This window comes from Micrasema longulum, unplaced genomic scaffold (assembly GCF_059751315.1).
Source record: "Micrasema longulum isolate JH-2025_06_02 unplaced genomic scaffold, ASM5975131v1 h1tg000129l, whole genome shotgun sequence".
In the NCBI taxonomy this organism is placed as follows: Eukaryota; Metazoa; Arthropoda; class Insecta; order Trichoptera; family Brachycentridae; genus Micrasema; species Micrasema longulum.
Window position 1 is genome coordinate 61064 of NW_028277335.1, and position 124165 is coordinate 185228.

Here is a 124165-nt window from a genome sequence, read left to right on the forward strand (position 1 = left end):
TGTGCTTTTAATTCATTTTAACTGTACTTAAAAATTTACAACATAATGTATTGAATTTTAAACTAAGTCCGTACGATTTTTTAATTATTTATAAATGTGCGTTTGGTTTTCGATGATACAAAATATATTTTTTTATTGCAGAAAGTAATTGCAAATAAGGATTGAAATGTCAAAAAGATTTTAGTAAGCTTTTAACGAGGCACGCAGTCTTTGCATATTAAAACCGAGTTTGTGATAAAATTTAAATGATCCAACGCAAACATAAATGGACTCAATTAAAATTAGCCAGGAGAACCCCATGTACAAAAGGTGTTTTTTTTTGTCACGATAGAACTTTCGATTGGTAATAGTCTCTTGTCAAAGTAATGATGACACTGTATATTTAGAATGCTTTTTTTTATACTAAAATGATGTTTTTTTTGTTAATGTTTGTATTGGGTTGTGGTCCCGTGGCTAGTGTAACGGACTCACAGATCAGAGGTCCGAGATTCGAACTCCACTCTACCCCAACTTGATTCCAATTTTCTAAATGTGAGTTCTATTGTGTTTTCTAAATTTACAACTCGTGGAAAATGGCCCCAAAAATCGAAATATTTGGGTAAATAATAAAAACGCAATTATATATTTATTAAAAAAAACAAAATGTTTTTACTAAAGGTCAGTAAATTTCATGAATTTTTTTAAATTCTAAAAAGACTTTTTGAAAAAAACAAAACAAATAGGTTTTATGTGTTACTAACCTTCTTTGTTTTTACATTTCGTAGATAATCATGTTTTTCCAACACTGAAATTACAACTCTGCTCACATCGTCACTCACGGATGAATTCTACATTTTAACGTGTACGTAAATACATGCATTAGGACTAGAAACAACTATTGACAGCATGATTATTGTCACAAGACAACTCAATATGACGGATAAAATGCCAACACATTTTAGAGTTCCATAATATGGAACTCTTGTCCTGAATGGGTTAAGAATGTAAAAAAAAATAAGTGTTCAAAATTAAACTGAGCGCGTGGAAAATTATTGGTTTTTCGGAGATTTCTCCCTATTTAAGAAGTGTTTTTGTTTTCGTAAAAAAAAAAACAAAAAAATAGATCTAAATGCGTATTAAATAATATTATATTACTAAGTGGTTAATACAGGTTTTGCCTTCAGTACGAAATAATTATGGGTTTTGAATTTATTGTCCTTTATAAAAGTTATGAAAAATATCTTATAAAATGCGATGAGCACGAACAAAATGAAAATTTGATTACTGAAAATATATTTTTGTATTTGTTTTTTGCTTTATTTTGTTATTGTTTTGAAATAATAAACACTTAAGTATACTGCAATTGTGATGTATTTTAAAATTATGAAAATTAAAAATAATAATTAAAGGTGGTATAATTTTGAAAACATATCTTCTTTGTTTTATGGATCAATAAATTTTTACAACAATATTTTAAATTATTTGATTTGGGAAAAAACATTTTTACTCCGAAATTAAATTTTTTAATTAAAATTATTATATTTAATTAGGAACACATAAAAGGATTTTTGTATAAACGTCTTGATCATTTTATGAATACAATTTTTATTTATTAAAAATAAAATAAAAATAATGTTACGCAATTGAAACAGCTGTTTTCGCCTTATACAAAAAAAAACACATGAATTGTTTTTTACGTTATTTAGTTGAAGATAAATTCTCTCCAGCGATTACGAAGATACACCACCGACCCCTCGCCTTTAAATTTTGGTAGGTACATCGATATGTAACAAGGGGAAGTGTACGTCACGGTACACATATCTACGCACTAAAGTGACACAGCTTCATTATGACGTCATAGTTGAAGATAAATTCTTCAGAGCGATTACGAAGATAAACTACCGACCTTGAAATTTTGATGTAAGTACATCGGTTTGTACCGACCTTCTCGATATGCATATCTACGCATCAAAAGTGACTTCAATAACGATTTATTCAAATTTTTAATCGTTCCGAGGTTGGCATTTTTTTTCTTAAAAGCCTAATTAAAACATGAGAGATAAATAAGAAAATTTTGAAATCGAATTAAATTCTGACATAACTGTCAGTTTTGAAAACGAACTCCTAGATGCACAGATAATGTGGCTGGATTCTGTCCTATTGACATATAAGAGCATCTAGGCGTAAAAATATTGCCGCTATAAAAATAAATTTTGTTACTTTATTTTTTCTCTAAGCTGGCTTTGTAATTGCTCGGTAGATAAATACAAAAGACCGTTAAGCATACCGGCTTGGTAATTGTCAAAAGTCATACAAAAATCTTGTTCAAGCTAGCATTTTTGATTGAATTGGGATGCATTGTAGTTTATAATAAATTAAGAACGCGGATAAAATTTTCAGGGTCATTCATTGGTTGGATTCGATCATATGATGTCGAAATAACAAGACCTCGTGGTATATAGACAAAGTTCAGAAGTAAAGTATATCGACTCGGTATTTATCGATGAAGATAGCCTTTATAATCGCGGCCCAGGGCTAAAAGGGATGAATTTACGAAGGCTTTTCACAATTGATCTACACAGATCGCAGTGACGTCAGGTAGTTTTTTTTGCTTATTTACCTTTGACCCTCGTAAACAAGAGTAATAATGTGAGATACGGTGAAATCGGAGTACCAATAGTGCACCCTTTGCATCATTGGGTCCCGCGGGTAAGGAAATGATAAGTATTTATTATTTATTCTTCTTTATTTTATGTTTTCCACATACGTTCTTAAGTGGAGCATGTAGACATCGTCGGACGCCTCCAGGGTTTCCATTCTTCACTACCCCCTTAGAGAATGAATAATTGTAGGATTTTAATTTTTTGCATGCATTTACACTTTGCTTCATATTGGGCCAACCTGATGGTTAAACGTAGAATAAATATGAACACGTCAAATCAATCGTGATGATTTTCATTTAGAATATTATTGCGACCTTAAACATTACCCAAAACTCTTACTTAACCATTTTATACATAATTTGATGTTTAATCTTCGGTGTGGCCAAAACAAAAATCCCCAAATAAACCACTCAATAGCGGGTAGAGATGATTCAGAATATCAACCCAGAAGACCCTTTCTCTAGCCAGCACTCTCCCACGTCAATCCTGCGTCCCTTAGTTCCGCCGAATAAAGCCGAAAAATTGTCATCGACGGCCTTCCGGGACGGCCGCAGTTGGCAGGTGTGAAGAGGAGGCGACTTGGGTTAAGGCTTTCCCGTGGCATCCGCTGCTCATGTCCAAACAGGTCCACTGCCGCACCCCCAAAACTCTAGTTATAGGAGGCTACTTTGTCCCCTCTTTGGCTTCAATGTTAGTTATGAAAAGTGTTGAATAATTATTTATTTTAATATAAAGTTTATATTTGAAGCACTAACTAAGTCTTCTCCTGGCTTACTTCGAAAATAGTGATATCAAATTACCACCCGTGTAAGGAGAAAAAAAACCACTTGATTCATTGGGTCCACGTGTAGTATTTAGTGAACATGATAGAAATAAAATAAAAAAGAATCAATTCATTAGTTACGTAAACCTTGACAAAGAAGCTTGTTTCCTTTGAAACCGGTCGGTGAAAAATAAAAATTAGTGGTTTTAAAACAAAGTTGTTTTATTTATTTTATTTTAATTATGTTTTTATTTAGGAAAAACAGCTGTCGCAATTAAGTATTTTTTAAAAGGGTATTTATTTATGTTTCCGTATTAATTCATGTTGTTATTCGTGGATTTCCTAAGATTGTCATCTTAATTATTACATTTTTAAAACAAAAATTTACGAAATATGTTTTCATGCAAAATTTACAATAATGAATGCTATGTCTAATACAAAATATCGTTGCTATGTTATTGGCACATCAATTAGTATATAATATAAGTATGGTACAATTACAATAGTTTTATGAGAAATATCTAAGGTATTGGTTCCTAGGACAGGTAAGAAATAAGTTTAACATGTTGATGCAACTGGACTTAATAAAAATAAGTAATTTTTAATATATCGTCATCCTTACTTGTAAAACTCGCCAGTCCACAAATGGTCAAAAATGATGTTTTGGCGTTTTCTGTTAGAACTTCAAATAATCAATATGTTTGTAAAACTTCGCTACAATTCACTACTGAAGTGAAAACTGTATTTATTCTCCCCTGAACAAAATTTAGTTAGGAACATTCGAGTTTTAAAAGTTAGGCAGACGATACGTAAGGCATGTTAAGGATTTTAACGGGGGCTGGTTTTAAAACATTAAAATTATGTAATAAAGTTCATCGTAATTAATAAAATAACAGTGATAAATGACAGAATTTTGAGTATCACACAAAGACTGGATTTCACTCCCTAGAGAGTTAAAAAAATTAACATATTACAACAGAGATAAGGAGCATTTTAAAGAAGAAAAACTGGAAGTCTAGAGCTTTTCATTCGACATTTTTCCTATGTGTGAACACCCGTGTTTTTTCAATTTTTCCGTCTGTTAATTTTTGTGAAGTTGAAGAGCTGAAACCTGCATTCACGTGGGTGAGATTCATCTGACCGAACTATTTCATTTACTAGGCCAGGTCTGAAAATGTTTTTCAATTTTTATACTATTTTTCAACCAGTTCTGTCCTCATAAGCAAAAAAAAAACTATTTGCAGAAGTCACATTTCGAGATATGACATTCTTTTTAATTATTTAACTATTTATCAACAAAATTTTTGAAAACTCTAAATAATCATAAGTAAAAGTACAGTATGTAATTTTTTTCTAAGCATAAAACCCGTATGTGTCATATTTATTATTTATTTATGACGAAATACTAGGTTTATTACATTTTACCTATTACATTACATTACATATTTTATTTGTACGAAATTTTCCCAATCAGCAAAAGTGCTGGTATGAGGGGATATTATATATAATAACACAATAGCTTTAATAAAAAGTCGATAAAAAAAACATCACATATCACTCGTCACACGGGCTGTAAGAACTGTTTTATTTAGGTGTTAAGTATATTTTTAAGGTCTAATGAAAGTGAATTGTAAAAATATATTGCTATATACACAAAATTGTTTTTTTTCTGTTAGTCGTAGGTTGTTCGCAAGTTAAATTATTTAACACTTGAGTTTTTGTTTATGAATCTCTAGATACTTTGTTATTGCTTAAAAACGTATCAAAAAAATATCATGCATGGTCAATATAGTGCAGGCAGTTGGTAAAACAAACCAAAGTAGGGAACAAAATGCCGAACACTCCTCTAGTGGAACGGAAGGCCTGTTGACTGCTGCCAACAGGCCGGCTTCTCCTGAAGAGTTTTAAGTGGTTTCCGCTCCACATAAACAAATGCTGAGAAGTTCCTGATTGGCCCACATTAGTATATTCCTCCTGATCCCAAAAGTTTAGATAAATTTAAAGAACTTAGAATTTGAAAAATAAACCTTGTATATTATAAGCAAGGTAAATAATAAAGCAACTGCCATATAAAAAATATTTTAAAAAACATTTATAAGTTCTGTAAATTTCTAAACAACCATACTCCATTCTCGACAATGTTCTCCATCTCTGTTGTTTTATCCAGTTTTTAAATAAATAGATTAAAAATACGTTTTGTATAAAAATATTACCCCGCCCACGTCCTGTTGATTTAAATTTTCGCTGAGTTTTCTTATTTTTACTTTTTAAGTCCAAATGCATTTTTCCTAAAGAACTCTATACAAAAGTAGACATTTAGCAGGCTATGAATTTCATTATTGCTTGAAGACATTTCTTGTACAGTAAAGACAATTCTTGAATTTGTGACATTCAAAACAGTACAAACACAAATGTCGTTAGTATGAATATTAAATATTTTCTACAATTACATCAATTCCACGTGATTACTTTGATATTCTATAAATCTATAAGAGTACATCTCAGTTCGCTAATCTAATGATTCAGACGGTTTACAAACAATTAAATAATTTAAATAAGTTTTTCATTCCCAGTTTATTATTAAAAGTAGTTTATTGATTGCGAATCAGTGAGCGGATACCGCATTTGTTTGAAAATTTAAAAAAGCTTTGGTACAATGACGTATAATTAATAGACACGTTACAAGTGTGAAGAAAATGGTATTTCAATTAGTGGGTATCCCTTTCCGTGCCTTTAGTATTTAACAGCCTCTTACTATGATCAGACGTGATGCTACACAGAAATATGACGTAGTATGAAATGATAAATCGTTTTAATTGCATTGCATTAACTGTGAAAAACAGGACACATATTAAATCGTTTTATTTTATTCCAATTTAATGGATCCAATCGATAAAAAAGTTAATGATACGGCATAGAATTAAGAAAAGTCCAGAAACCGCGTACGCACATTAAACAGAAGGCAACTCAACGACTCATAAATGAGTAGGTTTACGTTTTGACCCATTAGTTTATTTGTAGACGTCGCTCAGTACGCAACTCCTGGTTTAAATTCAACTATGCCGTGTTGTGTCCTTTTAAAGCTTAGAAATACTGCTAGGATCTTTAAGAAACAGGATACAATCACATTTCATCTGAAATTTGCAAATGAATGTGTATATAACAAATGCATTACTTAAAAATTTAATAATTTTTCCATCTGTCAGATTTTCAAAGAAAAAAAACGGAAATTTCGTTAGTGTTGCCAGGGTAGTAAATTTTTTTACCCTACTTTGCTCACCTCATGAAAGAATTAATGAAAATTAGACCTCAGATCTTTATTTCGGGTTGTTGAGATTTAATTACTTTGTGAATAATGTGTCTATTCAATATACGCCAGTGATAAAAAAAACTCGTTTATGCGTGCAATCAATAAAACGTTTATAATAAAATATCGTTCGAAAGGTTAAGTTCGAATTATTTTTTTCGTATTTAGAATTTCGTATTTATTGCTTACTGTTTTAGAAAATATGGTTCAAAATTTGAAGCGTAAAAAATATTTAGACATTTTTAGAGAGGAGATTAGATCGCCTCGTGGTGCAGTGTTTGACGCATTTGCCTACCTATATTTGAAGCCTTAGATTGGATGCCTACAAGATCGATATGAAGTATTTATCAAAATAATGATTTTACTCTTCATATTCAACTGGCACCTGAAGCATAAAACTGATCATTTTTAAGTTAAAAATGATAAAGATACGCTTAACTTGCTGTTTCGATGAAGAATGCACTATCGGCAACAGATAGGCGAATGAAAATATGACATAAATGGTTTCATTTTCGGTTCTGTGTTCTTTTTTATTGTGTTAACAGCAAAGGAAAGCACATTTGTCTAATTAGATTTTGTTATATTTCTGAAAATCGTTGAGATCAAAGGGAAATTAATATGTTTTATTATAAAAACATATAAAAAACGGTAAAACATGAGGATGTCATTCTTTGCAGTATGTTACTGATTGATTTTTACGACAAAAAAAATACGTTTACTGAAAAATTCGTCATTAAAATGTTCGAAATCATTTTTTGATGATGTGCTGACCATAGATAAATGCTTTTGTAGACTAAATCTCGATTTTTTTAGTGCGTAGCATCTGTGATTTTGAGAATTATTTTTATGATGAACAATAAAACCAGCATTTAGGTATCCATAGTTATCCATTTCAAGGAATCCCTAATGAGTTAACAAAATATAAAATAATGACACATGTAATGAAATATGATACAATTATTTTTAATTTTAATATCTAAAGGTGTATATGTAGGTACAACACATATTAAATCTATTAGGTTATCATAATATAATATGTCCCTTAAGGTAATACCCGTAATACATATTTTGCTTACATAATAAATTAAAGAAAATTATTTACCAACTTGAATTACTTATAAAATACTACCTACATATGATTACAATTTATTTTTTCTGGTTAAGCTCCATTATTCATACTTTTACAGGGAAAATATTAAAAAGAATTTATCGATTTTTTAATGGTTACCTCTTCAATAAAAATACTTTATTTAATAAAGAGTTGCAATACGTAAATAAATAAATAAAAATCTGTATTTAAGGTTAGTCTTGCCAAAAAGAGTCAGACCCTTGTGTTTGGCAAGTGATTCTTTAGCACGAACAAATAAATACGTTATATTCGTAGACTCAGAAATAATGAAATTATGTTCCTTGGTCATCATAAGACTAATTACGGTTTCCATGCGCCTCTAGCCAGAATGATTAGATTTGTAAATGAAAATCAAGATTATTTTGTTTTGATCTTAATTATTTTAATTGTAAATTTAGTTTTTTTACAAATAGACTGAAAAAATATTCCCAGTAAATTTACTGTGTATTTGTAGAATCAACCTGAATTCCATAATGCCTGTCTAATGTATTTAACTGTCTTTGATTTTCTTATTGGTTACTGTATTAGTATTGTTTTTCGTTATATGATTTGTTTAAATTGGACATTGTCCGTAAATTTGTTAAATAAATAAATAAATAGTTTAAGTTGTGTAACCAAAACTATAGTCAAGTGACTGCGAAAGTTAGCAAGCAACAAAAATAGTTAATAAATAGATAATGTAGATGCGATATATTCAAGAGAAAAAATAAAGATAAAACTTTAAAAAAAGATACGAAGCATGATAAAATGTAACTTGAAAAAATAAAGTACACGTATAAAATTATTTTTGTTTCCAAAACCAGCAAAAACTTTCATTATTAAGAGGAAGCATTTCTTTTATTCAATTTAAAATCTTGGGTACGTACTCGTACGTTTTTTTCTTCCCTTCATTTTTTTGATAAATGGCATTTAAAAGCGTGTGTATTTTTTTCAGTAAAAGTCGTACAGCCGTGCGACATTTTAAAATGGTACACCAATCGAAGCGTATTTTGATCATTTTTTTGTTACATGTAGATAACATGAACAGTCTTACGCTTCAGGTACCAGTCCAGCGACTATGTAATATTCTGGTGTGAAAATACACTTTTAAATCAATATTTTACATCAACCATGTCGGGAATCGAACCCGAGTTTATGCTCATAAACTAAAGATAAAAAAAGGAAAGATTAGCAATAAGGGGATAATGGAGTCTCAAAAATTATTGTACGAGAGTTTAAAACTGGAAAATCAGTTACCTAAAGAAATGGGAAGCCATTCAAATCAATTTGATCAATTTTCACATAAATTGTAATGTTATTAAAAGTTAATATTAGTTCTTACAATGGTATGAACTAACTTAATAAAGCATTAGTAAATAAATCCTTTTAATTCGCTTTCAATGGAAATATTTTATAAACAATTCAGAATGTATGGGATTTTTTTCGTTGCTAAATAAAAAAGTACAATTTTAAAATTATTTTTTTGGTCACTTGAGTGACCACGTTCAAAACCTACTAGAAAATCTCGATTCATATTATCTCATACAACTATTGCTTTGTAAAGATACATTATTTAGAAATTGTTAAAATATTTTTGTACAAAATATTACGCCTGCTTAACCCAAAGACAAATAAAAAAAGTTTCGTCTATTTTGGACATTAAAATGAAAAAGAAACGTTTTATAAAATACATACATTGATAAAATTACTTTCGTAAGAAAATTTTAAAACCATTATTAGAATAATATTTTTTCAATGCTCTTTTTGTGCATATTAAATTTATAATATATTTTTAAAAATATGACCACTCATATGTTTATCTGCGTTAGTTTGATCATATAAAACTTTTGGGATTCTTTTTCATAAATCTGTAAAAAAATATTAATATTTGGTGATCTAATAATCAAGCGGTTATTAGTTTTTTCAATAATGATTTTTCAATGGAAAGCGCGCATTCTTCTAATATAACATGAAAAGAGGAAACCACTTTGATTTTATCTCTGTATATTTTCCACTGTAAAATTAAATTTCCAAACTTCAAAAATTATTTAAACATAATACATTTGTTACAAAATCTCAGTATGGAAAGCATACAACAAGATACATAATAAAATGTTTTAAAATTCGTGAAACCAGACAATAAGCATATATATGACATAATTTGTCAATTCTGAAAACAATTTGGTTTACTAAACAACTCAATAAGCAATGAGAATATTCAAGAAGTATGTAGTACGCTACACAAAAAAATCGCGTAGTGGTTTATTGTAATGATTACATGAACAAATGGATAAAAATTAACTCAATAAATAAAAATTATTATTAACATTTAGTTTCAAAATACAAAAAATCTTATACAATCAGTCATAATATTACAAATATTTACATTACAAAATAGTTTAAAACGTGTATTTTTGTTCAGGGTTCATTTTATTACAATAATACGAGTGTTGATGAGACGTTTTCGGCATTTTGTGATTTTAAAAAGTTTTTTGTGTCGGGTATTTGTTGCTGGGATGCTACACACGAGTAGTAGAGGTGTAATACAGGTCAGGTGAGGTGTACGACATTTATTGAGCGCTTAAAGCCCCGGGTTTACTAACTAGTTACATTTATAAAAAAATCTAAATTACACACCGATATCGAAAATACATAAGAGTTTTGTATAAATATTAATTATGTAAAAACACACATATTTGAAATTTATCCTACGATTACGTAAATAAGTAAGCTTTGTGACAAAACACCCGAAATATTTTGCTGGGCATATTCAAAATTAGATATATGTACTTGAGCAAAGTAAAACTAAATTTACTTTAGAAACATCGAGTATTGGTATTATCAATTTCTTTAAAAAATATAATTCAAAAGATTCATTTATATCTATGTGCATAAAATATCGATAAGTCTGATTTTTTAATCTATCTATAATGTATGATTTACTTTGTTACACTCATGCGATTTTTGGTTTAGAAACAATTTTTTTTTATCAAAAGGTTGGTAATGGGTATAAAATGGTGGATGATAAATGAAAGCACCTTTCGTTCTTTCGTTAAAACGAAACGAATACATTACCGTAAATGATCCACCCTCAAAATGCGCTATCAAAAATTCCCAGTTCGTTCCGAGCAAGTGATAAATCGGCATCCGAGACATTTAAAAATTCCATCATATAAAGCTTTCTCAAACAGGGGACCTTGCGACGTTGCGGAGACCTTCTTAAGACGTTCTGTAGACATTCTGAAGACGTTCTTAAGAAGTTCTGAAAACGTTCGGAGGACATTCTGCTGGCACAGAACCCCCCGCTCTTACAGCACCGAGACCCTCAAAAGGGCCTGAGAGTATTTCATAATAATGCTCGCGTTTGGCCTCAATTATAAACCCCCCTTGTCATAGCTTCTCTGTTTCTATTGTGCCATTTGCATGTCAGGATCCGAACGTAGGTCCTCCTGAAGGAAGCGTTACAGAGGGCGTAGCACATTGGGTTGATCGTAGAGTTGATGTAACACAGGGCGTAAAAAAAGTCCCACAATTCTTCTGGGATGCATCCCGTACAGGCTGTCAACGGCTTGAGCAGAACTAAGATGTTGTAAGGAGTCCACGTGATAATGAACGAAAGCAAAATGGCGGAAAGAGTTTTAGCGGCTTTGGTTTCTTGTTTCTTCTCTTGCGTTTTCTTCTTCTTTTTGGCTTGCTGTTTCGTGTGGGTGACTAGAAGCGTCGGTTTCCCGGCGAGCTGCTTCGGTATTATCTTCGCGTTGAGGGGTATTCTCACGTCTGGGATGTGTGAGGCCCGTCTGTTGAGATTGTTGTGATTGAGTCCTCCGGATGGGTTGAGAGAGATGTTGAACTCGCTGTCTCCTCTATGGGGAGGCTGCGGAGTGCGGACCTGCCTGCTGTTGGGACTGGGGCTCGGGACGTCTTCGGGGATCATCTTTATGCTGGGCGCGCGCTCCGGGCCGGCGCTCGCCGAACTGTCCGGGGGCAGCCTGATGAGGATGGTATAGATGGAATCCGTAGACATGGACCTAGTCGCCGGAAGGCTCCGGCAGTCTCGGGGAGCCGAGGCGGGTGCTGTGGTGGGCGCGGGGCGTAGGGGCGACGCGCCTCCCTCACTGATACCCCCTACACCCGTCTGTCCGCCCCGTGACGCGTAAGGGTCGCGTATCACGTTGAGCGACGTACACCTGAAACGATTTAATTATCGTTTTATCAAAAGGTCAGCACAAACGAAAGATACATATTACAAGGTAAAAAAATACACCTTTGTAGCGAAATTAAGGAGTGTTAGAAAATAATAATGAAAAAAAATAATTTTCAATTTAAATAATTTTAGCAAAAAAGAAATAGTGTTGTCGCAATACTCATGAACAACTCAGGGCCCGTATTACAGTGGAACGTTAACATTTATCTTTAATTTTATCTACAAAGAGCAATTTAGTTTTTTGTATGAAAAATATAATATGCGTGCATTATTTTTCTTTCAATTACAGGTTACCGACGAAGATATTTTTAATTTTCATACAAATATACATATTTTCATCCATAAATATTGATCTTACTTTGTAGACGGTCGAAGATAACTCTTCTTTTTATTTTTTGAAAAAAATTTTTGACATCATTATTCCATGTCCGCTACCTAGTTGGAGCATATGGTATCCACAAAGAACCTCCATGCGTCTCTATTGGCTGCCAATTCTTTTACGTCCTCCCAATTATGACTTGTAAAGTAGGCAAGCGTGGTTAAGGCCTCTCAGGAGGCATCCGCAGTATATGGCCTAACCAACCGTGTCGCCTCCGCCTGACGACAGTTGTCACCGAAATTTGCTACGTCCGTTCTCTTATTACGTTTTTCCTTACAAAGTCAAACCACAGCACACCCAAGATTCTTCTGAGACTCCTATTCTCAAAACTTTTGGTATACTATTTATTTATTCATATTTTTTGTCAAAATATAATTAATAATAAAAATAATGTGACCTCACTGGGGTTACCCGTGCCGAGGACACTTAACAATATACTCTTCCTTAAATATTTTTACATTTGAGAATAAAGAAAGAAGACCAACTAAAAATTATTATTTACAAACGACGCCGACGTAACTTCGTGATATATTATATTGTGTAGCTATACTATCTATTAATTTACACATACTTTTTATTAAAGTTTATTAAATAGTACAATGAATTCAGTTAGTGTTAGGTACTACGATTGAAATGTCAACTGGCCGATTTGTTCTAGAAATGAATAATGCCAAAAACGGCCGCGTCGAGCGCCACATGTGTTGCGAGTCATATGTCAAAAGTATCATCTCAAAGAAAAATAGTCCTTAAGAAACAATGTTTGAAATACTGATTTCCAAATCAAGAATCTTCAAAGAATTTGTGTAATCTGCAAGTTTACTCTAGGGGGAAAATCCCACCACTGGGTTTATTGTGTTTAAAATATAGTACACTTATTTGTATGAAGAAATAAGCTGGAGTAATCGGCTAGTTCTTTGGCTCATCGCTGGCGTTGGGCGCGCTTTATTAATATTTTTATTTATATTTGGAGAAAAATACAAATAGTGGCAATGATTTTTAAGAAATATTTTTTTTTTGTTTTTCTGTGAATAATGTCACCGTAAAATATTATTATGGATAGTCAAAAATAATGGTGAGCTGCCCATAATCGCTTCTTTACACGATTCGCCCCTGGTATACTCTATTCAGTTATTCTTATTTTTTACCTATATTTGAATTGCTTCCCTAATCAAAAACTTCACCGAAAGCCCCTGCTGATAGGATATGTTACGGAAAATGACAGCTTTCAAAAAGAGCTGGGAGTGCGAGTAGGAATAGCAGGTGCCGTATTTTACTATATGAAGGCTGTCTGGAGATCGGATACCTACTCAGTGAAAACCGAATGCCGCCTATATGTGATTAAAAAACTTCAAGTCGTTCTTTTTCCGCTCCTATTAGTTCATACTTGCATGAACATCAAAATTTTACGTGAAGGTAAAATGATCAGATACTAATATAATATTTATTTCCAAGTGTTTTCTTTACAAACTATTTCTTTTGTGCTCCATCTTTATTCAATTCTAACACACTGTTTTTCTCGTTTAATTGTAATGTCTACGTCAGGAGTCACTCCCCTGCACGTCACAATGTCAGGGGTGTTGTGTAACGAGAGGGGATGAAATGTTTATCCACCCTTACATTATTATCACAGGAAACCTGACAAATCGGAAAGGTTTTCTAAGAAAAATGTCTGTATCACAAGTAATATGAGAATTGTGTTTGTGCCTGAAATCTCAACCTGAGAACCAGGAATGTACGAAGCTGTACTGTGAGGTGAAGTACAATTAATGTAAAAAATTACCGATGGGGTTGTAAATGTTTGTTATTATCATGTCTCTATCCTTAACATTTGGTGCATAATGCACTGCGTTGGTACATCAAATACAGCCAGTGATCAAGTATATGAATAATATGTTACTTTTATTTTATTTATTTATATATACGCCGAATGGGCATTTTTATGGACACATTTATACAAAATTATTATTATTAATTATTATAAAAAAAGTAGAAAGACACAGTGGTATATAGTAGACTTGGTGGGAGTGGAAGCGGGAGAGAGGTGATTATAATTGAATTTGATTCAGTGATCGTTTGAAAGAAGACAACTTGTTATCAAAGAAATCAAGACTGGTATGTTTGTTGGCAGACCTAAGAATTCTGGGCATAGGGGAATGAAAACCATAGTTAGTTCTATAGTTACGGTATGAAAGAGTAAGTTTTGTCTGAGGTTTCTAGTTGGGATATTTCATTTTATTGCGCTCAGTAGTTCAGGCGCATCAAAGAGTGAGTTGAGAATTTTAAACAGGACTATTAGGTCGGATTTATTTCGACGGTCTCAAAGAGAAGATATACATTAAAATAAGGTGATCACGTGATAAGTCTTATGCTTCATGTTCCAGTCAAAGAAAATAAAACATTTATTTTATTGTGTACACGGACTAAGCCAGTTACAACAGTTATATAAAGAAACACACGTACAAGAAACTAAAAAAAAGTGCATTAAACTATGTAGCAAAGATAAAGTAGAATCGGGTTGTGGTCCCGTGGCTAGTGTTGCGGACTCACGGATCAGAGGTCCGAGGTTTAAACCCCACTCTACTCCAACTTGATTCTCATTTTTTAATAGTGAGTTATGTACAATTCGTTGAAAATGGCCACCAAAATTGAAGTATTTGGGTAAATTATAAAAACGTTAATATTTCTTTTAATAAAATAATTTTAAAAAGAAGGGTATTAAATAATGGTATACAGTATATATGTACAAGATAAACACATAAGACTTCAAGCTAAACCATGCCAATCCATATTCATTCCACTCTGTTTTAGTGGCGAAGAGATCTACGAAAAGCCAAAAGAAACTTTTTTGTACAATTTAATGCACTAAATTTTACTGCGCGCAACAAAACATTTTTTGTATCCAATTTCCCGTAGGGCTGAAGTTCCTCATTGACTTATTACATTTTGGACATTGGGATATAAAAACATAAGTTGCTCTTAGGAGATTTGTTAATTTATTTTTTTTTAATTTTGTTTATTCAGAAAAACAACAGCAATACAAAAAAATATACACAACATTATAAAAAAAACATAAAATAAAGCCAAATCAGTTTTCCACATAAATACAATTATAAAAATCCAGTTCAGTTAGATATAATTCATAGAAGTGCATGTGTGCGAGTTTTTTTTGTGTGAGGGTGCGCGTGTAAAAAAGTGGAGTGTGGTTTTGGTAGGTATGTGAATATGTGTGTGATTGTATATGGGTGTGATTGTAAATGGGTGTGATTGTATATGGGTGTGAGGGTAGGTTTAGGGACAGGGTGAATGTGTGTTTGATATGAGTGAATAGAAACATCTTAAATTTATAAAGTAAAAATATTTATTTTTTATAAAGAAACATAATTTTTTTAAGTGAGTAGTGAGTGAGTTTACATAAGTGAGTTTACTGCAGTTAAATATGTCTATGTTATTGAAAAATAAATTATAATTACGTTCTGTGCATAGTTGGTGCGAACTGTAGGTACATGGAAAAGAGATAGATTCGTGTGACGGGTGCGGTAGCCAGGTACATTAAGGGCCAACTCAGAAACCAGAACAGGACTATCAAGACGTCCATTAAGAATATCATGTAAAATCCCCATATCTAATACCAAACGACGATCCTCAAGACTAAGTATATTATGTTTATGACAAGAAGTTTTCCAGTTGAGGTCCGTAAATCTGGATCTCCAATTGAGATGTCTCAAAAATGTTTTCTGAATATTTTCAAGCCTTATCTTGTGTATGGAATACTGAGGAGACCACACAGAGGAGGCATATTCAAGGAGACTGCGAACGTAAGCGAAATAAATCAATTTGATACTACCAATATCATTAAAAACTTGGCAAGTGCGGATAACAAAACCTAAGTTTCTGTGTGCCCGGTTCACTATATTTTCGATGTGGTTTTCATACGTAAGTTTTTTATTTAGAATCACACCAAGATCACGAACACTTTAAACTCGTTGTATGGTTTTTAAATAACAGATTTTGACTTCTGGTGACATTTGGGAACATGAAAAGAAAAAGGTTTTTTTTTAAACATTCTAATTTAGAGGCTTTTTAGCAGGCAGAAAATAGGATATTGAAGGAAGTTTTGGAAAATACACCACCCAGACCAATCGAAAAAAAATCTTTCTTGCAACTGGCGGCAATAGAACCCGCGACGCCAGTTGCCCAGTTAACTGTCTCTAATCAACTGCACCGCGGCGTCGCTAGTGCAAACCCCCCTTTCAAATTAATATTTCATGTCCATCATTCCAAGAAATGAACCCTGGACCTTAAGTATATCTACTAAATTTCCTTTTTCAGAATTCTTACCTGAGACCAACCATCGAGTCAAAAACGTTCGTCCAGGAATCTGGTTCTATTTCACAAGCAGAATTGTATTTTCCATCCGTCCGGACACGGAGAAAAATATTTATTATATCTAGTGTAAACTGCTTTTCGAAGGGTGGTTTGAACTCCTAAAACCCTCGCTTTTATATTTTATTATTTTATTTAGTCTTTACCTGGAAACGGAGCTCTGGAGCGGAGTTTCTATGGAGACAGGAGTAGCGTATCCCATGTCGGACTGCTCCTCCAGATCCTCGTCATAGTCATCCCTCCCGGAGTGCCACCATGCTACGCACCAGGCGCGGACACCTGCCCAGCCCTTCAGTTTCTGTAGACAGAAAAATAATGGATTAAAATATCGTCCAGAAACCAGCCAGGGAGCTAGTCAGAATCGTGCAATTTCATTTTATTGAAGGATTTGTACAAAAAAGCCCTTACGGATTATTATGACATTGTACAATTGAAAGTAGTTTTGCAGAAAGGAGCTCACAATATTTAAAAAAAATGACATATTGATGTTTTCGGATGCCGTAAAGTATTTATGTGTTCTGTTTAAAACAGCCAGGCCGCTTTCATACAAAAACCGTAATAACCACCTTCTGAAAACAGTGTTGATCACAAAAATTGCATTTCTCAATTTGCAGAAAACACCCACAGCGCTAGAAAAATCTTTCGATATAGATGCTGACGGTAAGATTAATGCCTCCAAAATCTAGTTCTCTCAAATAAATAAAGATGGATAAATACATGGGTATTTAAATGTCATAAATTTACTAATCTAAATGTCATAAATTTACTAATGAAAAAACATGTTTTTAATACAGAATGTCACCTCATACATTCAAAGATCTGGCGGTTTTCTGCAAAATTCATATTTTAGGTTGTGTGGTTAGCCGGACTTTAAAAATCACCAAAATTCCTTTAACATATAATTAAATTATTTTTCAAATTATCATTACAAATTAATTAAGTGGTTCTTTAAAATCAAGTACGTATTTATATAAAAAAATTCAAAATACATTTTGATATTTATAAATAAAACTCATTTTATGTTCAAAATACACTGACTTTTTTATATCTTTTGTATGCTGACATATATACATGTATAAATTATATTTTTCTTGTTATTTTTATTTTTATACCCATGTTTTAATGTTGTTTTTTTATGTTTGTATATCTAACTGAACTCATTGCATTCTTATATTTTATATTGTAAAAGGAACTTGTGCCACATAATAAATACATAAAATAACGTATTTTTAATATTTGAAGCACTACCTTTGTGGAACATTATAATCCAATATATTACAATGAAATAACTTTATTTTTGCATATACCACTTTTTTTATAATTTAATAACCAGAAAGGCTGGACACAACAATTTAAATATTCATTATAATCAAATAAATTTAAGTAATAGTCGTATTTTGAATATGTTCCCTCTCCCTAAATTCACACATAAACCCCCAGTTTCTACCCCCTCTCTTCTCCCTTAGCCACACCCACCCTCACTTTGTAAATTTTATATCATGTTTGTTTGTAATTTACCCTGAAGAAGGCATCATATTTGGCCGAAACTAGTTGGTTATTGATTTAAAAATTAATTGATACAAAACAACAAAGTTATTTAATTTTAATATATTGGATTAAATAATGTGTTAAATTCATAATGACACAACATGCATCAGAGATTTACTAGGGCTGGCTGTTTTCTGAAAAATGCACATCTTGGGTTGTGTGGTCAGCCAGACTTTAAAAATCGTCCAAACTGGTCGATCTGACATTCTAATTGTTGTGTAGATTTGATTATTCACTTTTCTCACAAAAGCGCTATTATCTCATTTTCACATTTATATAGCTGGCTGCTTTCTGCATAACTACGTTTAATTGCAGACAGTTTTTTCAAAACTCGACATTCGCTTGAAACGAATTTTTTTTCAGGAGAGGGCTTTTAGTGATTCAAATCAAATCGCGTGAACAATCCATGTTTAAAAAAATTACACCTTACAACTAACCCTGAAGGTAATCTAATTTATATGTATTTCAAATACAGTATATAATATCATTTTATATTTCATTGGCTCTCAATATAAATTATTGAAATAAGGGATGGAAATTAGTAATTAATACATACGATAAAATATCATGTTTCGAAAAAACGGTAAGACTTTGATTTTTTTAAAGCCTTTTTTAGCATGTTTTTTTAAAAGTAATTAATGTGTCTCGATACTTATCAATTTGTTGTACGTACATGTTTTTAAGATCTATTTCACAGTAATTTCTTTGACATATCAAAGTCTGATTAGCTCCGAGGGGAAAAGCTGAATTTTTCTAATATTTTATTTCGTCGAGTAAAGCGTTGTATAGTAGTTAGTAGCTTAGGTACTTAAATGCCTGATTTAAGAATATTGTTTGCCGTTGCCTAGTTTTTTTAAACTTTTACTAGTATTTTTTTTTTAAATTCAGAATGAGATTTGGAAATTTACCATACTTTTTAAAAATACAAATACAATTATATTAATTAACTAAAATATTTACAGAAATGTTTCGAAGTAGATAGATATAAACAACATTTTTTAATCATCAAACCTCTAACCAAGCTCTATCCTATTCAATATACATACAAGGTTTAAATTATTATTTGTTATACTTCACACCCACACACACGTTCTCTCACCTTTACAACACCAGGGCTGGTATTCTGAACGGAAGTGCCCGCGAAGAGATTGCTCTGTTGGCGTGGATTTGATACGTAAATACGCGTTAAAAGTGCTATTTCTACGTAGGCTTTTTTATTTTTTTTTATTTATAAATCATAAAACACAAAGTATTTTACAAGTATAATTACGTTGAATTACATTCCAGGAATTACAACAACTCAATTCGGGACATAAATAATTTTACCATTTAAAAAATAACACATATTGAGAACAACAAAGCAACTTTATAAGTAAATATAATATATTAATAAATTTAACTTTGTTTTTTTTTAAACGTATTTTTGTTTATTTCTTTATATTTAAATTATATATTTGTGGATTTATTGCCAAATTCCAACTTATTCCAACCAACTGATAATAAAAAGGTGTTATTAAGATTATTTAAGCTTTCACATTGATCCAAAAAACGTATTATTTATAAAATCTTATTGTAGCATTATTTTTCTTTTTTTATTATAACCTAGCTAAATAATAGTGACTTTATGTTTATGTTATTATTCTCAATTTTAATTTTCTATATTTATATTTAGAACATAAGAATTTCTCACTTCAATTTGTTATCTTTTATTTGTAATCTTATATTTGTATGTTTCTTTTTTACTTTTTTGCAGTTTTAAAAAAACATTTTTTTTACTCATTTGTTTAGTTTTAATTATTTAGTTGAATTATATAGTTATATTTCATATTATATATGACATAATGAATTGTTCACTGCTGCGATTTATTCTGTCAAACTTTTTATTGTAAAAGGTTCTTTGAACCGTTGATATATAAATAAATAAATAAAGCACAACAATGTATACGCCTAAAACCTTTTCTTACACAAGCAGAATAAATATATTAAAAAAACGCTTTTCAGAATAAAAAAAGTAGTGAATCTACTAAGGGAAATAAGGTCATTAACATCACATGCCATGCAGATGATGCTGCCATAGTGATGATGGGAACATATCCATCTCAGTTAGTAAACATCTCTTTGCCTAAGAAATGTCGTATAGTACAATGAACACATGATTATTGGAAACATAATTCGGATACACAAAACTTTTGCGTTCAGAATACCACCCCAGGTTTACTAGTGTGACAATACTAAGGCTAGCTGCTTCTAAACATTGTAATAAATATGGCAAAAGGGCACTGCGATACAGTATACCTCTAATATAGTGTTGATGTTACCAAAAAAAAAAAGAAAAATAGTGATTTAAATACAGAAGTGAGACGTATGCTTAAATTATGGCTAATGGAAAAAAGGTTTTGTATTAATGATACTTTAAATTTGTAATAATATAACAAGATATAAAATATGATATAATATGTTATGCTTTCCAAATAACAACAACAACAACAACAACAAACCATCACGCCGTTTCCCCGTAGGGGTAGGCAGAGAGGATAGAACGCCATAACACTCTATCTTGGCATACAGACCTCGCTTCCTCTACATTCATACATCTTCTCATGCACGAACGTCGATTATTCCTATTTTTGACATGTCCATCGTCAAGTATTTGATGGACTTGATCGTGCCATGTCTTTCTCGGTCTTCCTCGTTTTCTGCATCCATCAACATTTGCATCGTAGATCCTTTTAGCCGTTCTTTCGCTGTCCATTCGCTCTACATGTCCAAACCAACGCAGCACCCCTTTCTTGATTCTGTCAATAAAGCATGTCTCAGCCTTACACACTTCACGGATCTCGACATTTGTGCACCTATCATACATCGTTTTACCACACATTCGCCTGAGGGATCGCATTTCGACAGCATTTAACCTACTTTCATCATTATTTTTCCAATTCCATACTTCGCTCCCATACATTAGAGTTGGAACTAGAACTCCGTTGTCAACTGCTAGTTTAGCCTCCTGCGATAAACATTTGTTTGCCAAAGTAGATTTTAGTGCACCGTTCACCCTGTTCCCGGCTCTCACCCTCTTTTCAATATCTTTCTCGGCCTTTCCGTCCCTGGTAAACATACTTCCCAGGTACACAAATTCTTCTACCTGATTCAGAATATCTCCGTTCACGCTGATCTCACATTTAGTTATATTTTCATCCCTTTCAAAAACCATCACTTTCGATTTATCAACATTCATAAGCAAATCGCTTTTCTTGCATGCATCGTAGACTTTCCAAATAAAATTATTATTAATGTAGATTAAGTATGGAAAAACCGAACCAATATTACATTTATCTGTAAAGAAAACTTCATTTTATCTACTAAGTGAAATTAAGTTTTCTGTATAAAAAGCAGAATATACATACATTTATTTCTTTCAAACATGTTCAATTATAGGATACCGATGAAGATACTTTAATTGTTCGTGCAAATATCTCATTTTCGTACACTACTATAGATTTTTCTGGACAGTCGAAGATAACTCTGTTAACTTCCCATTGTAATCGAGCCCTGCTGACGAGTTGAATGCTTTAAAGCGTCAAAGGACTTTAATTTTAAGATTATTTTGTAATTTTTTTAGAAAAAAAAAACTACGAATTAAAAATGTGCGTAGAAAATGCTCGACTCATTCCATTTGTACCTGCTTTATGCAAATACTCATAATGATATTACATTTATTTTGTTAATAAATTCTAAGAGTCGGTCGCGTCGGCGTCGGACGGTGTCATTACGACGCAAAATAGCGCCGCCAGCGCGATCTAGCGGGAAGAGAATAAATTAAATTTGTAGTGGAAAAAGCTACCAACAGATGGTGCTATATTTAAAAGTTTTCCCAACTTCAGGCGGCCGAGTAGGAGTTCTGAAAGTAATTTATTAGATTAAAAATTTGTAGGTAAATCCAGAATTAAACTAAATGAGACGATTATAAAAGTACTTATCAAAGTACCTACTCCTGTCAATTATTTATTTATTTTACAAAAATAACTTTAAGGGTTTACGTAAAGGTAATGTAGAGAAGAATAACATAACGAATAAGAAGATATTGAATAGAAAAGAGATAGCTGCTAAATATGTAATATGTATTCATATTTGAACGTAGTTATGCAGAAAGCAGCTGGCTGCTGCTGGACTGGTCCACAATTTTGGAAAAATTAGATATTGACGTTTTTGGGTGCAGTAAGGTCGATTCTATGTTCTGCTAAAACAGCCTGACCGCTTTCATACAAAAAACTGTATTAATCACCTTCGGAAAAAGATGTCGATCACAAAAACGGCATTTGTCAATTCGCAGAAAACACCCACAAAACTAGAAAAATCTTATGGTACTTTAAAAATCTTTTAAACTGGTCGAATACCTACATAATAAGATTCTTGTTTGTAATATTTAAAAAAACTTATGTATTTATTGCTTATCATTTGTTAGTGTCAAAAACATTCTAACTATTGTGTAGATTTATTTTATAATTCACTCTTTTCACAAAATGGCTATTATCTCAGTTTTACTTTTCTATGGCTGGCTGTTTTCTGTATAACTACGTTCATTTCATCTTATCATTTATGCAAAATACATCACATATTAAATTACATTACGTTACATATTTTACTTCTACAAAACATTCTCAATCAGCAAAAGTGCTGGTATGAGGGGATAATATTATAATACTCGTATATTATGAAACCAAAAATTAAGAATAGTCCAGAAACCGCATACGCGCATCAAACAGAAGGCGACTTAACTACTCTTAAATGAGTAGTTTTACGTTTTGACCCATTAGTTTATTTGTCGACGTCGCTCAGAACGCAACTCAAGATTTGAATTCAAATATGCCGTGTTGTGTCGTGTCAAAGTGTAAATATACTTCTTGGATTGTAAAGAAACAGGATGGGATCACATTTCATGTGTAAGTAGCAAATGCACGTGTAAGTAGCAAATGCATCACTTATAAATTGAATTATTTTTCCATCCGTCATATTATAAAAGAAAATAAAATGGACATTTTGTTTGTGTTGTCAGGGTAGTCATTTTTTTACCCTAAAATAAATTTTGTTTTATATTTTAAGTTCAAAGTTCTTTAATTAAACTACTCTTATTAAATGACCCTTTACTTATCTACTCTGTTGTTTCATTGAATGTTTCCGAGTGCACAATAAAATGTTAGAAAAATCAACAATTTGTTTTTTTAACCTTACATTTGTGTTATGGTTATATTTGTGGCATCACTATAGACGTCACACGTGACGTCGCGCGCCAGGTCCGAGCGACAGACACCGAGAGAAGCGTTTTGGCTGTGTTCGGTGACAAACGTTCTTTAGACAAAAACTTGATTTAATTTTAATTGTTACGATTTCATACTTTTTCTTAACTGCTTTATTTTAAGTTTCACAAATTAGATTCCTTGAGTTATTTTTAAGTATTTCCAGTTTCTTTTATATTAAGTTTAGTTAAGTTTATATATTGTATCTTTTGTATTAATAAAAGATAGTAAAACTGTAAGTACAATCTTTTACTCTATCTATGCATTACACATACCATGTTAGTCTGAAGATTTATCCAAAACGAGCGTGAAGTAAAAAACGTTCTCACGCGACGATTTTTACGAAACGATATCAACGCGGATGAAGCAATTTATGCGCAATTTAAGCAATTTATGTGGAACTTACTAGGCAGGCGACATAACCCGACGTTTAGTAGGTAACAGACAATACCATATATTCTTCGCGATCTGGCAATATTACGCGGTGACTTCAAGTATGCGCGCGGCGAAAGTGTGCCTAAGTGGGGGAATTATTGGACACAGTCCGATGTATTTAAATATGATTCTACGCGCTCCTTCTGGACTATTCTTAATGAGGAATTCCACTGTTTTCTAAATTATTTTTTTTAATAGCGTACTATTTAACTAAGCAAAAATATAAATATATATATATTTTTTTGTGCGTTATTTACAAAGATATGATTTTTTAAAGTTACATTTATCAAATACCGCGCCAAATGACTGTAATCATGAGTCACTTTTCAGTAGTGACGTCATGAAACGGTTGGCGTTCTTACTTTCACTGACCTGACAAGAATCTATGGAATATTGCTTTGATTACTTCATTTAGTTGATCGTAATTTGCTCATTTCTATGTTATGGTTGTTTTTTACGAACATTTCGATTTAGAGAAACCTAGAAAGTTTACATAATCTCTGGTTGAAATGTCAAATTATACAAATTATACTCTTTTTTTCTATGGTCAAAACGTTCCTTACAAGGTGCGGGGGCTTTAAAGCGGAAACCGGAAATAATACACGTAAACATAAGGAGTGACGTCTTTATTTACGATTTTTAAATGAATACTATTTTCAACATTTTTTATTTATTTTTGCGTGCGTTTTTGAGATTTTTCATCCTACTCCGAAATTTTTAAATATCGCGTGTACACGAATACATTTTTAAAATTTAATTCTGGGTTGGGCTAGAATTCCTCATTCTATGGTTATACATTATTATCTTATATACTTACTGTAAATTAACTTTTATTATTTATTTTTACTATTAATTTGTTTAAACTTTTTACAAGTTATTTACTATTTGCTTTTTAATCCTAAAGTTTTTCTTATCCGTTTTTTTTCACTTTTGATTTTGCATTGCAGCATGCTTTTTCAGTTTCTACATGTATATAAATAAATCAAATAAAAAACCTTTCGTATATTTTTTAAATTATTACTTACTATGTTTGTACGTATGCTCCTTAGGCGTATTGTAAAATTAAAAAAATATAAATAAAATAAATTTAAAAAAAGACGTATGAAAATTGGATAATTGTTTTCAGGCGTTGCCTAGTAGGAAAATTGGTTCAGCTGAATGAATCTCACCCACACGGTAAAGGCTTCAGCTATAAAAAATAAAAAATGAAGGACGCTATTTACTGATAAATAAAAATGCACGTATATTTCCAATGCAGTACCCTATGCACTACCAGGTGCGCATAAGGGTTTGATGGTAATGATGATGATGCTCTATCATTTTTTTACTCTCGTTTCTTTTGTGATATAAATCTTGAAAAATGAACTAAAACCCAGGAAGAATAGGTTCAATTGCAAAGTTTATCCCGTAAAAACACGAGGATTTTTGAAGATTTCGCCCTCGGGAAGACGAGTGGACTAGAGTAAAATGAGCATCATTAAAGGGAGAAAATAGAGGAGAGCGAAGAAAGTAAAGTTGAGAGAAGCACTACTCAGGTGCCATCTCGCGGCGAGAGAACAAAGCTGAAACCTTAAAAATTGCATTGTACTAAAAGTGTAGGGAGGTGTTCTGACTGGTCCATTCAACTGCATTGTTGGGGGATATTTAAAGATTAATATTTTAAAACTGTAAACCCACGTCTTTTTACGCTCCCAATTTTTTTACTACCCTAGACTATAAAAATATAAATGTTACAACAGAGATCAGAAGGTAAAATGAGAATGATGATTTTATTCAAAAGGTGGGTTATTTTTATTAGTAGAGAAATATCATACTCGTATTTTTCTTTACAATTTTAAATCAACAAAGGTCTATAAAATACTGTCGAGTAAAATATATTATTTAATTTGTAATTTTTAAATCCCGCAAAAACGGTTTATTGCATTGGCCGGGCCCCTGACACGTCACGTTTGGGTTAAATTTTCAATTTTATTTGTGACCGTTTAAACTTTAGGAGAACATAGTCACGAATCTTGACGTCACAATTGTCAAGGTCAAACATTTCGCGTTTTCGAGACATATTTTTCAACAATTTTATTTCAAAAATTATGTACGAAAACATTTTTCCATAATATCCATATTGATTTTAAAAATACATTTAATTTTTCTAAATCCATTTCACATGTTTTTATTGGTATTTGTAGCATGTGATACATTACAAAAACACCTGAAAATTACAAAAACAACAATTTTAAGTCTGGAAAACAAGATCATTACTGTTAACAATTAAAACCTCGAAATAGTAGATGAATACATATATCTTGGACATAAGATAAAACTGGGCAAGGAAAATCAAACGGCGGAACTGCCAGGAAGAATAGGAACGAGTTGGGCAGCTTTTAGAAAACTTTGACACATACTAGACAATAAAGATATTCCGATTTGTCTGAAAAGGAAAACAGATGAATCATGTATACTGCCAGTGACTACATACGCATTAGAGACCATAGCCCTTACAAAAAGAAATGTAGAATAGCTCAAATGCACACAGCGATCCATGGAAAAAGCCATACTTGGTATAAGCCTAAGAGACAGAATAAGAAATTAGGAACAGAACCAGAATAGCGGATATCATGGATCGCGTAGCAAGACTAAAGCGGCAATGGGCAGGACATGTTGCGAGACAAGACCCACAAGATGGACTCCTAAAATTTTAAGAAGAAAAGATGGTCCGACTACATAGCCGCTGTGGGGGGTAAAAATTGGCAGCAAGCAGCAATCGACCCAAAGAAAGAAAAAAAAAGAAGAATATGTAAGAGGCCTATATCCAGCAGTGGAGAACAGGAGGCTGAAGAAGAAGTATGAGATATTTCCCTTGGCTTTTTTTTCTTTACGCAGGTTGTCCTTTAATAAACATAGCATAAAAAAAACAGACTAAATAATTAAATAAAAAATACCACATGGGCGTAGCCTAAAAAAGTGTAAAAAAACCTAGGAAACATCGGGAGTCGAACCCAAGTCTCTTGCATGGTAGGACAACGCACTGACCACTACACCGTACACACAAATTTAAATTGTATGTTATTTATAATATCTGTAGGAAGAATCTATTGAATGTAAAAAATCGCGATGGCAAGCCCAGAGAATAAAACTTCTTTTCAAACATCAACCGTAAGATGGCGCTAGTATCGTTTGCATCGCGCTCGTGAAAACGCAGTTCCAGTTGATATGTAGCTCGGGAATTCCAGCTTAAAGCATACTTACCTGGCGTAGGGGATACCGTGATCAACAAGGCGGTTCCCCCAGGTCGAGGCTCTTCCATTGCACTTCGGTTGGGCTGACCCTTGCGATTATCCCTAATGCGGATAACTCGGGCGCGTAATTTTTGATAGTCGGGACTGCGTACGCGCTGCTCCCGCATTAATTATATCATCTTCGACAGCACATGTTGTAGTGGTGAGAGCACGGCTAATGGGTGACAGTAGATCATTCGCAATAGGTGTTGGTTAATACCACCCTCTGCCACATTAGTTACCTTTACATCAGAACTGAAAGACACGCTGCGATACTTCGGTCATTACATTAAGGATGAGACTTTTTAAAAAAAGTTTTGTTTTAACGTGGATGGAATGTTTGATGTACAAGATACAAGTACACTATTTTAGTTTACGGTGTAGTTGCTTAAGTTAAAGAAGACCCCTTTTTTTTATGCAAATAAAAAGTTGTAAGTCAATTCCAATTTTGTGGATAACCAAAAGTGATGACTCTAAATAGACATTGTGATTTTTACCTTCAAAGCCTGATAGAATTGAGAATTTATATAAAGCACAGTATGTCCAACAAACATGACCATGTATGACCCTTTCGCTCCGAACTCAAGTGGCTTCGTTTTTTCAGCGCATAATTTCAATCTCTCTCACTTCTTTATTTACAGCCCTTTTGCTCCAAAATATCTTGCTGAGAATTTCATTTACCTTTCTGATCATGGTTTTTCGCTTCGTAGTTTTCAGGAGAGAACACTTTCCATCCCTCGAAATAGCATATCATTTTTCAGCTATTACTTTTCCGTTTAAGGTGCTAGACTTAGGAATGAGCTACCTCTTTTAAAAAAATGCACATTCTAGCCACCTTCAAGACACGGCAGAAACATTCACATTCGTCGTCCTTTAATGTATAACATAATGTTCTTTTTGAAGTTAATATATGCAAACCTTATCTCCCATTTGAAAAACAGCTTATTTTTAATTAAGTGGGTTTTTTACGTTTACATTTTCGTTTTTTAGTAAAAAATTTTGATCAGCTTTTCTTTTGACCAGTCTGTTTTTTGATTGGCTGGAAGATATTGCTTTTTAACAATAAGTCCGCCAAAGTACTTATTCGTAGAACATGAAGTTTTAAATAAACAAATAAATATTTTATTATTTAAACTAACACCATTTAGTGTATACTAGTACAATCCGCTTTAACCTTAAGGTTGATCCACTGTGAACCCATTAAAAAAAATGTTTCTTATAAAATAGGCTATAAAATGGCAAACTGAAACCATTACTACAAAGACTATGAATGCTTCTTTCGGTGTTATCAAAGAGACCAGAATTTAGGAATAAACTTCAGCGCTACGGAGGTTTAAAAAAAAGTGATCCACTGTACCATGGGGCTTTCCTACTTTTGTGAGACCTTATTTTCGGCGTTGAATAATGTTAAAACAAATGAAAAAACCGACTTAACTGATAAAGTTTGTAATGCTTGCTTGTTTTTAAAATGTCAAAAATACCAACCGTCATTTAAAAAACTAGCAACTAAAAAAGTCACCTATGGAATTAGTTATTTGATTTAGCTTTTTAATAATAATTAATAAATAGTTAAAAAACAAAACCACCTCATTTATTCGGCCCGCAAAAATTATTTGTATTCCCTAGATGTTACACGGACGGCACCCGGTTAAGTCTGTTTTTTCAGTATTTTGACACCCCTAGCCAAAAAGGCTACCACTCACTGCACTGGTATAATCTGGTTGCTGGTGCTAGTTGAAATGGGGAGATTAGTGGTTTTAAACTAAGTTTTAAAAAAATATATATCATTTTATGTATCGTATTATAAGCGCTATGGTTTTTTTTAATTTTGTAATTTTGAAATGACTCCGCGTGTGACGTTATAAGTTCTCTCCGGTGAGTTCTGCTGATTTGCGAATTGGCTTTCCGTAAACCAGAATCAATCGCAACACTATTATCGGTTGATTCGGAAGAACTAATGACGTCGTTTTAAAGTAGTTCGTTTTATTAAAAATATTTTTATTAACTTTTTCATACATTTTCGAGAAACTTCGCCGAACAATTCAACGCTCTAATTTTTACAGCGCAGAAGAAACGTTTTTTTATATACAATTTCCATAGCACTGAACTTACTTATTCTAATATACGATAGCAGCCACCCAAATCAGCCAATGTAAATGTCTAGACGTCGATATTCCTTCTGAAAAATGTTTTCGCACAGTTTTAAATTAAATTTTGGTATTTTTAGTTACTCTTTGGATTACACTGGAAGCTAGTGTTTGCTTTCAATCGTGTTTTAAAAAAAAATTGTTTTAGACAAAATGTTTTCGAAAAATAAATAAAAATAACAGCGTTTTATGCTGTTGTGGTAGATTTCCGGATTCGAGGTAGCGATTTTTTAACGTTTATCGTGTTTTGACGTTGAGCCGGTAAAAATAATTTGTTTTTAGAATTGCGCGGGTTGTACTTTGGGGTCGGCCTCGCGCAGTAATAATCAGCGCGTTTGCCTACCATGCAAGCGGTTTCGGGTTCGATTCCCGACATGATTGATTTGAAATATTTATTTAAATCTAAAGAAATTTTTTGAACACGTGTAAAAACTGCATTAAATGATAATTAGTACGAATGTATTATTATTTCATGTTTTTTTCTCATGCACTCGGGTATTCAAAATTATGTAAACTCTTATAAATAAACAACTACAACAGTCTAAGTCGCTTACCAAGCACAAGAGTTAGTCTCTTTTTTTGGGAGTTAAAAGTGAAAATATTTTTTTGATGTATAAAAAGTAGATATGTATAGAATTTTTAAAAAACCATGTATGTTTTATGAAATTTAGTTTAAAAAAATTTAAAAAGGTGTTTTTACACTAAAAATATTTCGTAGTCCCTGGACTGGTACCTTCATGCAAAAATGGTCAAGATACGCTGCAATTGGTGGGCCAATCCAGTGCCCTATGCACCATTAGGTGCGGAAAGGTAGTGATGATGCTGATGTACTTTGAAATGTCAAAAAACTCACCGACTTGAACTCGTGACGTCACGGGCGCGGGCGGCACAATTTCGATGTTTCGGTGGGGATTTTCAAAATTACAAAACTTTAGAAAATCATGGAATGCGAGAAATTTAAATAAAATAAAAACTGGGCTCAGTTTGACAGTCAATTAACGAATAAATTAAAAATCACGGGGCTGCCTCATCCCCAGGTGAGAACTCGGGCAGTCCCGCGGCGAAGGCCAGCCCCCACCCTCGCCGATACTCCCCCAGCGCCGCGCTGTATTCTCACCTGCAGCAGCTAAATGCACAACAATAAGGTGCTAGAATGGAAGGTAAATATCCCGACAAGGGAAGAAAAATACTACAAAGGGAAAGCTCAGTAAATAGTGAAAAATGCACAACGGAACCGACGATTCTCTTCGAGTACGGCAGTTACTAATACAACTCTGTCTTTTAATAAATTTGATAAAAGGCCTTACTCATTAGATTTTCTTATACCAAGGTTTTACCAGGGAATAATTATGTATTTTTGTATTATTAAATTGAGTACCTACCCCTATTCGGCTTTTTATTTATTACTCCTATTTCTTATATTTCTTACTATAGTATTGAGTGAGTTTCTAGAAAACATATCTCAATTATCATTTCAATTATGTTTTTATACATGGTGTTTTTTTAACACTGTCACATCCGAAACCACGATGATCAGTATGAGCCAGAAGACATATTGGCACATTAAAATATTTTTTTAGAACAAATAAAATTTACAAAAATAAATATAGGGGAGAAAAGAGAAGGGGGGTGGGGTCTGATACACTGTCAAGCGCGTGGCCACGCTTCCCTCGCTTCTCCCCTGCAGAAGTCGGCAACCATTTGTTTATTTAAATATTTGATTTTTAAAAATTTTCTTCATTCGAAAAAAATACATATGGAATGACCTTGAACGTCCCATACTTATAATAAATCTCGACAACTACTCAATGGATCTAAACCTGGTTTTCGCAGACATGTAAGGTGTCCTAAAACAAAGCTATTCGTATTTGTAATATCTTTAAAAAAAAAATATTAGTACGTCTAATTCGTTTCTTACGGAAAATTACCGTAAAATACCGTAAATTACGGTATTTTACCGCGACTTTTGGTAAAATTACGTAATTTTGCATCCCTAAGTATCACGCGGATGGTTTGTTTATTTCGAAATTCTTGTAATAATGAACAGACAATAAATAAATAAAATAAACTTGTCGCTATATTTATATTTTGAAATGGTATAGAGCCATTTTATTTCAACTCTACTTCATTTTCTGTATTCTTGTACCGATAACCGTCAATATTTGCATAATTTATAAGACTTGAGAGTTTGTTTACTCAAGACTCAACGTTATAACATTATCTATTAATATATGTACATAATACTTTGTTAAGTTTTCTCTGACCTTATTCTGTCAAAGCCAAGGAAAGATTAACACAATGAAGATGCAACTAGAAAATAAACTAATTTTATCCCTTGGTAATCATTAAAGAATAAGATTTTTTTAGGAACCGAGATTTGTAAGTAAAGACAAAGTGACATGACGTAAATAAAAAAAATGGCTGATTTAAATAGCGCCATTTTCGTAAAAATTCACCTCAGGGGCGCTTTACAATTGTATACTTAAACATACATTCTAACTAAGCTAAAGTGACATATTATATTTTCTGATTTAAAATTAAGGGTATGATAACCTAAAGATGTGAAATTTTAGTTGGGATCTGAACTGACTGGAACTGTCGATGATTCGTAATATTTAAGAAAATTGGTTCCAGGCCGAGGGGCCGGCAACGGCAAAAGCACGATCTCCGAATCTAGTGTTTGGGGAGCGCCGGATTTCGACAAGTTTTCCTCTGCCTGAATCAAATGCTGACTTAATAGTAGATTTTCTTTGACATGTATTTTCCCTAATACAAAGGTCTGATAGGTATTTTGAAACCATTTCAAGAAGGGATTTGAATACTGTCCAGCAAAGCTTGTATTTTATTCTAACCAGTGCAAATCTAGAAGATGTTGTGAGATGTGAGGATATTTTTTACTCCCGTAATAAGCCTTGCTGCTGCATTGAAAACAGATTGAAGTTTATCAGTTTGGAATTTCGGGAGATTTGTGTATATTTCATCACAGTAATCTAGACGCGAAACGACATAAGCATTCACAAGAGCTTTAGTTGCGTTTATAGGAATATTTCTCCGTACGGATTTGATTTGTCGGAGATGGAAGAAACCAGCACTTACCGTTTTATTGACCTGAGAATGAAGAGAAAGATCTGAATCTAAATGAACACGTTGTATCTTCTCTACCTACCCTTACGGGAAAGTGGCAGGATGGTTTGGTTTTTTTGTTTTGCTTGGTTAATTTCCCCCCCCCCCTTTTTCCCATCGATATTGTTTCAATTCATGAAGGTACTGGACATTAGACAATTAAAAAAATATATGTTTTTAACACATTTCTGGTCAGCGGTTACAAGAAGAAATCCCAGCAGAATGTTCGCACGCGGTTTTCCTGTAATTTTAATTATGTAATACCAAAGCACGTACAACTTTTGCTCAGAAGAATTTATCTTTTGTGGCCCTAAGAGTGTTCAATGTCCTGGATGAACATATTAAGGTCTCCAAAACGAAAGCCATTTTCAGAAAGCGTGAACAAGTTTGGATTTTGTCTAGGAGGAGAGACCACTGCAGGAGACTGCTGCGAGATATAGCATATATTTATATACTATTAAGCGTGGTGTCCAGATGTTTATTGAAATATATACTTATGTAGTGATTTTTTTATTTTTTTATTCTTGCTATTATTTGATAATGCACATGCCTTCACTTTCTATTATGTTGTCTCCAACTCAACACAGGGTTCTTGGTCTTATAGAGTTTAGGAGGGGTTATTTTTTTTTTTGTAATACATATGTATTTTTATGAATAAATAATTTTTAAAAAATGTTTTTATTTTTTGTTTTACGTATTTTTTTCATATTTTAATGATGATGCAGTTCTGTTGCATGCATTAAGGATGATTTGCAACAAATAGTCTCTAGAATGTATGATGTATACCTGGAGAGCAAATTGATGATGAACGAAAGTAAGTCAAAAGTGATGGTATTTGAAAGGAGAAGTCAGGTTACCAACTGCATAATAAATGTAAACAACGAATGTCTAGAATAAGTAGAAGAGTTTGTGTATCTGAGAAGCATGTTTTTAAGAGATGGAAGAGTAGAAAAAGATGTTAAAAGAAGAATAAATGCGGGCAACAAAATGGACGGGGCACTAAGCACAGTAATTGCTAATAAAAATGTATGTCGATTGAAGCTAAACTGGCAGTGCACAACGGAGTTTTTGTCATAACACTTATGATGGAAGTGAAAAATGGAACTGGCTGAGGTAAAATGAAAGCCTGCGGTTGAAATGCGATATCTTCGACCAATGTGTGTGAAATGAATGTATGACAGCGTTACGAATGATGAAATCATGCTAGAGTGTAAATCTGAGTCAGGTATAATTGATAAGATAAGGAAGGGTCTCCGAGATGGTTTGGTCATATAGAACGAATGGACGATGTAAGAATGGTAAAAGAAGCAGGTATACATGGCGAAAATGAACGGTAACTTGAGACGAGGACGACCAAGGAAGACGTGGCATGATTAATTAAACCAAAATCGTAAGTCTGGTCATTTCAAAAGCAGAAAGAACCGAAGGGCATGTATGACCAGATGTATGAATGTGGAAGAAGCTAGAAATGTATACCGGATAGGTGTTTGATGGTCAATTCTCTCTGCCTACCCCTACGGGGAAATGGCGTGATGGTAGTAGTAGAAGTAATAGATTTTATTTCCCATCAAATGTACGAGAACGCATTGTTTTTTTATTTATGTTATTTTGTTGTGACTATTATTGCTATAATTTATTGATAAACATTAAAAAAACTTATTACTAATACCAGGCTTTATTAATAATCTAGTAAAATTATATTCGATTGTATAAATTGCATCTATCTTAAATTAAATTTTATTAAAATTATTCTTATTTAAATTCTAATAAACTGCTTTAATAACATAAAATGAAAACTAAATTTTGGTTTATATACAATTTTTAATTTTTCTTTTGTGACTATTGGTGTTCACATATAATTGGTGAAAAATGTTTGGTGTTATTATTTTTTATTTTATGAATTGTATTTATATTGCGATATCTTTTACTGTTTGTGAACTGAAAATAAATAAATAAATGCCTTTTTTAATAATAGGGTCTTTTCATGTTTTTTCATTATATTTATTCTTTTAAATAAGCACAACAGCAAAGTGAAATCGATTAATTTCTTTCAATAACTACGGAAAGTGCTTTCAAATCACATTACATACAAAAAAACATACTCTTTGTGCTAGTAGGGAACACTAGAATGATTTACTTGACATATTTTTACTATTCAAACATAAAGCAGAGGGCGTTAACAATTTGAATGAACTGTATACCAAATCACTTTATTCATTTTAATCATGACTTTAATCAAAATACTGTTAAAATCTAACCAACAAATAATCATCATCGTTCCCTTTCCGCACCTAATGGTGCATAGGGCACTGCGTTGGTACACCAATCGCAGCGTATCTTGATCATTTTTGTTACATGAAGGTAAGATGATCAGGCTTACGCTTCAGGTACCAGTCCAGGGACTATGAAAATATTCTAGTGTGAATACACCCATTCAAATAAATATTTCACATCAACCCCTGTCGGGAATCGAACCCGAGACCTCTTGCATGGCAGGCTAACGCGCTGACCATTACACCACGAGGCTGACAAATAATAAAGGGTTAAAAGTAAATAATATGGAAATATTTCACATTAGGAAAGCTTTAAAAAATAATGTTTGAACTTTTAGATGTAAGAAAAATATATTGTTTTCGATGTTTAAAATATATATTTAAGAACCGAAATGTATTTACAAGTAATTCAAATGGATCAAGTCAAAGAAGGAATCGTGTGTTAGAAATACTACATTGTAAAACGAGGCTAGCACAGAGCCATGCATATTTTATAGGATCAAAAACTTTCAATTAGTTTTTTACTGATAATATTTCATTGATCCCAAACTTACAAAATTTTCTTTCTTTCAAAAAACACGCTCTATCCTGGATTCAAACTAAAGGAATTAACTCTTTTTTTCCATGATATATTTTGTTGTCCTTTAATAATAAGGAATATTTTAATGTTTTTTTTAATATTTTCTATTTCCTTTTTTTATTACTATAAAATAAAAAAGTACCTTATAATCTTTTACAGATTTTTTTTTCTCTTTCTTAAAATAAATCTTGGCGGCCTTCGTGGTGTAGTGGTCAAGACTCTTGACTCGCGCACGGTAGGTTCCGGGTTCGATTCCCGGTGAGAACACAAAAAAATAAATGTGATTTTTCTCAATCCTGGGTGTTCTGTGATGTAATTCACCACTGTAATTGGTCCTTCTGGCCTGTTGTGGGGCAAAAAAAAAAAAAAAACAATAAAAAATATTATACCGGTCTATTTATAATAGGAGAAAAAATTCATAAACAATTCTTGTATACCCACAAACAGGCCATGCCTTAGTGGGATTTTTTGTTTACTATTTTTACTGTTTTACCTCTTATGTTTATTGTAAAAAAACTAAATTTTTTAAATAAACATAAAAAAATAAAAATAATCAAAAAACCTTTCAATATAGCCCGTTATACGATGTTCCGTTGTAAAAGTCATTCTAAACCTATTAAACTCAAGCCCTTCCATTCCATCTATCCCCTTCCCCTTTTTTTCAACTGTTTCTCAAACAGCATAAAATTTATTCATAATTTAATCAGTGCATGTTTGTCCTTATCAGTGCATGTGCTTATTAAAATGCATGTCTTGTTGGTTTTATATATTTGTGCAACAACTATGGTGTACAACTACGCTCTCGCGGCCCTAGATAACACTTTTATTTTATTTTATTTATTAATACATACGCCGAATAGGCATTTTTGAGGACATATGTATTCATAGAAAATTATTGTAAAAGAAAGTATAATGGTTTATAGTAGACTTGGTGGGAGTGTAAGCGGGAGAGAGGTGTTTATAACTGAATTTGATTCAGTGATCGTATTAAAGAAGACAACTTGTCATCAAAGAAATCAAGACTGGTTTGTTTGTTGGCAGACCTAAGAATTCTTGACATAAGGGAAAAAAAACCATAGTTAATTCTATGGTTATCGGTATGAAAGAGTTAGTTTTGTCTCAGGTTTCAAGTTGGGATATTTAATTTTATTGGGCTCAGTAGTTCAGGCGCATCAAAAAGTGAGTTAATAATTTTAAAAAGGATAAGAAGGTCGGATTTATTTTGACGGTCTTGAAGAAAATATATATTTAAGGTAGTTTCTAACTCATTATACGTATATTGGTACCTGGATAAGCCCAACCTCCATCATCTTTCTTAAAAATCGATTTCAATCAAAAATCAAATCAAAATCAAAAATCGATCGGTCTCTTGTATTTTGTATGTAAATACACGCGATCAATCGATTTTTAATTTTTACTTTGATTTTTGGTGATTTTGATTTGATAAAAGTATTTTCTACGGCCGCGATAGCGTTTGGAATCCCCAGGCAAACATATTTACGTTCATCGTGTAAATAATAAGGCCAATTATTAATGGATTTATGTAAATTTATATAATGGAACTCAGTCTTATTGTTAAATCAAGATCCGAATAATTTAGTACACGGAAAAAACCACTTTCATAACACCAGCAATAAAAGTAAATTAAAAATTTCACCGACGAAACAATCATATGCATGACAGTCAAAATACATCAAAATGCATATGCATGACAGTCAAAATACATCAAAATGCATATGCATGACAGTCAAAATACATCAAAATGCATATGCATGACAGTCAAAATACATCAAAATGCATATGCATGACAGTCAAAATACATCAAAATGCATATGCATGACAGTCAAAATACATCAAAATGCATATGCATGACAGTCAAAATACATCAAAATGCATATGCATGACAGTCAAAATACATCAAAATGCATATGCATGACAGTCAAAATACATCAAAATGCATATGCATGGCAGTCAAAATTTATAATAAGTATTAAAATTTTTTCAAGAGTGTTAAAAGTGTTTATAATAAATAAATTAATCTAAAATATAAATAAATATTTGGAAGATGCAACTGAATGAAAGAAAATGTATAAAATGTTAATAACGGAAGCAACAGATACCGCATTTTTTTGAAAATTGTTTTTTTAAACTTTTTTTCATTACTGTATTTTTTGTTTGTTTTTTGGTCAGACAGTGAGAAATTGCTAGTAATAATAATAAGTCCGCTATTTAACCTTTGTTTTATTTTAAAATAAATACTGATTAATTTTTGTATTTATAACATTGTAAATATTATGATTAATAAAGATTTTTATAATTTTCATAATTATTGATTCAATGTTTCAAAAGTGTGTGCGATTTCATCACTACGTCCAATACTATTGATATCTGTTCTTTCTGCAGATTTTGTGTTTTATTTTGCAGGAAATATACGGCCGTTTTCATTCTCAAGAGCTTAATTTCAATAAGAACTACGAATAATTGAACTTATAAACCCAATCGATTTTACACCTAATAATTCCACAATTCAATCAATTTCAAGCGCAAAGCATCTCGAGGATCGGTTTCAATACGGGGAGGAATTATTATTCTTCTTTTCTGTCAAGACGTAATTATTTCCAGAATTAATCGAAATCGCGTGTTATTATAAGAAGATCCTATCTCCGATAAGATTCCCTTAACAACAGGATTGAGATGAAGGGCGGTATTGGTAGGCTATCGCGGGCTTTTAACATCCCCTAAGCGATAAGGGGTGTGAAAAAAGTTTATCTTAATCTCTCTGCGAAACACGATATAAATTTCCATTACATGAAAAACATTGATAATTCGATATTTCTCTCTAATCAAAAATTTATAAAACAACAGAAATTCAGCCGATTTAAGAACGGCAAAGATTCATGTTAATTGCATAATCTCTTATATTTTTTCCAGTATTGTAAAAACGATTTATGAAAAATGTGATGTCATTCGTATTTAGAATTTTTTTCAAAACGTAGGGTATTTTACCAAATACTGAAAACAACTGCTAGTGTATTAAATTTGAACTCTTGTTTTCTCCACAATGTTTTGAGCGTGTCCAAATATTTTTAGATAGGTTGAATTTCCACCCAAGGGTGTTATTTAGATCTAAATTTAATGATTTTGAAACATAGGCAGATTAGTATTATTACACAGTGTATAAAATGGACACTTGAACGATGACAGGCCACAAGCCCTGTAAATGCTTAGACTTCCATATTCCCTTTTTTAAAATGTTTACTTTCTCTGTTGCAGCAAATTTAGGTTTTGTTGTCTATTTGATTAAATATTAGACCAATTAACGTTTTTACCTTCTAATGGGCATCTTCCGACGGAACATAACTTGTAAGAAAATTTAAACACAATCCCCGAATTAAAGTGCAGTTTCACAAATAATAAAATCAAAAACTAATGTTTTAACAAAAACATTGAAGGAAATAAACATTTCTCACTAACCGAGTTTAGCAACTGGTATTCTCGGGGAACTGCATTTTAATCATATAATAATAATACGTTTACGATTTTATTCCACTTTTATTTACAATTTATACCAGTGACCGGGTCTCGTCGTAACCGACATCGTCAGATTGGTAAAATAATATTTAACGATCAGGTAACGCACGTTCATTCCCCATTATTGTATTCATTGAAATAAAAACAATGACATCATTGGATACGAATTAACAGCCAGGAATTTGCTTTCAGAGAATCATTAAATTACCTCTACCCCCGGGACATGGCTTTTGAAGGAACTACTAACCAGCCTGCGACCCCTGTTATAGTTATCATAAAATTTAAATGAATATAATACAAACACATTTTTAAAAATTACGTATTTTACATCTGTTTTTATTATATACATTCAAACAATACTTAAAATTATTACTGAATGCTTTAATTATTTCAATTTAAACTTGTTTTTTCCTATAATTATTTAAAAAAAACTTATTTTCAACCCCTGCTTGCACTTGTGTAAGACAAAAAAATGTTTAGCCTCCCTCCAGTCAGAAACCCGGTCGCTGGTAATAATCATAAAAAAACGTGAAGAAAAAATATACGTATTTTTCTCAGAGTAATAATGCGTGAACCTATAGAGAAGCCCTATTACTATGTTTCAAAGAACGCAGGCGATGTTGGTTTGTTGGTTAGAAACCAATTGAAGGCCTTTTTTTTGACAACATAAACATAACGGTTCGACCGAATGCTTTTGTCGATGTGCTTGGCTTTGTTTGTAAATAACTTGGCTGACTGATTGATGACTTTAAATGCTCTTCTTAATACTTGGCAATCGCGATGGGAATCTTCCTCTTCAGGGAGGGTTACCTTTCTTTTTTTTCCTTCAATCCGTGAGCGCTTAGAATCTTCTTGGGTTATCCCGATCACTCGACTACGCAGTTTTTATCAGGTCATGGTAAATTTAATCAAAAATTATTTGTTTTTAATATTGTTGACTCCCCTTCGTGCTGCTGCGGATACCCTAACCAATCTTCTGAACACATCCTGTGGTCTTGTCCCTTTCCCCTTCTCTATGTTTAACGAATGGAACTTCTCGCTACTATCCGTGGCCCTGTTATAGGTCCTGTTGGATTTACAGATCTGGTGGCTTCTAAAAAGAATTTCAAGGCTTTTAAAAAGTTTTGTAATCATTTCGGCGAATTGATCATGTCCAATCAATTTAATCCCAGTCAGTGAAGAATTCACTTCCCTCTCTTCTCAATCCAATAAAGTACATATTATGTACTTCTGGATTACTTTCTTTCAGCACAAAGATGCTAAGGCTACCAGATTTCAGAGAGCTCCTTCGGGCAGCTTTTCTCGTTTGACAACGAGCAAATTTTCCGTGTATGTGGGCACCGCCAAGGAGACTTATGTCCTCAGATGCGGTGTGCGGTATGTGGTGGGTAAGCTGTAAATAACTTGGCTATTTACGTTATAATAAATAAAAATCGACTATGGTGAATTGCAGTATGTTTGGTTGCAGCAGTAGGACCGTCAAAGCTGTTGAAGGAGACAGATTTCATAGGTAATTGATTTAGAATATTTTCCCATGATTTACATTGATTTTTGGCATTTATTTTCCCGACGCGTTTATTATGTTTCTTAAAAACTTTCCCTATATCAACATATTTACTTCAGATACTATTTTTCCTCAATTTAGGAGATAAATTTGTGATTTAAAGTATGTTTACTGTTGATAATGACAGTTGATTACGGGCAATATGTCGGGGCCGCACTAGGCATCCATATAAAGTTTGAGTTTTTATCGAGTAGAGGTAGATTCAAATTTTACTCGAAAATAGCAATTTTAACCTTGAAATCGCATCTTAAATAATGTGTCCGAATTTCAGGCTGCTACGACTCGCCGTTTCGGAGATGTGACGGACAACCAAACAAACTCATCACAGGACTTCGGTTCCATGGAGTTGGGGTTTATGTTTCAATAAATGTAACATAAGTATATTCTGAATAAAATGAATTAATAAATAAAAAAAATAAACAAATATGTAATGAAAATAAATATATGCGAATTGTGGTAAAATAAATTGGAATAACCCTGCAATAATAAATACACAGGTACATATTAAAAAAATATTTACAACGCAAATGAATATCCATTTGGCAATTCTCGACCTGATTACGGCCCATTGTTTTGCTGTGAACTGTAGCTAACTTAATACCCAACAGTCATGGAATGGTTTTCCTACGTTTGGGCTCCTCTATAGCTTGGCGCTTTATTACTCAGAGGTATTTTTACTATAATATTTAAGATTTCACTAACTTTTTAAAATTTTGGATAACGTTCGTATTTTCTTTTCAAAATCATTTTGAGTGTGATTTGATTAATCAACTTTTACTTAATCTAACATACGTGATTCTAATGTTGCGCAAAACAAAATTACTGAATTTCTCCAAGATGATTTAATGACTGAAGTGTGTAAATTGATATCGCATAAAGTTTTATTGAAAAATGAGTAACCGCCAGCCCTGACCCCCTTACCACCGTTTAACCCCTCCCTCACAGCAACCCCCGTATCGGGTTACGGTTAGAGGTAATATTCATAACTCTCCAACTCCTTCCTAAGAACTAGAATCTTTCATTTTTTTTCATCAACTCAGAACTGGTAATATTTTTATGGGAAATATTGAAGGGAATATATACGAGTACATTACTTTTTTAGAAAATGTACTATGTATATAGGGTCAAAGCACCAGTAAATAACTACCCCCCAGTAAATGACAATTGGTTAATAAAACACAAGATAAAAAGAATTGCCACATGTGTCCAGTCAAAAAACTTTGAACACTAGAAACTATGACAAAAGTAGGCGGACACATCTTTTGGTAAGAAACAAATCTATCAGTTTTGAACTGTGAGTTGTCAAAAGGTAATAGTGCGTCTTCCCGTTATTGTTCTGAGATTGATAGTGTTTTTATAAGGAAAGGTCTGGTAAGTGTTTTATTTGATGCTATTTCTTGTGCAATTATTTGAATGTATCCATATTCTAATGTGTTAGGGTGTTCTATAATGTTTTGATGTGGCTAAATCTGAGTATTATGTTTACTGGGGTATTAGTGGTCATTCACTGGTGATTCTGCTATTTTTTTAGAGTAATATTAATTATAATTATAATACTCATATTTTAATAAAAAAGTAAAAGTACTTAAAAAAATTCATGTGTTTTTTATTGTTTTATTTTATTTTGTACGCTTAAACGTTTTCAAATACTGTCCAATAACTTATTTTTCGACAAACTTCACATTCCATACAAAATGACTGATAATGGGTATGCATTGTTTCGCTTATACAAGTATCTTATGCCAATTATTTCATTTTTAATAAAACATTAATATTTTAGTGAGTTTTAATTTTCTCATTTTTTTCAGTTTTAGGAGACGCAATAGGCTAGCGATGTACAGAAAAATGTATTTCGTTAGTTGACGTACCAACAATACCTCGAGCGACGCGACGTCCGTCCGGCTCCAACGTTTATTTTAAACTATTTTTGAAAATAGTATGTTTGTGTTCAACAGTAAATAATTATTCACTCGGTTCATTCCATACAAATTTATATGCAAATCGCTCATGCCAAAATCAATGAACATTTATGTATTTCTTTTCACAATAAATTTTAATTTATTATTATTAAAAGCGTCAAGTACAAAAGTAAATGCGCTTTGGCGGGCTTATTGCTAAAAACAATATCTTCCAGACAAACAAAAACCAGACTGATCCGAAGAAAAAATTGACAAAATTTGTATTTTAATTACAACAGCTTTTTTAGTGAGCCGATAGAGCTTGCACATATAAACTTAATTTTTAAAATGCTTAAGTTACACACAATATGTGATGAAAAATTTTAGATTAGAGTGCAAGTCAGAATTCAATCATCAATTGAACGATTCGCTTGCTGAATACGGCGTCTGCAGGTAATATAGACCTATTTTATTATACATTGCAACAGTTTGTTCGTGAAGGATCGATTAATAAGCTTTTAATTGAAGATTGATCGCGTTTATCCGAAAATGCATGCTCAAATCAGGTTGTGGTCCTGTGGCTAGTGTCTCGGACTCACGGACCAAAGGTCTGTGGTTCGAATCCAACTCTACCCCAACTTGATTCCATTTTCTAATAGTGAGTTATTTACAACTCGTTGAAAATTGCCCTCAAAATGAAATATTTGGGTAAATCATAAGAACGCAGATATTTCTTTTAAAAAATAAATAAAAAAAGATTTAAAAAAAAAAAACCGCGATCCTCCATTTGCAAAACCAATCGCCACCGGCTAGGCTACAAGGCAAGAGCATGACAGGAATCACAAGTCTCGAAGTTTACTACATAAAATACAGAATATAAGAGACCCAAATATTTTGAACGAAAACTTTTTTTTTCAGCATGCAAGTTTATTATCCTACAATTTATAAATTCATTTATTTCATTTTTGTTTACTTCCTGATTCTAGAATCACTTAAAACGCTTATTGTATTAATTTTGGTTGAAATATTTTATGTTGCCAATTGAATAAATTTATAATGCTAATTGAGTTATTCAAATTAAAAATATTCTACAACTGTTGATTTGACGGAAATCTTGCAAATAAGAAGTATGGCGAAGAGTGGACTTTGTCATCATGAAAATGATAGTCTTAGCCGGTTTTCAATAGTCTGGGGTGTTCTATTTGAAGTTCTGGTCATTTTTGATTGGGTTTGTCATAAGATTTAGTGATGAGGGCTTCCATTCTCAGCCATGACCTCATCGACAGAAAGTTCTCGAAAGACACCCACGTGACAGTTTCATGATTCGTTTGATGGGCTATGTATAGCGTGTGAGCTCGCCAATATATGACAGTAAAAATTTTATTGTCTTTGAATTTCCTAGAGATTTAACCATCGAAAACAAAAGAAGATTGCAAATCAAATCAACAGACAATGGAAATTTGATGTGTATTATTTTAATAGATTGTTTATAACAGAAGAATACATAGAGAAATATGCATTTTTATTTTTTGTAATAAAAACAGTCTAGTAAATTCGAAAAATAAAAATACGCTTTATATTAACAATATTAATTAAAATGCAAAAATAACATTGAATACTTGAAAAATAAATATTATTGAGTGTTACAAACATAATTTAAAAAACGGATAGCGATTAAAAGTAAAAACTATTTTTAGTTTAATTCTTATAGCGATAAATACATAAACATTATAAAACAGGAATTATACAAATACAAAAATAATATTGTAACTAGGCGGCTACCTACACGGTTAAATTTCGAAACACCACGCAATTTCTTATCTCGGCTACGCTATGTAAAATGAAAAAAAATATTTAAATTAATAATTTCATCACGTCATGAAGTCGCCCCTGGGTAGCGCCTGCTAACGTCAATCAACAAAAACATCCTCGTTTTAATTACAATATTTCGGCTACGCCATGAATCTCTTTTTTTTAAAATAATTTCTCATGTCACAAAGTCGCCCCTGGGTAGCGCCTGCTAACGTCAATCAACAAAAACATCCTCGTTTTAATTACAATATTTCGGCTACGCCATGAATCTCCTTTTTTAAATAATTTCTCACGTCACAAAGTCGCCCCTGGGTAGCGCCTGCTAACGTCAATCAACAAAACATCCTCGTTTTTATAACAGTATTTCGGCTACGCCATGACTTTCTTATAAAAAATGTCAAAACGTCACAAAGCCACTCTCTGAGTGTCGCTACTGACATCATTTACAAAAACATAATTATTTGTGCTTTTTTCAGGTACGCAACATTTTTTTTTAAATACACCTACCTAACCGATAAAATACTATTAGTAATTAAACCAAGGTGTGCTTTAAAGTTCCGTATGGTCAAATAATATTATTTATTATTAGAATATTGACATGTAGTTCAAGCATTGCTGCATTCACGTTGCTTTACTTCTGAGAGCTCAACTGGTATGTTTTTCTATGGTTATGTTTAATGTCATCTGTCATCTATTGGCGAGCTCACAGGCTATACTTACGCCCGTTTAATTGTTCATTCGACAAAGTCCATTAGTTGCCCTTTTTTATACTATGTGCAATTATACATTTATGGATTAGATTGTAATCTTAATTCCTGAACTATTATATCTGAATCAATCTGATTATCGAAAACGTAGCGCTGGCTGTGTGATATTTTCATATAAAAAATAGGTTATTAAATAAATATAAATAGTTTGTTTTAATATACAAAAAAGGTAATTTAGAATTTCGACCAAAGATTAATGGGATATCTAGAGATACTGGATCTGAATGAATAAAAATATTTCAAAGCACTTACACTCAAAGTAGCCCCTTTTTTAATCACACCCGCTTGGATCACATTATGTCAAAGAAGAAAGCTTAGAAAAAAACCGCATTGGTAGATGCGTTCGCCACAGACAAAATCACAAAGATTGGTTGTAATATTATCTGTGGCGATAAGTAAATATAACCCGTTACAACATATCAGCAATTACGCAGTTTTCTGATCATTTCAACCTTATTTTTACAATCTACATTATGTAATGGGTTAAACCCGGTTTCAAAACCAGGTTGCGGTCTCGTGGCCACTCTACCGCAATTTGATTCCCATGTTCTAATAGTGAGTTATTAACAACTCGTTCAAAATGCCCCCCAAAATTCAAGTTTTTAGATAATTTATAAGAACGCAAAATAATATTTTTTACATAAAAAAATAAACAACCCATAAAGTAATTAAGACTACATTTATTGCCAAATAAATATATTACGAACCCGAGGCTTCACACAAATTAGCCAAAGTAGACAAAAACTGACAAACGAAAAACTTCCGCAAGTTTCTGATAAAGATTAAATTTTGTGAAACGGAAAAATTGAATTATTTTATGGGAATCTATGGCGTGGGCGTTTGTAAGGAAGGGAAAATATAAACAAATATGTATGAAGGTTAATATCATAGACGCCCACCCCTTTTCAATTTTCTAAAGGTCGCTATACTAACGCAGCGGACCGAACAAGGTGAAGTTAAAACACTTGAGTGGGACTTATTTCAGGAAACTTTGATAGTAAATAATTTTATTCACTAATATTTTGAATTTCTAAGTTCAGGCGGCGGGAGAAGAATATTTCTCTGGGTGTAAAACGGAACAAGATCCCTGTACTAGTGTTTTTGGCTCAAATAAACAAACAAACTTTTACGATAGTTGTTGCACAAAAATATAAAACCAACACGACATGCATTTTAATAGGCACTTGCACTGATTAGGACAAACATGAACTGATTAAATTATGAAAATATTATCTTGTTTGAGAATTAATTAAAAAAGTAGAGGGGATGGAGAGAGGGGATAAGCTTAATAGGTTTTATAGGGAGACCATTACAGTGGAACATCGTATAAAGGACTATATTGGAAGTTTGTTTGTTTATTGATCAAAGGAACAATATTTTTTAAAGCTTTCCTAATGTGAAATATTTCCATATTATTTACTTTCAACCCTTTATTATTTGTATATAAGATTTTGACTCCAGTATTTTTATTAAAGTCATGATTTAAATTGATTAGGTGATTTGCGAATTCAGAGAAACTATTTTTGTGAAGACACCTCATATGTTCTTTAACACGAATATCAAAATTTCTTAATGTTAATCCAATGTAAACTGAAGGACAAGAATTGCATTTTAATTTGTAAACACCTGAATTATTTAATAAACTATAGCAATAATTTACCAATATTGTTATTTGTATAAAAAGCAGGTTTGATATTATTTGGTAAAAATTTAGATATATTTGTGGAAATAGTATTTACATAAAGAATTCTTCACCATTTATTATTATTCTTATAATTACTGTTGACAGGATTTTTTTTTTGTTGTGGTTTTGTGGTTTTGGTTTTGCATGTTGGTTTGCATGTTGGTTTAATTGGTGTCCTGACGAAGAGACGGGTACGTCTCGAAACCGGTAGACATAGAAAAGTCGGTAAGTGGTTATATACAAATATTTAATAACATTTAGTTAAATGTTTGACCACAAAGTGAATGTTTTAAATATTAATAATAATACTCGGCAATAGTTATTCCCACGTATCTGATATATTTAGTGTAGGGTATTGTTCCTATAGAACAAACCTTTTGAATTTTTTCAAAGATGGTGAATGGTAATTATATTTATTTATTCATGCATTTCATAATATATATACAGTTTTTTGTTCACTTTGCCTAGCTGTGTGAAACAGTACTTATGGTTTTCTTGTTGTTTTACTGTAGAATGTTTTATTATTTAAACTTTCTACTGAATATGCTGTTTAATTTTATGGTTAATTTTTTAAATATAAATCTTGTTTAATTTTTGGTTTAATTTTATTTTTATATAAATCTTGGGTATAAGGAAATTCATGTTTTAAAAATATATATATATATATATATATTAAGCCAGATATGTTAATATTATAAATGTTTGTAAGAGTCAGATTTGCCGTTTATGTTTATAAAATAAAATAAAATAAAATAAAATAAAATAAAATAAAATAAAATAAAATAAAATAAAATAAAATAAAATAAAATAAAATAAAATAAAATAAAATAAAATAAAATAAAATAAAATAAAATAAAATAAAATAAAATAAAATAAAATAAAATAAAATAAAATAAAATAAAATAAAATAAAATAAAATAAAATAAAATAAAATAAAATAAAATAAAATAAAATAAAATAAAATAAAATAAAATAAACAATTTTTTTATTGAACGCCACGCCACTCTGTCTTTGTTTACATCCCTCGCTTATTCCTCTTCTTGACATGTCCATCTTCAAGTATTTGATGGACTTGATTGTGCCATGTCCGTCTCGGTCTTCTTCGTATTCTGCATCCACCAACATTCGCATCGTAGATCCGTATAGCCGTTCTTCGCTGTTCATTCGCTTCACTTGTCCAAACCAACGCAGCACCCCTTTCTTGATTCTGTCGGTAATGTTTGTCTCAGCCTTACATAGTTCACGGATCTCGACATTTGTGCACCTATCATACATCGCTTTAACACTCATTCGCCTGGCTACATTCCGGTAGAAATCCTGAACAAGGATTTCGGTAACAGGCAAAGGGGCTCAATTAAACGTAGTTATGCAGAAAGCAGCCATTCCACAATATATAAAAAATGATATATTGGTGCAATCGGGTGCAGTAAGGCCAATTCTATGTTCTGCTAAAAACAGCCAAACTGCTTTCATACAAAAAAATGTAAAAGTCACTTCAATAGTGTCGATCACAAAAACGGCAATTCGAAATATACTTTAAAAATTATTAAAACTGGTCAAATATATTATTAGATTCTTGTTGGTTATATTTTTAAAAAACTAATGTATTCCGTGTTTAAAAACATGGCATTCTTTTGTGTAGATTTGATTATTCACTATCATCAAAAAAGTACTATTATCTCAGTTTTACTTTTCTATGGCTGGCTGCTTTCTGCATAACTACGTTCAATCGCAGTGGTGAACTACAGCACAGAACACCCAGGCATGAGAAAATCACATTATTATTTTGTTTTCTCGCCGGGAATCGAACCCGTGTGACTCTTCCGTGTGTGAGTCAAGCGTCTTGACCACTGCACCACAGAGATCGCCACTTTCTTACTCTATAAAACATATCTCAATTATCATTTCAATGACGTTTTTCTGTTATTTTATATTGATTGCAATGATATTATTATTTTGTACATTTTATTATGTATGTAACTAAATTTGCAAAATGTATATATTAATATGTCGGCCTCGTGGTGGATCCGCCGACGAAAGGATTTTTAAGTCTGAGTAAACAAAAAACTTTTTCTTTTATATTTTTTATTATTTTAATAGTTTATTACTTTTACGTGTGGAGTGATGCGGAGTGGCTATTTCAATGTACGCTATTTTTCTTCTTTTTTTGACATTGTATTTAGTAATGTATAGTAAACTATAATTGGCCTATAATTTTGGTTTATTTGTAAATATTTTTTTTTGTTGTAATGGCTGTTGTTTTTTTTAATAAATAAATTAATTCATAAATATGTAAACGAGTGTAATTTCAAATAAATAAATAAATCAATAAATGGTACCACCAATGAACAAACAAAATGCTTCTGATTTAGAATGCTAGCGAAATGTTTCTCATAACATCATATTTGCTTATTTTGACATACAATCACATGTGTTGTAATTTCTGAATGCATTTTGTCACTCCCTGCAACAGCAAAATTACTTTTGGAATAAGCCTCCTATTTTCCCTCCCCATTTATAAGGCTTTTAGCAAATTACTTGGACAGGGTTACCAAATTTCTGGTCACCCAATTAAACCGGGAAACAGCAAAAAATACGGATTTTTTATTAACTTCTATAAAGAAAGACAATATTTAAATTTGTGAACTGGATTGTAGTCCTGTGGTAGTGTTGTAGACTCGCGGATTGATCAGTACCTTCGAAGGTTCGAGGTTCAAATCTCACTCTCTCGATTCTCTTACCATCGTTATTCTAATACTATAATAAGGATGGTATTCCCATCGTTATTCTACCTTTATGACTAGACGTAACTTTATACCAGGTTCATAATTAAGGCCCATTGGGTCTTACTCATAAACTTGTTATAAAGTTACGCTTAGGCATAGTGGTAGAATAAAGATCGAAATACCATCCTTATTATAGTAGTAGAATAACGATGGTATTTCCGTCCATATTCTACCACTACGCCTAGGCGTAACTTCATACCAGATTAATAAGTAAGTTATTTATACTATTCATGGCTTATATAACATATTTAGGTATATTAGTTTTGTGTGTCATTCTCCAAATCAAGACCATAATTTTTTATTGGATTTCTTTGGAATATTGGTGAGATGTAATGTAATGTAATGAGGTAGTTTAGATAGTTGAAAAAAAAACTTACATTAGTTGTAACTAACGTTATACCCAATGTGTACAAAAATAACATGTAATAAAAGAGGTAAAAACAAAATTACAACAAACAAGACAAGCGCCGTGGCGCAGTTAGTAAGACAGCCAACTGTGAAACTGGCGTCGCGGATTCGATTCCCGCCAGTTGCAAGAACAACATCCAAGAAAGATTTTGTTTCTCAATTGTTCTGGGTATTGTGGTGTATTTTTCATTACCTCCTTCCAAATCTCCTCTATCCCAACTGCTGACGAGCCTCTAAATAGAGGCTTAGCGGGTTATTCCTTTTAAAAAAATATGTAATAATCACCGAAACGAAAAATTGAATTATGAAACATCTATTCGTGAAGTAAATGATAGAATTTTCGAAAGTAATTGACAACATCATAACCACAAAAAAAAAGTAGATTTAAGAAAACTAACTAATAATGGTATACAACGACCCTTGTGTGAACTTCATCATGATCAATCAGATAAAGAACGAGAAATACAAAAAAATTAGGAAACGTAATTCCTCTGAATTTAAAAACTTGTAATATAGTAACTGATATTATTTTCGTACATATTGAGTAAAATAGAAGTTTTTTTTACAACTATCTAAATTACTACATTACATTACAATTTAAAGTTTATTTTTACAGTCACAAAAAAATGATTTTCGGTGGGAACCAGAAAATAAATATTGTAGTTCAATGCCGGGTTGTGGTCCAGTGACAGCATCGCAGACTCGCAAATTTAATATTTTTTGCGCGACGCGACTTTTAAGTCCATTTCTAAAAGCCCGCTTTCTTATAACTTTATTCCCATTTTTCTAGCACTGTTATTTATAACATTTAGAAAATGGCCTTTAAATCGGAATATTTTAGTAAATAGTAAAAACAAATGTTACTAAAAAAATACTCTTTTTAGTTGAAAGACTCTAAATGTTGGTAACCCTAGCTTTTAAATGAGTGCAACCTTATGTAAGAGTATAGAGAAACACCAGACAATATATTATCCCTGTGAAAAGGACCCATGTTACGATCTCCTTTAAAAAAAGAGGTTGAAGTTAATTGCTTATTTTTCTTTTATTTTTTATGTTTTTGAATAATAAAATATACAATAATGTCAGAGACAAAAAAAATGTTAAAACTATATCTTATTTTGCTGATTTGGTTGATTTTGCTCTAGTGAGGTGCCACGACTCGCAACCGTAGAGAAGAATAGAAGAAATGTCTACAGAGAAGAATAGAGAAATGAAAAAAAGAAGAGATGTCTGTTTATCCCGGAATCTCAATGTATAAACGGAAAGTTATTAAAGAAATCACTTGTACTGGTTTAAACGGAATTTAGCCATACAAAGGTGGTTCAAATCCTATGTTATTTTATAAAAGTAGAGAGGTTAAAGATAATTAAATATAGTAACACATAATTTTATTACTAGATACCAGTCTCGAAGATGAAGAGAAATCGATAAAACCGGTCCTTGTTATTTCCAAATTTGTGGATGTAAAACCTTTTTATCGTCTTTTATTTATAAAATAAATACAACTAACATTCACCAAGATTTTCCACTTACAAACACGAATAAATATTTGTACCTTAAAGGTCACGGGAGTCGCATTTAATGCAGTGTTCAGGAAACAAGATTGATTGTGACGATCTCAAAAACATCTTAACTTTTGAACCAAATGAGATAATTTCAATCTATAAATAACTTTCAACGTAGGTATAAAAAATATTTTTGATAATTAAATATCATATCTGGGAGTACTGGTGTTTTTTTTGCATTAAAACAAAATAAACTTAAAAAATATTTTTTTGGATGAAAGCGGACTTTGGTGTTATATTCACGTATAAAATAGCTTATTGCGATAATCGACTTAGGAGATTAAGTCGACTCCCGTGTTTTATCCTTTAATATAAATGTAAAGTTATTTTTTCCTATGGATAATAAAATCTCGAAATGGCAGTGATTTGATTAATAAAACTGTTTTGACCATCTTCAATCTTCTCAAATCACCTCAGCATCCAAGACAAACAGATTACTCGTCTGTTGTCTGCCATTTATAAAGCCATGTATGTGCGGTGTTCCCTTACTGCTCTGGTAAAGAGCCGGATTGGGCAGCATTTTTCTTCCGTATTTGTTATTTTTAACTCTTGTGTGGCTGTGATGTCACACTAGTCGACATAGGACACAAGACTTGATATATCTCTCTTATTTTTTAAAACCATGAATTCGTATTTTTTGCAATCTTCAAATTGACATTTTCACACCCGATTTAGAAAGTAAAATTTGTATAACTATGCTAAATGTTCATACACAAAATATTTATCCTTGCTACGCGAAGAATGAATGTCCGCTAATTCAGCAACATATTTATACCGATACCTTATACAAGAGAGAGCACGAAGATAAAAGTCATAACAAAAAAAACAGAGACGCTGTTCTGCGGCGGGTGTTATCTAAAACAGATTCAGTCTTCAGTCGGTTGATGACAGTGATGGGGGACGCACGCGCGTAATATGAGCAGCGTTTTTGTGATTTTCAATTTATTTTGCTATAACAGGGCTAAATTATATGTTTATTCGCATAAATCATCGAAAATTAATTTTTAAACAGTGTTTCTCCATGTTTTTCATTCAAATGACTGAACTTAAGAATATTCCGTTTTTTGCTTGTGGTAACACAATGTTACATCACCGCGCGCAAAGGGATTATTTACCACAGTCTTTTATGAGTTATGGCCGTACCCTGGTAAAAGCTCAGAACAATACTGCCCTGCTAAGGCAAGGCTTAAATTCGTATCTGCTAAATTACGAGTACCACAAGATATTACTGTTGCTTTGCCAATCTATATTTTTTTCAAGAGATCTCATTTTTGAGAAGCAGAAACGACTTGTTGGTTTAATAAATATGCGAGGCTGTCTAATACTTATTACTAAAAAAAAACGCAAAACATTTGTTTTTCGTTACGACTTTCAGGCTTGCAGGGCAGAATACTGCACTACCGTACACTCACGTAGACTGGACCGCTGTGCGCGTGCAAACCACGAGCCCACTGCGTGATATCGCATGATTGGCCCATTCTACACCACGGCAAAAATCTACACGGCATGGTAAAATACAATACGGTAGATCGATATTTTTGAATTGTTTTACAATTATTTACTTATTTAATGCCTGGCTAACCCAATAACCAGTATATCATCAGACCGACCAATCTCCAGTCGACTTTATTATGCAGGATTTTTACCTGAGAGTACTCGTAAAATTTAAATACTGAATTTGATAAAATTATCATTAAAATCTCTTTTGCTGAGTTTTACTATATTATTTTAATCGGGATCTGGTCCCGTGGCTAGAATTGCGGACTAACGGATCAGAGGTCCAAGGTTCGAACCCCTACTTTATTTACATTTTCTAGTGGTGAGTTATTTACAACTCGTTGTAAATGTTCAGCAAAATTGAAATATTTGGGAGAATTATAAGAACGCTAGTATTTCTATTGAACAAGAAAAATGCTATGATTTTTGAATTTCTAAAATTACTCCGCGTGTGACGTCTCAAGTTCTTTTCTGCTTCTTATCTGTCAGTTCTGCCGATTGGTCCGATGGCTGTAAATAAACCGGAAATCTTCCACAACTCTCTTATCCCTATATTCCTCTTATCTTATAGGGATAAGAGAGTTGTGGAAGATTTCCAGTTGACTGGTAATATAATATTATTTATGGTTGTTCAGTATAAAACAGCGTTTGTCGATATTATACCTTTATTTACCATCTTTCCCTTGACCCACCCTTATGGTACCTACCTTACATCAAGATAGAAGATTTTAAACATTGAAAATTTGGATTTGGGACAAAACAAACAAAATTTTGACATTGCTTGAGAATTTTTGGAATCTTCACACGTTGTTGTGAAAGTTTTTATCATAAATCGTTAAATAACATCATTCATAGTGAACTTTCGTCCAGTGCACCAATATTGAAGAACATTCCCATCGCATCAAAGGTAAGTCCATTCCCGTGTTCCTTTCCTTTATTCAAATACTCCAACTTTTACAATATCGAATGATATTCGTTGTTACATTATACAGTACGCTTTTCGTTAACAATAGTTAGTTTTCATTTATTTAACTTTTGAACTATGAAATAGCCAGGTAATAATACCGAAATAGTTAAATAATGTATAATTAAGAAAAATACGCCTATTAAATAATACAGGGTGGGACCATCCATTTTAGCCCTACCTAGTTCGCTCCCGCCCCGGTGGTGGGGGCACCCGTAATGTGACTGTTTGCAGTATTAATATATCGATATCTACTGTGGCGCCAAATGTAGGGTGGACAAGAGTGGGAGGGGGTAGTGGAGTGGGTGCTCGTAGGAGGGGATAGAAGGTGAAAGAGGGGGGCGCAAAGGTATTAGTCTGAAGCGCATTTGGCAATACTACACCTGAGTTGACTAATATTCAGACATTATGGGCTACTATATTACAAGAAAGATGGAGAACATTTTAAAGAACGAAATATCTAAGTCCAGGCATATAAAGGACCTATGACCTGTCATTAACTTGTTTAAGTGGCCACTTTACACATTGTGTGACATTAACCATTATGCTTTCATTTCACCTAATTATTTTAATTATTTCTATATATATATTAAGATATTTCATTTTGTAATGTACATATATAGGAATAAATAAAATTGAAATGAATAAAAATGAAAATGCTTTTCTTTGAACATCCACATTTTTTCAATTCTTCCATCAGTTTATTTATTTTATTTTATTTTATTTTAATAACATAAACGGCATATCTGCCTTTTACAAAAAAAATAATATTAACATACTTGGCTAAATATATTTAAAAAAAAACCATAAATGACCCTTTACCCAAGATTTATAAAAAAAAAAAAATCTAAAAATTATGCAATATATTCAGTAGAAAGTTAAACAATTGAAGAATAAATGTAAAAATCATTAAATAATAAAATATTTTAAAGTAATATAACAAGAAAATCGTAAAATTCTTTTTTATACAGATTTGTCGAAGTTAAAGAGCTGAAACTTTTATTATTGTGGGTGAGATTCGTCTGACTGGATTATATTACCTACTAGGCAACGCCTAAATTTTTTTTCAATATTTTTGTTATTCTTCTTCGAACAGTTGGTTTAATCAATAATATTTTGGGTTTGTCCAGATGTTAGTAGACAAAAACAGGATTTTACCCCCTAAGGAGTTATTAAAAGTACATGTTGCAACAGAGATGGAGAACCTTCAAAAAACATATTTATGTATATAATATGTATTAATTTTCACGGTTTAAGAAGATGAAAAATACAGAATAAAAATATTTGTACTTTGGCGGACTTTTTGGTTAAAGCAATATTTTCCAGCCTACAATAAAACACATTAGTCAAAAGAAGAATAATTACTCATAATTTGTACTCAATAAATAATATAAATACGCAAAATTAATATCAAATAACGGCTGTTTTTTAGTGGGAAGATATAACTGGCACACATAAACTTAAAAAATTATAACTTATCATGTTATACTCATTAAATGATGAGGAATATAGACTCTGGTAATGATTTTGGATAGACACAGAAAGAGGATTTAGGAAAGAGAAGATCTTCGGACCAACGCTCAACCTAATCTATACCTACCTACCCGTCCTTCCCATTTCCTAGCGCACTCCATGTAACAATAATTTTACGTGTGTGTGCCGGAAAAATCGTTATTTTAACAGTACGCAAATAACATTCTACGAGTGAAGTGCTTTTCTTTCATCAAAATCTTCCGTCCATTTAGACCGCCAGCTCTATACAAACTGTGCCAGCGTATCACGACCACCAGCTTCACCACCCAGATTACAGCACTCATCACGCCACATCATCAGCAGGTTAGTGGAGTTGCGCAACCTTCCTTTCTAACAATACAGTCCACTTACTAAATTTTTCTCCTCCTAGGACGATGTATTCTTCACCAGAAGAAAAAAAAAACGTTAAGACAAAAAAATCAAAATGAAAGGAGGTTAGGTGTACACGTGTACATGTGTACAGTTATGTGTGTGAAATGGAACCAGAATCTTGAACGAGTGGTTTTTACTCGATGGTTACATAAAAATCTTTCCTAGATGGTTCTATGCTGCAATATTTCATTATTCTTGGACTGGCACCTGAAGCCTTAGACACATTACCCTCATAAAATAGATCATCGGGATATGCTGTATTTGATGTACTAATGCAGTGCCGTATGCAAGAAATTCCTTAAATATGTTCCGCGGGACCCTGGGATTCCCTTTGCCATAAATTCCTTAAAGATGTTCCGCGGGACCCTGGGTTTCCCTATGCCATAAATTCCTGAAAGATGTTCGGCGGGACCCTAGGGTTCCGTGGAAGGGTCTCAGGGGTTTCGAGAGTTAGGGTGTATTATCGTAGAAAACAGGCAGTTGACGCCGCGACGCCGGCGTTTTTTTTGGTAAATAGATTCACCTTTGAAAAATGCCTCTTTCTGGTCTTTGTTTTCAAGTCGAATATTGCACTATGCAAACAAAAATGTGTCATGGGTCTTAATAATAACATTTTTGAAAATTTACTTTATATTGTCGAAATAGGGTTCCGCCAAAAAAGTTAGATCAATTAGAGTTTCATTTTTAGCATTTTTAATTTATTGCCGAAAGAACTTAAATTTAACTCGCATTGTAACGAGAGCAAAATAAGAGAGTGGCTACTTGATCAAAAGTTTATACATGAATAGTAGCTTATGTGTAAATATTTTAATTTGTCATGTATTTTCTTGTATTTAAAAAATAAATTTATATGTTATTATTTGTATACACATGTATATTCTGATTAACTTTAAAAATAAAACACGAATATTAAGCGTTTACCACATCCTAATTAAAAAATGGACAAAACGCATTTGATTAAAAATAGTGTTTTACGGTTGGGTCGAGTGTGTCCCACCATAGCTATAATTGTGAATTTTTGACCCATGGATATACCGCACTTTGGAAATTATAAAGGAAAAATATGGTCATTATTTCCCACATCTGTTATAGTGTAGAACAGCGGTATCCAACCTTCATGTTACAAAGCCTCCCTGGAAAAAAAAATGCGCCTTGTAAAAAATTCATTCACGTCGCCTCCACGTTTAATTGTTTTTTAAGATACAATAACATAGTCTAGAGATGGTCATTTCAGTTGTTTAAAAGAAGTGACAGTTAAAGTTATCATTCAACAAATTAAACTGTTTCTAAATAAAGGTTTAGAGCAGCGTGGGTAAAAAGTCTGGTACGTGCAACTGCCGGTACAGCTTTAAGAATTTAAGCAACAGTTTTAGATTTTTCCGTTTTCATGAGGGGGAAGCAGTAGCCATGGTTTTTTCTCACTTCTCTAAAAAAATATGAAAACTGTTTTTTTAAAACAGTTTTGTATATTCTGACCAATTTTTCGTTTTTCATAAAAGGAGGTAGCTATGATTTTGCCCACGCACTTTTAAACTGCTATTTTTAAAAACAGTTTCATTTGATAACCTAACTAATTTTTATATTGTAAACGAAATTTTGTGAAACTTTTAATAAATAATAAAATATCTGTTAAATATAGCAGCTTTAAATTTTTTTACCACCTCGAACTGGTAAAATATAATTTATTTGTATGGTGTGAAAATTGATGTTTAATTAAATGTTTTGGCGCCTTCTCGGGCAATAGTCCGCACCCTCCAGGTTGGAAACCGCTGATGTGGGGTAAGTTGAGGAATTACATATGACACATAGGATGGTGAGGCATTAATGACTACACTTTTCGTTCCATATTGGTGTTGTCTCAAAACGGGATAAAATAATTAATGATTGGGTGACATGGCATAAAGTAAGACAAATTATTTTACCATTTTCTGCTCAAATTTCCATACAAAATATACAATATTAACCAAGGACGAACATCGTACAAAAATACTAGGTATGTTGTGTCCGTTTTTATCCAAATTTAAAAACCACCAAACAAAATGGTAAACGTTGTAACCATAGAATTAAGAATAGTCCAGAAACCGCATACGCACATTAAATAGAAGGCAACTGAACTACTCATAGATGAGTAGGTTTACGCTTTGACCCATTAGTTTCTTTGTAAACGTCGCTCAGTACGCAACTCCTGATTTGAATTCAACTATGCCGTGTTGTGTTCTTTTAAGATGTAGAAATACTGCTAGGATCTTAAAGAAACAGGATGCAATCACATTTCATGTGTAGTTAGCAAATGAATGTGGATGTAACAAATGCATTACTTAAAATTGAATTATTTTTCCATCTGTCAGTTTGTCGAAGAAACAAAATGAACATTTCGTTAGTGTTGCCAGGGTAGTAAATTTGTTTACCCTACTTTGCTCATCTAATGAGAGATGAAAATTGGATCTCGGATTAAACAACTATATCGTGGACATTTGACTGACATTATCTTTAAAACATCAAATATTATCTAACATGATATAAAAATATCGGTTTAATGTAAAATGAAATTTGTTTTATATTTTAAGTTTAAAGTTCATTAATTCCATTACTCTTATTAAATGACCCTTTACTTATCTACTCTGTTGTGTCAATCCATATTTCCGCGTGCTCAATAAAATTTTAGAGAAATTAACAAATTGCTTTTTTTTAACCTTACGTTTGTGTTATAATTATATTTTTTTCCATCGTACAACATTACGCGGCGGCATCCCAAATGCGCGCGGCGAAAGTGAGGCATAGTGGGGGAATTATTGGACACAGTCCGATGTATTCAAATGATTCTACGCTCCTTCTGGACTATTCTTAATTCTATGGTTGTAACTATATAGATCTAGGCATTACTTTAGATACTAAATTCTCCTATCGTGAACGCATTTGTAATATTGTAAACGAATCTCTCAAACTTCTTGGTTTTATCAATAGAATGACGACGGACTTCAACAATACATTTTTTTTTTTATTCATACAAATACATGCATATTACAAAAATTATTATAATAACGTATCCCAAACTCTATAAGGCCAAGGGCCCTGTCTTTAGCTGGGATACAACATAATGGAAAGTGGAAGCACGTACATAATTAAATAATAACAAAAATAAAAATTTAATATTATCACATAAACATACGTATATTTCAATGGGCATCTGGACAACATGCTTAATAGTATATCTAAATCTATGCAATATCTCGCAGCAGTCTCCTACAGTGGTCTCTTTCCTTAAACAAAATCCAGACTTTACACTCTTTCTGAAATTGGCTTTCGTTTTGGAGAACTTAATATGTTCATCCAGGATATTGAACACTCTTGGGGCCACAAAAGATAAATCCCTCTGAGCAAACGTCGTACGTGTTTTTGGAATGAATTAATTTAACTTACAGGAAAACCTCGGATCTACTTTTGTAGCCGCATGACGAGAATGTATCATTAAAAAAAATTGTCTAATGTCCAGTACCTTCATAAATTTGAACAATTTTACCATCCAAACTCTTCACTGCTCACTAGTTTGACCCCATCTAGAACAACCTTCTCCAACTTGTTCTTCATTCTAAAGGACTCATATTGACCATATCGAGTCTGCCCAACACCGTTTTCTATGAAAAGTGGCATGCTTGCTTGGATTGCAAAGGGGTAATTATTCCTATTTTGAAATAGGGCAATCTCCTTACCTGTTTTCGTTGGAGTAACGTAGATCTGAGATGGACCTTATATGCATTTCCAAAATACTGAATGCTATATGTGATATTCCATCTCTGTTGCAATAAATTTATTTTCATTTTTCCAACCGTTTCACCAGAAGCCAAAATCTGCTATTTATCAAATCTTCTAAGAGCTTCTATTTTTGTTTTTATGCCCCAATGTCCAGAATATGTAGATTATTCAAATCGTCACTCAATTTAAAATTCTTTAAGATAGATCTTCCGGCTTTTCTTAGATCTCTTCTTCTCTAAAACAGTGAAGGATTAAGATAGATTGGCATGGGTTAGCTCGAAGTCTTATATGTTAGTCGTATTTTTTAATATATTGTAAACCATTATTTTATTGCCATTGTTTGTCTTTGTTTCATACTTTTATATTATTTTTGTTCAGTTTCTTGTACATATGTTTTTTAATTTAATTTAATTTTCTTTTATTCAGGAAACATACAGTACAGTTACAAAGTTTAATATTTTACACAATTAGACTTAATTCTAATGGACCAGTGAAGTTTCCATATTATGAAGCAATTATATGTAAGGTTAATTATGAAAGTATAAAAAAGAGAAGGAAAAAGAAAAACATAAATGAACGTTGTTTAAAAATTAAAATTTAAGTGAAAAAAAGATATTTTAAAGTTCGTAGTTTGTAGTGAGTATTTACAAATGGAAATAATATTAAAAATGAAGAAAATTTGTAAGAGTAATTAAAAATTGAGAATTGAAATAAAGAATGAAAAACATGCTCAGATGTAAAAATAAAATAAAATAGAAATAACATTTAAAAAAAAAATGTTATTACATGTTTCTTCATATAACCGTTGTAATTGGTTTAGGTCGTAAATACAATAAATAGATATAGATTATAGGTTCGAGCTTGCATTGATATTGGCGGCCTCCGTGGTGTAGTGGTCAAGACCCTTGACTCACACACGAAAGGTTCCGGGTTCGATTCCCGGTGAGAACACAAAAATTAAAATGTGTATTTTCTCAAGCCTGGGTGTTCTGTGATGTAATTCACCACTGTAATTGGGCCTTCTGGCCTGTTGTGGTGCAAAAATAAATAAAATAAAATAAAATAAAATAAAATAAAATAAAATAAAATAAAATAAAATAAAATAAAATAAAATAAAATAAAATAAAATAAAATAAAATAAAATAAAATAAATAAAATAAAATAAAATAAAATAAATAAAATAAAGATCCTCGTAGTAATAGTAGTAGTTAAGAAGCTTGACTCATGCACTGTCGGTTCCAGGTTCGATTTTTAGTTAGAAGTAAAAAAAAAAATGTTATTTTTCGGGTGTTCTCTGTAACATCTGGCCTGTTTTGGTGCAAAAAAACATTTGAAAGTTTTCGAGTCTTCATGGTTTTTTGAACATAAATGTTTTTCTGGCTTATAAATGCTGCAACTTTTACTTCTTTCCTACTTATACTTTTTAAACTAGAATTAATAAGTGAGGATATGAAAATATTAAAGGAATGAAAATAATAAAGAAAAAATAATTGCTAAAGTATGTTGATTAATTTGAAAGTAAATATTTTTAAAATTTCGTTAATTTAAATACATATTTTGCTTATTACTTTACAACTCTCTAAGACCTAGGTGGTAAAATCCAGTCCCTGTCTACAATCATTTAGACAAACTTAAAACCCTGTTGATAAATAAAATTGCCTCGATAATATTTCAAAAATACTGCCCACCAAATCCATAGAGTGCAATAATAATTGGTAAATTAAAATGATAAAAATTCTTGTTCTTCAACAGAACGTTTCTAAAATGAATTTTCAGGAGATGCAGTTTGTGAAATAAATTAAATCATCCCCGCCTTGTGAAAGATAAGTGCTCGTTAGAAGAAATATAATTGATTCACCGAGGTAAGGGAAGAATTGGGGTTAAACGGAGCTTACAGCAGGGCATGCAAAACTGTCGAAAAACGGTATTACCGGTAAATCATAAATAATATGAAATAATTCATTTATTGAAAATTTCCATTTTTATTCTGAACGATGGGGTTAGTAAAACGAACATTTTAGTATGTTTTGAGCAAAACAATTTTATTTTCATGACGTTTTAATTTTTTTTTAACGTTTTTCTTTATTTTTTCAGAACATTTTTCTTTATTTTAATACGATTTTAAAAATAAATGAACGAAAGAAAGATTTAAATAAGTTATATTATGGATACAATCCTCTTCGGATCACAAAATTAAAATTAAGAGGACTCTTATTTATTCAAGGTGGCGCAAAAGTTGCCACCCGATGTTCTCTGACTGTAATTTTTTTTGTTAATGAAAAATTTTGATTCTGCTTTTGGATTGAGTTAATTCATTTAGTAATTTCATTCACCTTAAGTATTTTTAATTAGGTCGAGAAAATTAATGATATCGGCCAAGAGGCCGCCGCCAGAATTGATGACCATACGGGCCCCATTTATGGCATTTTCCTTCACTCTTTCCAGAACTACCGGCGCTAGGTTCTCTCATTCTTGGCGGATATTAGTTGTAAGGGCTTTAAGAGTCTGAGGCTTATTAACATAGACTCTTGACTTCAAGAAACTCCACAAAAAAGTCAGGAACGGTTAAATCGTGTGATCTTGCCGGCCATTGAAAAATCCCTAAAACGAGAGATTAAGCGACCCGGAAATACACTCCTCAGAATATTGGTTGTGGCTCGTGCAGTATGCGTGGCACGTCGTCTGGTCGATACTCCGGGATTATCTGCGACATCTTCACCCACAGCCGGGGTATTCTCAGCAGAACGGCTGCTCCGGGGCCGGCCAGACCTGGCAGCATCTCATGTTGTCCCAAACACTTCTAGGCGAGCGGCTAAACGCCGTAGTGTATGCCCAGTTGGTGTTGGACTACCGGGAAATCTGCGCCTAAATTCTCGCTGCGCAAACACTACCGACGAACCATTCCGCAAAAAAATCAAAACAATTTTCTCGCGTTCCGCGTTTCACAAATGTCAAAGCAGAACTAATATTTGCCGCCATTTGCAAAAGTTATGGCATCTTTTGATAAGGTGATAACTTTTGCAAGTAATTAAAAAATAAACGGAAAACTAAAGTCACACCAAATACTTTAAATATTTTTTATACTTTAAGATGCGATTTATTTGTGCTTATTTGTTTGTAAAATCCGTCAATTGAAATGATTTAAAATTAATAAAATAAATATAAAACAACTTTTTAACCACTATTTATTTTTCTATCTACTGGTTTTAAAGCTATACAAGCTTCTTTACCATGTAATAATTAGGTAACCGGTCGGTTGAAAGAAAAAAAGTAGTTCAAAAGAAAGGTGATAAATATTTAATTTACTATAATAGGTAACTACAAAGTGAGTGCTCCAAATATAAATTAAATTATTTAACATCAAATCAATACCCATATAAATAGTTTAACAATATAACACGATAATATTGAATTTATTTTAAATAAAACACTTTGTAATTTTCACCACTGAATCACCATCAATTCATATTTACACCTGATGATGGGTAATTCAAAATACCTGAAACTAGTTGTGTTATTATATATTAAACTCTTGTGTGTAAAATTTTCAAAGTGTTTTATTTTTAATTAATTCAAAGTGTTTTTTCCACAAATTAAATGTTCAAACAATAAATAATATTTATTATGATAATATTAATTGAAACATTCATTTTTTAAACTATATTTTAAATACTTGAATACTTACAAACATACCAGTCTTGATTTCTTTGATAACAAGTTGTCTTCTTTCAAACTATCACTGAATCAAATTCAATTATAAACACCTATCTCCCGCTTCCCACCAAGTCTACCATATACTATTGAGTCTTTCTACTTTCTTTTATAATAATTTTCTATCTAAAAATATGTCCTTAAAAATGCCCACTGGGCGTATATATAAATAAATAAATGCCTAAAGTCCATTAAAATGTTTAATATTTTTTTTCTCTTGTGTGCGTGACAGAGTGTACATACTAACATCAAAGAATTTTACGTGTTTATTTGGTTCACAGACAAGCACTAAGCATCAACACAGGCGTATTAAACATTCGAATGCACTGTACTCCATGTAAAATGAGAATATCTTAGTCAATTGAGATTATTGTACACAATTTTAAAAACGCTTCCGGTAAATCTAAATATTTTCTTATATTTACCGGCAGGCGGTTTACTACAGTCTGCTAAAGCACATCCCTGTTTGAGGGATGTGAAGGTATTGTAGACTAAGTCCTTTCTTCCGGGTGTCGGAGATCAAATCAGGGGACGTTTTCACCCCTAGAAGGTAAAAGAATTAACAAAAGGTTTGGAGTGCCCTCGGAAAAATATTAAATATTTTATAACTCATTTATTGTATTGTTAAAGGGCTGGAAAAATTAATAAAAGCGACTTTAACGGCTTGAAATGGTGATATAAAATTTTCCTTTTCTGTATAGAAATGTATTTTTTATTTTTATATCAAAAATAAAAGTATTTGTGAGTACAAAAATGCCACCTACCGTGAGGTCACGGGTTCAATAAACAATTTTGTTACTAAACAAATCTTCTAAGAGCGACTTTGGTTTTTATTCCCGAGTATCTATTCGCACTTGGAGTTATTAGGTGTCCTTCCTGTTTTTAGTAGATTTCTTCATTAATAACGCAGTTTCGGATATAGGAGGACTGGCATGGCTTAATTCGAAGCCTCATTATGTAGATCATATTCTTCGAATAAAGATTTTATATCAATATTTTACTGCCCATGTTTTGTCATTGCTAAATGTATTTATGTTTTTTTTAAATTAAATTTTTCATTGATAAACCCTTATGGGTTACATATGTACATTTAACAAAATATTTTTACTTTAAAAAAAATTTTGTTCTAATCGCGAGTTGTTTATTCATTTTTATGTGTCGTATATTTGTATGGTACTTTTCACAACGCACCCCGGAAAAGTTGCAAGAGAAATGCAGAAAAGTAGCTCAAAATATAAACTTAAATAAACATCTCATACACCGGAACCTCCCCAAATCTAAACATATGTTTTTTTCTAGAATTTTCTATTTTTTTTTCTAGAATTTTCTATTTTTTCTATTGACAAGCTTTTCCCATTTCATTTTCAAAAAAAATTGTTTTGTTCTTATAGCATTTCAAAATTCAGTCTACGATACGAGTCAAATTTAAATAAGTTACGTTGACAATGCTATTAATTCTAGAGCACTTTGGCAGACATGCTTTTAGGTACAAAATTACATATAATAATATAAAACTCTTTTAATTAAATAGAGTACCTACCCTTCCAATTGAATTAAATCACCTGAAAAGGTTTCATGCTACCCTACCTCTGCCTGGGGTTATTTTTTAATGAAACTATCCATACATGTGTACTTTGTAAATTCACTTATTTAAAACATTTGTCTTTTGACACACAGGGTTTATTGACACATAGCTATTTTTGTCAACCAACCAAATAATAATGAATTTAAAAAAAAAACAGTTAGTCAACAATAACATATTTCGCATGAATAATTATAAATTCCATGTATAGGAGAAATAAAAAATACAGTTTGACTTGTAGAATAAAACTGGAAACTTCGACAAGCGTTTTTAATTTATTATGGAAATAAAAGAGCAGTGAAACTGAACTCCACAAATTTGGAATAACCAGTGACTGGTGACATCAATTTCTCTACGTCTTTTTTATTATAAAATTGAATGTATTTATACAAAAACAGTTAGGATAAAGAATTAAAAATTATATAATAGAAATTGAATTAAATCGTTCTGTCTGAGGAATCTTTGAACAAAGTGTTGCGAAGTAAATACGATTTGTAGGAATCACCAGGAAATCAATTCTCAATATCAGCTGACCAACAATCGTATTTAGGACAGTGCAGAAACAAAATCACAAATTTCCTAAACGTAAACCATTAATTATCAAATGATTCAATCGACTATTAGAAACTGCTGATGCGAGCGGATTTAAAATCGCTGAGAAACACAGATTTAGTACACGACCTCAAAATCTCATCAGAAAGTAAAATAAGCACTGTATAAATATAAGTGATAGCATTCTAAGTTTAAATATGCAGTTCATACAATATGTCGTTCGGACAACTCAGATAGTTCCAACATGTCCAGTTCAGTGTTCAGTTACTCAAGTAAAACGTTTACGCAGTAACCTTTTCGTTGACTCTGTTTATACGACATGTAATAAACACGCATCAAGCATAACATCGTTTTTTTCTGTCACCTCCTGCTGGATAGGAGCTCTCATACTTTTGACAAGCATAACTCCTACATTGGTGACCCCGATGTGACATACTTTATTTTTGTAGCGCGTAGTATTCTAGCTCTACAGTACAATATTAAAAATAACATAATGTAAAATCTTGTATTTACTACTTTTTATATTATCATTCTGAATTCTCTATCGTTACTGCATACGTAAAATACGATTAATTTTACAATTAACTAGCGGACCCGACAGACGTTGTACTAAGTAAGTGGGTACCTAGATATTTGTTTGTGATGAAATTCCAAAACTAAAAATTGACTATATTAAAAAAAATATAATTAATTAAAGTAGGTACTTGTTTACGGTTGAATTCCTAGATATAAAATATTTTTTTTTTCAAATATGGCATTCTTTTTGCAAACGTCAAACTCCGGTCGTCTCACCAACAAAGGGGTGTACTTATGTAGAAATACGATTTTTAAAAATGCATTAAATTTAATATTATTTTAGTGTCACCAAAAATTCAATAAAAAGATATATATGGGTAGAAATTATAAGGAAATGAAGGAAAAAATCTGACTGAAATCCACAAAAAACAAACACTGTTTGTAAGCATTCAAAAAAAAAACTTTTTTTATATCCAAAAAACCCTATCTTTAAATTTTTTTGCAAACGCATTCTCCTCGAATGCAACCCTGGTAGATCGATGAATAAAACATTTATGCTCTTAACTTCCTTTTACACATTCGATTTTAATATCTACGAACACGTACAGCGCAAAGATCTATACTTTTCTTAAAACCGCACGTAAATCGGTTAAGCCGTTTAGGAGGAGAACGGTGACATCACACGTACAGAGGAATTATATATATGAAGATATATATGTCGGGAAAACGATGAAACCGGTCCCCGGTTGTTCCAAATTTGGGGATAAAAGTATCACTCTTGAATGATTTCATCGTATCTTAAGATACATGCACATCTGAAAATCTAGAAATACTTCCAGAGCACGCTAACCCAAAAAATAAAATATTCCACAGAAATGAGCCTTATTCCATTAAACATGAACGCTATCAATCTACGAGCCATATACTTCAACACTCCTAAATAACAGTATTTTTTCCTGAAAATCGTCTTAATATTTACTCCCACTCGGCCGAAGTGTATAATAATGTTATTTGCATATATTTTCAATGCCGACTTTCATATTTAGGAAATCTTTGAGCGTTTTGAGAAATTTTGTGTAAAAAATGAAACGTTATATTCAAGTATAAAATGTTTTCATATATAAATATTTTTTCTTTTTTTACTGTACCACATCAAGGTAATAGAGCCAATTACAGTAGTGAATTTCAGCAGATAATACCAAATAAACGTTTGTAAGTATTTATATATAACCATTTACTAACTCAAATTCAATGTCTAGCGGTTTCGTCAGGACACTAATAATTACACTGAAATGTAAATCTCACCATACACCTTCACCATAGTAGTTATATAAAAATATAAAACAAACGTGCTATAGGATACGCGATACTACAAGCTAACACTAGAGTACATTTATTGTTATTTTTAAAAATATTTAGTAAGAGCGCATAACTCTTTGTATCTCAGAGTGTTTACACGAAACACGTTATTATATTATAAATATCCGTTGTGTCCCGGTCCCGTGTTTTCACGTGGTTTACCAGCTGTCTAAAATAACTCATTTTATTGATATCTAGTGACTTTTATTAGTACTTTTTCGCTGCTGGTAAACCACGTGAAAACACGGGACCGGGACACAACGATGGTTATTATAATCACGTGTTACACGGCTCCGGGATACAAAGCACAAAAAAAGGAGTGAGGCCCTGTATATGTGTGAACATTGCAATGCGCAATGTGGCTCTCCATAAGGGCCAATGTCGGCAAAACTATCATACAAAAATGACTTATTTAATTATTTCAAATAAATCCGAGAGGTTTAAATTGATTTAACCTAGTATTTTCATAATTATGATACTTTTAAGAAACCCTTCACAAAGCATGAAATTTCACAAAAATGGGCCAGGCACAGGGTAAATTTTATGTGTATTCGGCTGGTACTCAAAATGTTAAGAGAGGAGTTAAAGAATGGATTTTCCTTAGTGGGGGGGGATTTGAGTAAGAAACTCCTTGATGATTTTCCGAATGTTTGAGTTTACTGTTTACCATATTGATTTGCCATATTTATGTTTCTTTAAATTATTTTTTGTGTTTTTGATTCTATATTTGTGGTGATACGAGTATACTTATGTATCTGTCAACTAATTGCTCGTCTCATCTCAACACAGGACTTTTAGTCCCATGGAGTTGGGACTTATGTCTTAAATAATGTGCAATAAGCTAATGTAAGTAAATAAATCATTTAATAAATGTTTCATCTTACGGGATAGTTGAAAAATTGGAGAGAAGAGGAAGGAAGGAGTGTAAATTTACTAGGCATAGGATAAGCACTACTGTAATATTGAAAGGTTATACGATGACTACACATGGGTACCTACCGTCTTCCAGGGATAAACAAGCAGCCTGTTAGCCACATGTGCGGTAGTAACTACCTACAATCTCTATATTTTTCTTTATTTTGTTATCCATAGTGTTGAAATGGTACTTTATTTGTTTGGATTTTCATTGTTTACTTTTTAGCATGAACACTTGGCAAATGTACTATTATTATATAATATTTTTTATAGGATTCATTGAATCTCTTATAAACGTCAAAAAATTTATAACCATAAAATATAATTTTACAATTAGTAAATTAAACTTAACAAATCAATAAAATAAAATCGATAAACATGAATCTAATGCCAACCTGTCTTGCCCTGCAAATATTCTTCGACTATAGTAGCTCTTTCCAAACAGTCTGTGCTGAATCTTTAAAAAAAATTGTTGGCAAAGCCTGAATTTCAAGAGGTACCTTGTAGAATCGTATGCAGTTTGGGGCAAAATAATAAAAAAAAATTGCACTCTAGTAGTGGGTAAATTGCAGCGTAGTTAAATATTTTTTACAGTATGCATTGAAGGTAATGTAATCTGTCTTACGCTTTAGGTGGCGGTCTAGATACTACCAAATATTGCAGTTTAGAACCACCTTTAAAACAAATATTTCACGTTTACCCCACCAGAAATCAAACTCACGACCTCAAGAATGGTAGGCGGACGCGCCAACCACTACACAACGAGGTGGACAAACTCAATAACCAGTACACCATGACACTGACGGATCACCACTCCATTTCAGAGCAGTTAGTAACTTTTCTAAAATTGAGAAGATGTACGATTTAGACATCTTTAACGACTCAGCTCTCTGCTACAAACGGAAGCTGAGTCTTATAGATTTTAATGTTTAGTATTACTAATGTTATTATTGTTATTATTGGAGCACATAGGGGAATTTGCTCATGTGTGCCCTACTTCAAAGTTTAAAGTTATTGTAATATTAGTATCATTTAGCCTCTTTGAAAATAAACAGAAACAATTAATACTAAACTAGGTACTACCAGAATACACACTACATAAACACCACATCTTATACACATCACTCCATACACCTCACTCCACGCACTACATTTCATACTCACAACAATAAAAACACAATCACTAGTAAATTCACACAAAGCACAAATTCTTCTTACATCTTGTTGTACTGTTAGATAGTTGTTTCATATATTGTATTGTGTACGTAATTGGTGCTGTGTTAGGTTTATTTTTTGATCGTAATATTGTCTAGATTTATATTAACATAGCACTGTGTCCACAACATTAAATTTAAACAAATAAAATAAACAAAAAATTTCATTTTGCTGGATTTTTACCCGAGAATATTTTTTGAAAAATCTTTCGACGCCTGTAGTTAGTAGCTTTACATTATCATGTACAAGACTAAGGTACTCTTGAAAAATCGCAATTTACTATCTTGGAAATGGAAGGATCGATCGTTGGTTTTGGTTGATTACTTTGATGAGTCCAATAACCATTTAGCAAAGCCGTACAATGAGACATGGTAACTACTTTGAATGACAATGTGAACATATCTTAGAGATACTCCGTCTTCCCTGCATTCTGCTCCAAGATTATGGCGCTATTACTCTAAATATCTACATTTTTTTTAAAAATCATAATTATCAATAAAATATGTTTTCAAAACAGTCATATGTGTTTTAAATATACTCAAAAGAAGTATCCATCAATTTTCTAAAAAAATCTACTAAAACCTTATAGTAAAGACTATTAAACTCTAAGACTAAAACTCAGTAAACCAAAATCACTCGCAAACGAGTAGAGGCGTATATAATAAAAAAAATATAGTGAAAAAAACTCAGTAAACTTTATAAAATACTGGATATTAGGCTGTAATAATTACTAAAAATAACAAAGTAGTTTTTTTGCAGTTACAAGTATTAATACTGCATTTTAACTAGTTTTGGGCAACTTTTTGTCTGCAGTTAACTAATGCAAATTTGATACAGTTTTTTTCTTTTCTTTCAAATGACTTTTATGGCACTTTTTTTTCGCAATCAATCATCATAGCCTCATGGTGAAATAATAAAAAAAAAAAAGTTTTTTATCAATATCATTGCAATTTGCGTGTTTGAAAAGTTTTTTGCGTTTTTCTCGAAAGTGGATATTTTGAGTTACGGCGGTTTACGGACTTCGCGGCAGTGCTGTGACGTGCCCGAATTTCACGTCGCTACAACTCGTTTGGGAGTTTTTCTGGCGGACAAAAAAACAAACATAAACGCGTATTTTTTGTGTCATAATATATGTGGATATTTTACGCAATCTTTCAACATACATTCTTTGGTATGCAATTTCTTCAAAGCTTCTATTAGCAAGTTTAGTAGGGGAGTAATTTGTGAGGGCGTGGAGTTGATTACACGGCTTAGGCTTCATCTTTGAGTCATCCTAAATAATTACTCACCAGAAAGTGGCTTGTAGCAAAGCATTACCTGAAACCTTTCCAATGCTAGGTGTATGCTTTGTGTCTTTCAGCTGAAAACTCCTTAGAGGTCGGATCCTAATATCATAGTTAATTACTTCCTTCAGGTTTAACATACATAATTTATTTCAAAGGGGGATTGAGTGGGAAAGAAAATTAAAGCAAAGTTGTGGTTTGGATGAATGAGTAACAGGCTGGGGATTCGGCGCGGCGTAGCGGAGTTATAATGAAAAATCATTTCCTTACTAATATTTATGTAGGCACCTTTGTTGAAAATATTTGAGTTTCTAGACTCTGGAATTTATATTAGTTTTAACATATTACAACAGAGATGAAGAACATTTCTAGGATCTAGCATCTACAGGGCTTATGACCCGTCAATGGCTGGTTTAAGTGGCCACTTTACACACTGTGTAACATTCACCATTCTGCCCACATTTAAACATCTTTATTCCTTCAATTCTTTCATCTGTTGATTTTTGTGAAGTTAAAAGAGCTGAAACCTTTATTTATGCGGGTGAGATTCATCTTATTGAATTATTTCACCTACATACTCTAAGCAACGCCTTAAAATGTTTTTTTTTTTAATTTCTATACTTCTTCGTGAACCAGGTGGATTTATCAACAATATTTTGAGTTTGTCCAAATTTTTGTAGACAAGCACTGGATTCAATTCCCTGGGGAGCTGTTTAAATTAACATATTACAACAGAGATTCTCCATCCAGTCTGAATCCAGTCCTTGTCTACAAAAATTTGGACAAATTCAAAATATTGTTTATGTTAGTTTTGTTTTATTTTGTTTACATTTTTAAATACTTACAATACATTAAAAAACATACATTTATTATATTACTTATTGAGTTTTATTTTGTATTTTCTTTGTTTATCATATCGTCTGAGTTTATTTTTTACAATTCCGTATTTAAATCTTAATCTTTATACATATAATTCCTCTGTACGTGTGATATCACTGAACTCCTTCTAAACGGCTTAACCGATTTACATGCGGTTTTCAGAGAAACATAGATCTTTACGCTCTGCATGTTTGTAGATATTAAAATCTGTGTAAAATTTGTGTAAAGTGGCCACTTAAACCAGCCAATAACAGGTCATAAGCTCTGTAAATGCTTAGAATTCCATATTCCCTTCTCAAAAATGTTTTTCCCTCTCTGTTGAAATAAATTTAAATATGAAATTGAAATGTTCAAATTGAAATTAGGTGCAGAAAGGGAATGATGATGATAATGGTGGTAAGTGATAATGTATAAAGTATCAATGATGTGTATAAACTTAATATATATGTATATGTATGTATAAAATAGAATATAAATATGTATGTGCGAATATATATGTATATATGTGTGTGAATGTATGGTTATGAATGCATTACAAGTGCCCCGACTCAACACGGATTTAGCGAGTCGTAGCAAGTTCACAGACATGGGTCGTTCCTTAATGTGTCGCTATAAACTGTGTCTCTGTCCTTAACAGATGTATGTATAATGTAATTAATAAATAAATAATAAATACATATAAAGATTGTAAAATAAATTATTAAATATTAATGAACACATTATTCAGTTATTTTAAACACACACCTATGGTTAAATTCATGGGATCTCTTTCGCTCCTGTTTTCACAAAATTAAACTAAGGCATATTAGAGAGCTAATGATAGGTAGCGTAAAATGAACAAACATCATTTCGGGCTTTTGAAGGAGCCGGCACTTTATTTGATGGCAATTTTCCAATTCAATGGTTTTGAAAGCATTTTCCATTGTGATAGACCTGGCACTGAATCTAACCCCCGCTCGCATATCCGAGGGAATTCTACATTGGGGTAAATCAATGAAAATAATATCGAATAAGGTAATAAAGACTAATTTTTCTGGTCCAGCGTCGAACCGATGAATATTCCAGTCCTGTTTGTGAAATATGAAAGGCAAAGAATATTTTACAATACGATTATATTTGTGTATAAAATTATTCATTTTAAAAAAACAAGGAATTTTCCAAAATAAATTATCAAAGTTTAGTTTAGTTTGGTATATTATTTACATAGGATTCGAAATCAATTCTAAATTAACCTTGAAATCAACAATGTTTGATTATGTCCAAATGCTTGCAGACTGGCTGGATTTCCTCCCTAGGGAGTTGTTCATATTTAAATTTATTTCAACAGAGAGGGAAAAAGTTTTCGAGAAGGGAATATGGAAGTCTAGGCATTTACAGGGCTTATGACCTGTCATTGGCTGGTTTAAGTGGCCACTTTACACACTGTGTAACATTCACCATTCTATAAAAATTGGAAAATTGTTTCCAGGCGTTGCCTAGTAGGTGATTTGGTTCAGCCGGATGAATCTCACCCACGTGATAAAGGTTTCAGCTCTTTCACTTCACAAAAGTCAACAGATGGAAGAGTTGAGGAAATGTGGATGTTCAAACATGGGCAGAATGGTGAATGTTACACAGTGTGTAAAGTGGCCACTTAAACCAGCCAATGACAGGTCATAAGCCCTGTAAATGCCTAGACTTCCATATTCCCTTCTCGAAAACTTTTTCCCTCTCTGTTGAAATAAATTTAAATAACCTTGAAATGCCTACGGGCGCTTAATTGTGTCGGTGAGTGTAACAGTGGGACGTTACTTTGGGTACCTGGACAGTCTGGACACTCAAATATCGACGGTAACGAGGCAGCTGATGAATTAACGGGGCTGGAAGCTGAGACAGCCCCGGGTTGCCCAAAGGCGCTCTTCGTAACGAACTTAGATCATGGACCAGAAAGCAGAGCGTAATGCTTTGGCAAAAAGAACTTGGTCAGCACCATGCGAAGTAACTGATTAAAGGATACTCGCAAAGATTTGCATTCGACCTGATAAAGCTCAGTCGAAATCAAGAGAGGGTTATCACTAGAGCCCGCCCAGGGCACTGCAGATTGAACAAACACCTCGCTAGAATGAACCTTTCCGAAACATATATATGTAGGTTCTGCTGTGCAGATGAGGAAACACCGATACTCATTCTATTGAATATGCTGCTTTACATCATAAAATAAGCCTCATCCTAGGGGGACCACTGATTAAACATGAGGACGTTAAGAGCTCGCCCCCTACCTAATAGCCTGATACTTTTAAAAAATTATAACAGTTTTAGTAAAAAAAATCAGTAAACAATATGTTTTATTTAAGTGAAGGTAAGTAAAACACAAAATGTCAATTATTTAAACAGCATTCGAATAATGAAAATTATTTCAATTTCGCCGAAATATTTTTAATTATAATTTGAAAACGAAACTTGTCAATTTCTCCATACTCGTTTTCGAGCCGGTGTAGTCTGACGATTGGAGAATTTACTAAATAATCTTGTATATCTATTTGGTACTTTGAGATTCCAGATTTTAATAAGGGATTAAAAAATATATTTGGATATTTTCAAAAGTACATCATAAAAAATGTTCCTTTCAAATTTCGCGGTACACAGAACTGTACGATACAGAAAAAAACAAATTTTAAAAATTCAATGCCAATTATTTTCATTTGCAAAGCTTACCCATTAGAAACATTCAAAGGTCATAAAAAACAACTTTCCATTTTCAAACGAGGCCGTATTTTAGCGCGCAAAATGTAAGCGGAGGCGGTTCTACTTATAAACAGAAAGTATTAAAATTAATCGTCTTCTTTTTCAATTACAAAGGAAGTAATTGGGAGAATATTAGGTTTTATGGGTTTATTTAAGCTCCTCGCTTATTAGGGATTATGCGCTACGGGTCTGAATAACTTTTATACGGGTTTTTAATCATATCGGAAATACAAAACCGATTGAACACTTATCATGGCAACCAATGAAATAATGGTATAGTATTATTTAAATCTCCCATTTTCTGATCAATTAATCTTACAGTGCGTATCAAAAGAGTTTTTTTATTTTTTATATGTTTTTATAAAAAGAGTTTTTCTTGGTGAAGGAGTTGGACCAAGTGGATTGCTGCGCAGGACTACAAAAATATTATGATATACTAGAAACTATGCAGTGAAGACAACATAAGTTTCTTCTTCAATCAGACATTAACTCTTTTAACCAATGGTGTAAAGTCAATAAATTAGAACAAAATATTAAAAAATGCAAAATTATGTCATTTCATAGAACAAAACAACCTATTTCCTTTGAGTACCTATTAGAAAACTTCAAAATTGATGTAGTTAAGTCCATCAGAGATTTTGGAGTTGTTTTGTACTATAAATTAACATACAACGAGCATATAGATAATACAGTAAATAAATCACTGAAATTTCTCGGCTTCATTAACGGAATATCCTCTGATTTTACTAATGTCCGTACAATCAAAACTCTTTACTGCTCAACTGTTCGACCTCTTCTAGAATATGCCTCCGTGGTCTGGTCTCCATTCTATGTCAATCGCATAAATCACATTGAATCAGTCCAACATCGCTTGCTTCGAAAAATAGCGTGGATGCTTGGACTAGAGAGAGCTAATTATTCTTATGCTGAAATAGAGTCAGTGTTTAATATTTCTAGTCTAAAAAAACGTAGAACTAATATTCACTCCATATATATGTTCGGCATACCAAATGGTATAATCGGTGTTCCATCATTACTGGGACAAGTAAAATTCAATATTCCGTCTCGTAGATTGAGAAACAATGAAGTACTGTTCATCGATCAGCATAGAACAAACTAAGGCCTTAATTCTCCAATGACCCGTCTTTGTCGTATTCTTAACTCAAGACAAGATCTTGACTTTTTTGGTTTAAGTTTACAACGATTTAAACGAGCACTAAATAAATAGTCCAGATCTTGCCTCGATGTCCCTTATGTTTGTCAATGCTTCATTTTTTTTTTAATGTTTTAAACTATTTTTTTATTGTAATATTTAAACCTTATAAATCGTATACATGGACAATGTCAGTTAATAAATAAATAAATAAATAAATAAATAAATAAATAAATAAATAAATAAATAAATAAATAAATAAATAAATAAATAAATAAATAAATAAATAAATAAATAAATAAATAAATAAATAAATAAATAAATAAATAAATAAATAAATAAATAAATAAATAAATAAATAAATAAATAAATAAATAAATAAATAAATAAATAAATAAATAAATAAATAAATAAATAAATAAATAAATAAATAAATAAATAAATAAATAAATAAATAAATAAATAAATAAATAAATAAATAAATAAATAAATAAATAAATAAATAAATAAATAAATAAATAAATAAATAAATAAATAAATAAATAAATAAATAAATAAATAAATAAATAAATAAATTCCTAATTTCTCCTTGATGCTTAGTGCAATTTTTCTTTCGTATACCCTTATTATTTATATGTTCCATTGCGAACCAGTAAATTTACCATTTGTTTGCCTTAAAACAGAGTATTGTCTAGTTGGGCGACAAATTGGAATGTACACTATTGGAAAATGTCACTAGTGTAAAATATTTGGGTTTAAAAATAGATAAATTTATGAGATGGAACCTACAAAATGAAGAAATGTCTACTAAAATAAAACGTTTGATTAATTTTTTCATACCTTTAAGAAATATAGTAAGGATTAAAGAACTAAAACAATTGTATTATGGATTGGTAAATTCAATACTGACGTATGGTCTGATTGGCTGGGGAAGCTGCACTAAAACGACTATGGCTGCAGCTTTATCTCAAAAATCAGTGTTAAGAGTTATATCAAAAAAACCATACCGATACCCGAGTGATTCGCTCTTCAAAGAATTTCAAGTGCTGGATATTCGTCAACAGTATATATTGACAATATATTGAGTTTGTCCAAATTTTTGTAGACAAAGACTGGATTCAACTCCCTGGGGAGCTGTTTATATTAACATATAACAACAGAGATGAGGAACATTTAAGACCAGCCATTGACAGGTCATAAGCCCTGTAGATGCCTAGACTTCTATATTACCTTCTCTTAAATGTTCCTCATCTCTGTTGTAATATGTTAGTATATATTGAGGTCAGTAGCGGTCACACATCTCAACAGGGAAAAATACGCAAGGGTTTGTCATGTTCATAATACTAGACACTCCAATAAGGATCTGATTCTACAGAGAGGAGTCAATACTTTTTTGGCTCAAAGGCAGCAATATTATATAGGCCCGAGGGTATATAACCTTATCCCAGTTTCGTGGAAATGGGGTGGGATTGCCAGGCTGAGGAAGGTGTTGACTGCATTCTTAATCCATATTGGTCGGAGGGAGTCAGAGAATTTGTTGTCCGATGTAGAAGGACGTAAGCTGGTTGCTTGTTTTACTAGTAATGACTTGGGACTTAGGATATAGAGATTTTGGTATTATTTATGTTTTCTCTGGATATTCATTGTTTACCTTTAAGACTGAAAAAGCACACATTATGATAAAACTGTAAATACTTTTAAATATCATTATAAAATACATAATTTACTGCCTTAGAACGGGGAAGCTATCCCTAGTTAGGCAGTTTAGATGAACCAACAGCAAAAATAAAAAATATGTATGTTAATTAATTTGTTGTATAAATAATTACTTGTATATTGCTGTAATAAATATGTAAAATAATAAAAATAAAAAATAAAAAAAATTGTTAACTGCAAATGTAAAAAATGAATGTATCTATATATAAGTGAGTAGGGAAATATCAGGTTTTTTTACAGTTTCAAATTAATAAAGGTCTAAAAAATACTTAAATTTCCTTCAACAGAGAGAAAAAACAATTTTGAGAAGGGAATATGGAAGTCTAGGCATTTACAGGGCTTATGACCTGTCATTGGCTGGTTTAAGTGGCCACTTTACACACTGTGTAACCATAACCATACAGTACCGTTAAATAGTTTTATATTTTACGCAGTTAGACTTAACTCTAATGGACTAGTGAAGTTTTCATATTATAAAGTAATTATATGTGAGGTTATTAATTAAAGTACAAAAAAGAGAGAAAAAAAAAAACAAATGGAAGTTGTTTAAAAATTAAAATTTAATTTAATTCAAATGGAAATAATATTAAAATGAAGAAAATTTGTAAAAGTCATTAAAAGATATAATCACAGTCGTTTTGAAAACGCGGTATTTTGAAAGAAGTTGCTGTGTTGCAATAAACCCGCCAAGTTTTTTGCACAAAAGTTTTAAATATTTGAAAACCGGAGGCGAATTATCAAATTATTTAAATTGCAAAAATGCTTCCGTTAGGTAAGTGCTATTTTATGGTCGTGTTATTTTATGTCGCTCCATTTTATACTACGCGGTTTACGACGTTTTGAGGGTAGCGCATACGTCTTTATGTCGTTATTGAAGTTCAGTGTATGCATAATTTTATTTTATGTGTTTGAATACGGTACACCGTAACTCCATATTTACCTTTTTACTGTAATACCAGAAAATTTCGTTCACAGATGGGGGGTGAAATTTGATTACTATCCTTTTTCCCCCTAAAAAGGTGTACATAGGGCACTGCTAATCAGATCGAGAATCACATTAATAAACGATGATTTCATCATTAAAAAAATATCATTATTACCATAATCATATACCTACCTGGACCAGTGCACGGCACCTAACCGACTTTTTACTGGGAATGCTAGGCTATCAGTCACTATGGAGGAGGAGGGACGTTCATTTGGGTGTTCACTTTTTCCAGGTGATCGGTGGTCGCATACATAACTCAGAAATTCTGATGGATGTAGGTCTGTTCGTACCTGATAACCATCTTCGACAAAGACCGCGATGCAGAACCAACCGGCCAATGGTTATCCCGGTTGGTAGAAAAATCTTGCTACTTAATCGCATCGCCTCGGATGTCGACATATTTCACGACAGTGGCCTTTCCTTAGGAAAGCACTTTCTAATTTTTAATTTTTACATTTTGTTATATTATTTTAATAACATAACTATCTACTGTAATTTGTGATCTATTATTGGATTTAGAATGAATTGAGTCTTTTTTCTCTTAATGTTCTTAATATCTGAATAAATAAATGAAAATAAATCTCAACATTACGGCCAGGTGATCAGGCGAGTAAAGTAATTATATATTTGATCATTCACAAATAATTTGACTATTAACATTTTTCAAGACAAAAGTTCAACTCCATAGAACAAAAGTCATTTGTTGAGCTAGGACGAATATTTTTTATTTTTTTTTATTTAAATCTTAAAGTAGGGCACACATATCATACATATTGTTATGTGTGTTCTAATAATAACATTGCAAATATATTTAATTTATAAATTGTTTATCACATATGTCTTGACCATTATTTTAAATTTTGATATGTTTTTTCTTCATATTTTTATATTTTTTTCCATTTCGTAATACTTTTTAATTGCTTTAAATAAAATTGAATTTTGTGACTTTGCCTTTTTCCTAAATGGAAGTCTAATTTTGTTCTTTTCTCTAGTATTGTGATCGTGTTCATGCTGGTCCCGATTGATTTTTTTCCAAAATTCTGTTTTTTTATTAGAGTTTATAATTTTATGAATAAATATCATTGTATTGTAAAATATTCTTTGTTTATGTGTTTATAATTTCATTTCATTTACCATCGACTTAACCCTCATGTATCTATTTTTTTTCAAAATGATTCTAAAGGCTTTATTTTGTAATACAGTTAGTTTATCTATGTTTTCTTTGTTTGATAAAAATAAAATGCTACTACAGTAGTTAACGTGTGGTTCAATAATTGCTTTGTAAATAGTTTTACAAGAGTCCTTATCAATAAATCTTCTGATCCTTCCCAAAATTGATATTTTTTTTGCAATTTTATGTATTACCATCTTAGCGTTTTGGTGAAATGTAAGTTTTGAATCCAAAATTACACATAAATATTTAATTTCAGTGACTTCATTAAGTTTTTCATTTTCTATTACAATTGATGGTGTAATTTCTATTCTTTTGTTTCCTATATTCATATATTTAGTTTTGTTAGCGTTTAATTTTAATTTATTAATTTTTAGCTACAGTGATACATTATTAAGATCATGATTTAGTCTGTCCATAATTGTTTTATAATTTTCTCCCGATATATATATTAAGGCATCGTCTGCAAAGAGTCTCATATTTGAATATTTTAATGTTTCGACAATATCATTTATGTATATAATAAATAAAACCGGTCCGAGAACCGATCCTTATTCTACAGTAAAATCCCATAATAATAAATAATGCTCTTTTGTTTAGTTTATTAGTGTTTATTTTTTGTGCCGATATGTACAATAGCCAAACTTAATACTATTTATCAATGTATCAATTTTCTTATTTATAGTAAAATTGATAAAATCATTTTTAGTCGGTAGAATTTTATGTGTTTTGTTCCTCTAAGATGTTTGTTAATACTAGCTTTTATATTATATAAATTAACTAACAAAATCTATTAAAAAACATTTAATAATACAATGAGGAATTTCAGTTCAATCCGGAATTAAATTTTAAAAATATTTTCGTGTACACGTGAATATTTAAAAATTTTGGAGTAGGATGAAATATCTCAAAAACGCACGCAAAAATAAATAAAAAATGTTAAAAATAGTATTCATTTTAAAATCGTCAATAATGACGTCACTCCTTATATCTCCGTGTAGAATTTCCGGTTTCCGCTTTAAAGCCCCCGCACCTTGTAAGGAACGTTTTGACCATATAAAAAAAAGAGTATAATTCGAATAATTCGATTACGATCCACGACCTGAAATCCGGCAAATAATACTTTGTTGACATTTCAACCAGAGATTATGTCAACTTATCTGATTCCGAATTTCTCATCAATCATTAATATGTATAATATTGTTCTTTTAAATAGTAAACTCGACAACATCGAACATGTCAGGCATAATATAACAAGTAATGCATTCAAAATGTTAGGTTTCGTCCCCAGTCACTTTATTTTACCCTTATCTAACATCAACTAAAGAACTTTTTTTTTTTTAAATAAACAATTAAATGTTAAGGACCTTTTTAAGTCAGCCATTAATATCATTCTAGACAAATAACTATAACTTGAAAAAAATTGTAATAAACATGGACATAATACAAGAACATCAAAACAATATCACATACAAAATTTTTAAAACGAGACAAGAACAATCAGGGACTAAAATATACAACAAACTACTAGACAAAACAAAACAAAAGACGCAGACAAACTTTTCAAAAAGCCTAAAAAATATTTATAATTTTTGTAAAATTAATTTTATAATCCTTAGGGGTTAAAAAAAAACAAAAAAAGAATTAAACTTTAGAAAACTATTAAAATGTATAAATACCATGAAAATTTTGTACCACACATTTGTTAGAAAAATCCTTGAACATGCCATTTTAATCTAGCCCCCATACTAATACTAATGAAGGTCACAAAAATAAAATAGAAAAAATCAAAAATAAATTAATGAAATGTATGTAATTTATCAATTCAATCATTACAATGAATCAAGATTACATTTTAAGATAGACTCCTTGGATAATAGACGACAGATAGCTGACTTCATTTTTTTATTAAGGCTTTTAAATTGCAGTACTGACTGCCCAAATTTACTAAGTATAATTAATTTTCGTGTATCCTTTAAACGTACCTGTCACACCAAATTGTTTGACTATGCTGACGTAAACACTAATACAAAAAAAAAACTTGCATCTATAGAATTTGCAATTCGTGTAAAAATATTATTGAAACCAATGTGGGCGATATATTCAACTTTCATATTTAAATTCAGAAAGGAAATTGGTTTTATTTTACTTTTTATACATGATCTTATTTGTACATTAGCGGGCTTATTGCCAAGTGGCAATTTCTTCCAACCAACCGATAAAATAATAGTTTTATTTTTACAGTTCAAGTTACAAAACATATTCAGTAGAAAATAAAGATTAAAAAGCTAAAGATTTATAAAAATATAAAAAAACGTATTTGTTTATAAATTACCTTAAATTAAAACTATTACTCAATGGGAAAAGGGAAAAAAGAGAAAAGAGGAAGAAGGAAAGGAGGAGAGATTAAGGAAGAGAAAGGAGATGTTTCTTCAGACGTGATTTAAACAGAGATACTGTAGTAACATCTTTGATAGTGGATGGGAGATGATTCCACAGTTGAGCCGCATGGACACTGTATGAGTTAGAGAAGAATGAGGAATTGTGGATGGGTATTATGAGAGTTTTTTAAGAGTAAGAAGAAAGAAGTAAACCATGAACTGATAAGCGTTGAAATTTTTCACGCAGGTATACAGGAGCGTTAGGACTATGAAGTACATTGAACAGAAGTGAGAGAAATTAGCGACAGCGTACAGACATTATCGTTGTAGGTAAGTTATGATAGGTAAATGCAATACCATTTTTTTTCATTTACAAATACATATACATACATTTATTTATTATTATTTCTATCATATTACAACCGTATAGTTGTGTACGAGTATATGACTGTAGATTTCAATAAATAATAATAAAAAATAAAAAAACATAATATGCTATATTTAAGTTTATATGTGCAAGCTTTATCTCCCCATTAAAAAACAGCTGTTATTTTTAATTATTTTGTTTTTTCATGTATGTGTCTTTTGAAATATATTTGGTTTTTAGTACAAATTTTTGACCAACTATTCTTTTGACCAGTCTGTTTTTAGGTTGACTGGAAGATATTGCTTTAGTTATTAGTCTGCCAAATCACGTCTTTTTTGTATTAGACATTTTAAATATAATAAATAAATATTATGCTATAACAAGAAAATCATTTTAAAATAACACATTTCTCCCCGAAAAACGAATACAATTTTTAGTCACCGTGTAGACGATGACATGTACTTATGATGTTCCATGAATTTTAAAATAGGAAAATAAATCGGTTCGTAATATTATGGAAAGTATTCGTCGTTTCCTGTAGGTAAAGTAAATACTATTTTTATGCTAACACAAAACATGTTAAATCGGTTATGGCTAATTTAACATTCTCTGCATTTCAATAGGTAAAGTGACATGCATAATTTGATAACAAAATACACGTAAAAGTATTTTTTTTAAAACATAAATAACTGTTTTAATTTGTAGTGATGCTTATGTGGCGGGTCGACAACGACGGCACGAGCCGAACATTGCCGAACGCCGACGTAGAGCGTACGAACGGGCCAAACCGACCTAGAGAAAACTACCGGATTCCGACCTCACCGCACGCGTCTTCGAGGCACAAAATTACCGCCAATTTAGATTTACCAACTTCATTTTATTTTGCCTAATATAGTTATTAGAATCCTTCTTTCAATGTGTTAGCTTCAGTAGTTTAGTTTCGTGAATAAATCTTTGTGTAAAACGTAAGTACCCTGTTTTACTTGCTCTCATTCTGTGCACCCACATAACTTTGTACATCACAAAATTAGGCCACCAACTAGGTGCCTACATAAAGGTGGTAACAACTACACTAAAGTGGTATACCAAAAGTGGTATACCCCGACGTTTGAACACGAAAACACAACATTAAACAATCAATCACGGTGACCCCATTCAAATTCCATAAAAATTGCGCAAAATTTCAGACAGAAATATCTTCGCTTGACAAAATTGTACAACAATTACTTTTTTTCGGTCGGTACATGAAAAATTTAAAATTTCATTTTTAATTTGATTGCACTTTTAATTTATTTTGTAATTAATCAAGGTTAATCTATTTCAAGGTTAACTTATTGTAAGGTTAATTAATTTAGTATAATAGAATTATATTATAATAATTATAATATATAATAGAATTAGATTTTTCAAAGACCGAGCGAATCGAGTGAATTTTTCTGTCGGTAACAATCTTCAATGTAAACGTAACTAATGTAAATGTAATTAATGTAACTAGTGAATTGATTAAACTGTGATTAATTTCTTAACAATATTACTCGGCCGGGATTAATTCAAACAGGTGATTCATAATTTAACTAAAATTATTATAAACAAACATAATATAATACGTTCGAGCGACTCGCTCACCAAAAATCGCACGCCGAGTAATACATTCCTACAACACATATAAATTTTATTTTTTTTTATTTTTCTTGAGTCGAACACACAAACAATTCACACGAACATTTACATAGGGTGCCAGATTGAGTAGAGGTACTTACAGGGTACCGGAACATAATTATTTTTGACAAATATTATATGGCGAGACAAGCGTGACGTAGGCATCCGAAAGTTTTCTCCTTGTGAACGCACTGCGGGAGTAAGTTTTTTTTTTACCAGCGAAATCTATCGGAAATATTTTTCAGCTGGCGCAGTCGTGCACAATACTTGCAATTTGTAAAATTTTATTTTTGTAAACAACTTGAAACTATCAAACAAACAGATATTCGGGCGGCTAAGCCGACGAATGTTTAACTTAGTACGTGGACATTAGTATCCATACTTTTTTTCTATATACATTATATCGTGTGACTGTACTATATATGTTTATATTTTTAACCTAGGCTATGCATGTTATTATGTGTTACAGATTTGAAGTTTTACCATAAACATTTTTAAACTTGATATATTGTACAACGGACAATCAAAAGGAATATTAATATTGAGGGGACCACTCAGGCTTGGAGAATACAAATACCTAATAGTTGGAAAATGTGTTCCGCCGTATGGTAAAATAATTATTTAAATTTTCTGTTTTTAATTTTCTTTTCTATAACTTGCACAGTACATACATAACAAATAGTGACTCTGACATTTAAAAAATAAATATTTTTGTTTGAAATTTAAATAAAAATTTAAATTTAAATCTAATAATTTAAACTTAACTTTTTAATACAACTACACTCATTATTGAATACTTTTATTTCAATATTTTAACTTATACTGTAATCATTATTACATACATTTTTCTGAATTTTTTTTTAAAAACGAATATTTTTAAACTGTAAACAATGGCTAACAAGGACAACACTGACTTGACAAATATCAACACAGCAAACAACATGTTCCACACGGATAGGATTAGCGTTAAACTACCACAGCTATGGGTGAACAACATCGAACTTTGGTTTAAACAGATAGAAGCACAATTCGAGTTGGCAAACATAGTTTCAGAAGACGCACGTTATAGTCACTTAGTGTCAAAACTTGAACAAGCGCACATAGAACAAGTTTCAGATATTTTACTCATGGAACCGAACCGAACAAAATATACGAGGCTGAAGGAAGCTATAATCCAACGCATGGGCTGTCCACAGGACAGAAGGAGAGAAAAACTGTTTTCTTCCTTACAGCTTGGGGATCGAAACCCATCCAGCCTACTTAGAGAGATGCGGACGCTAGCAATAGGTTTACAAATAGACGAAACGACGTTGCAATACTTGTGGATACAACAACTGCCCAAGACGATCCAAGCGCATTTAGCCATAAGCGAAGATGACTGGGATAGGCAAGCGACGATAGCAGATCGCCTAATACAGGTGTACACACAGGATAATGTAGCGGTAGTAGGTACCAACAATAAAAATAACATTTGTAGTTTAGAACAGTCCGTACAAGCTCTAACCCATAAGGTAGAGAGTTTATTTCACACAATCAACAAACAGCATAGTCACAACAACAATAACAATAGATTCAAACACACAACAAGTAACAGCAGTAACAATTTCAATAACAACAAATACAACAACAATTTCAACAAAACAAGCTATAGGGCCAACGGAAATAACAAGAAAACTATTCTTTGTTACTTCCACACAAAATTTGGCGATCAAGCTAAGAAATGCGTCACACCATGTGAATTTAAACCGCATCTAGCTTCAAAAAACTAGATGGTCGAATCATAGCGGAGGCGGCTGATTCAACCAACACAACACGTCTCTTTGTTAAAGATCGTGATACCGGTGTGTCATACCTCGTTGACTCCGGATCGGAAATATCATTAATTCCTAGATCTTTACACAAACGCCATGGAGAAAAGTCTAAGCTAATTCTCTATGCAGCGAACGGGACTACGATCCAGAATTTCGGAGTTACCACGGTAACACTGAATCTGGGATGTAAACAAATGTTTACATGGAAGTTTATAATAGCGGATACGACACGCCCTATTATAGGAGCAGATTTTCTCCACAACTTCCACCTGTTAGTAGATGTTAGGAACAAACGGTTAGTAGACAATACAAACGGCAAGATAGTCAGAGCATTTGAAATCTCCACAAACAACAACATAACATGTTCCATATCATTAACAGACAAAACCAACATTTACCACTCACTCATATTGAAGTATCCACAACTAGTAGATATCAATAAACCATACGCAGGGCTGGATAAACACAACACAATCCACCATATAGATACCCGTGGCAAACCCGTTATGTGTAAGACTCGTCGGCTGTCCCCAGAACTACTGAGGCAGGCGAAGCAAGAGTTCGATCACATGGTGGCTCAAGGTATTTGTAGACCCTCCAAGAGTGAGTGGGCCTCTCCATTGCATATGGTGAAGAAGAGCGATGGTACTTATCGCCCTTGTGGCGATTACCGTAGCTTAAACGCACAGACGGTACCTGATCGTTATTCCTTGCCACATATCCACGATATATGCAATGACTTATTTAACTGTAAAAATTTTTCCAAAATTGACTTACAACGAGCATATCACCAAATTCCAATTAATGAAACTGACATTAAAAAGACAGCTATAACCACACCATTCGGGTTATTTGAATTTGTAAGAATGCCATTCGGACTATCATGCGCTGCACAAACATTCCAACGTCACATCAACGAAGTCACAAGAGGTCTAGAAGGAGTACACGCATATATCGACGATATATTGATCGCTTCACCAGACGAAGAAACACATGTGGAACACTTAAAAGCTTTGTTCCAGCGACTTCAAGATCATGGAATGGTGGTAAACCCATCTAAATGCGAGTTTGCCAAGAAAACACTGTTATTTCTTGGTTATGAAATTTCGGCTGAAGGCATCGGACCCTCGCCAACAAAAGTGGAAGCCATCACGAACCTCAACAAGCCAGAAACCATTAAGCAGTTGAGAAGATTCTTGGCCATGGGAAACTTCTACCGAAGATTCATACCACGAGCAGCACACAAATTGATACGACTACACGATTACCTCAAGGGAGCAAAAAAGAATGACAACAGAAAAGTAGAGTGGAACGAAGTCACTACACACGATTTCGAAGAGGTCAAGAACTCGCTGATCAACGCCACTAAGCTTAGCTACCCAGAGGAAAGCAGCAAGATGTCAGTGTGGACAGACGCCTCAGATTACGCAATCGGAGGCGTGCTACAACAAACCACAGACGGCATCAACTACAAACCGATAAGTTTCTTCTCAAAAAAGTTGAACAAGGCTCAGGGTTCATATAGTACGTACGACAGGGAACTACTAGCCATTTTTGAGACTGTAAGGTACTTTCAACATTATCTGGAGGGCAGAGAATTCTGTATATACACGGACCATAAACCACTACAATTCGTGTTTAGAAGGAAAAGTCACGACAAAGAAAGCCCCAGACAACTCAGATATCTAGACTACATCTCACAGTTCAGCACGGACATCAAATACATAAAAGGAGAAGACAACGTCGTCGCCGATACCTTATCAAGAATCGACATGATCGAACAAGAGGCAAACATATCGTTCGAAAAGATCCATAAAGAACAAAGGCAGGACAACGAACTACTCGCACTCTTGGACGACAAGAACACTGCTCTGAACCTGATCAAAACCAACATGCAGGGACAAGAAATCGTCTTCGATCTCAACAAAGGCAACATGCGACCGTACATCCCAAAAACGCTACAGAGATCTTTCTTCAACCAAGTGCATAACCTCAACCATGCAGGAGCCGACGCCACGACCAAGACCATCAGTCAAAGAGGCGTCTGGAAAAATATGAAAGCAGACTGCGCAGCTTGGACGAAGGCCTGCATACCCTGTCAGAAGAGCAAAGTCAACAAACACACGAGGACACCGATCATCAAGATCGACATGCCGAGACAGAAATTCTGCGTGGTCCATGTCGACCTCATCGGACCTTTTCCACCATCAGAGGGACTGAGGTACTGCCTCACATGTATCGACCGATACACTCGATGGGCGGAAGTAATCCCTATCGCAGATATCCAGACCCACACAATCATCAGAGCCATCTGGGACAACTGGATTGCGAGATACGGCGTACCGGAGAAAATTATAACTGATCAGGGTAGGCAATTCATGTCTACGGACTTTAACTTGTTTTGTTCCAGATCAGGCATAGCACACTCCAACACGACGCCTTACCATCCACAAAGTAATGGCATGATCGAGCGATTTCATAGAACGCTGAAGACGGCCATTAAAGCTCACCACCCTGTTCCGTGGACAAAATCGATCAGCACCATACTACTCGGACTGAGGGCCACACTGCGCACGAATGCAGAGCACTCAGTAGCAGAGATGCTGTATGGGTGCAAACTAAAGTTACCAGCAGACATCCTGGAGCAGACGAACGACTACATTGACCCGGACTCCTACACTAGGCAACTGGTAAATTTCATGCAAAACGTCAAACCAAGGCCAGTCGAGCACCACAATAAAGGTAACGTTTTCATCCACCCGGAACTAAAGAGAGCCACACACTTGTTTCTGAGGGACGACAGAGTGTACAAACCCCTGATGCCGAACTACAAGGGGCCCTACAAGGTCATCACCAGGGCGGAAAAGACGGTAACACTGGACGTGGATGGCGAACATAAAAAGGTTTCGCTGGACAGGTGCAAGCCGGCGTTCCAGACAGCGGAAGAACGAGCCAGTCCAGCAGAAACGGAAACACCAACAGAACAACCGGCATACACAACGCGTAGCGGCAGGAGGGTGATACAGCGTCAGTTTTGAAAAACAGATTTCAAAACTTGGAAGGGGGCTGTGTGGCGGGTCGACAACGACGGCACGAGCCGAACATTGCCGAACGCCGACGTAGAGCGTACGAACGGGCCAAACCGACCTAGAGAAAACTACCGGATTCCGACCTCACCGCACGCGTCTTCGAGGCACAAAATTACCGCCAATTTAGATTTACCAACTTCATTTTATTTTGCCTAATATAGTTATTAGAATCCTTCTTTCAATGTGTTAGCTTCAGTAGTTTAGTTTCGTGAATAAATCTTTGTGTAAAACGTAAGTACCCTGTTTTACTTGCTCTCATTCTGTGCACCCACATAACTTTGTACATCACAAAATTAGGCCACCAACTAGGTGCCTACATAAAGGTGGTAACAACACGACTAAACTTATATAGGATTGATGTTATAGCACTCTGAAGATTGGTAAGATTTGTAAGCACTCTGATATTTTATAATCACATAGAGGCAATCAATGGTAAAGCATTAAATATATTAGGATTCGTTCTGCGTACTGCCAGGGTTCTGAGAACTCTATAACTCCTTGGTGCGGTGTAGACTCGAGAGAGGCTAGATGATTTGGCGACCACATCAATCAAAATACTCTCTTATGATATAGACAATCCAAAAGAAGATTCTACGATATCGCTACATGAGAGATTTAGGTATTATCCTTGGCTCTATCCGACTCTTGGCTTCAACAGTTCAGAGGTTAGAAGAAATATGTATTTTGACTAAATATTTTTTATCGATTGTTGCGTGGTATGGTCAATCGTAAATAATGGGATGGTATCAACATTGTTGGGAGATCAATAACAGCATTTAAAGAAGTCTTTAAAGAAGACGAGATGTGGGACTGCAAATCAATATTGAGAAAAGAAAATGATGACACAGAGCAGAAACCCATCGCACAGAGCAAGAGGCTGTGTTCAATACAAAGATAACTACTCCTTCAAAGTGGTCGAGCAATTCACCTACCTGGGCTCCAGTATAACTGAGAAAAATGAGGATCCAGCAGAAATCAGAAAAAGAATCACAGCATCCAACAAAACATACTTTTCTTTGCTGCCAGTGTCCACAGAAAAACCTAAATTACCATGTACAAAACAATTATATGCACTGTATTGCTGACAGTAAAGATGGCTGAAATGCTGGACACTTTTGAACGAAAAGTATTCAAAAGAATCTGCGGGCCAGTGAGAGAGAATAATCAGTGACGCTTCGCAACGAAAAACTGTACAATATATACCAGGCCCCGAGCATCTCGGCACATATGAAGTTGCTTAGATTAACATAGGCCGGACATGTACAGCGAACGCCTGACTCACGTGCCCCTAAAATATTAATGAGTGGACACCCGGGAGGAAAGAGATTAGTGGGAAGACCCAGGCTGAGATGGGAGGATAAAGTGAGAAAGGGTGCAGCGCAGTATCTCCAGGTGGCAAATCGGAAGACGACGGTTGAGGATAGACAGAGTTAAAGGCGAAAGTTGCAAGAAGCCAAAGCTCGATATGAGCTGTAGCGCCATCGGAGAGATGGTTGAAAATCGTAAAATAATTATCAGCATTGGTTTGTACGTTCCTGATAATTACCTAAGACAGCGTCAGCCTAATTTTTTTCATACTCCAATATACAGGACCAACCTGGCTGTTGGTAGGGCTACCGCTATGCTGAACAGCATCGCTCTGGATGTTGATCTGTTGCATGTCTCCAAAGGGGTTTTCCGGAACAGGATTCTCCGACTACTTTGACAAGAGCCTCTTTTATGTTTTTTTTAAATTGCGTGATAACCTCTATGCGGTATCACCATCTTAACTGATTACAAAATACGGGTTAATTAAAATTTAATCATCTTTTGATCTTGTCTCTTTTATTATTTAATAATTTGGCATAATTGCTAACGGGGTGAAATAATTTTATGTCATTAAATTAAGTGCTCTATCTGATATTTAACAAAAATTACACTCATTAATTAAGTGATTATAGAAATGTAAGTAAAGGTTATTATTTATTAATTATAATTATTATTCATTATATATTTAAACTGCCTTTGTTTTCAAATAATGCTTCGTACCACACACCTATGGCCCGCATGTGTCGGGAATATAATATAAACTGCCGAAACAATAAAATTGTCATTTTTCATGATACTCTCTCGGCTTTTGCGAATAATCTCTTAGGAATAAATCTTATTCAATAAGTACACACGTACAACTTATTTTTTATTGCATTGTATCCTGTATAAACAAATATATTAAAAAATATGTATTACAACTTAACGTATAAATCTATTTTGTGTAATTCTATAATTGAAGAAATATATGCATGTTAAATTATTTCGACGAATGCTTTAAATTGTATGTTTTCTAGTATGTATTTTTGTTGAATTACCTAATAAAATAAAATAAAATAAAATAAATAAAATAATAATTAATCATTTCTTAAAATTTCCCTGTTTATATTGGAGGAAAAACAGAACCAAAATATAAACAAACAAGCCTCTATGCTGTTTCCTGTAAAATTAAACTGTGAAAATAGAACGTCACACCATTCTGTCTATAGGATTGAATATATGTTTCGTTTTCTCTATAATCATACATCTTATATTGCACGCACGCGGTGCCAATTATTCCTTCATTTGACTTGTCCAAATTTGAGTATTTGTTGGATTTTGTAATGCCATATTTTTTTTGATCTTCCTTGTTTTCTGAGTTAAAACATTGGCAGAATGGTGAATGTTACACAGTGTCTAAAGTGGCAATTTTAAATAGCAGTGCCTTTTCCAAAATATCTCCATTTCTGATGTTAATCTACGAGGTTTTATTGAAATACACCAATATTATATATGGTTATATTCGTTCTGTGTCCGGATGCATTAAGAACACTGTTTTGTGTGTATAGAATCACGCTCTTGGAAAAGTATTTATGACTCGATCGCTACATACAGGTTAACATTCTACAAAAGAAAATTGACTAGAGAGAAATCTACCTCGCATTGTAGTGGTTCGTACGTTCGCCTACCATGCTTGAGGTCCTCAGTTCGATTCCTGACAAAGTCGAAGCGAAATATTTATTTTTAATGTGTTAGTACACTGCTATTATGTATTGTCCCTGGACTGGCTCCGAAAGCGTAACACTAATCACCTTATTTAAATATTTATTTATTTATATATTTTTTTTGCATCACAACACGCCAGAAGGCCCAATTACAGTGGTTAACACAGAACACCCAAGCCCTAAAAAAATACTTTGAATTTTTGTGTTTTTACTGGAAATCGAACCTACAGTGCGTGAGTCAAGCGTATTGACCACTACACCACGGAGGTCACCATTTTTCATAACATATTTGATAATTGATGATCGTGATACGTTGTATTTGGTGTTTTAAAGCAGTGCCATATGCATCATTATGTGCGGATAAGGGTATGATTGACATTGCAAAATATTTCGGTTCAACGCGGTTTAAACAAAAGAAGCGAAATGTAAACAAAATTAAAATTTATAATCGAAAAAATAAAATGAATTAAAGTTTCATCAATAAATTCAAGAGAATTCTCGAGAAAAACATGTTCTGAAGCAGGGTTGTCCATTTGTTTATCGCTAAGTATGGCATGTGGCGCACCCTTAAACACAGAAAATCCACGAAACGCCACCCAAGGGTGGATTTTACGGTCACTAAGGGATGCTTTATGGGCAGAATGGTCACGACTTCCGCCGAATCGCAACAAATCGATAACTCAGATGCTCACAGCCTACTCTAGGATATCCTTATGAGATATTTTCCTGTTTTTGGGGCAACAGTAAACGTTTTTACCCTTGTAAAATAATGGATGAGAGCTTTTGAGATTTTCGCCGTCGAGAAATAACCAGTTTGTATTTAAAAGATAATAGTGTATATTTTTCAATTATGAAATAAATTTTCATCAGTTCTCATCAGTAAGTTTTTCCACAACCTTGTAGCTATCATTATTAATATATCATATCTATGGCTATCATAACAGCTATTTAAGAACTATCCTGAAAAAGCCTTGCAGATATTAGAGCGATTCTTTATTCTAGGAATTAGCCGCGTTTGATATCAGACAGCAATATTTACTGAAAGCTGTGATGGTCACTCATACAAACTAGGAGTTCCAGTAGCGATCTGATTTCTCGACAAATGGTTAAAAATTCTTTAGCACCGAGACAGCAGTCCTACATAGTACAAAAGCTATAAGATGTAATCCCAGAACCATGGAAATATTGAAATAACTACAAGCTAAAGAAATTGCCGACTACTTTTTTTAGAGAAACTGATCGCGGAGAGTCTGGGAGATTTATGATCGCTTATGGTGGCCAACACGTGTTCTTATTTGAATCATTTTTTAATAATTGAATTTCAGAAATTCTTTTCTTTATGTAAAATCATTTCTTACATTAAATACGTTCAGTAAAGATTTAAAATTCAAAATACAGTTTTTTTTTTCAAGTCTAAAATTTCAACATGCAAATAATAGGGTCTTAAAAATAATATTTTTGTCTTTTTTTTTTTACTGTCGAAAAAATGTAAATCAATTGAATGCAGAAGCCAGCCAGAGAAAAGTGAAATTGAGATGATGATACCTTTATGAAACGAGTTAATACTTAAATCTGCACAACAGTAGAAATGTAAAAACTTTGACAAATCATAAACAATGAATACAATATTTTTTTAGTATTACAAACAAAAATCTAATTATGTATTTGGCCAGATTTATTGATTTTTAAAATACCGTCAGATGTTTCTAGTGCTGTGAGTGTTTTTTGCAAATGGAAAAATGGTGATCGACACTATTATCAGAAGGTAACAATTACAGTTTTTTGTATGAACATAAAATTGACCTTACTGCACCCGATAACACCACTATGTATTTTTTTTCTAAATTGTGCACTGGCTGCTTTCTACATGACTACGTTCAATTGAGGTTCTATAGTCCATACTCGGTTTTAAAAAAATGACGATTATTCTATGATTATTATGGATAACTTATATAGCGGTCGTGGTATAGTGATCAACGTGTTTGCCTACCATGCAAGAGGTCTCGGGTTCGATTTCCGACATGGTTAAAATGAAATATTTATTTAAGAAGGTGTTTTTAGAATATTTCATAGTATCTGAACTGGTACCTAAAGCGTAAGACTGATCATCTAACCTTCATGTAACCAAAGATCAATATACGCTGCAGTTGGTGTAACAATGCAGTACCCTACGCACCATCAGGTGCAGAAAGGAAATAATTATAGCGCCATGTTCGTAATATAATACCTCAAGTGCGCAGTACAAAGTTGTTCTATAAATAATTCTACAAATTGATAAATAAATAATTTTAGCTTTTTAGATTTGAAATTTAAGTAAAACAATTACTATTTTATCTCATGCTACGGATTTATTCAATTGATTTAGAAAACAAATGGGTTTTAAGTGTTTTCCGAAACATCACTGGCCTGCAACTGTAAATGCACGTTCATCGAATTTAGTGCGCCGGTTGCGTAGAGGTAAACTAACTTTTCCTCTCGCCGTAAATGTAGCTGATCTAAGTGTACAATTGTATGTTAGCTAGTTTCTCTGAAATGCATAGTCCCTTAGATATTCCGGAGCAGAGTTGTTCAGTGATTTATATATAAGCCAACAGAGTTTATATTCCACCCTCTGTGGAAAACGTAGCCAGTGTAATTTCCAAAGTAGTGGAGTTAATATCATTAAACTCTTTTTAATGTTTATTAACAGGATATATAATATATATAAATAAATGTATGCATTGGAAATTGTTTAAAAATTAAAATTAAAGTCAAAAAGTTATTTTAAAGTTTGTAGTTTGTAGTGAGTATTTACAAATGGAAATAATATTAAAAATGAAGAAAATTTGTAAAAGTAATTAAAAGTTTAGAATTAAAATAATGAATGAAAAACATGCTCAGATGTAAAAATAAAATAAAATAGTAATAACATTTTTAAAAAGGAAAAACATAAATATATACATAGACATTTTAAGGGGTTCAAAGAAACAATGAGAAAATGAAATATAAGACTATAAATTTAAGTCATTTTAAAAAACATCTTCAAAATTAATGACTCATTATAGTAAGAGCAGCAATATATTGATTTTATATACATTTACAATATAAGTAATGAAAAGTAGTTTAAAAGTATAAAAACGTGTCAATGCAGCAGAGAAAAAAGAAAAAATAACTGGTGTAGCAAGTAATCTTTAAAATTTGTAAAAGCAATATAAGGAGAAGATTTTAAACCAAGGGTAGTTGATAAAATTTCATTAAAGTGATTTTAGCAGTAATACAAATTTCAGTAGAGAAATTTGATTAAAAATAATAATATTAATGTATGTAATGTGAAGTATAAGAATAATATATAAGATATATGGATGTATTGGTTATAACATCTCCTTCATTTATTACCTGATAACGCTCCGGATATTTGGCAATCCTGAGACTGGAGTTCGGATAAACGTAGATTATTTTTAATGATTTTAATATAAGAGTAGGTACTGAATTCATTGGTTATTTAAGTTTGTGTAATAACAGTATTACAATCTCTTTGATATATTAAACTAGTTATAACTAACTAAATAATGGCGCCTCTACGAACCGTATTTAATATTCAGACGTTCTATCATAAGCGGCTCTGTGTTCCGGTTCTTGGCCGGACCGCACTCGTTTATTTCCGGCTTGGCCGAAATTAAAATGGCCGCGCTTCCGGCGTGCTCAATGGCATGCGGGAAAGCGGAAATAATGCAAATAGCACAATTTCGTCTTGTGATAACATTAATAGGTCGCTTAGTTATGTAGTGGTAGCGCGTTTGGATGCTACTGTATTGAGTTCAATTTCCGACATGAACGACATGAAATTCGATTTAGTATTATTAGACAATCTTTTTTTTTCTATTTTTACTATATTATCAAATATTCTACGGAATAATTCAATGAGGATATTACTAAAAACCAACACGTATTTCAATTAAGGTAGAATATTGGATTAAGCAAGGATTATTCTTCATCCAGAAGGATAAATAATAATGTTATGTGTGTGAAATAGAACCAGAACCCTAGACGAGTGTTTTTGACTCGAATGCTGCTCTCAAGTAAATATCAACAAAAAAAATCGAGTGGAAGGAGTCTGCCTCATTGTGTAGTTGATGACACGTTCGTTAACCACCTTTAAGGTCCTGGGATCAATCCCTGGCAAGATGGACATAAAATAATGATTTTTTGCTTGTTTGAACTGCAATATTTCATTGTTCCTGCATTCCTGGACTGGCACCTGAAGCGTAACACTGATCACTTTTCTTTACAAAAGCCTCTTTTACTTCACAAAAGTCAACAGATGGAAGAACTGAGGAAGTGTGGATGTTTAAACATAAGCAGAATGGTGAATGTTACATTGTTAGAATGTAGACTGCCCACATCCAATAAGAGGTCACAAGTCCTGTAAATCGGATTGCTGTTATGTGGCTAGTATCACGGACTCACGGATCAAGGGTCCGAGGTTCAAACCCCACTCTAGTCCGACTCGATTTCCATTTTACTATAGAGTTATTTATAACTAGTTGAAAATAGCCACTAAAATTAGAATATTTGGGTTAATTGTAAGAACGCAAATGTTTATTTATATATTTTTTTATGCTTCCTAGACTTCCATATTTCCTTCTCAAAATCATTTTCCCTCTCTGTTGCAACAAATTTAGATCTCAATAATTCCCCAGGGAGGAAATCCAGCCTGTCTACAAACACTTGGGTTTATTTGAGTTTAGCTACTGTTATTCTCTTAGTGCGATTTACTGTTTTTTTTTAATTTTTTTTTTATTATATTGAAAACATATTATACATAATTATATACAATATTCCCAAGGAGTTTTTTTTTTAAAAAACTCATTTAGGGACATACAGATAATAATTTTTTTAGAGACGTTTTTAAATTTTAAACTATAATATTATTTAACAAAAGCAGAAAAATTAAAATTATGATATACTACAAATTAAAAAGGGTATGAAAAATACTTGAAAATAACAGAATAAACAGAATACTAGGCATGGAAATAAATTCAAAATAATGTTTACATTATGCAATCTGGGAAAGAAAATTGAAAAAGTTTAAAAATTACATGGATGTATATATACATACTGAACTAGTACAAAATAAAATCATTTTTTTTAATTAACAAAATATGCGCACACCCAATACAGGTTAATTTTTTTTATCAAAAACGTTGAAAAAATTGAAATTATGTATACAAGCCAAAAAAAGTATATAAAAAGAAAAAAACACAAATAACATTTAAATAGTATTAAAAATTACATATACAAGCAAAAACGGTGAAGTATTAAAAGGTATATGTTCAAGATGCGCATTCTCTATAAACTAACATTATTTATTCAAAGTACTTCTGGAAAAAATAATTCTTCAATTCGTTAATTAATATTTTTTAAAAACATTTATTAATTTACGGACTTGTCCGTTTAAACAATACATAGGGTATTAATATTACAATATAGGAATAGTTATGATGTAATAACTTTTATTTGCAAATAAGTTACTAATAAAAAATACTTGTACACTTCTACTTATTTTATTGGTAAAAAAAATGAGTGGAAGTGTACCAAGTATTTTTAATTAATAACTTAAATGTAAATAAAAGGAATTCTATCAAGAATTGTCAATAAATAGTTTTAATCAAATAAGAATATTTTGACTTTGACCAAATTTTTGTAGACAAGGACTGGATTCAACTCCCTGGGGAGCTGTATATATTAATATATTACAACAGAGATGAAGAACATTTAAGAGAATGTAATATGGAAGTCTAGGCATCTACAGGGCTTATGACCTGTCAATGGCTTTTTCAAAAAATTTGGACAAACTCAAAATATTGTTGATAAATTGCCTGGTCCATGAAGAAGTATAAAAATTGAAAAAATAATATTTTCATGCGTTGCCTAGTATGTAGGTGAAATAATTCAATTAGATGAATCTCACCCGCATAAATAAAGGTTTCAGCTCTTTAACTTCACAAACATCAACAGATGGAAGAATTGAAGGAATATAGATGTTCAAATATAGGCAGAATGGTGAATGTTACACAGTGTGTAAAGTGGCCACTTAAACCAGCCAATGACAGGTCATAAGCCCTGTAGATGCCTAGACTTCCATATTACCTTCTCTTAAATGTTCTTCATCTCTGTTGTAATATATCAAATAAGAATAGTTTAAAACATAAAAAAATAAGAATGAAGCGTTGACAAACATAAAGGACATCAAGACAAGATATTGACTATTTATTTAGTGCTCGTTTAAATCGTTGTAAACTTATCGTTATAACATGGATGTATATATATATATATATAATAGCATTTCCATAATAAATTCCATTTTATCATCCCCTGCAGTAAAATTGCTCTCTCTTTCTTATTCTTATTTTACTCTCCTCCCTTTGAAACTAACTCAAGTTTGCATAAATTGAACGTGTCGGATGAATTCACGGTGAATAAAATATATTTAAATATGGTTTCATTTCTTGCACTAAAAATAAGAGAGTACCTACGCTACTATACGAATATGGACTAATCGAATGCAGGGGCGAATCTTCGAAATAAGCGATTTTGCGCAGCCTGCCATTATATTTAACTTTTGATAGTAATATTTTATAACAGATACATTTTTGTGGTCACCGTTTATATATTCCTCCAAAAATAAATATTAATATTCGCGCTCAGCCAGTTCCAATTGCCAGCGTTCAACCAGCGGATTACATCAGTTTATTTCTGCATACAAATACGGATACTGTGTTTAAATTCTTAAAACCTAGTTCTTGTTTTTTCCTTCTTAAGTAAGCTTGCAAATTACAGATATTATTGAAAGATTTTCTATTCGAATTATAGTATTTATTTATTTATTTATTTATTTATTAACGGACATTGTCCATGTATACAATTTATAAGGTTTAAATATTACATTAAAATAATAGTTTAAAACATTTAAAAAAAAGAAATGAAGCATTGACAAACATAAGGGACATCGAGACAAGATCTGGACTATTTATTTAGTGCTCGTTTAAATCGTTGTAAACTTAAACCAAAAAAGTCAAGATCTTGTCTTGAGTTAACAAAACGACAAAGGCGGGTCATTGGAGAATTTAGGCCATAGTTTGTTCTATGCTGATCGATGAACAGTACTTAATTTTTTCTCAATCTACGAGTCGGAATATTGAATTTTACTTGTCCCAGTAATGATGGAACATCGATTATACCATTTAGTATGCCGAACATATATATGGAGTCAATATTAGTTCTACGTTTTTGTAGACTAGAAATATTTAACTTTGACTCTATTTCAGCATAAGAATAATTATCTCTCTCTAGTCCAAGCATCCACGCTATTTTTCGAAGCAAGCGATGTTGGACTGATTCAATGTGATTTATGCGATTGACATAGAATGAAGACCAGACCACTGAGGCATAATCAAGAAGAGGGCGAACAGTTGAGCAATAAAGAGTTTTGATTGTACGGACATTAGTAAAATCAGAGGATATTCTGTTAATGAAGCCAAGTAATTTCAGTGATTTATTTACTGTATTATCTATATGCTCGTTGTATGTCAGTTTATAGTCCAAAACAACTCCTTTTGAACATGATTTCCTAATGCCTACTTTTCTTTAATATTATACAGTTGACATATGGCATAAAACATGTGGCGCTCGACGTGGCTCTTTTTGGCATTATTCATTAGTAGGAGTCGGCGCAGTTTTTAGTGTTGACATTTCATAATGAATATAGTACCTACTGAACGTCATAGAGAAAAAAATTTTTGTTCAAACGTTGTATTAAAGTAGTATAGAATATGGCTATTTGTATCGCGAAGTTACTTATAATACTCTTTAATAATATTACGTTGTCAGTGGCTATAAATCTGAGAAATGTGGTTCACAGAACCACAGAAAAAAACAATTTACATATTATTATTTATACGTTCCTAACAGTTTAGCTAATATAGTAAAACACAATTTTTAAATAAAATTCGATTTAATTATTCAATACAGTTGTCTTCGAGGGCGGTACAACGATTATAGCGGTCATTCAATTTTTCGATACCATTTTTATAGTACTATATCTTTTTAGCCTTAAAATAAGCCTCAGTTTCAGCGATTACCTCTTCATCAGTGCTAAATTTCTTCCCGGTGAGCATTTTTTTGAGGTCTGCCGACAGGAAAAAGTCAGATCGGGAGAAAACAGTGGATGGAGAAGCAATTCGTAGCCTAATTCACGCAATTATGCCATCGTTTTCATTGATTTGTGACACGGTGCATTGTCTTGACGAAACAGAACTTTTTTCTTCTTCAAATGGAGCCGATTTTTCGTGATTCCATCCTTCAAACGCTCCAACAACGCCATGTAATAATCGCTGTTGATGGTCTGGCCCTTTTTGAGGTAATCGATTAATATTATACCATGGACATCCGCAAATACTGATGCCATAACCTTGTCACCTGACTGTTGCGTCTTTCCTCGCTTTGGATTCGGTTCATCGCTTGCAGTCCAACTGGCTGACTGTCGATTGGACTCTGGAGTGTAGTACTGGAGCCATGTTTCATCCGTTGTAATATATCGACGGAAACATTCATCTTTATTAATCATCAACACGTTGTTGCTTTTAATCGATTTTGAGCACGTGCGGCACCCATTTTGCACACAGCTTTCGCATGTCTAAGTATTCATGCACGATATGTCCAACGCGTTCCTCTCATGTTTTTAGAGTCTCAGCTATCTCTATCAACTTCATTTTACGATCATTTAAAATAATTTTGTAGATTTTTTTTATGTTTTCGTCAGTAACAGCCTCATTCGGGCGTCCACTGCGTGCATCGTCTTTGATGCTCATTTCGCCTCGTTTAAATTTAACAAACCACTTCTCAACGGTTGATTTTTCTTGTACAGAGTCCGAATAATGTTTATCAAGCCAAGCCTTGACTTCAACAGTATTTTTTTCGCCATGAAACATTGCTTTATTAACACACGAAATTCTTTTCTATCCATTTTTTTCACAGTAACAAAAATAATTTTACTCACAATGCTCTCATGAATTAATAGTCCGACATCTATCAAATTTATACACGTATCTTTTCAAGGTTTATACTGACTAAAATTATATTGATTTAATTTTTGTAACGCCATCTTTGTGGCAGGCTATGTACTTTTCAGCCCGCCTAATATATGTAGGTATAAATTAATGTTCATTTTTGCTGAATACCTACAAAAAAGCACTCTTGCCACTGCAGCAACACATCTTAAACGAATTATTAAATCACAAAAGGCATTATAAAAGTTATTCTCAAGGTACCATTAAGAACCCCATCTAAAGATATTTTCAAAGCCTTTGATGTGCCTGAGATATGCCTAATATACGCTAAAATTATTCTGCTAGACAGATTTGGAGATGGACATCAATATGTAACAAGGACAAGAAATAATCTCACTGTCAATATTCCTGGCTTTAACACAACATTTAGACAAAGGCTCAAGGATTATTTTTCTGCCAAATTAATAAATATGCTTGCCTATAAAATTAAGTTGACTGATAAAAGTCAATATTACAAAATAGAAACCAAAGTTTTGGTTGAATAAAATTAGAATAAAACAAAATTCAAAAAATTCTAATACAGTGTGTACGTAAAAAAAAACACCGTACAGTCTCAACAACGTTTTGATAGTGTCAAAATATTTCCAGACTGGCTGGATTTCCTCCCTAGGGAGTTATTCAGATCTAAATTTGTTGCAACAGAGAGGGCAAATATTTTTTAGAAGGAGAATAACTCCCCAGAGAGGAAATCCAGCTAGTCTGCAAACATTTGGACATACTGAGAACATTATTGAATGAGATTAAACTAAGTCAAATATTTAATTTTTTATTTTTATATTTTTTATTTTATTTTTATTTACAAATCATATAACATGAAGTATTTTACAAGTTAAATACGTTGGATTACATTCCTAGGAGTTACAACATATATCGTATTATTAGCGCCATGATCTTTTAAAGTTTTGTATTTCTGGAAGAACTCCGCTTGGAACGTCAAAGGTTCTTCTCTGTCAGTCCTTCCGATTGGTTTGTTTACGGTAAGCAAACCGGATATCCTTCACAGCTCTCTCATATCATTGGTTGGTTTAAGTAAACCAGTGACGTCGTTTAAAGAAGTGCTTTTTTATTATTTTACTATTTTTTTGTACATTTCTACAGGAAACTTTGCATACAATTTAATGCTCTAATTTTATCTGAGAGCACGAAATCATTTTTTGTATCCAATTCCCAGTAGAGCTGAAGTTCCTCGCTAACTACAGGCAGTGAAGGAAGGGGTAAAAGAAGAAATATTAAATACAAAAAAAATGTTTTAAGACGTTGCCTAGTAGATGAATTGGTTCAGCCGGGTGAATCCTACCCCCATGATAAAGGTTTCAGCCCTTTTACTTCACAAAATTCAACAGATGGAAGAGTTGAGGAAATGTGGATCTTTAAACATATGCAGAATTGTGAATGTTACACAGTGCATAAAGTGGCCACCTAAACCAGCTGGTTGCGCGAGTGGTTGGTGGGATTGAGTGGTTTATGGCTGGATGGACCGCCAGTGGATGAAGGTCCACCTATCTTACCCATCCTGTAATCACCCAACTTTCGATGTTTGTTTGTTCTCCTCGTCTCTATGGCCATGGGTAGCTACGGTTGCCATAATAACAATTTTCCATATCCATAGAAACAACATCAAAAATCACTTTTTTTTTTCTTTATAATTTCTGTCAACAACCGCATTAATCATATTTTATCTGCCCGCATCCGCACACCTTTACATTTTCTGACCACCGCGCCGCCACATTCATTTCCCGAATAACTATAGTGAAAGTGCTGTGTTCACCGATAAAGGGAAACACTACATAGAAGCCAGGACTTGGAGACAGCATCCGGATTGCTGTCCCTGATTCTCTTTCCTGACTTCCTTTAGGTAAGATTTTTGTCTGCTGTAGTTTTTTTGGCCGCAAACCGTTCTTGTCCGTATCTGCCATCATCGCGCAAACGTATATTTTGTCATCCCAAAAAATTAACACAGATCAAAGATTCAGTCAAATAATACCCACGCAAGTTTATAATCGCCACCCCACCAGCCAACGACTTCCTTATCCCTTCTCGAAAATATTTCCTCTCTCTGTTGTAACAACTGTACAGTCTTTTTAATGTAATTCTGTTTAAAAAATATTTCATGTAGTATCCACAATAGTAATAATAATTAAACCTAACCCATCAAATATTCTTTAGATTTTTTTTTACATTTTACGAGAGGTAACGCCCTCACTTTAAAGACCTTTTCACGTCTTCTAACCCTAAAACACGATTTAAGCGCGTAGTATCAAGAGTTTTCCTTAAAAATGTATTAGTACAATGTCTGAAGTATGTAAGTAAGCGTATAATAAGTCCTTTTTTGCGTTTATATAGTTTACGTTATGAATAACTATCAGTGTGTGTGTTAGGGTCGGCCGATATGATTTTTTTCCGAATTTTGAAATGAAAGGGGTCCAAAAAGTTGCCTTTTGGATTACTCGGAATGCAATAAATATTTTAAAAATATTCGATACTACTTTTGGCTATCAACCAGAGCTTAAAGTGTTCGAAAAAATCGTTTTTTTGCGCTAAACCGGCAGTCATTTTATATTTAAGTAACAAAATCAGTCCAATTAAATGAAAATGTGCATTAAACCTTATTTAATAAGTATCAAAGGGCGTGAGTTGCACTTTGTTTTGTAATAAATGGATAGCATTGATGAGCCATTGTTTTCATCAATATTAGCAAGGCGGTCAACGGAATCAGTTCCGCGGAGTGTAAACTTTTGGCATTTCGGTAGTTTTAAAACGTGTTCGAATTTGTAATGTGATTAAGTTATACCTTATCAATATGGACAATCAACAAAATGTTCATCATTCCCTATCCGCATATGATGCATAGGGCACTGCATTAACACACAGATCAGAACGTATCTTGATCATTTTTGTTACATGAAAGTAAGATGATCAGTCTCGCGCTTCGGGTACCAGTCCAGGGAATGTGAAAAAAATATTTTTTGTGTAAAAACACCCTTTTTAAAAGAATATTTCACATCAACCATGTCAAGAATCGATCCCGAGACCTTTTTACATGGCAGGCAAATGCGCTGACCATTACACACGAGGCTGATGTTCAGACAGTGATAAACTTCAAACCTCGGTGGAGGGCTAAAAGTAGTATGGAATATATTTTTTTTAATTTTTACGTTCAATGTGATCCAAAATACAACTTTTAGACCCCTTTCACTTTCAAATTTTCAAAGTTCATACTTCACCGGCCCACCCTGGTGAGCGTGGTGTGCCTGAACAAAAATAAGATGTAGTTTGAGAAGAAAAATAAATCCCCTCGTGTTAACTTGTGTGTTCTTCAAACTATTACTTAATTCCACTGTAGCGTGTTAAGTTTCCACGCTTTCTCTTACATTTCGTGTTTTGTGAAAGAAAAGGGGTTTGAAAAGGGTCGATGCAAGTCAAAATGTACCAAAAACTTGAGATAACAAAGCCCAGATCTAACCCAGTTTGGTACGTTCCCGGATTCCTATTAACTTTTTACCTATCACTACCCGAAGGGAATGTTTGGTCCAATTTAATATCGACTCGGGAACGGAAAAGGGCCGAAGACTCGTCTAAAAAGAAAACAAACCCTTCTTACTTTATAAACATTATAAAGAACCCAGCTTACGTAGATTTTGCCCGAAAGTCTTACACAATTTTTTGCAGGCATTAAAAAAATATTTTATATTTTATTTGTCTGTGTCCAGGCGGATAAATAATACAGTTCTACGAGTGAAACAAAACTGTTTTTGACTCTTATGTAAAAATACTGAAAAAATAAATCAAGTAAGGAAAAGTTCGCCTCGCAGCGTAGTGGTTCGCGCGTTCGCCTACCTTGCTCGAGGTCCCGGGTTCGATTCCTGGCAAGATTGACATTAAACGTTGGCTTAAATTTTTGTATTTTAAATAGTGTAATGTCCTGCCGGTAAAACAACTTTGTGACTTCAAATTATTTATCTTATTAAACATACAAAATTTTTGCATTTATATAAAGTTAATTTGACTGTTTAAGTAGGGTTCTGTTTAACCCTGTTCTAAGACAATTTTATCAGCCGAAAATTTAATATGGTATATGTGTTTAATAAACTAAGATTTTTAACGGCGTTTACCTAAATAAAATTTAAGAAATAACTTTAAAATTTAATCAACGAAAAATAAAAATTCAAACAATAACATGTGTTGGCCATCTATCGGCTATCCTCATCCTTTCAAACTCTTCGTGACCACTAAGAGCCTTACTTATAAACCTAGTATAAAGTTACCTCTAGGCATAAGGGTAGAATAATGATAGGAATACCATCCTTATTCTACCACTGTAATAAGAATGGTATTCACATCCGTATTCTACTACTTATTCTTATTTTTAGGGGCGGAGGTCAATGTTATTCAAGCTCCTGACGTCACTGTGACCTGTGATGATCTATTGTAACGAATCCCCGTAAATAGTTCTTCCCCTCCAAGCCCAGGTTTATAAAGAGCCTGGCTAATGTCTGGAAGGCGAGAGTTTACATTTTTCTAAATCTCCCCCTCCAAGCTCAGATCCGTAAAGTATCGGGCTATTAGGTAAGGGGGGCGAGCTCTTTAACATTCTCAGGTTCAACCAGTGGTCTTCCGGGCATCGCATTCACAAAGATGTTTACTTTTTATGTCTCATTAAATAAATGTCATGTTTAAACTTATATTTATTTTTATTACACTTTTTTTCATAGATTCATGGCTGAAAGTCTTTGGTGTAATTTTTAACTAAAAATTTGGTGCTTATTTCGAAAAAACGAAACAATCAACGAACGAATACGAAGGTATCACAATTTACATTCTTCTTTTGCGATTTCCCAAAAAGCTTGAGTTGAGTCGTTTTCGCAAAACCCCCTTAATGCATTATTGTCTATTTTCAAAAGGTTTTTCAACGTATTTTATGATGACACACTCATGAAACCATTTTAGATCCTTTACTTTATTACATTATTCGAATGTTGTAAAAATCACTGACTTTTTTGTAGACCTACATATTAACTTTTGTAACGAAACTGTAATTTTGTACCTGTCATGTAAAAAGCCCTCAGGGCTTTCAAAATAAATTAATAAAAATAAAAATTTCATTAATTGATTCAATGGATGAGATTTCGAAAAAAATATCAGGTAAATAGAACCTTTTTGTACAGATTAATAGCTGAAAGCCTTTGGTATAATTTTTGATTCAAAATTTGGAGCTTACTTCGTAAAAGATAAAAGAATCGACGAAAAAATACGAAGGTGTCACAATTTACATTCTTCTTTTGCGATTTCCCAAAAAGTAGATTTTTTTAGCTGAGTCGTTTTCGTCCCAAAGGTGCAATATTATCGCTCGTTTACCTGTTAGGCCTATTATAATTATAATATCATCAAACTTAATATTTATTGGACAAGTATACGAAATGTTAAGAAATGAATTGCCAGTAGTTTTGGTCAGGAGCCGCTTGTGGTACGGGGGTAAGTAAATCTTAAATTTTGTGTATATTTGAATGAACACCCGGGTCAAAATGATCAAAACATACTAATTTCAGTACTATAAACCAAAATCTTGGGTCTCAGTTGCCTTCTTTCAATCTACGTCACATCATCGTAAATAATATTAATATGATTTGTATCAGAGCATTATTTGTTTACGACGCCGACGCCGGCGCTACAATAGGACGAGACGTGACTCTACGTTATGTTTATTGTACGTTGGTATGTCAGAGTGGTTGGCACACGACTTTGAAAACGAATACGAATTTGAAGTGCATAGATTGTCGTGCCCTCGTTTTGTGAAGATCTAAGAGCTCGTCTTTGTCTGCGAGATCGTTTGAGAGAGCACACTATCGTTACTCGTTACATAAGTCGTGCCGGAGAGAGATAAAAGAATGACAGATTATCGAAATTCTCATGATTTCACGGTCTTAAGTAAAACAATGATATTTTTAATATTATTGTATGTCGGCCTTGTGAAGTAATGGTCAGCGCGTTTTCTTACCATGCAAGAAGTCTCGGGTTCGATTCTCGATATGGTTGAAATAAAATATTATAATTAATGGTTATACCTTAAAAGAGTTGACTCAAAAGGTTTTTTCTAATCAATGTGAACACGGTTATGAAACAAGAAATAAACATGAAGTAAGACTACCATTTCGTAAGAAAACAAATACACAGAACTCGTTGATGCACTGAGCTGTACAATTATTTTATAAGGAAATACTATTAGAAATAAGACAGCAAAAAAATACTATTTTATTTAAATATCAGTTTAAAAAACATGTGTTTAGCAGATAAGTTAGTTTTTAAAAAGTAATCTTATTCGTGTTAGCTTTATAGAAGTTTTCTTTTTAAGTGTACGTATATTGTTTAGAAATGTTAATAATTAGTATATGTTTTAATAATAATGAGATATAAGTTAATATTCGAAAATTCATTTATTATGTATGTACTATTTTGAGACTAAATAAAAAAAATAAATTAAAAAGTATTGATTTTAAAAAGTGTTTTTACACTAGAATATTTCATAATTCCCGGACTGGCACCTAAAGCGTAAAACTAATCATCTTAGCTTTATGTAACAATTTTTTATCAAGATACGCTGCGATTTATGTACCAATGCAGTGCCCTATCCGTCATTAGGTGCGGAAGAAGAATGATGATGATTAACAAATTACAACAGGGATGGAGAACATTTTAGAGAAGGGAATAATGGAAGTCTAGTCATTCACAGGACTTATGACCTGTCAATTGCTGGTTTAAGTAGGCATTTTACAATTTTGTTATACGGTAAAAAAACAGCGTATTATTAAGTACCGTCTTAATCATTGATGGATTATTGAGCAACTTTCTGAAATATATGAATTGGGAATTCCCGCCAGATGCAAATGGGAGACTTCGTTGAAATTCTTCAGTCTACAAAAACTCATTGAACTTATCTGCGCAAGTGTCGTGAATCGCGCACGATAAAAGACATACTTGCCAAGCCCATGATACAGTCGTAAAACAGTGGTAACTCCACAAGCCGGTGACAATGATCCCCGACATCCTGAGTGCCCATAAACTGGTGACACCCGACAGCGGTACCCACGCTATCAACTCAATCACCTTTTCTCTTCCTGAATCTCTCTTCCGGGCTGCGAGACGATAGTTGCTGCCCATGTGATAGCATCACTGAGCAGACTGTATAACATATTTTAATATACTGCCCAATGTTCGATAGGCCGAGATGGGAGCTGGAACGCAAACTGAACACTAGGATTGCTGTGACAAATAACCTAGCTGAGCTTCTGAACTGTAATGATACATGAAGAGAGACTGTTCAATTTATTACAGGGACGATCAAGCAGGCTAAATTTTTTAATGGCGGTATTTAGCTCCTTTAAATAATTTTTTTTGTGTCCCTTTTTTTGTTATTTGTTTATGTAATATTTCAACTGTTATTTTTTATTTTTTATTCTTATTTTACTTTTACTTTTAGTATTGTTATCTACGGTGAAAAAAAAAACCAAAAAAGGTTTAAGTCAACTAAATATAACTTCAAGATAAATGTATTCAATAAAACCTTGCAATAACAAAAGAAAGGCACAAATAATCTAACTATATATTTTTTTTTTAATCTCTTCTCCTTTCCTTTTTCCTCTTTTTTTACTTTTTCCCATTGAGAATAGTTTTGATTTAAAGTAATTTATAATCAAATACGTTTATTTATATTTTTAAATATCTTTATTTTCTATTGAATATGTTCTGTAACTTGAACTATAAAAATAAAACTTTTATTTTATTGGTTGGTTGGAAGAAATTGCCATTTGGCAATAAGCCCGCCAATGTACAAATAACGTTATGTACAAAAAGTTAAATAAATATAAATAAATAAGATATTCCAATTAGAAATATTGCTGGAGAAACTTCGTAAACCATCAACGCAGAAAGCGAAAATTAAATGTAGTTTTGTTCAGTGACACGAAAACGAAACCAGAATTTTTTTCAAGCGCCACATACGATCGTTCGTGTTATCCGATCGCAAACACATTTGTTTGGGCCTTGGTTACCTACCATCTTGGAAAATAAATTAACCACTCTCTTTTATGCATGTCATAATATAATATGTATCCATAGACACTTCAAACCTAATGGGTACTATCTTTGCTCTTTGCTTATCCCACGCAGAAGTAAGACATAGAGGTTTGACATTTGGAATGTAAAAAATTGTAAAGGAAAGATTGTTTCGTGGTAAAGTTTGTATTTTTAATTCAATAAAGCTCTTAATAGAAAATGATTTCTGTAAAATATTGAGCTTTTGCACATAGTTTAATTATTTTTTAATAAAAAAAAAATCTAGAAAATTTTTCATTTTATTTTATTGGGCAAACAAACAGTACGTACAAAATATATTTACAATTTCTTTGTATATTAGTGTAGAATACCCATGCACACACCAATAAATTGTTTACACTTTACACAATAATTAAAATTATCAACAATATTTTGAGTTTGTCCAAATTTTTGTGGACAAGGGCTGGATTTGAGTAGTTCTTGATTATCACCGGAGCAAAGGCCGATTGTATATCTACATAAATAAAAATAAATAAAATAATAATAGCGTCAGGACAAAATCGCTGGTACATCATATTATAATGTATCGGAGCTTTGCTTATAGTAAACGAAATTCCCCAGACTATATGAAATTCCTAAAATGTTTAAGAATACCCCATTGTAGTAGAATTTCAACATTTTTCCCAAGGAAACAAGCTATCCGCAATATTAATATCCAAAGATAAAACAAAACACAATTCCAAGGGAAATAACTTGGCGAATGGACGGAGATATGAATATACGATTATTAGAATATTTTTCTGATATTGAGAGAATTGTTTACATCGTTGTAATAATATTCTTATTTATTTTTTATTATTTTTAAACCTCAAGTTAAAAGAATGAGTACTTTGGTGGAATTATTGCTAAAAGCAATATCTTCCAGCCAACCAAAATACAGACTGGTCAAAAATTTGTACTAAAAAAACAATGTATATCAAAAGATCATAAATAAAAAAAACCTAATTAATTAAAAACAACAGGTGGGAGATAGTTTTTTTTTAAAGTTCGTTATGTTATACATATTAAATGATGAGGAACGTGAAATCAGATAATGAGTTTGGAAGGAGAAAGAAAAAAGAACCAAGGAATGAAAAAGGCATAAAAATGTACATAAAAAAAAATATATATTACAATTCAGGGATTATTGGAGAGTTCAGGATTCTGAGGATATATTATAATGTTTCAGGCGTTTCTTGAAGGTGGCTGGAGAAGGTGCATTTTTTATATGAAGAGGTAGCTCATTTCAAAGCCTAGCAGCTTGGGCGAAAAATGAATAGCTGAAAAATGATTTGCAATGTCGAGGAATGGAATGTGTTCTCTTCTGAGAAGAGCGAAGCAAAAGACCATGATCAGAAAGGTAAATTAAATTCTCAGCAAGATATTTTGGAACGGATAAGTAATAATATCCTTATCTATTTTTTTTAAACTTCAAGTACAAAGAATAAGTATCCATCCTCCAGCCAACCAAAAATAAGACTGGTAAAAAAAAGACTTGGTCAAAAATTTGTACTAAAAACGAAAATATCTGCTTAAAAAAACGTAGTTTATCAAAAATAACAGCTGTTTTTTTATAGGGAGATTTTATATTTGAAAAAGAAAAAAAACATTTTGGAATTTTAAAAAAATACATTAACAACCGAATTTTGAGCAGCTTAAAAATTACAGTTTGTAATCTCATTACAGTTTTACTTGATAAATTAAAACCATTTAAGATATTAAATATTCGTCTGGTTCATTAAAATATTCTTAATTTAATTTCGCTCACATTTCCTAGGTTTGAGTTACATTTTTTAAAATGAAAATGTGTTTTTGAATATACAACAGTATTTTTTAAAATATTACAACAGAGATGAAGAACATTTAAGAGAAGGTAATATGGAAGTCTAGGCATCTACAGGGCTTATGACCTGTCAATGGCTGGTTTAAGTGGCCACTTTACACACTGTGTAACATTCACCATTCTGCCTATATTTGAACATCCATATTCCTTCAATTGGTCATAAGCCCTGTAGATGCCTAGACTTCCATATTACCTTCTCTTAAATGTTCTTCATCTCTGTTGTAATATTTTAATATAAACAGCTTCCCAGGGAGTTGAATCCAGTCCTTGTCTACAAAAATTTGGACAAACTCAAAATATTGTTAATTCTCATATTATTCAATAACTTATTTTTTCATAAAAGTGAGTTTGAAATCTTGGTAAACTACACAATCAGTGCTTCACCATTTAACACAAATTTTAGAGAGATGTTTTATACCTGATTCATTTAATGATATAATAACTTATATTTAAATATATTACAAATTAAAAATACTCAGTTTAACTTCGATTCATTTATTTGACCAATTAGCGCTTTCACCCTCAAATGAGCATCAATAAATGTTAAGTTTATATGCTGCAAACAAAATATAAATAGTTTTTTTCCGGTGTTCCACAAGGAAGCTTTCTCGGACCGCTACCGTTTAATTCAGGTGATTAGAAACTAATTTCTTATTTTCTAATGCCAGTGACTATGCCGCTGTCTTCCAATGCATCGTTTTTTCATACATGTAATGCTTATTAAATTAATGTTGAATAAAATATTTTTTTTATTCGACTCACCGGTCTTCTGTGGTGATCTCCGTGTTGAGCGCAGTAGTCTTCTGTTCCGGACTCTAGCCTCACTCTTCTCCACTCTTCCTGATCTACTGCTCCTCCTCCAGGATGCACTTGTGTTGCTTCGTCGCTAGAATATTTGGAAAGGAAATATTTAGCAATTATAGATACGGTTGATCAAAATCCAACAAATGGGAACGAACTCAGTTACTTCTTTGATAAGTGCAAACGCAATATATAAAAATGTATCTTGACGCAAAAACGAGTGTGTTTGAAAACCAGTATAGGTAAAAGCTGTAGATATTTTCTAATTATTAACGTATTGCATCCCGGAGCCGTGTAAACACGTGATTGTGTATCCGAGCGTTGGGTCCCGGTCCCGTGTTTTCACGTGGTGTACCAGCTATCTAAAAATGCGCATTTTATTCACATCTAGTGACTTTTATTAGTACTTTTTCGTAGTTTTATGAATAGTAAAAACTCAAACCATTCTAAAACTGTCATCTGATTTGCAATATCGGTAAATAAAAGGATCTCTTTTATCGATTGAAATCACATGTTTTTTTCACGGCTACTTGTGGCCGCCATTGACCATTACGATTTCGCCCAGTTTCGCTTGCAGTTGACGTTTGATTTTGAAAATTGTTTACGAGGGATATTTTACACACCTGAAAGTGTGCTGGAATATAATAAGTATATGAGCGGTGTGGACATCTCGGACCAGTTCTGTAGGTTCTTTAGTTTTAAGTAATCATTTTTCGCCTTCTGGAGACCACATTTTGCAGTCACCGGATCCACTCCGAGTGCAAAACTTGCAGGATGAACAGGTTGTCAGGGAATATGTCCAAGCGTGTTTTAATAGCTATACCTGCCACAGAAAAAAAAGACAAACCCTGTCGAACCTGGAAGGTTTGTGCAAAGCACAAATAAAGGAGTGAGACCCGGGTATATGTGCAAACGTTGCAATGTGCCTCTCCATAAAGGCCAATGTTGGCAAAATTATCATATAAAAATGACTTATTAAATAATTTTAAATAAATATGAGAAGTTTCAATTGATTTAACCCAGTATTTTTATAATAATAACACTTTTAAGAAACCCTTCACAAAAAATAAATTTTAACAAAAATGGGCCGGGTACGGGGTAAATTTTATGTGTATTTGACCCGTGCTCATAGTGTTAACCATTGTCACCTCGATCAAAACCATTGCTGATTTGCAGATTTAGCTATAACTCAAACAATTTATTAAAATACGAGACCGCAAAACAGATTTTAATTCTTACTTAAACTTGCAAATAATGCTTTTGAAATCTTGATATTGTTTGTGGCTTTTTTCAATTCGCTACTGGGGTTTTACTTATACATGTTTATGTTAGTAAGTTTATTCGTACTAGTTGGTATGTTATTATTTCATATTACACTGCCTACAGCATCTTTACAACTTAATTATATTTATTACGAGATATTTACACAAAATTTTATCAACGGATTTATTACAGGGTGGGGACAGGAGAGTTTCGATATTGGTAAAAAGTCGAACGCGCATGTAGGAGAAGTTTGATTCAGGATAAAACCGCTTATTGGGCATCCAGAAAAACATGGTTCATATCTTTCTCCTCTAGCTAACATTCGCACATGGCAGAATCATGGCGCATTTTACATACAAAGCTTGGGTTATCTTGTTCTTGTTCAGAATTACTTTAGAGAACCAAGGTTCTTCCTGGGGGTTTTTCCTTAACATTTAAGTTACGTTTAAGATGAAAAAAATGCTTAATCTAAGAGGCTACTCAATATTCTTGCCATGTGCAAAGTTGCTTCTCCTTCAGAGGGAGATGTTTAAAATTTTTTTTGGAAGGGTCCCCTAATCAACCGTCTTCTTTGCTAACGCATCCACTATTTCGTTACAGGAAATACCACAATGACTAGGAATGTAGGGATCCAGGACAATTTTTTATTAGATGGCTCTGATGATGAAATTAGAGTTTTTGAACAGAAAATCAAAGTTCATCAACTAGAATGCTCCAACAAACAAACAAACCATCACGCCGTTTCTTCTTAGGAGTAGGCAGAGATGATTAAACGCCATATCACTCTATCTTTGCATACAGATCTTGCCTCCTCTACATTCATACATTTTCTCATACACGCGCGCCGATTTTTCCGATTTTTAACATTTCCATCTTCAAGTATTTGTTAGATTTGGTCATGCCATGTCTTCCTCGGTCTTCCTCTATTTCTGCATCCGTCAACATTTGCAACGTAAATATTTTGAGCTGTTTTTTCGCTGTTCATTCACTCTACATGTCCAAACCAACGCACCACACTCTTGACTCTGTCGATAATGCAAGTCTCAGCCTTACATAGTTCACGGATCTCGACATTTGTGCACCTATCATACATCGTTTTACCACACATTCGCCTGAGAGATATGTATGTCAATTTTACATGTCAATTTACATTTTTTTTCTCTTTTCTATTTAATAAATCTGATATGCATATTTTGTAATGTGTTTGAGAATTAATTAGATACTCTGTAATGTTCTCAATATAACTAAAAATAAATTAATGAATGAAATGAAATTTTGACAGCATTTAACCGACTTTCATCATTATTTTTTCGATTCCACTCTTGGCTCCCATACATTAGAGTTGGCACTAGAACTCCACTGTGAACTGCTAGTTTTGCCTCCTGCGATAAACATTTGTTTGCCAAAGTAGATTTCAGTGCACAGTTCACCCTGTTCCCGGCACTCACCCTACTTTCAATATGTTTCTCAGTCTTTTCACCCCTAGTAAACATACTTCCCAGATACACAAATTCTTCTACCTGATTCAGAACATCTCCGTTCACTCTGATCTCACATTTAGTTATATTCTCATCCCTTTCAAAAACCATCACTTTCGATTTATCAACATTCATAAGCAAATCGCTTTACTTGCATGCATCGTAAACTATTGTTACCAAGAATTGCAGGTCTTCTTTGCTGCTAGCAAGAAGCACGGCATCATCAGCATACAGAAGACAATTAACTGTTATACCACTTATTTTTGCTCCCATTCTTAAATCTTCTAGTTCTTTCATACAGTTATCGATGTATATGTTGAACAATCATGTTGACATTTCACATCCCTGTTTGACTCTTTAAGAATTTTAAACCATGATGTGAATGACCCATTCACCTTCACACATACTGTGCTGTCCTTGTACAGTGACGCAATAGCTTTTGTCAGGCTTCGAACTATAATGTTAATCTTTCAAATTCCAAAAAGAAATATATCTAGCCGTTTTATGAACTAACATCGCCAGCAATTTAAACGATACCAAACAATCTTGAAGCAACGTGTCAGTTAAAACCGTAAACAAAGTTATAACGAATTTGTGGGATGTTTTTATTTATCTTTGGCTGAAAAAACCGATGTGTGCAAATGAAGTGGTCTGCTTTGAAAGTCCAATTGCAGAAGTTGGTTACTGCAACTAACCAGAAGCCAGAAGTTGAGTTTGTTCGTGTATTCTGTTACTAGCTAGAATCAACATAGCGTATTTGTAACACAGAGATTTAGACTGTGGGGGAAGTTTAAATTTATGTATTTTGTGTTGTACTTAAGAGCTTTTGGTTCGCACACAGAAAATTGGAATGTAAACTTTCGTAAGAAAATAGAAGATTGATATTACGAAATTCAAATTAAATTACAATTGCCCATCTGACGCAATACATAAAATGGAAATATTAATTAAGATTTAATCGAAAAGAATGGTCAATTATTTATTAAGGATTTTTTTATTCTCATAAATAATTATATTTTATACAAACCGCAGCTGTTTTAGTTTATGACGTATCCGTGAGGGGATGTTTTTTAGTAACTTTTTTTAACTACAATATAACTGGCAGATTTCTACGGCTTGTATCTTCGACACATGATATTTTTACTCTCCCTTTTTTTATTCCAATAAAATGACTGCATAGTGCAGAGCCAATTCAACCATATAAAACAAATTTTTATATTTGAAGCACTTATGGTGGTCTTAACATATCCCGCATAACACAGTCCGAATAATTACCTGTATAAATTATTATACGTGACCCTTAATTTATTCCATACTGCTTGCGTATAATTGTTCCATAGTTCCGCTGTATACATGGACGTTAAATACGATGTTAAGAAGATTTTTTTCACTTCGTCACTGCACTGAAAGAAGCGTCTTGCTAGCATAAAGGCCCTGATATTGATTCCTCTTCTCTATCTCTCTATGTCCTGATCATCTTTACAATCATCAGTCAGTATGTGCCCTAGATACTTGACTTTTGCAGTTATCGTTGAACGGTTGTTGTCCAGGAATACAAGTGGTGATGGGTGCATGAATTCATAAAATGATCTCTTGTGTTTAAATTTATATTTTATTTACTTGTGTACGGCAGATTTTTTGACATTGTTAATCATATTGTAGCTGTTTACATATTTTTTACAAATATTGAGCAACAATTTGGGGTCGATAATACCATATCATCCTCATAACTAATATTGTTAGCACAGACGCCGTTAATATGACATCTGAATTTGGTTGAATTAAGGAGCGCGGTAAGATCATACATAAATATATTAAAAAGCGCCGTAGACAGACAGCCTCCTTGTCGGACTCCACATTTCAAATGAAAAGGCGAAGATGTAGCATCTCCTTATTTTACAATATTTTCCTGTTGTGTGTGCCAAGCTGCCAGAGTATTAATAACACAGGATGGAATTCGTCTCTTCTCCATTTTATTCCACAATATTTTATGATTAACGCGGTCAAACGCTTTACTCAAATTCAGAAAGCACGCATACGTATTCGTTTTTTTTTATTTATAGTATGCCACTGTTTGTTTTAATGCAAATATTGCCATATCTGTTGATAGAGCTGCTTTAAATTCGAATTGGTTTTCGCAAGTATTTAATTTCTCCGAAATAATTCTCAACATATACAAAACTGCACCCAAAAACTGCATATTAAATATATTCTGAAATAATTCGTTAATGATTCGTGAATGTAAAAAAAACTTATGACTACCATTGACAAGGTTTCATCAAAGATTTAAATGAAAAAATAAACTCATTTGAATTTTTCTTTTTTCTTTGGCGTGAAAATATATACATTTACCTCCGTAGCGTTACTAGGAACGCATAAAGCCAAAGAGGTTCAAAGGAACAAGCAGCGTTTAATATAATATTACCTATATGCTCTATGTATATTCTACAAAGTAAAACGGGAAATTGAAGAGCGCTATCAAGAGCACATCAAGGCGTGTCGGTGTATTGGGTATTGATACATAATAAATACAGAGCCGGCGCTGCGCTCCTGTGATAACATTAAATCTGATATTCCGTGTACGGTTTCCGAGTTCTGAGCGCCTTTCAGTAGCCAGACAGCCGGAGATGAGGTATCGGAAAGCGATGGTTTCAATTCATGTACTCCTGGGAATTCTATGTGACTTGCATAATATAGTCCTATCTAGCTCGAGGAATGTGCCAGATGCATTAATGGCAGGTACGAGGAAAACTTGACCCGCTTAGGTGCGATCGAAGGCTTCGTAATATATATTTAAATTATTTTGAAAATAATTTGAATAAATATCGATAAATAAGAATATACTAAGCTACGTACATCATATTATGTCTATTTATTTACTTTCCGCTACATCGTGAATTTTCATACAAACTTTTATTTTTTATTTTGTACATTAGTTAAACATAAAACGGCTGTTCACGTGTGGACAATACAAAAGATAGGGACAATACAAAAATTCGGCAGCAGTTCAAACGTGAGCGCTACGAAAATGAATACACGACGGCGTTTAAAACAAGTGAATTCACGAAAAATATTATTAACTTAATACCAAGATGTATTGGAATCGTTAAAGGACGAACTAAATGATAAAAAGCTGCCGCTATTTTCGGCAGATTTTTTTCTTTGGGAGCGACACGTTGGCCACGCGCGATGGCGGGAAGATAGCCCGCCCCTCTACCTCGGTGGCGATGTCTCAATGGCGATGAGACAATGTTTTGTCGTACAAATTGTTGTTAACACGTGGACAATGGTCGAGTCCTGGAAGAAAACAATATTGTATATTGTATTGTTTACGTGTAAAAGGCTTTTAAGTATACTGGAGACTTAAATCTCGCTAAGAGCCTATGAGCCTACAAATTCATATTTTTAAATATATACAGCAGATATTATAATTTACACACAATTAAATAGTTCAGGAAGACGTCGACTTACGACCACAGTCGGTTCCGATAAACAGGTTGTAAGTCGGGTTATGGAATCCTATGGTTTTTTTTATTTTTATTGTCATTGTTTTCTATGTTCTTGTTATAATTGATTGATTTTCTATGGGAGAAAAAATTTGTCGCTCGAGCTAATTGATATGATGCTCGACAACGCATGGTACAACTTATATGTTTGGCGATACCTGGCGCATCAGAAAAATCTGCGCAAGGATTTGCATTTTTTTGAACAAGGTGCACTATGTGGAGTGAAAGTAAACTATGCGCAAGGTTTTATTATTTTGAACTAACTTCCAGATGCGGTACAAGAAAGCTTCCCGTCGAAAAGATTACTTTTTAACCGATACAAGGGATGGTTCTCCGAAGATATCATTACAAAATTCACTGACGAGCAGCAGCACTGGTCAGATAACATAACACCTGTAGCTCCTTTACCTACAACAAATGTAACTCCTGCAATGTCATCAATACCTACGCGTGTTAATCGTCGTTACGTCCGTTGAACGAGATTTTTCCATAGCAAGCTCTTTAGCAAAGAAAAAATGGATAAATGTATTGTTGACGAAACACTCTCCGGACAAACTGGAGCATACCTCTTTAAAAAACCTTCATAAAACTAAAGTAAAAAGAAATGTAGCAGCAGGTATTAAAAACATTGTGCTGACTAGCCCAAGATTGGTTAAAATCATCAAAAGAATCAACATTAAAAACCCCGCAATGCGCCCATACACTTCAGAAGAAGCATTAGCTTTCTTTGTTAATGCAAGGCTAACTGTATAATATAAATTTATGCAAAGAAAAGCGAAGGAATGAAATTGCAACATTAATACATCCTAAGACAAACTCTTCAAATTGAAAATGGAGTGCTATCCAGACAATCTCACAATAACTGAGACATGTGCAGAAGTAAGCTTGCAAATTCTGTTTAATCACGCTGCAAAAAGACGAGCAATAGGAACTTTAACACGTCTAGCAACGGATGATATGCAAATTGAAATGGAATATAAGTGGGGCTTCGATGGCAGCTCTGGCCGTTCAACACATAAGCAAAGATTTTCCGGGAATCCCATCACCGATTTAGAGGATAGTGATATTTTGATGACCGCAGTCGTCCCGCTGCAAATGACTGCAAATATTGAAAATGGAAAAATGATAATATGGCAGAATCCTCGAGCATCGTCAACGCGCTTTTGCCTAAGACTTCGCATCCAACACAGAGCATCTAACGTATCCAAGCCAAGAAATTATTATAAAAGAATATAAACACGTCGAGAGCCAAATTTCTATGAACCACTGTTACAAATGTTGAGATCAATCGTTGTTGGTAAAAACGATGGTTGATGTTAATGTCGCTAACACTCTAGCGGACAACATTTGTTAGATTACTACTATTTTGTCGCTACAAATTAGATTAAATTTCTTGTATATCTACCATATTGTATAATAACAATTAATTTTATTATTATACTTTGAAAAACACTACTTTAAATAAATATTATTTTGTTAACAATATAAAGATCTGTTCATTAAATTATTTATAATCCCAGTATCACAATTTCAGCGTTCCATCATCTCTACCTACCCCAGTCGCGAAACGGCGTAATGGCAGTAGTAATAGATAAGTAGAAACAAAAGTCATACTTAAAAATATTTTACACAAGGATTTTTGTTGGAAAACACAAAGTGATGCCGTAATTTCAGTTTCCCGAACACTGTGGGCTGCAGTTTGATCAATTTGTGATCAATCAAGTACACATGGTCATTATATATATTCACCTTATTCTAGTCTCTCTATATATCGGTGAAGGAATACAGTGTAAGTTCCAAATTGGGACCGCGGCCGTACTTTCCGGATCCCGCTTTGAAAGGAAAATGAACGTAGATAGGTTTACAAACAAAATAAAGTAGGACACGAAACCCATGCATAAATCAGTTATTATATAAAAAGGGAAATTCTCACCTAGAATTGGACCGCTTTGACGAATCGTGCTTTTTCCCCCCTTGAAGATTCGGCAAATCTTTTTGCCGTTTCTTGGTCTCCCTCCAAATCCTCCAATACAATATGCACATAACCGTCACGGGAACGTAGAAAGCCGCGATGGCAGTTCCGAACGTGATGTAGTGGTTAGTCTCGATGAACTGAATGTAGCAAGCGTCATGCGGCACTGTTCTCTGCCCCTCGATATAGGGCCACGCGTAGATCCACGGCGGCCAAAGAAGCAAGCTGATACCCCAAGCACTGCCGATCATCACAGCCGCCTTGCCCGTCGTCCTTTTAGCTCGGTACGTCAGCGGCCTGGTCACGCTGAAGTAGCGGTCGAAACTGATGATCAAGAGGTTCAAAACCGAAGCGTTGGATGCGAGGTAGTCTAAAGCCAACCAAGTGTCGCAGATGTGCGGGCCCAAAGGCCAGTAGCCCATGATGATGGAAACCGTGAACAGCGGCATCGAAATAAGCCCGATCGCAAAGTCCGCCACGGCGAGAGAGAACAGGAAGTAGTTGCTGATGGTCTGAAGCTGCTTGTCGATCTTGAAAGAGATCATCACCATGCAGTTGCCCACGACCGTGAGGACCGAGAGAATGGTGGCGATGATGGCGATGATGACCATCTGCGGGATGCTGAAGCGGTTGTGCGGCGGCAGGGCGGTGGTGGTGGTATGCAGGGTGGAGGCGTTGTGGGCGAGTTGCAGCATCGTGGCCAGGAGAACGAACTCCCCCTCCGCGGGGTTCATACTGCGAGTTATGGCCTCTCACCTCACATCTTCGTAGCTGGTCACCTGAAAAGATGAAAAATCGTTACCATCTCATCAAATAGTTCAAATAATTCGGAAATGTCTTCAGTTAAAAAGTAAGAGAAGAGTGTCTACGGTGTCCCTTGCCTAAATACCGCACAATATACAAGACCGACAACAGAGGGCGCTGTCAAAACTTTATAAAAGGAGAACACGGGAGAGATCGTTCTCTTTTACACCCCGACAGCCTCAGATTAAATAATAAATTGAGAATTAATCGCGTACCATTTAAAAATACAACCGTATAATTCAATAATGCATACTTCTAAACACTTAAATAAATTCATAATATTTCATTAAGATAATCTAATACCGGATCCATATCCCGACAAAGGAAAAGATAGATAATATTTCTTCAGGCGTGATTTAAACAAAGCTGCTGTAGAAAGCAAGCAAATGCTTGCAGTCCAGTCTGCAAGCATTTGGACATAATCAAACACTGCTGTAGAAACATTATTGATAGTGGAGATGATTCCTCGGTAGAGCCGCATGGGTGGTATACGAGTTTGTAAAGATGGAGGAATGATGAATGGGAATTATGAGGATATTTGAGAATGCGAACGAAGAGATGAGCCATGATCTGATAAGTATTGACATTTCACACGGATAAATATTGCTAACAGAAAAAAATCACAAATAAAAACAATACACACTAGATGTTTAGTAAATAAATAAATAATGTGTTGCCATCAAAGGAATTCGATATACGAGTATAGTGGATCAATTTTGCTTCAAAGCGTGAAAAGGAAATATACCATTTTTCATTATTTGATAAACAGGCTTGTTTTCCCATATTGTCAAAATATTCCCCCCGATCCGATAACATCTTCACATATTGATTTTAGGCCAATTTCCCGCGTTTTCTATGACTTTCCCGGAATAATATATTCATAGATAAATCCCAACTTGATGGGCTCAAATGTCGCCAGAGAAAAGTGAAAAAGATGGGTAACTCGATACTTTCTGTGGCGTGACGTATTCTTTTACCAAAAATATGGCGCGACAGAACGTGAGAGGCGAAAACGCGGGAAGTAAGCTGATCGTGATTTTGATCATTCTTCTTAAGAGGGGTGATTCGAATAAAAATAATCGGTTTATATTTATTTTATTTGTCACCCTTTAACAGTTATCAATTTGTTTTATTACATTTTATGTATATTTTAATGAATTTACACAGTCCATTTTAAACATATATTTTTTACATGATAGGATAAAATACAGGAATCCACTGCCGTTTTTAATTTCAAAATGCTAGAATTATCGCAATAAACTATTTTATGCGTGAATAAAACACCAAAGTCCACTTTCGTCGTTAAAAATGTTTTTTAAGATGGAAAAAAGCTTTTAGTCTATTTTGTTTTATTGCAAAAAGAATCAATAGTCTCAGATCAGCTTTTTTAATATTATATTTTATACATTATATATATGACCTAAGTCAAATACAACAGCTACATGAAGAAACATTTTTGTTTAAAAAATATATATTAGAGAAATACATGGGTTCTTATCATTTACACAAATATTTAAATTTTCAGTCCATTTCCTAAAAGTCGTAAATAACTTGCGCTGGAAAAATGGAAATTGAGTTGTGGTAGAGTGGTATTCGAACCTAGGACCTTTGGTCCGTGAGTCCACAATACTACCACGGAACCACAACCCGGTTAACATATGTACAAGAAACTGAACAAAAAGAACATAAAACTATGTAGCAAAGACAAACAAGGGCAATAAAATAATGGTGTTCATATGTACTATAATTATTATTATTGACTCAGACTGTTACATAATAGAAAATAACAGATAGTATAGCAAAAAAACACAATGATTACAAATAAACCAACATTAATGGCCAATTAAAGTTTTCTATATATAATTCAATACAATGCCAGAAAATAAGAAAAAAATATATACTCCTGAAAATTCACTCGGTACCATATAATTGTAAAAAAGATTTTTTAAATTAAATACGACAAAAAAAGGTTTTTGTTTATTCGGACTTAAAAATTTTTTTCGCCAGAATATCCGCAAGGAGTAACTCCAGATTAGCCTTCCCTCCTTTCTTCTTCCTAACATTTTTTTTTTTTAATAGAAAGAAATATTTACGTTCTTATGATTTACTCAAATATTTCATTTTGAGTGCCATTTATTTATTTATTTATTTTACATAAACGACATTAATTGCCTTTAACATATATTGAACATAAATATGAAAAAAAAAACATTTATAAAAACATAACAAAAAATTATAAAATTGCATAACTATAACAATAGTAATAAGTAGGTAAATACACATAAGCAACCAAAAATATTAACGAAATAAATACATAAATATGAAAAAACAAAAAAAGGAAAAACATTTTTAAATATAAAGAAAAGTGTAAGAATAATATTGCGAGAGGAAAAAAGAAATCAGACTCGTTTTATAACTATCAAGTCCAGAACCAAATATATCAGCCTTGTCCTCATACTGATTGCCACATCTGTGGAGCCTAGGGATAGGCGAGTGTATGTGATAGTTGGTTCTAGAACTTGCAGAACAAAAAGGAGATCTGTGGCGGGTATGTCGACCAGGTAGACGGAAACACACCAACTCCAGCAAATCTGGATCATTTCCAACGAGTTGTAAATAACTCACTATTAGAAAATGGGAATCAAGTTGGAGTAGAGTGGCATTCGAACCACGGACCTTTGAGCCGTGAGTTCGAGCCACTAGCCACGGGACCACAACCCGATTCGATATAATATGAAAGCAAAAATTTAAAAATATACTTTTTTTTTAATAGTGTCAGTGAAATTAATTTCCAATTAGGATTCCATTGATTTCAAGAAAAAAATGATATAACAATTAATGATTCTGGGAAAAGATGCATTCTTATTATTATTTGTGCTTGAAATAACAACATGAAACAATTTTTATACCCGAGTCGTACGTTGAGGCAAACGAATTTTAATTTCCTCAAGCTGTGGGCAATCTAATGACTATTTTTTATTCCAGTAAAATGGCTACATAGTGCAGAGCCAATTCTACCATATAAACATTAACATAAATATAAAAATAAACATAAATATAATCATAAATTTAACAATAAACATAAATGTAAACATAAAACAAAATTTTATATTTGCAGCACTTATGGTGGTCTTAGCATATCCCGCCATCGCTCGAACAACGGTGAATGGATCCATTCTGCAGTGGCTTGGAGAATTTCGTTATTAGAGCTTTCAGAGGCTCCAGGCTCTTTGGCGAAGTAGGGCAGCGAAGGTGTTTACCCGTCCAGCTGTAAACATTTCGTAGGCACTACAATACCTAGGCAATCCAAATAGTTGTGTGTATGAATTATTATACGTGACCCTTAATTTATTCCATGCTGCTTGCATATACTTGTTCCATAGTTCCGCTGTAAACATGGACGTCAAATACGAAGTAAAGATGATTTTCTTTACTTCGTTACTGCACTGAAAGAAGCGTTTTGCTAGCATAGAGGCCCTGACATTGATGGCTCTTTTCTGTCTCTCTGTGTCCTGATCATCTTTACAATCATCATTCAGTATGTTCCCTAGATATTTGACTTTTGCAGTTACCGTTAAACTGTTGTTGTCCGGGAATACAGGTGGTGATGGGTGCACGAATTCAGAAAA

General features: G+C 32.8%; 1 protein-coding gene and 1 non-coding gene across 2 annotated transcripts; one reads left to right on the top strand and one right to left on the bottom strand.

The window, feature by feature from the left end:
* Nucleotides 1–11190: 11190 nt before the first annotated feature.
* On the bottom strand, nt 11191–120512 carry mAChR-A (muscarinic Acetylcholine Receptor, A-type). The gene is made up of 4 exons (XM_088241426.1): nt 119694–120512; nt 111475–111598; nt 16933–17084; nt 11191–12007 (listed from the first exon to the last, which is right to left on the bottom strand). Exons 1-4 carry the CDS (start codon nt 120464–120466, stop codon nt 11191–11193), a joined length of 1866 nt encoding a protein of 621 aa, XP_088097552.1. The 5' UTR covers nt 120467–120512.
* Nucleotides 27299–27461, top strand: LOC148284347 (U1 spliceosomal RNA). Its single transcript, XR_015825106.1, has one exon. It is a non-coding gene; the product is annotated as a U1 spliceosomal RNA (small nuclear RNA).
* Nucleotides 120513–124165: the final 3653 nt, after the last annotated feature.

Bases quoted from the DNA above. Each gene is read 5' to 3' on its own strand.
- mAChR-A (XM_088241426.1), bottom strand. From the start codon at position 120,466: ATGAACCCCGCGGAGGGGGAGTTCGTTCTCCTGGCCACGATGCTGCAA. The intron at 17,085-111,474 runs GTGAGTCGAATA...TTCTGTCTACAG, and splicing joins GAGATCACCACAGAAGACCG to AAACTGAAGGGCTGGGCAGG. The intron at 12,008-16,932 runs GTAAAGACTAAA...AAATCGTTTCAG, and splicing joins CTCCAGAGCTCCGTTTCCAG to GTGTACGTCGCTCAACGTGA.